The sequence below is a fragment of the Bufo gargarizans genome, chromosome 3 (assembly GCF_014858855.1).
Source record: "Bufo gargarizans isolate SCDJY-AF-19 chromosome 3, ASM1485885v1, whole genome shotgun sequence".
In the NCBI taxonomy this organism is placed as follows: Eukaryota; Metazoa; Chordata; class Amphibia; order Anura; family Bufonidae; genus Bufo; species Bufo gargarizans.
The window spans coordinates 20,252,563-20,357,524 of record NC_058082.1 but is presented as its reverse complement, the minus strand read 5'-3'; the positions used below and the strand labels follow the sequence as shown (position 1 = coordinate 20,357,524).

General features: G+C 46.8%; 1 protein-coding gene across 2 annotated transcripts; it reads left to right on the top strand.

The window, feature by feature from the left end:
* Positions 1–15,458: 15,458 nt before the first annotated feature.
* CEP126 (centrosomal protein 126) lies at positions 15,459–73,333 on the top strand. 2 transcript variants are annotated; one of them, XM_044285426.1, is made up of 12 exons: positions 15,459–15,772; positions 17,042–17,161; positions 39,044–39,189; positions 41,047–41,164; positions 43,667–43,868; positions 55,110–57,114; positions 58,715–58,855; positions 60,582–60,703; positions 66,250–66,331; positions 68,558–68,758; positions 70,447–70,511; positions 72,470–73,333. In XM_044285426.1, the coding sequence occupies exons 1-12, from the start codon at positions 15,744–15,746 to the stop codon at positions 72,572–72,574; spliced, it is 3,336 nt and encodes a 1,111-aa protein (XP_044141361.1). In that variant the 5' UTR covers positions 15,459–15,743; the 3' UTR covers positions 72,575–73,333. The 2 variants fall into 2 exon arrangements, with proteins under 2 accessions (XP_044141361.1, XP_044141362.1); XM_044285427.1 differs by lacking the exons at positions 15,459–15,772; positions 17,042–17,161 and adding an exon at positions 38,872–38,908.
* The last annotated feature ends 31,629 nt before the right edge of the window (positions 73,334–104,962 follow it).

Below are 104,962 nucleotides of genomic sequence, written 5' to 3'. Positions count from 1 at the left end.
GGGGACTTACTCTGGGCACAAACGGAGCATGCCGCTACATATGCGGCGATGTCGGAACGTAGAGAAGGCCACCAGAACAGACGTGAAACAGCCCAGGACAGCTGATTCTTTCCAGGATGCCCCGCGGCCTTGGAGTTATGGTAGGTTCGCAACAACCGAGTGCGCAACTCCTCAGGCACAAAACATCTGCCGTTGGGTCTCCCAGAGGGAGCACCAGATTGAGCCGCCAAAATCTGCTCACCCAGGGGAGAGGTCAGGCTGGTGCGAATAGCGGCCAGGATCTGATTCGGAGGTATGACCGAAGTCGGAATCGACTCCTCCCCGGACAGCTCGGAGTACTGCCGTGATAAGGCATCCGCTCTGATGTTCTTGGAACCGGGTAGGTAGGAGACCACGTAATTAAAACGTGACAAGAACAGAGCCCATCTGGCCTGACGTGGTGTCAATCTCTTGGCCTCAGAGAGGTAGGTCAGATTCTTGTGGTCCGTCAGGATGAGAACCGGAACCACGAGCCCTCGAGCAAGTGCCTCCATTCTTTAAGGGCCTGCACGATGGCCAATAACTCCCTGTCACCAATCTGATAGTTGCACTCTGCGGAAGACAGTTTCCGGGAGTAAAACCCACAAGGAAGCAGAGGACCCTCTGGTGTTCTACGCTGAGACAGGAGGGCGCCTACTCCCGTCTCAGACGCGTCCACCTCGAGGACAAAAGGCAACCCAGGGTTGGGATGCGACAGAATCGGAGCCGACACAAAGGCGGACTTTAGAGCCTCAAAAGCTCGGATGGCCTCGAGCGGCCAGACCTGGGGATTACTGCCCTTCCTGGTCAGATCCGTGAGAGGCTTGGCTAGCATGGAAAAGTCCCTGATGAACTTCCGATAATAATTGGCGAAGCCCAAAAAGCGCTGCAGGGCACGAAGCCCACTGGGCTGGGGCCACTGTAAGACAGCCAAAACCTTCTCAGGATCCATGGAGAACCCCTCAGCGGAAATGATGTAACCTAAGAAGGTTACCTGGGATCGGTGAAATTCGCATTTCTCAAGCTTACCGAACAGCTTGTTCTCTCGTAAGCGTTGCAACACTCGTCTGACATCCAGAATGTGGGCCTCCATGGATTCAGAATATACCAAGATGTCATCCAAATAGACCACCACACACTGCTGCAACAGGTCACGGAAAACATCGTTGATGAATTCCTGGAAGACTGCGGGCGCATTGCACAACCCAAAGGGCATAACCAAGGATTCATAATGACCGGTCCTGGTGTTAAACGCGGTCTTCCACTCATCGCCCGCCTTGATCCTTACCAGGTTATATGCCGCCCTCAGGTCGAGTTTGGTAAAGACCGTGGCCCCTTTGAGGCGATCGAACAGCTCGGAAATCAAGGGTATCGGGTAAGCGTTCTTGATCGTGATGCGATTGAGACCCCTGTAGTCGATGCAAGGCCTCAACTCACCGCCCCTCTTTTTCACAAAGAAAAATCCAGCCCCTGCCGGGGACGAGGATTTGCGAATGTGTCCGCGTGAAAGCGCCTCCCTCACGTACTCCTCCATGGCCTCATTCTCCGCTACCGACAGTGGATAGACTTTGCCACGAGGAGGAACGGCACCAGATTGTAACTCTATGGCACAATCGTATGGGCGGTGCGGAGGTAGGGCAACCGCACGCACCTTATCGAATACATCCCGGTACTCCTCGTATTCAGGAGGCAACAGAGAGTCCGAGGAAGTACACAGCAACTTGACAGGCCCATGGATGCAACTAGCCCCACACTGCGGTGACCACGAGAGGATCTCGGCCGATCTCCAATCGAAAGTCGGATTATGCTTCTGGAGCCAGGGGTACCCCAAGACCACCGAGTAGTGTGGAGACTAAATAACCTGGAGACAGACCGACTCTCTGTGAACGGCACCAATGGCCATCCCCACTGGAAGGGTCTCCTGAGTCACGTGTGGCGGCAGAAGGGGTCTGCCGTCTATCGCCTCAAGAGCCAGTGGGGAACCTCGAGGCTGCAGAGGAATGGAATTGGCGGCAGCGAACACACTATCAATGAACAAACCACCAGCACCAGAGTCCACCAACGCCTGGGTCGTCACCGAGCCCCCGGCCCAGGAGAGGACAACAGTAATCAGTGGTTTGTCAACACGGGAAACCGGGGACGAGGAGACTCCACCCAAGATCTGCCCCCGACAGGATCTCAGGTGCGAGCGTTTCCCGGACGGTTCGGGCATGCCAACCGAAAATGCCCACCGAGACCACAGTACATGCATCGGCCCTCGCGTCTCCGGAGTACCCTCTCCCCCTCGGACAGGCGAGCAAACCCCAGCTGCATGGGTTCACCCCCAGACAAGTCATCCCCAGGAGGCGTGGGAGGAGAGGGAGGCACGGGTGGGACAGCAAACGTAGGCGCCAATCTGTTAGAAGACCTCCGCAGGCTCTCCTTAAAGGAAGGTCTCTCCCTGAGTCTGGTGTCAATCAAAATCAGGAAAGAAATAAGAGACTCGAGCTCCACTGGTAGGTCCTTAGCTGCAACCTCATCCTTCAAGGCATCCGAGAGACCATGAGAGAAAGCAGCGACCAGAGCCTCATTATTCCAGCCCACCTCTGCTGCCAGGGTACGAAACTCAATGGCGTATTCAGCTACGGATCGTGAACCCTGTCTGATGGACATAAGGAGCTTCGCAGCAGAGGCAGCACGAGCCGGCACATCGAATACCTTCCGAAGAGAAGCAACAAAACCGGAAAACTCGGCAACCACCGGATTGTTGTTCTCCCATAAAGGGCTGGCCCAGGCCAAGGCCTTGTCCGAGAGCAGCGAGATCAAGAAGCCCACCTTTGATCTCTCAGTAGGAAAGGCATGTGGCAGCAACTCGAAATAAATGCCCACCTGGTTAAGGAAACCTCGGCACTGAGTTGGCTCTCCCCCAAAGCGCTGTGTAAGGGGGGCAGAACCGGTCATACCCCGAAACACCGCAGGCGCAGCAACAGGTGTCGGGGTAGACTCTGGCGCAACAACCGGAGCGGCAGTAGGAGCGGGCCCAGGAGCGACAACCGACCCATCGGCAACGGAAGCTAAATGAGCCGTGCGTTCAAGCAGGGTTTGCAACGCCACAGCGAACCGACCCAACAGGTGATCCTGCTGATCAAGTCTGGCAACCAGCGTAGGTAGCGAGGATGGCCCTGTACCGTCAGAATTCATGGCTTGGTCCTAATGTCATGGAACCATGAACCAGACGTACAACAAGAGATAAGTGGAAATAAGAAGGCTTTATTGAAACTCAAGCTGTAAGGCAAAAGTCCAAGCGGATGGCTAAACCGAAGCAGGGTCTTGCGAAGCCAGAAGTCAGGAACCAGAAGGGTAGTCAGACGAAGCCTGGATCAGGAACCAGCAGGGTAGTCAGACGAAGCCTGGATCAGGAACCAGCAGGGTAGTCAGACGAAGCCAGGATCAGGAACCAGAAGGGTAGTCAGACGAAGCCAGGATCAGGAACCAGAAGGTTAGTCAGACGAAGCCAGGATCAGGAACCAGAAGCAGCAGCAGTCTTAGAAGCATGTGAACACAGGAGGACCAAGCAGGGAACTGAAGCCACAGACCTCCTATATATATGAGCTGGGCATCCAGCTCCTCCCAGTGGGAAGGAGAAGCCGCAGGGTGGGAGGCTACAAGAAACCCAGAAACCAAGATGGCCGCCAGCACATGTCAAACGAAGGAGAACAGCAAGAAGGTAAGACCATGACACATCTACACAACACCGAACCCAAACCTGAACTTCAGTAAAGAAGTTCGGGTCTGGGTACCACAGTCAGTTTTTTATCACGCGCGTGCAAAACACATTGCACCCGCGCGATAAAAACTGAACAACGGAACGCAATCGCAGTCAAAACTGACTGCAATTGGGTATCTACTCGCGCGGGTTTGCCGCAGTACACCCGGGACGCATCCTGAACAAATCCGTCATGCCCGTGTGAACTCAGCCTTAGGCTATATGCACACGACTGTGGTGTGTTTTGCGGTCCGTAAATCGCGGATCCGGAAAACACGGATGGCGTCCGTGCGCGTTCCCCAATTTGTGGAATGGCACAGACAGCCTTTAATATAACTGCCTATTCTTGTCCGCAAAGCGCGGACAAGAATAGGACATGTTATATTTTTTTAAAAGGTCCACGGAATGGAGCCACGGATGTGGACAGCACACGGAGTGCTCTCCGCATCTTTTGCGGCTCCATTAAAGTGAAGCCTGCGGCTCGGATGCGGACCAAAACAACGGCCGTGTGCATATAGCCTTACTAGCATTGAGCCCTATAGCTCCGTGGTTAGAGTCTAAGCCTTCAATGCAAAAGGTTGTTGGTTGGAGACCTGGAAGAGAAAATCGGAAAATAGAGATTGAATGAAAGTTAAAAACACAGTGGTGTCCGCAGGCATACTGACAGTGCTTGGGAATACCCCCCTTCAGAGTGATAGCACTGACTCCATATATGAAGTCAGAGCAGGGACCCCCGCACACAGCAAGTCAATGGGCCTGGAAGTCCGAGCCAAATATTGGCTATACTGGTGGAATACTGTCCAGGTGGTAACCCTAGGCCCAGGAGGGGACAGAGTGAGTATGGTGGAATAGATGGGGCAAGAGATAACCTGGATGCGAGGGGAGCATGCTCACTATCTACCTTTTTTTTGGACGTTGTTGAGTCACTCCAGAAGCTTGCACAGGAGTGAGATTACTGGAGTTCCACTGCAGATGCAGGAGGGACTGGATGACCAGCGTGGTACCGTGTACATGTCCGCAGGGGATGCTACTAAAGTGGAGCCCCAAGATAAAGTCCCCTCTGCGGCAGGATGGAACCTGCAGTGTGGAAAGAAAAAAATAGCAAGACCTGCAGAAAGAAATGTAGGTCATGTCTGTCTCCTACTGACACTAGACTAAATACTGGTTAGCGTGGCGCCTGTGTTGAAGGTATAGCCAACACCTCTTTCTCTAGTGTCAGCCTCATAGTGGCAGCTGGGAATATATCCACGGTGCTGTGTCCCCAATGTCATTAACGAGAAAGTATTCTATTGCAGTCTGCGAGACAGGTCAATATAAAAAAGTGGACAACCCCTTTAAGCCATCACAACCACTTCTAGATGAATGACATAGTAAGAAGTCAGGCATACCATCCAAAGGCCTCCTGCACACGATCCATATCTGTTTTGCAGTCTGCAAATCGCAGATCTTCAAAATACAGATACGGTCGCGCACCTCCTGTACTTTTCACAGGCCCCATTGTAGAAATTATAGGGGAGGCGACATTCTGGCTGCATTCAATATAACTGATAATTGATATTGGCAACTCTGACAATGGTTCTTTTGCTACACTTGATATTTCTTCTCCATGTATAGATTATATACACTCACCTAAAGAATTATTAGGAACACCTATTCTATTTCTCATTAATGCGATTATCTAGTCAACCAATCACATGGCAGTTGCTTCAATGCATGTAGGGTTGTGGTCCTGGTCAAGACAATCTCCTGATCTCCAAACTAAACGTCAGAATGGGAAAGAAAGGTGATTTAAGCAATTTTGAGCGTGGCATGGTTGTTGGTGCCAGACGGGCCGGTCTGAGTATTTCACAATCTGCTCAGTTACTAGGATTTTCACGCACAACCATTTCTAGGGTTTACAAAGAATGGTGTGAAAAGGGAAAAACATCCAGTATGCGGCAGTCCTGTGGGCGAAAATGCCTTGTTTGCTAGAGGTCAGAGGAGAATGGGCCGACTGATTCAAGCTGATAGAAGAGCAACGTTGACTGAAATAACCACTCGTTACAACTGAGGTATGCAGCAAAGCATTTGTGAAGCCACAACACCCCCAACCTTGAGGCGGATGGGCTACAACAGCAGAAGACCCCACCGGGTACCACTCATCTCCACTACAAATAGGAAAAAGAGGCTACAATTTGCACGAGCTCACCAAAGTAGAGCAACGGAGCGGGGCGCAGACAGTAGCGAAGTGAAGCTTGACTTAGGGGGAAGTATGCAGGCAGTAAAGGGTTAGTGGTGAATTACAGGTTGAGGTGTCCGCAGGGTTAAAATTAGTAGGTGGAGTTTGAAATTCGCGGGCTGTATATTATCTGGAGTGGGGGTGGGATCTATACCAGTGTCCGGGGCATTGCGGTGAGTTACCCACCCTCCCGCCCTTGGTTTGGTCATTAGGTTTCCAGTGGTGGTGTAGTGGGGCCGGTTAATAGAGGGTCCTGGAAGGCAATGCAATGTTTAAGAGGTGCATGACACGTTGGAGCGTGCATCTCATCAGGTTCGGTAAGCTGATGGCTGGGGCTCCTGTTTGGGCTAAAATGCCTACAGGGGTGGATGGAGATATAATTTGGAGGATTTGGTACCTTTGGGTCGGTGACTGCGGCCAAGGGTAAGGTGGAAATCAAGTGGAGATGTGGAGTGAAGAGCGCAGCTTGCTTGGGTTGCCTTCTAGGATCCTTTCTCAATGTGTTGGAATTTATTGTAATTTGATTTATGTGTTTATGTGTTTATGATTGTAATCACTAAAAGAAAAGTTGAAGAAGTTATTTATTTGTCTAATAAACGGGCTGCTACAGCCATTTATACCAAGACGTTGGCTTTTGAGTGTTTCTTGGGAGGAGAGGGTAGTTGGGTTGGTTGGGCAGCTGACTGAAGTAATCTTACATCCTATTAAGTCAATTGGACTGTTGAAGACTGGAAAAATGTTGCCTGGTCTGATAGGTCTCGATTTCTGTTGAGACATTCAAATGGTCCGAAATGAGTCCGAATTTGGCGTAAACAGAATGAGAACATGTATCCATCATGCCTTGTTACCACTGTGCAGGCTGGTGGTGGTGGTGGTGTAATGGCGTGGGGGATGATTTCTGGGCACACTTTAGGCCCCTTAGTGCCAATTGGCCATCGTTTAAATGCCACGGGCTACCTGAGCAGTTCTGAAGGCAAAGGGGGTCCAACACCGTATTAGTATGGTGTTCCTAATAATTCTTTAGGTGAGTGTATATTGTGGCACATTGAGAGGTTTGGTCTGGGAAAACAGGTATTTTCCTCCCAGCATGTGCTGCTGGGCTGATTTACAGCCAGTGGAGGTCAAATACCGGACCGGATTTTAAGTGCCAGTCCAGGTTTTGGCAGCACCTGGCTGTCCTTAAATAGGCAGCTGGGCTCAGAAGCGAGGTCTCTGTGTTGGGATCTGGGAGCCTTGCAACCTGTTTGGCGTGAAAACAGGTTGGTGCTGCTATCAGCAAGCAGTGGCGTCTCTAGCTTTCAAATTTTGGGGGGGCACACTGGGGGCCAGGACAAAAGTAGGGGGGGGCAGCTAAACAACGATACTTTTACACAAGTACGCTTAGAAATGCTGCGATACTTTACTCAATACCTAAAACCGCAACAGGGAAGAAAAGTCCAGCTGTCTGTGGATGACACTTTTATAGAGAGGGGATCTGTGGATGACACTGCTATGGGAAGAGGGGGATCTGTGGATGCCACATACCGTATATAGCATCTTATGTGTCATCCACAGATCCCCCTCCATAACAGTGTCATCCACAGATCCCCCTCCCCGCCTCTCACAGGAGTGTACATTTGACATTTCTAAACTGTAATCCATATCCTGCAGTAACTTTAACTTTAAATCAGGATTCAGCGGCTGCTCATCTCTACTAGTACCTTTACCTTACACCACTCGGCTAGCTTCGGTAACAGGGCCAGGCTACAGCCTGCAGGCACTGCCTGTTAATTGTTATCGAGCGAGTGCTGATTTCTGCAGGTCAGATACGGATTACAGTTTAGAAGAAATGTACACTCCTGTGAGCGGTTCAGACAGAGGCGGATCCAGAGCCTGGTCTCGGGAGGGGCACTTCCAGATTATTTTCTGTCGGCCGCCACAGAACAAGGGTGCTTATAGAACAGACTACACAGTGTAGAGGTATACCGTACATTGTGTGGCACAGTGTAGCGGTATACCGTACATTGTGTGGCACAGTGTAGAGGTATACCGTATATTGTGTGGCACAGTGTAGAGGTATACCGTATATTGTGTGGCACAGTGTAGAGGTATACTGTATATTGTGTGGCACAGTGTAGAGGTATACTGTATATTGTGAGGCACAGTGTAGAGGTATACTGTATATTGTGAGGCACAGTGTAGAGGTATACTGTATATTGTGAGGCACAGTGTAGAGGTATACTGTATATTGTGAGGCACAGTGTAGAGGTATACTGTATATTGTGAGGCACAGTGTAGAGGTATACTGTATATTGTGGGGCACAGTGTAGAGGTATACTGTATATTGTGGGGCACAGTGTAGAGGTATACTGTATATTGTGGGGCACAGTGTAGAGGTATACTGTATATTGTGTGGCACAGTGTAGAGGTATACTGTATATTGTGGGGCACAGTGTAGCGGTATACTGTATATTGTGTGGCACAGTGTAGAGGTATACTGTATATTGTGTGGCACAGTGTAGAGGTATACTGTATATTGTGAGGCACAGTGTAGAAGTATACTGTATATTGTGTGGCACAGTGTAGCGGTATACTGTATATTGTGTGGCACAGTGTAGAGGTATACTGTGTGGCACAGTGTAGAGGTATACTGTGTGGCACAGTGTAGAGGTATACTGTGTGGCACAGTGTAGAGGTATACTGTATATTGTGGGGCACAGTGTAGAGGTATACTGTATATTGTGTGGCACAGTGTAGCGGTATACTGTATATTGTGTGGCACAGTGTAGAGGTATACTGTATAATGTGTGGCACAGTGTAGAGGTATACTGTATAATGTGTGGCACAGTGTAGAGGTATACTGTATATTGTGGGGCACAGTGTAGAGGTATACTGTATATTGTGTGGCACAGTGTAGCGGTATACTGTATAATGTGGGGCACAGTGTAGAGGTATACTGTATATTGTGGGGCACAGTGTAGAGGTATACTTTATATTGTGGGGCACAGTGTAGCGGTATACTGTATATTGTGGGGCACAGTGTAGCGGTATACTGTATATTGTGGGGCACAGTGTAGAGGTATATTGTATATTGTGTGGCACAGTGTAGAGGTATACTGTATATTGTGGGGCACAGTGTAGAGGTATACTGTATATTGTGGGGCACAGTGTAGCGGTATACTGTATATTGTGGGGCACAGTGTAGAGGTATACTGTAAATTGTGGGGCACAGTGTAGCGGTATACTGTATAATGTGGGGCACAGTGTAGAGGTATACTGTATATTGTGGGGCACAGTGTAGAGGTATACTGTATATTGTGAGGCACAGTGTAGAGGTATACTGTATAATGTGGGGCACAGTGTAGAGGTATACTGTATATTGTGGGGCACAGTGTAGAGGTATACTGTATATTGTGGGGCACAGTGTAGCGGTATACTGTATATTGTGGGGCACAGTGTAGCGGTATACTGTATATTGTGGGGCACAGTGTAGCGGTATACTGTATAATGTGGGGCACAGTGTAGCAGTATACTGTATATTGTGGGGCACAGTGTAGCGGTATACTGTATATTGTGGGGCACAGTGTAGAGGTATACTGTACATTGTGGGGCACAGTGTAGCGGTATACTGTATATTGTGTGGCACAGTGTAGAGGTATACTGTATATTGTGGGGCACAGTGTAGAGGTATACTGTATATTGTGGGGCACAGTGTAGAGGTATACTGTATATTGTGTGGCACAGTGTAGAGGTATACTGTATATTGTGTGGCACAGTGTAGAGGTATACTGTATATTGTGTGGCACAGTGTAGAGGTATACTGCATATTGTGGGGCACAGTGTAGAGGTATACTGTATATTGTGAGGCACAGTGTAGAGGTATACTGTATATTGTGAGGCACAGTGTAGAGGTATACTGTATAATGTGGGGCACAGTGTAGCAGTATACTGTATATTGTGGGGCACAGTGTAGAGGTATACTGTATATTGTGAGGCACAGTGTAGGCTATGTGTGTATAACATAAACATATTTCACATGAACACTCACAGTTACTTGGCTTGGCCCTTGGGGATCTCGGACGCCACTTCCACACTTTGGTCGGGGGGGGGTTGGCGGAGCTGATGTTGTGTTTTATCCTAATGAGAAAGATTTCATAATAAGGATTTGGAGAAGGGGCAGAGGGATAGCAGAGCAGGGAGAGGCTGGTGCTGCTACTAGGGGGCTCATACCATGGGTGAGTAATAAAGCCCACCATAATGTTCCCCCCCCCCCAGTAGAAATAATTCTCCTTATAATGTGACAATGCAAAAAATACCCCCTTGTAATGCCCCCAGGTGAGCTAATGTCACCATAGTGCCCCCATAATGTGCCAGTATAAAATACCCCTATATAGTGCCCCCAGTAAATGCCCCAATAGTGCTCCTCTCCCCTTCCTCCTAGTGCCCCCCATAATGTACCAGTATAAAATGCCCCAGTAGATGCCCTGTGTCCCCCATAACTTGCAAGTATAAATTACCCCTTCTTAGTGCCCCCGTAGATGACTCCATAGTACTCCTCTCCCCCCTTCCCCATAGTACCCACCATAATGTGTCCCAGTATAAAATGCTACTGTACAGAGCCCCCCATATAAAACACCCCTTCTTTGTGGCCTCAGTAGATGCCCCTATAGTGCCCACCAATAATGTGCCAGTAATAAGCCCCCCCATTACGTGCCAGTAATAAGCCCCCCATTACGTGCCAGTAATAAGACCCCCCATTACGTGCCAGTAATAAGACCCCCCATTACGTGCCAGTAATAAGACCCCCCATTACGTGCCAGTAATAAGACCCCATTACGTGCCAGTAATAAGACCCCCATTACGTGCCAGTAATAAGACCCCCATTACGTGCCAGTAATAAGCACCCCATTACGTGCCAGTAATAAGCACCCCATTACGTGCCAGTAATAAGCACCCCATTACGTGCCAGTAATAAGCCCCCATTACGTGCCAGTAATAAGCCCATTACGTGCCAGTAATAAGCCCCCCATTACGTGCCAGTAATAAGCCCCCCATTACGTGCCAGTTATAAGCCCCCATTACGTGCCAGTTATAAGCCCCCCATTACGTGCCAGTAATAAGCCCCCATTACGTGCCAGTAATAAGCCCCCCAATTACGTGCCAGTAATAAGCCCCCCATTACGTGCCAGTTATAAGCCCCCCATTACGTGCCAGTAATAAGCCCCCCATTACGTGCCAGTAATAAGCCCCCCATTACGTGCCAGTAATAAGACCCCGCATTACGTGCCAGTAATAAGACCCCCCGGCCTAGTGCCTGCAGCCTATCAGAGCAAGGGGAAGGGACACGCCTCTCCCTTCCCTGCACCGCCGCTGGCACAGGCAGATTACTAAGGAGATGAGCGCAATGGAAGCGCTCATTTCCCTGTGCCCGGCGGCGACGGCTCACTTGGGGGGGGGGGCATTTTAGTTTGGGGGGCACAGCATCATGTAGGGGTGGCCGTGGCCCCCTAGCCCCCCCCCCCCCCCCCCGGCGACGCCTCTGTCAGCAAGGACTCTGCCGCATGATGTGAATTACCACCAACGCCACAAGGTGACTTTGTTTGATTATGACTGCTTGTTTTGTCACTTGCCTGAAGTGTGAATAAAACACTGAACTGTTTGATCCAAAGAACTTGTTGCCTCAATACTGCGTCCGGTAATCCTGTCTACTCGGATATGGCAAAACGTATGCCAACTGATGGCATTTGTTAGACTGATCAGGATCCTGATCATTTTTAAAAGTGCCTGATCGCTCAGGAAAATGCATTGAAATGCCGGATCCGTCTTTCTGGTGTCATCCGGCAAAACGGATCCGGCATTTATCTATCATTCCTTTTTTTTCAGTCTGCGCAGACCGGAACGACTGATCCGGAATTTTGAATGCCGGCACTAATACATTCCTATGGAAAAAAAATGCATTCAGGCAAGTCTTTAGTTTTTTTGGGCCGGAGATCAAACCTTAGCATGCTGCGGTTTTCTATTTTGCCTGATCAGTCAAAACGACTGAACTGAAGACATCCTGATGCAAACTGAACGGATTAGGGCTCTTTCACACGTGCGTTCTTTTCTTCCGGCATAGAGTTCCGTCGTCGGGGCTCTATGCCGGAAGAATCCTGATCAGTTTTATCCTAATGCATTCTGAATGGAGTGAAATCCGTTCAGGATGCATCAGGATGTCTTGAGTTCCGGACCGGAACGTTTTTTGGCCGGAGAAAATACCGCAGCATGCTGCGCTTTTTGCTCCGGCCAAAAATCCTGAAGACTTGCCGCAAGGCCGGATCCGGAATTAATGCCCATTGAAAGGCATTGATCCGGATCCGGCCTTAAGCTAAACGTCGTTTCGGCGCATTGCCGGATCCGACGTTTAGCTTTTTCTCAATGGTTACCATGGCTGCCGGGACGCTAAAGTCCTGGCAGCCATGGTAAAGTGTAGTGGGGAGCGGGGGAGCAGTATACTTACCATCCGTGCGGCTCCCGGGGCGCTCCAGAGTGACGTCAGGGCGCCCCAGGGGCATAGATGACATGATCGCATGGCACGTCATCCATGCGCATGGGGCGCTCTGACGTCATTCTGGAGCACCCCGGGAGCCGCACGGACTGTAAGTATACCGCTCCCCGCTCCCCACTACTACTATGGCAACCAGGACTTTAATAGCGTCCTGGCTGCCATAGTAACACTGAAAGCATTTTGAAGACGGATCAGTCTTCAAATACTTTCAGTACACTTGCGTTTTTCCAGATCCGGCGTGTAATTCCGGCAAGTAGAGTACACGCCGGATCCGGACAACGCAAGTGTGAAAGAGGCCTTAGTCTCCATTCAGAATGCAGGGGGATATGCCTGATCAGTTCTTTTCCGGTATAGGCCTCTTTCACACTTGCGTTGTCCGGATCCGGCGTGTACTCCACTTGCCGGAATTAATCGCCGGATCCGGAAAAACGCAAGTGAACTGAAAGCATTTGAAGACGGATCCGTCTTCAAAATCCTTTTAGTGTTACTATGGCACCCAGGACGCTATTAAAGTCCTGGTTTCCATAGTAGGAGCGGGAAGCGGTATACTTACAGTCCGCGCGGCTCCCGGGGCGCTCCAGAGTGACGTCAGAGCGCCCCATGCGCATGGATGACGTGCCATGCGATCACGTCATCCATGCGCCTGGGGCGCCCTGACGTCACTCTGGAGCGCCCCGGGAGCCGCACGGACGGTAAGTATGCTGCTCCCCCGCTCCCCACTACACTTTACAATGGCTGCCAGGACTTTAGCGTCCCGGCAGCCATGGTAACCACTCTAAAAAAGCTAAACGTTGGATCCGGCAATGCGCCGAAACGACGTTTAGCTTAAGTCCGGATCAATGCCTTTCAATGGGCATTCATTCCGGATCCGGCCTTGCGGCAAGTCTTCAGGATTTTTGGCCGGAGCAAAAAGCGCAGCATGCTGCAGTATTTTCTCCGGCCAAAAAACGTTCCTTTCTAGAACTGAAGACATCCTGATGCATCCTGAACGGATTTCACTCCATTCAGAATGCCTTAGGATAATCCTGATCAGGATTCTTCCGGCATAGAGCCCCGACGACGGAACTCTATGCCGGAGGACAAGAACGCAGGTGTGAAAGAGCCCATAGAGCCCCTGTGACGGAACTCTATGCCGGAAAAGAAAAACGCAAGTGTGAAAGTACCCTTTAGAAACGGTTGTATCAGATACTGCAGGGTATATTTGTTTGATCCATTGTAGAAAGGTCCATGTCATGTTCTATAATCTGCGGCACGGCCGCGGACAACACATGGGTGCCATCCGTGTGCTGTCCGCATTTTTTGCGGCCCTTACAAATAAATGGGTTCGCATTCCATCCACAAAAACGTGGATTGGATACGGACCGAAAATACGGTCGTGTGCATGAAGCCTAATGGTCCATTCACACGTCCGTAGTGTATTGCGGATCCGCAATACACCCGGCCGGCACCCCCATAGAACTGCCTATTCTTGTCCGCAATTGTGGACAAGAATAGGACATGTTCTATTTTTTCCGGAGCCGCAGACCGGAAGTTCGGGGCCGCGCTCCGGAAATGCGGACAGCATGCTGTGTGCTGTCCGCATCCATTCCTGCCCCATAGAGAATGAATGAGTCCGCACCCGTTCCGGATAATTGCGGAACGGGTGCGGACACATTCTACGGACGTGTGAATGGACCCTAAAACAGATGACACGGCCCCCCCAGTCACTGACCTCCCACTGTCCTTTGTACAGCCATCAGTGTTTGTTCACACTGCACATTACTAACTCTTTCACACTGGAGCGGTATTCACCACATTGACACCTCATTAACACCCAACACATCAGGAATGGTAAGAGGCCTATTCACACCTACTATACAGACGCCACAGCTACCCGATGCCATGTTATATACCTTGCAGTAATTTGACCTCATTTTCATTACTTTTTCTATTTTTCATAGCTTTTTTCATTCTTTTAGTGAACAGCTCAAGAAGAAAATATGCTTATGGATCCCAACAAGTCTATATTAAAGGTGTAGGCCACTCTCTACTCATTTTAATGATTGAGAAGGGTCCCAGCGGTTGGATCCCCCCCCCTTAAGCCGGCGATTGGCTATTTTCGTCCCATAGAAACGTGTGGTGCGTCCATAGTTACCATAGTCCTGAATTTGGCAGGACTGTCCCTGATTTTCAGAGACAGTCCTGGCGGTGGGTGGGAGTGGTTGTTCCCAGTCAGGGGGAGGGGAGGGGGGGCTCGGATGCCCCGATTTTATCAACTGAAACATTGGTAAGTATGTGCGCCCTCCATCACTTTGCGGCTGCGTTCCCGCACCTCTCAGACACAGAGGGTATATTCTAGCGATATTCCACCAATGTCCAAGATGGGAATACCACTTTTTATTAGGTATAAATCTTGGGAAAACTAAATAGATATTCCACGTCCAGAAGGATAGGGAATCAGGGGCAAACACTGGAGGCCATAGAGGGTGTGACCTTAACCAGGACCATAAGGGGACCCGAGACACATCACCACTACCCACAGTCTGCAGGGGCCCTCCAGGTATTCCTGCCCAAGTGATGGGGGGGCCGCATACCAGTCCTGTCTCACCACTGTAGGCCATATTCATTGGATACCAGCTACCCCCCCCCCCCCCCCGAAATCTATTAGACCATGGGGCCCCAACTTCGAGGTGGAAGCTGGCCAGTCACTGCATGGACAAGGTATTAGGTGGCAACACCAGACCCACCATGAGACCTTTATAGCCCAGCCTAGAGCAGAGATAGCTGTGGGCACATCACTAGCTGTGCCTGGCCTTTTATACTCTGCCCCGCCAGGAGCATGCGCATCAGACTCCTCCGACTTCCTGTTCCTAGAGAGAATGCTCCCCCCCTCCGTTTCTACGGCCGCCGCACAGCGCCTCTCTGATGGAGCATGCGCACCAGCACTCCTCCTAATCCCCGCCCACCTGGTTGCTGCTGCACGCACAGTAACCCTCCTCTCGCCGCCCTAGACTTGGTCTGGCTCCATGGTAACCGGGAAGCCAAGACACACGTCAAGGGCTGCGGACACCGCCGGTAGTGCTGCGGGCTAAATGTCCACGGTGCTTACCGGAAATCTGCCGCTGGATCGCCATCGATGGGTGGCCGATCCCCCCCGATTGTCACTGACCCCCGATGACGGCATCTGCCTCTGACTCGTCCTCGGAGATGGTGTGAGGAAGGACTTGGGCTGACAGCCCGGCACTCCGGAGGGCACCATGCTGAACCAGCGGAGCAGGAGCTACTCGTATCCTTTATAATGCGCCAGGGTCTGTATAACGGTCTGATGATGACGTCATCATGGTGCTTTTTTTTTTGGGGGGGGGGGTTTATCTATGGAGCCTTCTTCCTTTTGGGCTTTGGGATTTCCACAGATTTTCCAGTTTCCTGGAATGAAGCGATTTGCGGTGTCCGGCAGCCGCTATCCTGTGCGATATTTAAAAAAAAATACAACTTGTCCTGCAAAAAACCCCCCCTCATACGGCTAGCTAGGTGAACGGAAAAATAAAAAAGTTACGGCTCCGGGAAGGCAGGGAAGTTAAAAAACGGAAATGCAAAAGCGGAAAATCGCCTGGTCCTCAAGGGGTTAAAAGGGTTCTCCACTGCAGCAAGTTATAGATATACCATGAGGGGGTCATCCATAGAGACCCCCAGCAACGAACTGAACCTAGGGGCTACAAACAGCGCTCCTTCATTCTAGTCATTGCTATCGATCCCGATCCCCTTGCACACATGCATGCTCGGCCGAGTAGATTGAGAGAAAGAAGCCACTGCCAGACTACCATATGTCCCCAATGACAAATATATTGGGGAGCCGGGGGGCCCTCATACACATTAGATGGTCAGCTGCTTCTGCTGAAGTTGATGGGAGTCCCAAGACCAGCCTGAGAAGTTTGCATGCTGGGGGTTGTAGTTGCTGATCCCTGACCCGCGGTGGTGATGACACTTGCCTGATCCCCACCGCTGCCCCGAGTGTCATGTCACTGGGTCATGTGACACGTCATCGCCGCGGCTGAAACAGTCAGATGACCCCTCGTCAAACCGGATGTTGACTCGAGAGGCAAAAACTACGGAACTCGGAATTCTCGTCCCTGCGTCTGGAGATGTCTGAACTATAAAAAAAAAAAAGTAAATCCTAAAAATAAAAAAATTTATTAACAAAAAGTTAAAGAAAATTATTTACGGCACCGAGGAGTTAAAGGGGTCCTCCGGTTATCAGATCAGTGGAGGTCTGACTGACCCCTATCTTAAAGGGCGCTCGGGGCGTCTCCCAGCGCACGGTAATTACAGCTAATCGTCTCAATCACTTTTGGGACGTGATGTCTCAGGACTTTCTATTGTGTTGTCCCTCTGTTATTCCTCCTGGAAAAGAATATGGAAGAAAAAATAATTGAGATCTGGGTGTTCCCCTCCCCCTCTGAATAGGCGGTGTCCCTCCTCAGTTTGACGCTATGTCATCGCGTGTAGGGACTATTTGTGGGAGCGATAAGACCTTAACCGTTTTTTTTATGATAAGAAATCAAAAAACTCAACTGGAGGTAGATTTAGAGGAAGACCGGCAAGCCTTACTGGAAGACCAGAGAGTCATCAGGCAGCGGGCGCGAAAACTATCGGTGGAGACAAATCGAAGAAGAAAGTGAGTGGTTGTCTTATTGCCGTACGATTATATAACATGGATTTTCCTTTATTATGTTATTTTACGTTAATTTTATAAACTTCATGCGGATCCCAAGGACGTCTCACAATAGTTCTACATTTATCAATAGGGTCCTACCTCTAGTAGGAGAGCACGCTGCGCAGGTGCGGCATCCTCTCCTCTTACTGCCATGGCACTTCCGAAAATAGCCGATGGAGCATGTTCACCTGCATTACCGCCTCTCCATCACCACCACTATGGGACTAGCCAGAGCTGAAAAAGCTGCGCATACGCGACCACCTCTACGTTCACGGCAGGGCCCAGAGGTAGAACCCGCATCTATCGGACGTTCATGGCACTTCTTATCCAGATGGTACAATCCATTAAAGGGGTATTCCCATCACAGACAATGGGGGGCTTATCGCACCTACGCCAAGAACGGAGCGGGGAGAGTGGGGGACACCGCCAAGCGCTCTCCCCGTACCACGCTTGCGCAGAGACAGCTCCCAGTGACCTGTCCACCCATCTTGTGTTTGCGAGTGCAGTTCTGTATATGTTAGGGAAAGGTCATGAAGTAAAGAGGAATAGGATACCTTAGGAATTACGCCAGGGGCAGTTTAGGAGTGTCAGTGACCCGTCCGTCCACGTAACGGAGTGCAGGTCTGTATGACAAGGATAACGACCGCAGTGGAGGAATGTGCTCATTTCTACTCATGTGTAGTGTTGAGCGAACTTGTGTTAAGTTCGGCGTCTAAAGTTCGAACTTTAGATGCCGAACTTAAAACACAAGTTCGCTCAACACTACTCATGTGATGTAAGGTTTTGCAGCAGGTAGTAAAGTGACGTTAATCTCTTAACCCCTTAGTGACCACCCATACGTGTTTTTACTGACGTAAACAAATGGGGTTTTCGCTAAATGGCTGGCTTTAATCAATCATTACATGTACTTAAAATGGTGCATTAAAAACTATAACTTGTCCTGCAAAAAATAAGACCTCATACAAGTACATTTATGAAAAAACTAAAAAGTTCTAGCTCTTGGAATGCAATTTTTAAAAAATGTGCTTGGTCACTAAGGGGTTAAAGGGAACCTGTCACGGGGATTTTGGGTATAGAGCTGAGGACATGGTCCGCTAGCACATCCGCAATACCCAGTCCCCATAGCTCTGTGTGCTTTTATTGTGTCAAAAAACAATTTTATATATATGTAAATTAGGCTACTAACGTTTCCGGAGACCAGCCACGCCCACTGTGAAGGAGCCCAGCACCGCCCCACATCCTCCGAATCTCCTCCTAGCTCCTCGACGTCACAAAGCTAGAGCGCCGTAATCTAGTGATGCACGATGCTCAGTTCGTTCCCTGAGGCTGATGCCAGCACAGGGAAGGAATACTATGCCAACACTGCACATGCGCTAGCTCGCGCATCGCTAGATTACGGCGCTCTAGCTTTGTGACATCGGGGAGCAAGGAGGAGATTCGGAGGATGCGGGGCGGTGCTGGGCTCCTTCACAGTGGGCGTGGCTGGGCTCCGGAAACGTTAGTAGATATATATATATATATATATATATAAAAATGGACACAATAAAAGCACACAGAGCTATGGGGACTGGGTATTGCGGATGTGCTAGCGGCCATCTAGCAACCCATGTCCTCAGCTCTATACCCAAAATCCCGGTGACAGGTTCCCTTTAATCCCATTTACACACTGCAGGAAAAAATCAAGGAGGATTTGAGGACATGATTAGCTTTCTATCAAATCAGATTTCACCATTTTGCAGTGCAGTGATTTATTGTGGTGTTGCGACCATATCTGCAGGGAAGATTATCTGCCACGTGTGAACATACCCTTACCTATTGCACCCGCTGACTCTAGAGTTTTATATACTGCAGTTTCCAGCCTGCATTGTGAGTTATTGACCCTCATAATATGTGACATTGACGCTCCTGTCGTGTAAAACTCAAGGGCACAGAGACGGACTGTTTTCCCGGGACTGTCTGTCTTTTTCATATTGCAGTGTTTAGGGCTCCTCAATTACAGTAGCTGTCGGGAATTTCACATTTAGGCCTCATGCACACGACCGTGCCGTTTTTTGTGGTCTGCAAAAAACGCAAGCTGCCCGTGCACCTTCTGCAATTTGTGGAACGGAACGGGCGGCCCATTGTAGACATGCCTATTCTTGTCCGCAAAATGGACAAGAATAGGACATGCTATTTTTTTTGCGGGGCCTCGGAATGGAGCAACGGATGCGGACAGCACACGGAGTGCTGTCCACATCTTTTGTGGCCCCATTGAAGTGAATGGGTCCGCATCCGAGCCGCAAAAACTGCGGCTCGGATGCGGACCATAACTACGGTCGTGTGCATGAGGCCTTAAAGGGATTTTCGTATTGTAGAAAGCGACGGCATGGATATCAGCAGGAGTACCGGCAGATTGCTCTGCGATGATCTCGAGTAGGCATGAGCAAATCGACTTCGGTTGAAAGATCCGAAGTCGATTCGCATAATACTACGTTTGAATACTGTATGGAGCAGGAGCTCCGTACAGTATTAGAATGTATTGGCTCCTATGAGCCGAAGTTATTACTTCACGAAGTCTCGCGAGACTTCGCGTAATAACTTCATAAATCAATTTCTACTGTAAAAAATACATTTCCCGAACTCGGGTTCGGTTCCAAGGTACCACTTGGAACCAAATTCCGGTCACAGACAGCGAGAACCAGTGCTGGGAAATGGGTAATTAATCTTCCCTTTAGGCCTCATGCACACAACCATATGTACTTTGCAGTCCGCAAAACGCAGATCCGCAAAAAATACGGATGACGTCCGTGTGCATTCCGTATTTTGCGGAACTAAACAGCTGGCCCCTAATAGAACAGTCCTATCATTGTCCGTTACGTGGACAAAAATAGGAAATGTTCTATTTTATTTGATAATTTTGTGGAACGGACCCATTGAAATGAATGGTTCTGCAAAAAACGAAACAGACACGGAAAGAAAATAAGTTTGTGTGCATGAGCCCTTACAGGTCCTACCAAGTGTGTGTGAGGGGGGGTGCCAAAGGGCCCACCCTCCCTATTCTTGCACAACCTCTTTAAGGCAAAACCCAGATGGGTCATCAGTAACAAAATCCTGGACAGCCCCTTTAATAAGTCAGGGCCCCAGTCCTTCTCGCCACCGTTTTTTGACAGAAATTGTGTGCTGACATGTCAGCCGGATAGCGCTCCCACCTGTAACTCCACCATTTTTGGGGTCTGCCTCCTCCGTCAGTCATGGAGCTGTCTCCGCTGTTCTCTTAGGCTAGTTTCACACTAGCGTTCGGCTGTCCGCTCGTGAGCTCCGTTTGAAGGGGCTCACGAGCGGACCCGAACGCTTCCGTCCAGCCCTAATGCAGTCTGGCGGCGCTCAGCAGGCGGACACCTGAACGCTGCTTGCAGCGTTCGGGTGTCCGCCTGGCAGTGCGGAGGCGAGCGGATCCGTCCAGACTTACAATGTAAGTCAATAGGGACGGATCCGTTTGAAGATGCCACAATATGGCTCAATCTTCAAACGGATCCGTCCCCCATTGACTTTTAATGTAAAAGTCTGGACGGATCCGCTCAGGCTAATTTCACACTTAGCTTTTTTTTGCCAATATAATGCAGACGGATCCGTTCTGAACGTAGCCTTCGTCTGCATTGATATGATCGGATCCGTTCAGAACGGATCCGATCGAACGCTAGTGTGAAAGTAGCCTTACTTGATTGCTGGCCCGGTGTCACCCACCAGTCTGCAGTCAGGGCGCACACTAATCGTCTGTGACATCCACGCTCTGGCAGGAGCCATGTTTACCGTCTCCTGCCGATCCCTGGTGTTTACTTATGCATTTTCCTCTCGGTGTCTGTATAACTTACCTCCCACGGCGAGTACTTCACCCGCAGATGACTTGTCCGCCAGTCACAATTCATTGGCTCCAAAATGGCAGCTTATGTCGAGGCCTGGACTCTGTTCAGACCTTGTGTTTTCTGAGGTAAAAACCTGCTGTAAATTATCCAATTAGCTGTTGTAAATAAAGAGACAAAGGACTGGTACAGGGAGAACGCCCCGCAGTGCTCATTTAACCCTTTCCTGTCAAGGCCGATTCCATTTTTTTTCTTTTTTTTTCTTTTTTTAACTCCTCACTTTCCAAGACCTTTCTGAACTTTTTTTTTTTTTACTTTAACGTTCACATAGCCTAACATACGAGGACTGGAGTGAAACTGGGAAAAAAAAAAAAAAACTAAATTCCGCCAGTTTTATTGTGCCGTTCAGTATAATTATGGCGATACCAAATGTATATAACTTTTTACTACTTCTAAAAAAAAAAAAAAAAAAAAAAAAAAAAATTTTACATCATTATTTGCGACACCAATAACTTTTTATGTATTCACTTTATTGATCACTTTTTATTTAATTTTGACCCGGAATAGATTTTTTTTTTCCGTTGGGGGGGCGGGGGGGTTCTATTTTTATGTTTCGGACATTTTCAGACACAGCGATACTAATGATGTCTCTGGTTCAGACCACGGCGCTCACTGGAGTGCCACGGCCTCTTCAAACAGCTGATCCTGCGGGGTGTGTCTGGAGTCGGACCTCCACCGATCTGGTATTGACAACTTATAATGAGGATAAGTCATCAGTATTAGAATTTTGGACAACCCCTTTAAAGGGGTTCTCCGGGCTTTTAATATTGATGACCTATGCTCAGGCTAGGTCATCAATACCAGATCAGCGGGGGTGGAGGTGTCAGACCCCCGCTGATCTGATATTGCTGACCTATCCTGAGCTGTACGGGGAGACAGCGTGCGCAGCGTGCACGTCCCGTCTCCCTTCCTGTCTGCTGCTGTATGTCTATGGGACAGCAGCGCTGAACAGGAAGAAAGACGGGAGATGGCGCGTGCACACTGCGCGCGCCGTCTCCTCCATACAGCCAAGGTGATGGGTGTCAGACGCCCGCCGATAGGATATTGATGACCTATCCAAAATTTGAATTTTGGACAACCCCTTTAAGGATAGACCATCAATGAAACCCCTTTAACCTTCTCCATAGTAAAAAAAATAAAAAAATAAAAGTGTATCTTTTTGCATGCAATGATTCTCCTGCCATCAAACTGCGGTCGGCGCAGCCGGGGCACGAGCGGGTGAGGGGTGACTCTAGGAAGATAAGGTATCGTGTACGGCCTTTTGTTACACTAATGCTGGTAGAAAGTATAAAGCATTCATCAGCCCAGCGGTGCTGAAACCCACACTGTAACCTGACAATCCGCCATCTACCGCCGCCCTCGTCACTCATCTGCGATTAATGCAGATAACGCAGGAATTATTAATATGGTGCCGGCGGAGAGGGACACAAATATACATCAGGCTGGGCTTTCCAGGGGTTGTTAGGGAGCTAGAAATACAGCCTTCTGCACATAGGCCTAAAGATGTCAGTACTATGTTCTGTGAAACTGACCAAAACTTAGAAGTCCTAGATAGACAGTGTATATTAAAGGGGTTTTCCAGTTTGCATCAACATCCTTTAAAATAATCCTTTATGAAGGTCGATGTAATTTTGTAATGTATTTATTTTCCCTTTATTGCTTCTGTTTCCCGTTCTGGGCTGTTGTCCATGCAGCTTTGTCTTATTTCCTGTGATGTTATGTCCATACAGGGGCGGTGATAGGGGAGAGTCTATGTATTGTGACACAGTGAGAGGTTTTGTCTGGGAAAACGGGTATTTTCCTTCCAGCATGTGCTGCTCAGCTGATTTACAGCCAGGTGAGGTCAAATACTGGACCGGATTTTAAGTGCCGGTCCGGGTTTTGGCATCACCTGGCTGTCCTTAAATAGGCAGCTGAGCTCAGAGGCCATGTCTCTGTGTTGGGATCTGAGAGTCTTGTGTCTGGATGAAGGCTTGCTACCTGTTTGGCTTGAAAACAGGCTGGTGCTGCTATGGTCAAGGACTCTTTGAGGCAGAATTGCCGCATGGTGTGAATTACCACCAACACCACAAGGTGACTTTTTGCTTGTTTTGTCACTTGCCTGAAGTGTGAATAAAACACTGAACAGTTTGATCCAAATAACTTGTTGCCTCTATACTGCATCCGCTAATCCTGTCTACCAGAGAGAGTCCCCACAGTATCTTGCTGGGTGGGAGGAGCTATAAACTAGCTGGGTGTTGTTAGGGGCGGTGCTGGAGCTGTGGCAGAGGAAGGAGAAGTGCATCATGGGTTTGGTTGGATGCAGAAACAGGAAGTGCTACATACTGGATGGAAACAAACCAGAGGGATTGATTTACACAATGAAAACAGGTCAGTAGAGTCCAACATGAAGAAGGCTAGAACATAGGACCAGTCCAAGGAAGCACGCATCTCCTGATCCTTGTGTGTTCCTGCACTGCTCAAGGTGCTTCCCGTTTCCTCTAGATTACCGGTGCTCGGGTGACGGACTGTGGACTAAATCCGGACAACAGTTGTCTGGACCCCGGTATCTGGACTAGGATTGAGAAGTCATTTTGCTGCGTGTGGCCGTGCAGCTTCTAAAGTCATGTCATCGTGGTGAGAACATCAGGCAGTAAAGGAAGGACTAGGTTAGGTCCACCACACGCTTAGCTGCAGCAGAGGAGGGAGAGTGGAGACATTGACCACTGCCACCAACTGAATAAAGCAGAGGGTGGAGAGAGAGGGGGCACAGCCGAAATGCGTCACTGTAGGCAGCAAGGACCACCTACAGTACTGGCGGTGCATTCCTGAACTGCCCGTCTCTGTCTCTGCATGCTCTGTGCGGCACAGTAAGTTATCAAAAAGAAGGCATTACTAATGTAAGGCACATGGGGTGACTAACATTAATATGAGGTACATGGGGTTAATAATTTACTAACCCAATTGCACCCCCCCTTCCCTCGTGGCTCACATTAACATCCCACCTTTGCGTCTCACATTAGCGCCATCCCCCTTACGTCTCATGTAAGCATCCCTTTTGTGTCCAACATAAGCATCCCCCCTTGCATCTCACATCATTGTCCTTCTCCTTGCGTCCCACATAAGTCCCATTAGTGCCCCCTTATGTCGCAAATAAGCATCTCTCATTGCGTCTCACATTAAAGGGGTTCTGCACTTTGTTTTAACTGAGGATCTATCCTCTGGATAGATCATCAGCATCTGATCGGGTCCGACACCCGGGACCCTCGCCGATCAGCTGTTTGAGAAGGCAGCGGCGCTCCAGCAGCGCCGCAGCCTTCTCACTGTTTACCGCTGGCCCAGCGGATAGATCATCAGTTAAAACAAAATGCAGAACACCTTTAAGGGCTCATTCACATGACCGTAGGCCGCCTATGATGTGGACCACAAATTGCCGTACGCAATGCACGGACACCGGCCGTGTGAATCACGTGGACACATTGACTTTTATCAGTCCACGATCCGCAATATACGGCAAAAGAGTAATTTTTCCATCACATTACACACTGCTCGTTTCCAGGAGTTACGGCCACCGCTGCAGCAGCGATACGAGGCAGCCGGGACAGGAGCTGCCTATCTGCGCTCCCACAATACCAGCTACCAGGGCGGCACTTTTTCCTATATTGTGCAAGCATGACCACTATTGATGGATTGCAGGGTGGTCGTAACCCCTGGATACAGGCACTGTATAATATGATGGAAAAATGAATTCAGCCAGGGAAGGAGACAATATGGACAATCACAATACATTAGTAAGTGCCTCGTATTGACTTTCTCTATATGATAAATGTTATTTGCTGAAGTGACAAAACCTCTTTAATGTTCCCCTTTTACATCTCACATTAGCATCCTTCCCCTTGATTCCCACATAAGCATGCCCTTTGCGTTTCACATTAGTAACCCCCTGTGCCTGATATTAACAGTAAGTAAGCCCATGTACCACCCAAAAGAAACGCCCCGTTTTAACCCTCAGTGGTGTTTCGTTCAGACGTCCACCTCGGGGTAGACTGTGGTAATTGGATCTTTACAAAAAGTAAAAGTACCCCTAGATGATGTAATGCTGTGCCAGCCAATACCTTAGCCTTGTCCTCACTGTAAGAGTATTACCGACCCACACTGTATGGATGCACAGTCCTCTCTGTCCTCTCCCTGCCCTCATCTCTATGATCAATGTCCAGCAGTGTTCAGCTTCCTATTTTCCTATTCTAACCAGGATCGGGGCCTGGAGGGTTAAGTAAACCACTGGACACAATTTTAACCACTTCACTGCCCTCCACCAGGGATCATGAAATAAATCCCTTAACTGCTCTAGACCACCAGAGACATGCCTCAGGTCACATGACCTCTTTAATATTTTTCTGTTGTATCGGAAAAGCCCTTTAACATTACCCACTTCACTACCATAGACCACCAGTGATACTGACATTTTCCCCTTTCACTGCCCTAGACCACCGGGGATACTGGGATGAACCCCTTTACTGCCTTAGACCTCTAGGCATTAAAGGGGTTGTCTCGTCATGGACAATGAGGGCATATCGCTAGGATATGCCCCCATGGTCTTATAGGTGCGGGTCCCACTGCTGAGACCCGCACCTATAAAGAAAACGGAGCCCCGCAACTGAAGCAGGGCACAATGCTCATGCGCAGCCGTCCTCTATTAATTTTCTATGGGGCTATGGCTCGGCTATTTACCTTGGCCCCATCGAAATGAATGGGAGCGGGGACCACGCATGCATGGTACGCTCCCATTCACTTCTATGGGGAGCCGGCTTGGTGGTGTCACGCTTTGGTGTGGGAGGGAAACACCACACCGAGCATAGAAGGGAAGAGGGAAACAGGAAATCAGGCCTGAGAACCAGGGAAGGAAGACGGACACCTCCTAGTGAAAACCCTAACCAAAATCCTGACTGACTACCAGTATGAACAGAGCCCGAAGGTAGATGAGTTCATACGCAGGAATACCTAGAGTCCTATCTAGCCCTATAGGACCCTGGTACTAATGGCAGGGACGAGACTACCTGTTCCTCCAAAAGGAAGGGCGAACAGGAGTCTCCTACAGGCCTAATACAAACAATAGGGAAATGCAACACACAGAACCCAAACAAAATACAAAAGGGAAAGGAAAGACTTAACTTCAAAGAGGCTATGGAAGCACCAGGAACTCAGCCGAGATCCAACCACAAACAATCCACAGGCACAGAAGTTATAAACCGCACAGCATTGTGGGAGAAGCAACTATAAATAACGAAGCTTAAATGATCACATAAGCAACACCTAGAGGCAAGGGGTATGGCCATTAGCAGAAACAACACAGACACCTATTGATCCACAAGGAAAACCTGTCAGATCAAACCATGTGTTGCCAGTCTCACAGATCTTCTGCCACTCACTGTCGCCGGGACGTCCGTATATCTCAATATGTTCGTGAGAACGCCCCCATTGTCTTATAGGTGCGGGTCCCACCGCTGGGACTCGCACCTATATCGAGAACGGAGCCCCGCAAGGTGGTGGCTGGAGTACTCTGGTCCAGCCACCACCAAGCCGGCTCCCCATAGAAGTGAATGGGAGCGCACCATGCATGCGCGGCCCCCGCTCCCATTCATTTCGATGGGGCTGACGTAAATAGCCGAGCCATAGCCCCATAGAAAATTAATAGAGGACATCTGCGCATGAGCATTGTGCCCTGCTTCACTTGCGGGGCTCCGTTTTCGTTATAGGTGCGGGTCTCAGCAGTGGGACCTGCACCTATGAGACTATGGGGGCATATCCTAGTGATATGACCCCATTGTCCATGATGAGACAACCCCTTTAACCCCATCACTGCCCTAGAACACCAGGGATGCTAACACAAGCTCATTTACTGCCTTAGGGAAACTGGCATGAAACTTTTCACTGCCCTAGACCACTGGGATGAACCCCTTTACTGTCTTAGACCACCAGGAATTAACCTCTTCACTGCCCTAGACTACCAGGCATTAACCCCTTTACTGCCCTAGACCACCAGGGATGCCAATACCAGCTGGTTTACTGCCTTAGGCTACTTTCACATCAGTGTTTTTGCTGGATCTGTCATGGATCAGCAAAAACGCTTCCGTTAGGATTATACAACCGTCTGCATCCATTATGAACGGATCCATTTGTATTATCTCTACAATAGCCATGACGGATCCGTCTCTAAAAGCATTGTAAGTCAATGGGGGACGGATCTGTTTTGTTTTGTGTCCGAGAAAATGGGTCTGGCACCATTGACTTACATTGTGTGTCATGACAGATCCGTCTTGCTCCGCATCCCATGACGCACTGAAAAACACTGCTTGCAGTGTTTTCCTGTCCTGCATGGCAATGCAACCTAACGAACAGAAAGCATTCTGGTTAACTCCATTCTGTTCAGTTCAGTGTTGTCCCCATTGACAATGAATGGGGACAAACCTGAAACATTTTCCTCTGGTATTGAGATTCTGTGACGGATCTCAATAGCAGAAAGGAAAACCCTAATGTGAAAGTAGCCTTAGGGAAACTGACACGAACCCCTTCACTGCCCTAGACAACCAGGGAAGCTAACACCAGCTCTCTTACTGCCTTAAAGGGAACCTGTCGCCTCCAAAAGTGATATAAAACTGCCAGCATTACCTTATAGCAGCCCCCAGTCTGTTATTGATCATGTGTGTGAGCCAGAAATTAGTCAATCCATACTTGTGAAAAACGCTTTTTTAATCTCCCTGAGCGCTCTGTTTCCTGTGAGCTTGAAGTCAGGGGGGCAGCGGCCTCCTTGCTTCAAGTCAAGCAATGCCCGCCTCTTACCCGTCCCCTCCTGACTATGATTTACATATTTACCATTCCTTGGGATCGTGCCAGCCTGGCGCCTGCGCAGTGTGCCGCTTGTGACTGCACAATCCCGTCTCGGGCTCCCGCAGTCAGCCGGGCATAATTTTGTAACTGGGCATGCGCCGGCCGGCTCGATTCGTTGTGCGCACTCGCGCCAGCAATAATCAGCGCTGGCGAGTTGTATTCACAGTGCGAGCTGGCTGGCGCATGCGCAGTTACAACATTATGCCCGGCTGACTGCGGGAGCCCGAGACGGGATTGTGCAGTCACAAGCGGCACACTGCGCAGGCGCCAGACTGGCACGATCCCAAAGAATGGTAAATATGTAAATCATAGTCAGGAGGGGACGGGTAAGAGGCTGGCATTGCTTGACTTGAAGCACGGAGGCCGCTGCCCCCCTGACTTTAAGCCCACAGGAAACAGAGCGCTCAGGGAGATTAAAAAAGCTTTTTTCACAAGTATAGATTGACGAATTCTGGCTCACACACATTATCAATAACAGACTGGGGGCTGCTATAAGGTAATGCTGGCAGTTATATATCGCTTTTGGAGGTGACAGGTTCCCTTTAAAGGGAACCTGTCACCGGGATTTTGTGTATAGAGCTGAGGACATGGGTTGTTAGATGGCCGCTAGCACATCTGCAATGTCCAGTCCCCATAGCTCTGTGTGCTTTTATTGTGTAAAAAAAAAAACGATTTGATAGATATGCAAATTAACCTGAGATGAGTCCTGTATGTGAGATTAGTCAGGGACAGGACTCATCTCAGGTTAATTTGCATATATATCAAATCGGGTTTTTTACACAATAAAAGCACACAGAGCTATGGGGACTGGGTACTGCGGATGTGCTAGCGGCGATCTAGCAACCCATGTCCTCAGCTCTATACACAAAATCCCGGTGACAGGTTCCCTTTAGGCCATCAGGAATGCAGATATTGACCCTTGTGAAAATACATCAAAATCCTTGATGGAAAAAAAAAGCAAACCTCCTTGTGAAGCCGCCTTGTCTGTGCCGTGCATGTAACATTATGATTATACCTGGATGAGAGGAGGACTATGCTAGATTTCATCTGTCATATTCACAAAGGTGACACCCGGCTGGATTGTCTTTAGACGTCTACCAGACTGCTAGGATACAGGTGATTCATGGTGTAAGAGAACATTACGCGCAGCGCATGCGTTCACATGACGGGGCCTGCATTAATCCGGGGCTGGGGTAATTGTGCGGTTGTGTAAGTCGCCACTGTCATTCACTTCAATTCCAGAAAAATACAAGACCCTTTAAAAACAAAATACTTTATTATAACTGGTTAAAAACACCTAGTCCCCTCTAAATATAATGTAAGTGATGATGAGTGATGAGCTCATCACACAATAGTACAATATAGCTAATACACAGTTCCCTGCTCAAAGATACACGACTACATGTAACAACACACAAACAGATATGATATCACTGTAGGGTGGGGAGACCTTTCCCTAAAGATCACCCTATGGTATATCTCAGCCCAGAGATGACCCCTTGTCAGTGGCGTCGCCGGGGGGGGGCAGAGGGGGCCACGGCCCCCCCTACTGGGGACTCTCTGTCCTCGTACCTGGGCAGTATCACCCTAACTGGCCCTCAACGGGTCCTAGCACCCCGACACATTTCCCCCAAACACTGGGTTCCTCAGGGGGTCAGTGTAATGGGTGGACCACTACTAGATGCTTGTAGGTAACCAATAAATACATGGACATGTAAGTCACAAAGGAAAACAGATAGTCAAACGTATATGTGTAGACAAAACTCCTTAATATATACAGCAACAGGTGATTGGTATATACCCATGTACCTGTCAAGCCGTGCCCGCTTGGTGGAGTCTTCAAATGAGACTGGTACTTTTTTATTGTGGGGCACATAAGAGCCCGCTCAGTCTCGTAGAGGTGATTTGCCCGCTCCCAGTATAGGCAGCAACTCTGTAGGAGTTTTGTCTACACATAAACGTTTGACTATCTGTTTTCCTTTGTGACTTACATGTCCATGTATTTATTGGTTACCTACAAGCATCTAGTAGTGGTCCACCCATTACACTGACCCCCTGAGGAACCTAGTGTTTGGGGGAAACGCGTCGGGGTGCTAGGACCCGTTGAGGGCCACTTAGGGTTATATAACCCAGGTACGAGGACAGAGAGTCCCCACCACAAGGGGTCGTCTCTGGGCTGAGATATACCATAGGGTGATCTTTATGGAAAGGTCTCCCTGTTCTACGATATCGTATCTGTTTGTGTGTTACATGTAGTCGTGTATCTTTGAGCAGGGAACTGTGTATTTGCTATATTGTACTATTGTGTGATGAACTGATCACTCATCATCACTTACATTATACAGTCCTGATCAAAAGTTTAAGACCACTTGAAAAATAAGAAAAAATCATATTTAGCATGGCTGGATCTTAACAAGGTTCCAAGTAGAGCTTCAACATGCAACAAAAAGAAATGAGTGAGACAAAACATTTTTTGAGCATTCAATTTAATGAAAACAACAAATAAACTGAAACAGGCTGTTTTTCAGCTGATCAAAAGTTTAGGACCACATGCCTTTAAAAGGCCAAATCTGTGCAAAGATGTGGATTAATTGTCATTTTCTGTCAGGTAGTCACACGTTGTGATGGCAAAGGCAAAAAAACTCTCCCTTTTTGAACGTGGTCGGGTTGTTGAACTGCATAAGCAGGGTCTCTCACAGCGCGCCATCGCTGCTGAGGTGGGACGCAGTAAGACAGTCATTTGGAATTTCTTAAATGATCCTGAGGGTTATGGGACAAAAAAGTCAAGTGGAAGACACAAAAAAATGTCATTGGCACTGAGCCGGAGGATCCAATTGGTTGTCTGTCAAGACACTGGACGATCCTCGACCCAAATTAAGGCCCTTACTGGTGCTGACTGCAGCCCCATAACCATCAGACGGCATCTGAGACTGAAGGGCTTCAAAAACAAAAAACGTCTTCAAAGACCTCATCTCCTTGAACTCCACAGAACTGCTCGTTTGGACTTTGCAAGAGAGCACCAAACATGGGACATTTAAAAGTGGAAGAAAGTTTTATTCTCTGATGAGAAAAATGTAACCTTGATGGTTTCCAACGTTACTGGCATGACAAGCAGATCCCACCTGAGATGTTTTCTACGCGCCACAGTGGAGGCGGCGCCATAATGGTCTGGGGTTCTTTTTCCTTCAGTGGAACAATGGAGCTTCATGAAGTGCAGGGCGTCAAACGGCCGCTGGCTATGTCCAGATGTTGCAGAGAGCATTCCTCATGACTGAGGGCCCTCGTCTGTGTGGTAACGACTGGGTTTTTCAACAGGACAACGCTACAGTACACAATGCCCGCAGGACAAGGGACTTCTTCCAGGAGAATAACATCATTTTTTTGGCCCATCCTGCGTGTTCCCCTGATCTAAATCCAATTGAGATCCTTTGGGGATGGATGGCAAGGGAAGTTTACAAAAATGGACAACAGTTCCAGACAGTAGATGGCCTTCGTGCGGCCGTCTTCACCACTTGGAGAAATGTTCCCACTCACCTCATGGAAACGCTTGCATCAAGCATGCCGAAACTAATTTTTGAAGTGATAAACAATAACGGCGGAGCTACTCATTACTGAGCTCATGTTTGGAGGTTGGATTTCTGTGTTGGGGGGGGGGTTTATTTATTTATTTATTTATTTATTTTTTTGGAGGTGTGGTCCTAAACTTTTGATTAGCTGAAAAACAGCCTGTTTCAGTTTATTCGTTGTTTTCATTAAATTGAATGCTCAAATTTTTTTTGGTCTCACTCCCATTTCTTGTTGAAGCTCTACTTGGAACGTTGTTAAGATCCAGCTACGCTAAATATGATTTTTTGCCATTTTTCAAGTGGTCTTAAACTTTTGATCAGGACTGTATTTAGAGGGGACTAGGTTTTTTAACCAGTTATAATAAATTATTTTGTTTTTAAGGGTCTTATATTTAGCTGGAATTGGATTTATTATTTAAGACTCGGTTATCAGCTAATGAAATATAGTCAATTGCTGGACTTCTCTCATTCACTTCAGAAGAGATCTCTGCCTCAGGCTGTTGGGTTTATGGAATGATCGCTGGAGGCGGCCAGGTCATGGTCAGAAAGAAGTCCTGCAGGGAACCCAATTATAGAGATCTAATTGCAGGAGAAATATTTTTTCACCACTTTTAATGAGTCACAATGGTTTGTTCTCACCACTCCTTATTAGCTATGTACATAGTGTGCAGCTTGTTCTGTCACTTATTGGCATTACTCATTGTCCTAATGAAAATCTTATTGAATGTCTAACAATAGGAAGCACGGATATTATATAACTTATTATTGACTCAGTTACCAAGCAGCAGTAACCATTGCATGATCCTTGGTCGGTATGTTCGCCATCGGGGTGGCAGTTTACAGCGATCTGTAAATGTCTAGCTGTTATGAAACTACAACTCCCAGCATGCTGTGAGAATTCACATCTTCGGAAATTGAAGCATCGCAACAGCTGGAGAGCTGTAAGTTGCCGTCAACCTTGCTGGAAGAAGTAATTAGAGGGGTAGCACCTCCAGTCAGATTCCATCTCTTATACCCATTCTCCACATGCCAGTATCAACATTTCTTTTGGGGGTGTAGCAAAGGAGAAAACCCTCAAAGGGAAGAGACGCTGTCAACTACATAAGGAGCATTCTTTTTACCCTTTACCAGCTCAGGCAGGGTTCCGAATCTACTTAAAAAGGCCAGCCCTGTTTGGAGACTTACTGGAAGTACTCTATGGTATAGAGACTTATTGGCAGTGCTTCATGGAAAATAAATATGCAAAGAAGGAAGAGAACCATCTCACCAGCACCACCTCTTGAAAGTGGCTCCTTATGAGTCAAGAACCGACTTTCCAACAAGCCTTGGGGACAATAGCCAAGCCAGATATCCATCCATAGACAGCTGTGCCGGAGTAGGATTCTGGCTGGCTCAGTGCGATCCCTTGGTTCTCTTTCTTGGGAGATACCTCTTAGCTTATTTGTTTCCCATGAAGCACTGCCAAAAGGTCTCCATACCATGGAGTGCTTCCGGTAAGTCTCCATACAGGACTGGTCTCTTAAGGAGATTCAGTACCCTGCCTAAACCGTTTTCAAGGCATTGCTCCCAGCAAGCCAGAATCCTCATCTGTAGTGATGAGAGGCAAGTGCCCTGAAACAGCTGTCTACAGAGGGTTATCTGGCCTGACTATGTTCTCTTGTCATGTCCCAATGCTTGTTGGAAAGTCAGATCTTGACTCAGAGCCACTTCGAAAAGGTGGCGCTGGCGGGATGGTTCTCCCTTTTGGGAGATACCACTTTGCCTATTCCGTTACCCTTTTGCCCAAATCCTAACGGCTCCAGTGATAGGCAAACTGCGGCTCTCCAGCTGTTGCAAAACTACAACTCCCACCATGCCCTGCTGTAGGCTAAAAGCTGTAGGCAGTCTTTGCATACTGGGAGTTGTAGTTCTGAAACAGCTGGAGAGCCGCAGTTTGCCTATCACTGGGCTAAGCTCTTTAGTCATTGATTTAGCCAACAGAAAAAACTGTTTGGACCCTGCCCCCCGTGCTGACAGCCACCCAAATATTGGCAAAAGCACGCACTTAGTCCATGGTTCCGGAGCTCCATCGAGTTGTGGCTGCCTCTATAACCAATGAAAACAAGACTGACTGATAGGTGGGGGTCTCATTCAGCTTAGTGCCACCTTGCTTGGTGGAACAAGGGTCTCCCAGTAGGTGGGCCTGTAGATATAGCATAATGTCTATAGGGGCAAAAAACTTTTAACTTGATTTAGGGTGTGTTCACATCTGTGTTGGAGGCTCTGGCCTGGGCCTTCATTGCAGATTCTGCCAAAAAGAGCAGACAATAAAGTCTTGCATGCCCAAAAAGTGGGCATCTGAACATACCCCATTATAGTCATCGGCACTTCCATTATTTTCATTGTTCTGCTCTTCTAACTGAGCAGGACAATTGTGATTTGAACATGGCCTTAGACCCTGGGTTTTTGGTAATAGTGTAAAACTTGCAGCTTCATGCCATGGTCAAGAGCGAGGTCAGGGTCAGTCAGTGGCAGTGTGGACACTGAGGCAGGAGTGGGAATGAACCTTAATCGGTAGGCATGGCCAGATGTGGCTTCCTGATTGCCGGGGATAAGAGACCAGGGGAGGATGGTTCCATTGGCCACCTAGCCAAAAGGCCATTGTGTGGCCATAGGGAAGCATATTAGAAGTAATGTTGGTTAGGGATCGACCGATATAGATTTTTTTTAGAGCCGAGGCCGATAGCCGATAATTTATACCGATATTTTATATCTCATAATATATATTATATTAGTTGGTAGTCACTGAGGTGGTGGAAATTTAGATTTGGCACTAAATTATTAATTAATAAAGCCCTTAGTTGGTAGTCAATTTATAATTTACATTTATAATATACTAGTGCCAAATGCCAATTTCCACACCATCCCCCCCCCCTCACTGACTTTATTAACCCCTATCAGACCTCAGATCAGCGCTTTATTAACGCCTATCAGACCTTTATTAACCCCTATCAGACCTTAGATCAGACCTAATAATAAAAAAAACTCCTCACCTCTCCTGCGCCGCGGCTCCTCTTCATCTCCGGGTCCGGCGTCTCGCTACCCTGTCTTCTCCGGCCCGCGCTGCGCTGTCACCTGACAGCGTGCAGCATCAGGTCATAGTGCGCGCACTACGTCCTGACACTGTACGGGGTCAGGAAAGTGCAGCGCGGCCCCCATCAAAGAAGATCAGGGAGAATGAGTATCGGAATCGCTTGCTGCTCTTCTTCCCTGCTCCCGGCCCCCGATGCATACTACTGCGCGCTTCCATAATGGAAGCGCTCACTAGTATTCGCTTTATGCGCATTATCGGTATAACGGCCGATAATATCGGTACTTCCGATAATCGGTCGAACCCTAATGTGGGTGATGAAACTACCCCATCGAGGCGTGGTGCAGCACATCTAGGAAAATGGCTGAGCAGTGAGAAGTGAGCGTTCATCACAATGAGTCAGAGCTTCTCCTGTAACATAACGCAGATTATTACGTGGAATTATTCGGAGGAATGTTAATTGTGGTGTCACCTGAGGAATGTGATGATAATTCACGCACAGTATGTGCTCTGTCTACCTGCTGAACGTCCAAGGCGGAGTTCTTGATGCATGCACCAACACAGTACCAGTATGTATATACTCAGCACAGTACTAGTGTGTACAGTATATACTCAGCACAGTACTAGTGTGTACAGTATATACTCAGCACAGTACTAGTGTGTACAGTATATACTCAGCACAGTACCGGTATGTATATACTCAGCACAGTAATGGTATGTATATACTCAGCACAGTACTAGTGTGTACAGTATATACTCAGCACAGTACTAGTGTGTACAGTATATACTCAGCACAGTACTAGTGTGTACAGTATATACTCAGCACAGTACTAGTGTGTACAGTATATACTCAGCACAGTACTAGTGTGTACAGTATATACTCAGCACAGTACTAGTGTGTACAGTATATACTCAGCACAGTACTAGTGTGTACAGTATATACTCAGCACAGTACTAGTGTGTACAGTATATACTCAGCACAGTACTAGTGTGTACAGTATATACTCAGCACAGTACTAGTGTGTACAGTATATACTCAGCACAGTACCAGTGTGTACAGTATATACTCAGCACAGTACCAGTGTGTACAGTATATACTCAGCACAGTACCGGTATGTATATACTCAGCACAGTACCGGTATGTATATACTCAGCACAGTACTAGTGTGTACAGCATATACTCAGCACAGTACTAGTGTGTACAGTATATACTCAGCACAGTACTAGTGTGTACAGTATATACTCAGCACAGTACTAGTGTGTACAGTATATACTCAGCACAGTACTAGTGTGTACAGTATATACTCAGCACAGTACTAGTGTGTACAGTATATACTCAGCACAGTACTAGTGTGTACAGTATATACTCAGCACAGTACTAGTGTGTACAGTATATACTCAGCACAGTACTAGTGTGTACAGTATATACTCAGCACAGTACTAGTGTGTACAGTATATACTCAGCACAGTACTAGTGTGTACAGTATATACTCAGCACAGTACCGGTATGTATATACTCAGCACAGTACTAGTGTGTACAGTATATTCTCAGCACAGTACCGGTATATATGTATGTACTCAGCACAGTACTAGTGTGTACAGTATATACTCAGCACAGTACCGGTATATTTGTATGTACTCGGCACAGTACCGGCATGTATATACTCGGCACAGTACCAGCATGTATATACTCGGCACAGTACCAGCATGTATATACTCGGCACAGTACCAGCATGTATGTACTCGGCACAGTACCAGCATGTATGTACTCGGCACAGTACCAGCATGTATGTACTCGGCACAGTACCAGCATGTATGTACTCGGCACAGTACCAGCATGTATGTACTCGGCACAGTACCAGCATGTATGTACTCGGCACAGTACCAGCATGTATGTACTCGGCACAGTACCAGCATGTATGTACTCGGCACAGTACCAGCATGTATGTACTCGGCACAGTACCAGCATGTATGTACTCGGCACAGTACCAGCATGTATGTACTCGGCACAGTACCAGCATGTATGTACTCGGCACAGTACCAGCATGTATGTACTCGGCACAGTACCAGCATGTATGTACTCGGCACAGTACCAGCATGTATGTACTCGGCACAGTACCAGCATGTATGTACTCGGCACAGTACCAGCATGTATGTACTCGGCACAGTACCAGCATGTATGTACTCGGCACAGTACCAGCATGTATGTACTCGGCACAGTACCAGCATGTATGTACTCGGCACAGTACCAGCATGTATGTACTCGGCACAGTACCAGCATGTATGTACTCGGCACAGTACCAGCATGTATGTACTCGGCACAGTACCAGCATGTATGTACTCGGCACAGTACCAGCATGTATGTACTCGGCACAGTACCAGCATGTATGTACTCGGCACAGTACCAGCATGTATGTACTCGGCACAGTACCAGCATGTATGTACTCGGCACAGTACCAGCATGTATGTACTCGGCACAGTACCAGCATGTATGTACTCGGCACAGTACCAGCATGTATGTACTCGGCACAGTACCAGCATGTATGTACTCGGCACAGTACCAGCATGTATGTACTCGGCACAGTACCAGCATGTATGTACTCGGCACAGTACCAGCATGTATGTACTCGGCACAGTACCAGCATGTATGTACTCGGCACAGTACCAGCATGTATGTACTCGGCACAGTACCAGCATGTATGTACTCGGCACAGTACCAGCATGTATGTACTCGGCACAGTACCAGCATGTATGTACTCGGCACAGTACCAGCATGTATGTACTCGGCACAGTACCAGCATGTATGTACTCGGCACAGTACCAGCATGTATGTACTCGGCACAGTACCAGCATGTATGTACTCGGCACAGTACCAGCATGTATGTACTCGGCACAGTACCAGCATGTATGTACTCGGCACAGTACCAGCATGTATGTACTCGGCACAGTACCAGCATGTATGTACTCGGCACAGTACCAGCATGTATGTACTCGGCACAGTACCAGCATGTATGTACTCGGCACAGTACCAGCATGTATGTACTCGGCACAGTACCAGCATGTATGTACTCGGCACAGTACCAGCATGTATGTACTCGGCACAGTACCAGCATGTATGTACTCGGCACAGTACCAGCATGTATGTACTCGGCACAGTACCAGCATGTATGTACTCGGCACAGTACCAGCATGTATGTACTCGGCACAGTACCAGCATGTATGTACTCGGCACAGTACCAGCATGTATGTACTCGGCACAGTACCAGCATGTATGTACTCGGCACAGTACCAGCATGTATGTACTCGGCACAGTACCAGCATGTATGTACTCGGCACAGTACCAGCATGTATGTACTCGGCACAGTACCAGCATGTATGTACTCGGCACAGTACCAGCATGTATGTACTCGGCACAGTACCAGCATGTATGTACTCGGCACAGTACCAGCATGTATGTACTCGGCACAGTACCAGCATGTATGTACTCGGCACAGTACCAGCATGTATGTACTCGGCACAGTACCAGCATGTATGTACTCGGCACAGTACCAGCATGTATGTACTCGGCACAGTACCAGCATGTATGTACTCGGCACAGTACCAGTATGTATGTACTCGGCACAGTACTGACATGGATATACTTAGCACAGTACCAGTGTGTACAGTCAGCACCCATGCTGACCCCTGTCGAACACCCAAAGGTGCCTACAGTGGGCGTATAAGCATCAAAGCTGGACCATTGAGCAACGTAAGACGATGCCTGAAGGAAGGTTGTTTCTAATCCCTGGAACAGGTTGTCAGGAGTATATGACAACTGACACCAGGTCGGAAATGGCTTCTATAAAATCACACCTGCCCTGGCACCTGCCCAGCTGCGCTATGCCTATGATGTCCACGTGTCTGCGTGGTGACAGTGTGTACTGTACGAGGTGATAATTATCCTCTGCACAGCACTGCTGCGCTCTTACCCGACGCATTTCAGTTTCAAGGAGGACATGAGGTAAGGTTTATGTGTGTTTTTAGTCTTGTCTTCAACGTACCGTTGTAGACAGTCGCCATACAGCACAACCCTCCCCACCTGTCACTCAGACCTGCTGGCGCGGTGGAATGTCAGCCCTGAGACATCTCCGTAGTCTATCGACGCCACGTTTTTATGTAAGGCTTTTTTTTTTTTTTACTTTACAAGCTATTTATGGCAGGGTGAGCTGTTAGCAGGGTGTGAACCGCATATTTTATAGTCCTGTACGAGCCGGGACAGCTTCCCTCCGAATGAATCTCCTGGTGTGATGTTACATTTTACCGTCAGGTCTGTGCATTTGTCACCGGTTGCTTCGGATTTATTTTTACAGATGATCATTTTGCTTTTTTTTTATTTTTCTTATTAGCTTTTTTATATACGGTATATATATTTTTTTTATGTTTTGTGGTTTTCTTTTATTAGAGCGCTTGAGGAAAAACAAAGAGAAGAGGAACAAAGGGAGCAGAAGTTCCGGGAAGAAGTTCTTCAGCAGAGAAAGCTAAAGCTTCAGGAGGCGACAGAAAAATTTCAGCGGGCTCACCTCCCCCCATCGCAACGCCGGAGAGCTGGTCAGTGACTACTTTGTAGACCTGGAAGGGGAAGAATGATATGGGGACACCCGGCTATGGGATACTAATTGAAAATTGCAAGGATTTTATGACCTCCGATAAGTACACACTGCTGTGGGAATGTTCTACTAGTCATTAATATTAGATTACTTTATAATTATTTATTTATTATTGGGTTATGTGAACATTTTTAGTTATTTTAAGGGCTCATGCACACAAACGTATTTTCTTCCCGTGTCCGTACCGTGTTTTTTATTTTGCGTACCGTATGCGGAACCATTCCTTTCAATGGGTCTGCAAAAAAAATGTGGGCTTTCCGTATGTCCATTCCGCAAAAAAAAAGAACTTGTCCTATTATTGTCCGCATTACAGACGAGGATAGGACTGTCCTATTGGGGGCCAGCTGTTACGTTCCGCAGAATACGGAATGCAAACGGACGTCATCCGGACTTTTCGCAGATCCGTGTTTTGTGGACCTCAAAATACATACGGTCGTGTGCATGAGCCCTAAAGGGGTAGAGCCGTAATTTAGTTGTCTCGTATTGGACTCGGCCTATTGTCCTGTTAATACATTAGCTTACTAATAGCTTTGTATTATAAATTCTCTTCCTTGATAGGTGAAGGCCCCATTCGCTGGCCGCAGCCATCTGTAAACTATGCAGCCATCTGTACACTATGCAGCCATCTGTACACTATGCAGCCATCTGTACACTATACAGCCATCTGTACACTATGCAGCCATCTGTACACTATGCAGCCATCTGTACACTATGCAGCCATCTGTACACTATACAGCCATCTGTACACTATGCAGCCATCTGTACACTATACAGCCATCTGTACACTATACAGCCATCTGTACACTATGCAGCCATCTGTACACTATACAGCCATCTGTACACTATGCAGCCATCTGTACACTATGCAGCCATCTGTACACTATGCAGCCATCTGTACACTATGCAGCCATCTGTACACTATGCAGCCATCTGTACACTATGCAGCCATCTGTACACTATGCAGCCATCTGTACACTATGCAGCCATCTGTACACTATGCAGCCATCTGTAAACTATGTAGCCATCCAAAATGTTGCTATATTCCCTAATATATCTTTAGATCAATGAGAGCTCTGTTTTCCTGATACAAGTGTCCGAACCCCCTGCATAGATAAAGGCTACTTTCACCTTCACAACCAATTTATTTTTAACGTCTATAGGCATCTAAAGTGAAAAATCGTAGCAATTTTGCAGTAGGTCTTGATGAAACATTTCTTACCCTTTGGTTTCTACAGCCGCGTCTCCATGACAACAGACAACAAGCAAACAATGTGTAGTCTGGTCCTAAAGTCATGCTCACTTCTGTCTGTCCATCTTGCTAACCTGGTAAACATACAGGGGGAGATTTATCAAAACTCGCTAAGTTGCCCATAGCGACCAATCAGATTCCACCTTTCATTTTCCAAAGGAGCTCTGAAAAATAAAAGGTGATATCTGATTGGTTGCTATGGGCAACTCAGCCAGTTCTACTTTACACCAGTTTTGCTAAATCTCCTCCACAGTAAGTCAGCCTACAGTAAGAGACCGATAGAAGGGAATATGACTACAGGGCCAGGATTTGTTTGTTGTCTGTTGCCATGGAGACACATTACCCACCTAGTAGCTGTGGACACAAAACCATAGGATTTTTTTTTAAAATTAAGACCAGTTGCGATGTTTCTTATTTTTTTTCCCATTTTAGATGCATTGATACAATAAAAGGTGGACATAGCCTTTTTATGTCTAAAGTGAACGATCCCTTTAATTAACATGTGGACACGTCAGCATTCATTCTGGTGTTTGTTGCTTTATTTTGCAGTTTATACTGTACATAAAAGGCCAACTCCAAAACTTGAAGATGCACTTGACCAAATTCAGGGATCCATCCCCTCCACGTATTACTACGTAACCAATCACAGGAGCCCTAATGGCACCAGGTACTTTACAACGTCTACGTATGTGCTTGTATGTCTGTTGTATTGGTGGCTGGTTACTAATGCAGATGTGGGATTTTTCTGTAGCCTCTTCTATATCTGGTTATTCTCGTGATGATTAGAAAAATACAATTTAGACTGGTCCATCAGTGTCTAAGCATCATTGATCTGTTGACCAGCGTTTAAAGCGGTTTTCCAAGTGTCCATAGGTCATCATTATTTGGTCGATGGAGGTCCGACACCCGGGACCCTGGCGGATCAGCTGTTTGAGAAGCCACCGGTGGTTCTCAGTAGCACCACGGCCTTCTCCAGCTTTTCCTAGGCTGTGTGATGTTGACCTAGGCGCTCAGCCTCATGAAAGTGAATGGGGCTCAGCTGCGATACCGAGCACAGCCGCTATACAATGTATGGCACTGTGCTGGGTGAGCAGGGAGAAGGCTGCGGCGCTACTGCAATTGCCATTGCTTTCTCAAACAGCTGATCAGCGGACCCCACTGATCAGATACTGAGGACCTATGTTGAGTATAGGTCATCAATAAAAAATGTTAGCATTTAGACAATGCTAACCCATTGCTTAAAGGGGTATTCCCATCTTAGACAATGGGGGCATATCGCTGGGACCCACCACTATATCGAGAACGGAGCAGGGAGCGCTGTGGCTGGAGGACCCCAGATTTCCCGGGGTCCGTCCACCACCAATCGCTAATCCCCGCCTTTCCCATAGAAGTGAATGGGAGCTTGCCGCACACGCTCCCATTCATTTCTATGCGGCAGACGGCAATAGCCGAGCCAGCGCTCGGCTATTTTCAGCGGCCCTATAGAAATGAATGGAGGGCGGCTGCGCATGCGCAGTGCGATCTCCTTCACTTTCAGGGCTCCGTTCTCCAGTCCCAGCGGTGGGACCCGCACCTATAAGACAATGGGGGCATATCCTAGCAATATGCCCCCATTGTCTAAGATGAGTAAAACCCTTTAAAGGGAACCTGTCACCCAAAAATCGCCTATTAAGCTGTTTACAGTACCTTATAGTGCTGTATACTCGTTTCTTGATGCACTTTTTGTTCGTTTTCCCGCATGTCTGCTCATTCAGAAATCAATGTTATATTCAGCTGCTGCCCCGTGCTTCAAGTCAGGCTTGAAGTCACGGGGGCAGCGGCCTCGGCGTCTTACATGGCCCTCTCCCCGCCCCCTGCCTCTGTTACTGACAGCCGAACTCCGAATCCGGGACCGCGCTCAACGGCCGCATGCGCAGTAAAGGGCGGCAGGAGCGCGGTCCCGGCTGCCGCGCGTACTACGCGCCGTCTTACTTTCGCCGCACTGCGCATGCGCCCGACATCCTGTATCAAACGCGCCCGCGCCCAGATGCCGGGCGCGTTTGATACAGGATGTCGGGCGCATGCGCAGTGCGGCGAAAGTAAGACGGCGCGTAGTACGCGCGGCAGCCGGGACCGCGCTCCTGCCGCCCTTTACTGCGCATGCGGCCGTTGAGCGCGGTCCCGGATTCGGAGTTCGGCTGTCAGTAACAGAGGCAGGGGGCGGGGAGAGGGCCATGTAAGACGCCGAGGCCGCTGCCCCCGTGACTTCAAGCCTGACTTGAAGCACGGGGCAGCAGCTGAATATAACATCGATTTCTGAATGAGCAGACATGCGGGAAAACGAACAAAAAGTGCATCAAGAAACGAGTATACAGCACTATAAGGTACTGTAAACAGCTTAATAGGCGATTTTTGGGTGACAGGTTCCCTTTAAAAAGGTATACCCCTAATTTATGGCAAATGGATAAAATATGCCATAAATGTCTGATAGGTGAGGGTCCCACTTGCATCCGCTCCTTTCATGCTCACTTGCTTCATGCTATTTTCAGATGTCCCATAGCAGTAATTTCTGATGACAGCCTCCTCTCCATTCATGGTAGGACCCCATCCTTGAGGTAGGAACTTGTCCCAGAGGTGGGACCTGCACCTGTCAGACAGTTATGGCCTGTCCTATTAATATGTCATAAATGTCCAGATGGGAATACCCCTTTAATAGTGGGTTCATATTTTGTATACTACTGCTCCCCACTATTAAGTTCTGACACCTTTAAATATACAAGAGTATGGCGAAGTCGGACAATCATTTTCTACTTCACACAAGCAAAAATTGAATTTTTATTTTTATTTTATTTATTTTTTTTTATTTTTTTTACATTGGCTCCTTGATTGGGCAGTTTAGTGCTGTTTCGATGGTTCACACAAATGATCCCATGGAAGATTGATCAGCCAATCAAACCCTTATGTCTATGGGACTGAAAATGTCATTGATTTGGGTAATAAGGTGTTTTAAAGGTGAATATAAGGGGCATATTTATTAAGACCAGAATTTTAGACGCCGGTCTTAATAAACCCCAAAGTGATGACGGTCTGTGTACAGCGCTGCAGAATATGTTGGTGCTATATAAATAACATAACTAATACGATTTATGGAAGCATAACCCAGTAATAATCTTTTTTTTTTCTTTCACAGAACATCAGACTCCCCTTCCAGCTTATCATCGATAGGACACTTCACGTGGCCCAGAAGGCAACAGCCGGCGGCCAAGTTGGACCTTGAAAGAATCTTTCACGATCGGTCTACGGTCCAGGTAGACAGCAATCAGTTCTACTTCCAGCACAAACTGGAGGAAGCGCAGCGCCTTCTAGAGGAGCAGCATCTAAGCAACTTGCAGGTACGCAGCTTGTCACACGCACAGACATCGGGCCTCTTCTCTTCCTAGATCCTTGCCGAGCTGCCTCTACAGTAAGATGAAGTGGCCAGAAGTCAGATCTCCATTTCTGTATGCTTTAGTAGCTGCATGTATTACCTGCAACATATCTAGTCTGTGGCATCTTTTCTTAGAATCCGGCATTGTGCTGTTGCTCTGTTATTCCTCCCAGAAATGTGTTGACAGCTGGGTTTTACCATTCCCCTTGTCAATAGGATGTCTCTCTATACAGCCCCTACACTGTCAGCACCTATTAGACAGACTATGCAGGGACATGCCCTATTGATGAGAGGATCGGTGACACCCAACTGCCCTGCTCTAAATATTCTGCATGGAATTCAGCCATGAGAATGCTAACACGCCCTTATTTGTTTCCATGTCAGCATAGCTATACTGTTGCCGTTTGCTGTCATTTAGGCCTCATGCACACGACAGTTTTTTTTCACGGTCCGCAAAAACGGGGTCCGTGATCCGTGACCGTTTTTTCATCCGTGGGTCTTCCTTGATTTTTGGAGGATCCACGGACATGAAAAAAAAGTCGTTTTGGTGTCCGCCTGGCCGTGCGGAGCCAAACGGATCCGTCCTGAATTACAATGCAAGTCAATGGGGACGGATCCGTTTGATGTTGACACAATATGGTGCCATTTCAAACGGATCCGTCCCCATTGACTTTCAATGTAAAGTCTGGAGTTCTTTTATACCATCGGATTGGAGTTTTCTCCAATCCGATGGTATATTTTAACTTGAAGCGTCCCCATCACCATGGGAACGCCTCTATGTTAGAATATACTGTCGGATATGAGCTACTTCGTGAACCTCAGATCCGACAGTATATTCTAACACAGAGGCGTTCCCATGGTGATGGGGACGCTTCTAGTTAGAATACACTGCAAACTTTGTACAAGACTGCCCCCTGCTGCCTGGCAGCACCCGATCTCTTACAGGGGGATATGATAGCACAATTAACCCCTTCAGGTGCGGCACCTAAAGGGGTTAATTGTACTATCATATTCCCCTGTAAGAGATCAGGGCTGCCAGGCAGCAGGGGGCAGACCCCCCCCTCCCCAGTTTGAATATCGTTGGTGCGCCCACCATCGCCCCCTCCCCTCCCTCCCTCCGTCTATTGTATTAAATCGTTGGTGGCACAGTGTGCCAACCACCATCGGCCCCCCCCTCTATAGCAGTAACAACATTGGTGGCAGTGTGCGGTCTCCCATTCCCCCCCCCCCCCCCCCATCATTGGTGGCAGCGGAGTTCCGATCGGAGTCCCAGTTTAATCGCTGGGGCTCCGATCGGTAACCATGGCAACCAGGACGCTACTGCAGCCCTGGTTGCCATGGTTACTTAGCAATAGTACAACAGTAGAAGATTCATACTTACCTGCTTGCTGCTGCAATGTCTGTGTCCGGCCGGGAGCTCCTCCTACTGGTAAGTGAAAGGTCTGTGCGGCGCATTGCTAAAGAACTGTCACTTACCAGTAGGAGGAGCTCCCGGCCGGTGGCACACTGTGCCACCAACGATTTATTACAATAGAGGGAGGGAGGGGGGGCGATGGTGGGCGCACACTGTGCCACCAACGATATTCAAACTGGGGAGGGGGGGGGGAATATGATAGTACAATTAACCCCTTTAGGTGCCGCACCTGAAGGGGTTAATTGTGCTATCATATCCCCCTGTAAGAGATCGGGTGCTGCCAGGCAGCAGGGGGCAGTCTTGTACGAAGTTTGCAGTGTATTCTAACTAGAAGCGTCCCCATCACCATGGGAACGCTTCTGTGTTAGAATATGCTGTTGGAAATGAGTTTTCACGAAGTGAAAACTTAGATCAGAAAAAGCTTTTATGCAGACGGATCTTCGGATCCGTCTGTATGAAAGCAACCTACGGCCACGGATCACGGACACGGATGCCAATCTTGTGTGCATCCGTGTTCTTTCACGGACCCATTGACTTGAATGGGTCCGTGAACCGTTGTCCGTCAAAAAAATAGGACAGGTCATATTTTTTTGACGGACAGGATACACGGATCACGGCCTCGGCTGCAAAACGGTGCATTTTCCGATTTTTCTACGGACCCATTGAAAGTCAATGGGTCCGCGAAAAAAAACGGAAAACGGCACAACGGCCACGGATGCACACAACGGTCGTGTGCATGAGGCCTTACCCAGTGCAATCATTGCAAGCCTGTCAGGGAGGTTTTCTTTTTCATGCAATTTAATATAAAACCACTAGATGGCAGTGTCACTCTTAATTGGATACTAACGCAGCATGTTCCTAATCACGAAGATGCCAAGATGTGCCTTTAAAGGGGTTCTGTAGCTTTTCTACGGCTCTGTTCACATCATGTTTTTGGCTACTGTAAAGGTATACATATCTCTGAAGTATACCCCCCAACTGAAGTCTCTGGCATATAGGCATACGGTAAAATATGTCAGGTATTGCACATTCTTTGTGCATCGTACATTTTTTAGATGTTCCTCTTTTATAGGAGTGCTTAGCAGGCTACATTTTCCTATATGATAGAAAAAGGTTTACAGAGGCATACCAGCCCGGCGTTTGCCAAAATGACCCTCCGTTGGCATAATCTGGCTGCATGGCTACTTTCCAAGCCAAATGTGAAGTAAAAATTAGATGTGAACATCTTCTAACTAATGGTTATGTAAATGGCCATTAATAGTCATGTATTTCTTTATAAAATATCATAAAATACACCGCGATCACTTTATTGTGCTGATGAGTCTCCTAATTTACTGAAACTTCTGCTTCTGGTCTTGGAAAAGTTGATTTTGTATCGTAAAAAAATTCCAGACTATCAGAATCGCTGGATTGTAGGATGGTCAGGTATAATACCTGTCTATACAATCACAAGTAATATACATGCTTCTATGCAGCATGAACACAATACTTCATGTGGCTTATAATTATGGATAAGCGAATCAACTTCGGATGAAAGATCCGAAGTGGATTCACATAAAACTTTGTTTGAATACTGTACGGAGCGAGTGCTCCGTACGGTATTAGAATGTATTAGCTCCGATGAGCCAAAGTTATTACTTCGCTAAGTCTCGCCAAACTTCGGGTAATAACTTCGGAAATTAATTTCTACTGTAAAAAAGCTTTTACCGAACTCTGTACCGCTTGGAACCGAACCGGAGTTCGGTAAAAGGTTCATCCCTACTTATAATCTATGAAGAAAACTCCTGGTGCTAGATTATTAGAAGTCCCCGACTCCTGTGACCTGTGGCTTTCTGTCCTTTTACATAAGCCACTACTCAGGTCAGTGATCAGGAATGAACCACTCGTTCCCAGTCTTTGCCAGCTCCTTAAGCTGTATTTACATGCAGCAATCATCTACTGTGTATGGGAAGGAATGATCACTACTACGATCATTCATCAGCATGGAAAATGATTGTTTATGGGCAGCACATACCTACTTACCCAGGGCCACATGCTGCCCACAAACAATAATTTTAGCTGCCGTATGAATGAGACGATCCCCTGATGAATGACTGTTTGCTTGTTCAAAAAGGTGGTTGGCGGTACCTTTATGGTGGTTGTTTTACTACATCAAATGGCATTTATCATGTAGAGAAAGTTAATACAAGGCACCTACTAATGTATTGTGATTGTCCATATTGCCTCCTTTCCTGGCTGGATTCATTTTTCCATTATACATTATACATGGCTCATATTCAGAGGTTACGACCACCCTGTAATTGCAAACTATAGGAAAAAGCTCCGGCATATGCGTGCTCCCACCATCCCAGCCACCAGAGAGGCGTCTTTTCCTATAGTGTAGAAGCACGACCACTGCTGCTGGATTGCAGGGTGGTCATAACTAGGGCTGAAACGATTACTCGATTTAATCGAGTAATTCGACACAAAATAATCCTCGATGCAAATTTTTTGCATCGAGGATTCGTTTGTGTCATGTGACCACGGAGCGGGAGTGAAGCGCTTGCTATTACTCCTGCTCCGTGGTCTCCCGCTGGCCTGCAATACTCACCTTTCCAGCAGGCGGCCTCCGGACACTCCACAGTACGTCCATGGCCCTGCGCTGTTCTGACATCCTGACGTACGCACGCCGTGACCTGACGCACTGTGTGACGTCAGGAGCAGAGCAGCGCAGAACGATGGAGTGTCGGCAGCACCCCTGCTGGAAAGGTAAGTTGGTGAAACCGAGGGGGTGGGGCGCAACTAAGGCCAGGCAGAGGGGGCAGAGGGGGCAGAGCTGATGGGGCAGAGCTGATGGGGCAGAGCTGATGGGGCACTGTGTGGGGGCAGAGCTGTGGGGGCAGAGCTGTGGGGGCAGAGCTGATGGGGCACTGTGTGGGGGCAGAGCTGATGCACTTGGGCTGATCGCACAGTGGGGAACAAAGGGTGTTGGGGACTGATGGCAGGGGGTCTGATGAGTTTTTATAAAGGAAATTATTATTTTTTTCTTATTAGATTACTCGATTAATCGTAAAAAATTATCGATAGAATACTCGATTACTAAAATAATCGTTTACTGCAGCCCTAGTCATAACCTTGGAAACGAGTGTATAATGGCATGGAAAAATGAATCCAGCCAGCAAAGGAAGAAATATGGACAATCACAGTACATTAGTGAGTGCCTTGGATTAACTTTCTCTACATTATAAATGCCATTTGTTGAACTGAGACAACCCCTTTAAACATGACAATTATAGTAACATAGTTTGTAAGGCTGAAAAAAAGACATCTGTCCATCCAGTTCAGCCTGTTATCCTGGAAGTTATCTCGAACGAGCAATTATACGAAAGGACGCACGAAACAAAACTGCACGGATGCTGAGTCCTTCTGGATGCTTCCTCTAGTGGCTGTAATCCACAGGCTTCCTTCCTTGTAGTTTTTAGCTTCTTGCCTGTAATGGGAGATCAGGTGCTGCTGGTCGCTCAGCCAGTCTAAGGGTTTAAAGGAGTTTTCCGCTTTAGACAATCCCTACTTCTTAGAGAGGTCTCTTGACAATAGGCTGATCACAACGTATGCCTCTGCTTGAGCCACCAGCGATCATCTGGAAGTGTGGGAAGCTGGCAGAACGTGTCCAGTTTTCCTGCAGCGCCACCACTGGGGGAATAAAGAATTACACTGTACTCATTCCAATGCTTAGGTTGTTTGTGTCATGGAGGACAGTTCCTCCAGGGAGAGAGACGCCCATTGTCGCTATTTTTCAGTTATGACCACGAGGCGAGGATCCTAATAATAGGGTATATAAAAGCGTTTCTCTAAACTAGACTTTTTTTTTTTGCCTACATTCATTTTTGTAAATTTTCTCTGAAATCTCCCTTTTCGTGCCCTAACATGTGCGTAAATATAAAAGACCCTCAGGAGGCCTGATGAGTGCTGGCAGGTGAACTCCTGAACGCGGTCCATGTACAATATACCTGCAGTAATGTCATTGATTTGTTAGGATTCACATTGCTCCAACACGTCCCATAGTTGCGGGAATGCTGAAGGTACGTCACAGGGCCAGGCAGTGTAAATATCATCACACCTGGCCCTGACTTTTAAAGTCTTGTGCAGCGCATCAGTATCCAGCGCAGGTGCAGTACAGGAATGAAGCTCACAGTACAGAAGAGAATGCCAGGGAGCCTCTTTCCTGTACTGCGACTGCGCTGGATACTGATGCGCATGGTGCAGCGTGAGACTTAAGGGGAAGTCAGGGCCGGGAGTGATCACGTTTGACGTGCCTGGCCCTGCAATCAAAGTGCAGAGGGTGCAGCAGTTGTAGAGAAGCTGAGCTGCTCCTAGAGGCTCATTTACATGTATTAAAGGGTTTCTGTCACCAGATTTAACCCTATTAAGCTAGCTGACATTAGCGATGTCAGCTAAACCTAACCAGCCTATTCCTACTTTTATCTATGCCCCCGTTACGCCAGAAATCAAACTTTTATAACATGCTAATTAGCTTCCTCACCGCGCCTGCGCCGAATACTGAACAGCGCGGTGAGGAAGCTGGCATCCGGTGGCCGAATGCTGAACGGCGCAAGATTTCACCAGAGCACAGGGCTGGCAGACAGATGCGACAGGAATAGGCTAGTTAGGTTTAGCTGACGTCAGCACATCGTTAATGTCAGCTAGCTTAATGGGGTTAAATCTGGTGACAGAAACCTTTAAAAAATAGTTTTTCTCAGCAATGCGGGCACATATGAACATGGGACCAACACAGATGTCTTCAGCTGCCAAGTGCACACGTAACCAGTCCGCCAGTGTCATAGGGACAAAACTGCTGACAGATGCCCTTTAAAAATGTAGGGCATATCCACAATTCCACCTCTGACACCATCCCTACCGGGAGACGGAGGGTCTTGGCGCCTATTATCCTATTCACATTGGATGACGCACCCATAGAATTCAGTAGAGAGGCGCGAGCCTTTGAGGTCTGGGAGCTACGGAAAGAGAAGAGCATTTCTTTGTGAATAGATTTAGAGATTTTCCTCCTTTTAGGCATCATCTGACATTTCATTTCAGGATCTGTAACCTTAAAAAAAACAAAAAACACATGGGGGCAGATTTATTTATGAAAATGCGCTAGTTTTTTGGTGCAATTTGTGCCAAGAAACGGGCGTGCATGCTTTGCAGCACATTTACTAACCGTTTTGCAGACTTTCCAACGCGTTTTCCTCCTCATCCGACACTGAAGCCCGACTTTCCCAGAAAGGGGTGTGATGTCAGTAAGAGGGGGCTTCACCTAGATGCATAGCCTACCCCCCCCCCAGTGGCAGATGGACAGAATTTTTGCTGCATGGACAAAATTCGGGAGTAAATCTGGTGCAGGACTTACAACACTCCAAATTTACACCCCCCCAGCACTCCGGTTCCACTGCTTCCAGGGTCCATCTACTTCCAGCTGCATCTTGACACAGACAAGTGACCACTGCAGCCAGGAAGTCGCTACAGCGGGTCAGCCATTGATTGGCAGAGCGGTCACTTTTTCATGAGGGAGCAGGAAGTAGATGACGGCCAGGGAATCGGGGAGTGTGTGAACGGGGGTGGTGGGGGAGGGTAAAGCAGGGGCGGACTGGGAACTTAAAGTGGCCCTGGAAACAAATACTAAAAGTGGCCCCGTTTTGAAGTTTGGTCCAAATTGATGGAAGGCAGGGCCAGCAATAGCTTATTGTGGCACATTATACCGCCCCAACAGAGCCAAATACCACAGTCCATCACAAAATACTGCCGCCAGCAGCACAAAATACAGCCCCAAAAACTTCCACTGGCCGGCCATGAGGAGGGTCCAGACGGCCCACCGGGAAATTTCCCTGTAAGGTCTATGGCCAATCCACCCCTGGGGTAAAGTGAGTATGGGGTACAATTTTGAATAGAAAGATAATTTTTACTTATGAGGCCACTAAAAAAAAATGCAAACCCCTTTCATTTGCTCACGTGTCAATTTTTTTATTTTCTTAAACATGTTTTTATAGATTTCAGTAAGAATGAAAGAATGAAAATGACGGTAGATTTTTTTTCACGAGACATAATGCTTTTGTTTTTCGCCTGTGTTTTATTGCATTTTGCGTCCACGTGCGCTGGCATCATTAGTCCGCTTGAATGAGCGTGTCGTAGTGATGAGTCAGGTAAAGGGAGCGAACGCTTGCGCTGTGGGTGGATCTGGATGCTGTCATGCAGCCAGCACAGGCAGGATGTGGTAACAGTTAAAAGTCTAGTAAAATAAGAAAGGGCGTATTAACACCGTGCCGTCTAATTGTTTGTAATTGGAATTATATAACAATGGCAGAGCAATAACTGGCGCTGACGTGAATGCTGACGCGTTTTATTGTTCTGTCTGTCAGCCATTGTTCACCCGTTTAAAGGGGTTTTCCAGGATTTTTTAATGTGGATAAGCCATCTATATCTGATCGGCCAGGGGTTCAGCACCCTGCACCCCCACCGATCAGCTATTCCCCAGTAGCTCCAGCACCAGAAATGGGTGGAGAAGAGTGGATGGAGCTGGTTACTGCAGAGCTCTTCCCATTGCAGTGGAGTGTCGGCTCCCTCCCACACACACCCTCCAATCAGATATTGATGGCCTATCCTCAGGACCAGAAAATCCCTTTAAGGTGGGACCGCAGCAGTAGCGTATCAGTCCACTGCTTATTTTTTTGTAATTAGACAGTGCTCCATCAGCCCCATAGAAGTGAAGGGAGCAGTGAACCAAACCGTGCATTACCGTTCCATTCAGAGAGGGGACTCGGGGACCTCTCCTTCTAAGGAAAGGGACCCAGCAAGGTGACCCCCCATATGCTATTTATCATCTATCCTGTGGATAGCTGCTAAATCATGTTTGTGGGCTAACCCCTTTAAGATAGATAAAAGTCTTAGCTATCACATATGCAGCCATGCCTCCAGGATAGACTTCAGGTTTAGCAGAAGTAGTCCTCCCTGCGGTCCTTATGTAGCATGGTCAACATTTCTCACAGGTTGATGAATCCACACCTAGGATGACCTGAGATCTCTGGTAACAGTCGTGGACATCACCACTTGTATCGGCCCATACATGACCGTTATATATCATTAGTACTGTACAGTAGGTTCAACTTCGGCGTCTGCTGGTCATAGAGGTGCACTGCCTTCCAAAAAATAGTCTTAAAGGGGTATTCTGGTTGTTTCAGGTTTCCACTGGGATAACTATTAGATTGATGGGGGGTCCTACCACTGGGACCGCCACCGATCATTTAATCAGGGGTCCCGCACCCCCTGCAATGAATGGTGCGCGCATGCCCGACCAGCCGCTCTGTTCATTTCGGGGGTACGGGCCCCATTCTCGTGATCATTGGGGTCTCAGTGGTAGGACCCCACGATCTAATAGTGATCCCTTATCTTGTGGGTAACTTCAAACAATCAGAATACCCCTTTAATTAAAGGGAAAGTGTCACCTATATGTTTTTCTGTCAGTTAAAACCAGATAGTGACACACATTCCTTTTTTTCTAATCAGATTTTATTTTATGTTTTTCATTTTTTTATTCTAATTTCTGAACCTGGTTGTAGGGTCGGCCATCTTGCCTGAGCTGTTCCCAGTACTTTCAGAGATGCTTTATGGGAGCTTCATGGGCCATAGATACAATAGACTGGAGGGGACTCACTGACTTCTATGGCAGAGTTTTCTGGGCATCCTCTGTGACCTGTGCAGAGGTCAGGAGCATGGGCGGATTGGGAACTTAGTGGCCCTGGAAGAAAAACGAAAAAAGTGGCCCCATGTTGTAGGAGGGTCTAACTTGACAGAAGGCAGGGCAACATAAGTAGGCAGGGAGCACAGAAGTAGGCGGGGCCTGCAATATTGTAGTGCAACACAAAATACCGCCCCTGCAGAACCAAATAACGCAGTACAGCACAAAACATTGCCGCCCTCACCACAGTATTCAACGGTATCACTGTCCTGAGGATGGTGATACAGTTGAGTTCAGCAGGGCACCTGCGGCTGCTGGTCAGGTGCAGAAGTACCTGATGCTCCTAGCATTAATTAATGCTGAAAGCATGAGATCATTATGTCCCCAGCTGGGAGCCGTGAGGAGGACTTGGGTGACCCCATGGGCATTGGCCCAGTGGGAAATTTCCTTGTGAGGTCTATGGGCAGGATAAAGATAAGCTGTGATATCACCTATTGTGAATAGTGAATCCTGTGTTTGTCACAGTAAAATAAAAATGAGTGCAATCCCTCCAGAATACAAGGACCAGGATCCAACAGACATCCAGGAAATATCCAGAAAAAGAGGCAACGCTCCAAATAGTGTGAAAAGGGTGGTGGACCTTTTATTCACCCATGGAAAGTTTCAGCCCTACATAATGATGCCTTAGTCAAGGCCTCTATTTCTGGATATTTTGTGGATATCTATTTATCTGTGTAATGAGATTAAGCCAGCGCACCGTTTTCTGACCCAGTTATAATTGAAACAATCGGGTCAGCAGAACCGACTGAATCCCATGCCTGCTAATATTCCAGCAAAGAATTAAGCATGTCAAGAATTTTATGTAAAGTTAAGGTCCTTTTTAAGTGACATTAATAATCGTGTATAGTCCAGTAATGGTAGTAACTCCAGGAGATGGCACACAAAATTAAAGGTTATCCCATGATTAAAGGGGTTATCCCACTTCAGCAAATAGAACTTATGACGTAGAGAACTTACTAATGTATTGTGATTGTCCATATTACCTCCTTTGCTGGCTGGATTAATTTTTCCATCACATTATACACTTCTCGTTTCCATGGTTATGACCACCTTGCAATCCATCAGCGGTGGGACAACCCCTTTAAGGTAAAAAAATAAATGAAAATCAGATGTCATATAGTACATGACAATTAGCCCTGTACCTCACATGGATACAGGGATCTCCCCTTTCAATGCTCCCATTGCTCTGCAATAATTATTTCCAGCTGGGGGCTCAGGGGGTGTTTCCTTTCTGCTGCAGCTCTCTCCCTATCACAGCTCAGGGGGCTGCAGCTCTCTCCCTATCACAGCTCAGGGGGCTGCAGCTCTCTCCCTATCACAGCTCAGGGGGCTGCAGCTCTCTCCCTATCACAGCTCAGGGGGCTGCAGCTCTCTCCCTATCACAGCTCAGGAGGCTGCAGCTCTCTCCCTATCACAGCTCAGGGGGCTGCAGCTCTCTCCCTATCACAGCTCAGGAGGCTGCAGCTCTCTCCCTATCACAGCTCAGGGGGCGTGTCCTTTCTACTGCAGCTCTCTCCCTGTAACTGTCACAGCATCTAACAGTAGATCCAGCTGGTGGCAGTTGGGAGTGTGCTGGGACAACCCTTTTAATCAATGAGGATCTTGAGGGATCTGAAGACAACCCTTTTAAAAACACAGATTTATCAAACTGGTGTAAAGTAGAACTGGCTTAGTTGCCCATAGCAACCAATCAGATTGCACCTTTCATTTATCACAGCTCCTTTGGAAAATGAAAGGTGGGATGTGATTGGTTGCTGTGGACAACTAAGCCAGTTCTACTCTACACCAGTTTGATAAATCTGCCCATATGAATCTGTGTAGTACAAGGAGGCTCGTCTGCCAGAACAGGAGCCGCTCTGCATGATAGTTCATAGAAGCAGGCAAATCCCCCTTCTCTCCATGATGTCCTTATGTCCGACACGTGTTGTCTTCATGAGACAACCCCTTTATATTGATAGTAAAAATCATAGCTTAGAGATGGTAAGCCAACACTGATCTAATATCTACATTTATTTTTACAGAATTTTCACCAAGAAGTTGCACAGCTTACACGTGAAGACAGCTTGTCCAGCTTGGACAGCCTAGAAGGAAATTTAGAGCCGGCAAAAGAAGAAAATAGCTCAGTGTTTTCTTCTGTCCCGTTACACAAAGCACTTGCAGACATTTCTTCTTCCTCCGTGAATATGGGATATTATAACACTGATGATGGTGTCCGTGGCTTCAACAGTCAGACAAACCTTCCCGAGCCTTCCAGACCTCTACCTGGAGATATGATTGTAGAAATGCGCTTTCCAGTAGGAGATGAAGAGAGTGTCCCTCAAAATGGATTCCAGCAGAAAACGATGGACACCTTAACAAGAAATGAGAAAATGCATCCCGTAAGTACATCCAACCTCTCCATGTCAAATCAACATGTCAGTCAGGTGTCCCGAGTCTCTGGAACTGAGAGCAAGTTATCCTATTATGACAGAGACAATGCATCTTGTAATGTGGTGGTTAGACCAAGCAGAGCCTGGGCCACTCCCGACCCAACTCCAAAAGAGACCATTCAGATGTCTGTGCCTCATGATAACAAAGACACACCACAACACCCTGGACTATCAGCAAGACCCGCAATGACTCAACCCTTGGCAACCCCAGTGGTGGTTCCATTTTCCGAAAGCTCTTCTAATAGCTTCCAATACAATATAAGCTCAGATCTAAAAGTAAGTAAACACTCAGATAAAATCCATTCAATGAGCTTAGTTCCTGACCCTGAGATCCTTACAAATATATACAATGCACAGTTCCATACTATAAAAACCAGCCACAGAAAACCTGAAGAGATCAATAGCCGAGATAGTCCGTTACATCAAAAAAGGTCTTCACCAACCGAAACTGATTCGGGCGTAATACAAGATCCAAAGGGTCATCAAAATGGAACGGCACTTTCTCTCAACGATCCTGACCTGGCGTTGTCTACTCTCTATAGAAAGGCAAGAATTAATACTGCCGGAAAAGAAGGGAAGAAGTTGTTAAAGAGTATATTGAAGAAGGTCTCCAAGTATGAGAATGGTTACACCAGAGTGATGGGTATTAACAAGATGGTTCTCAGAGGGGACAGGGCCTCCACCGGCATTCGAGACAGTGTTGAACTGATAAAGGAAAAAGAGCATAAGAAAACAAACAATAAAAAATTGAGGTGGTTGGATGAAATCGATAAACTCATGGATAATCAAGGTGTACCAGGTATGAATGGGGCAATGCAGGCTACCGTAAAGTCCTCAGTCGAATCCACAGCTGCGGCATACTCCAAAGAGAACGACCTGGCCCATACAACTTCACAAAATGGCCAGACAGGACCTCTTGCAGGAACGCCCAGTTCTGTCTTCTCTACAGGTTACCATTTCGCTAAGCAGGCATGGATGGTTTCTAAAGATGAGGAACCAAATTCTGTAGGACATATGCACACAGTTAGAAGCTCTCCAAAAGCAAAGACAAGGGTAGTAAGACGTCCAAAATCAGCCAGAACCCCATCGTCAGTGGTGCACCGGAATAGGAAGGGCATTATAATTCGACCACAGTCAGCAACCGAGGCCAGCAGGATTGCAAGGTCTCAGGGAAAGATCATGACTCCTCATCCTCCTCCGAGGCCTGCTTCAGACAACAATAATAACAGAGAACCAGTGGCCAAGGCTCAGCCAGTCACCATTTCTCAGATTAATCATTCAAACAATGTTGTGTCATCTACCAACCATGTTATAATCAAGGACAATATGGCTTCTCAGACCATGTCTCATTCCTCGGGTAATACACAGATCCCTCAGGCTTATGTTCCTTCTGATCCGGACAATGCTTCAAAGGCTGCTCTTGCGTTGAATAGCGAGCGGCTGTTGGCTTTGCAAGAAAGCTTGCCAGTTCCTGTCAAACGGCACCCAGTTTTTGGTGAAAATGGGCTGCGTTTGGATCATACGCCCACTGATGAGGAAATCGCTTTCTTGTGGCAAGGAGTGCGAAGTGCCTTAACCCACAAAAACGCTGCTACAGGTGGGTTTCCTTTTGTAAAGGTCATAAACCTCTCAATTGTCTCAGTTTTGAGGAATTGTCTTTTGAAATAATGACAAACACAGGGACTCAAAGCGCCGGGATAGTTGTGTGGCCAGGGAGACTCCCTGGAAAGCCAGTGGTTGCCATATTGGCACTCGACCTCAACACACAACTGCCACTTGGGTCAATTTCGTAGGAGGCCATTTTGCCTATTTGTTTATTTTTGGAGTGAAATAGATCTAAAAGGGGTAAATATGGCCAAAGTGGACTTTCCTGTGAGAATGTTTGGGTGTTCCTTGGTGTTTTGGGGGCATTTCTCTGTGTTTTGGCTCATTCTTTTTTTTTTTTTTTTTTTTGTATGTGCTCCTGAATACAGCAGGTCTTATAGGGCTCCTACCATTTTAAACAACTTTTGACATTTCATAGTGACATGTTAGAAGCTGATGGAAGTCTGGATGCTGATGCTGTCCCCCTACATGTTCATCGGCTCTCCTCAGGGAGCAGAGCAAGTGGATAGGGATAGAGTTATCATTTGATGATGCCAGTTTTCTCTGTGTTTGCGACTTTTTCCACGGCATTTGTGCAAAAAATTTTGACCAAGTGCCGTCTCCACGCAACTTTCCTGAAAAGGGTGTGTGGTGAGGGGCGCCACATTTAACATCTTCTATGCCAGTAGAAGATGCTCTGGAATTGGTATTACATGGGGAATACAAGTTACTAAGACATATCAGGAGAGGTGACAGGTCCTCCTTAAGTTTCACATTAAAGTAAAACTCTGGGCAGAATTCGAAGTCTATGGAGCTCCCTGAAAGTTTTACTTTAAGTAAGTTCACATGACTGCTAATAATTGTTCTGCTCCGTCAGCACAGAACTGATAAGAACGGAGCTGAACAGACCCCATTAACTATAATGGAGTCTGTTCAGTTTTGATTCGGGAACCTTTTTTTTTTTTTTTTTTTTTTTTTTTGTACTGGACAAAATAGTCTTTCTAATGGAATCTGCTATGGGGCCTCTAACGCAGATGTGAACAAGCCCTTACCTGACCACTGCTGTTCTCACTGTCCTCCACAGCGGATGTCTGTGCTGTCCATGACAACATGGCACCCAAGGAAATCCTGCAGCTTCAACCAATCCATATGCCTCCATATGAATTACAGGTTCTCCATGTCTGACACCCAGCACCGCACTGATCCGATGTTTCAGCAGCTGCCATGCCAGAAGCTATACAGAGGGAAGCAGAAGGGTCTGTGTCCCGGGTACTGCAGATCGGCCCCCGTTCAAGTGAATGACAGCGGAGCTGCAGTACATCAGCCTTCTGCTTCCGTCCGTATAGGATTGGTGGTGGTGGTGAACCCCCAATGATTCTGATCCTGAGCCTACGTCATCAATATCTGTAGCCCAGAGAACCCCTGTGCATGAGTCCTCATCAAGATACAGCTATAAACACACGTATGACCAGGTCAGCTCTGCTGCATCTGTTCAGGATTTATAATAAATGTCCCGTTCAATTCTGCATCTTTGACGTTTGATCTGCATTGACTATTACTGACCTGAGAACATCTGTCATCTGATCCTGATGTTGGTGCTCATTGTATTTTAGGTGATTTCCGTGCTGGCGTTCTGCCTTCTCATTTACAGCACACACAACCCAACCTGTCCCACATCGTGATCGACGGAGCAACACTGAGCAACTGGAGGTCACTGTCACGAATAAACGGCTTCTTCTCCCCACTTAATAATGGTGAGAGTTAAATTTTTTATTTTTTTAGTAATGATGTCTGCATTAACATGAATATCGCTCAGCTTGCCTTCTCACCTTCATGCTGGGAAGGACCAGGGCATAAAATCTAAAAAGCATTTGCTGAAGATGAAGATCAGCCCTCTGTGTTCTCCGGCAACAGAAATTAACGAGTAGTCCAGGATTTTAATATTGACGAATAAGCCATCGGAGTATCTCTGGCACTGGAACTACACAGCTCCGTCCATTGTGTAGTAGACAGTTGTGTATTGGAGATCTGGACTACACACACTTGGGACCTCTGTATTGTGCCTTCAGGAGGCTCCATATTCTCCCCTAGAGGATCTCTAGAGTACTACATACCATCATTTTATGAAATTGGAACACATGGGGGCATAGTATGGGCACAGATAGTAGGCATTGGGCACCATATTATGTATCCCTAGGGGGCATTCACACTTCTGTAGTTTCCGGACCCACAAAAGATGTGGACCGCACACCATGTGTTTTCCTCATCCGCGTGTCCATTCCGCGGCCCCATAAAAAAGATAGAACATGTCCTGTTCTTGTCCGTTTTGCAGACAAGAGTAGGCATTTCTAAAAAAAAAAGGGGAGAACATGCTGATCCTCAAAGTGTGGAACGCACGCGCCCAGTATCTGTGTTTTGCAGATCGGCAATTTGCAGACTGTAGAATTCCCCCTTACCATGTATAATGTGGAAGTGTGCCCAAGCATGGGGCTTTGTAGCTCCACAGCCCCAATGTGGACATGTGCACAGGACCCTTCAGTCTCTTGAAAAGCCGCCCCAGCAGTCAGACATCATATCTTGCTGGCATACACCACCAATATGCCATCCGTGACTATTAGTGCGGAACCCCATTTCTTTGTGGACCTCTTGGCCCTGCCGAGAAAATAGCGATTAGGAAATTCTTCTACTCAGCTACTGCAAGTGACTTAAAGGGTTTTCTGAGATTTGAAATCTGATCTGTGGGGCTCAGACCCCCGCCGATCAGCTGTTTGAGAAGGCAGCGGCTCTTGCAGTACCATCGCAGCTTTTCCTAAGCCAGTGACAACACGTCCATCGGTCACCTGGCCTAGGCGCAACTCAGCCCCATAGAAGTGATTGGGGTTGAGCTGCGATACCAAGCACAGCCACTATACAATGTACGGCGCTGTGCTTGGGGAGCTGAGACAAGGATGCGGCGCTACAGAGAGCGCTGGTGCCTCCTCAAACAGCTGACCGGCAGGGGACCCAGGTGTCATCAGTTAAAAAATCTTGGAAAACCCCTTTAAATATATTTTTATGTCTATCCAATAATACAGAAAATATGATAATCCAGCTCTTATCAGGTAATAGGGTTGTCCAGCAGTATTATTTTATTTTATTTTTTTTAATATAAAAAAATAAAGCCATACGCTGATTTGTTCCCCACTGCTCTCCGCTTCCTGGTCCTGGCCTGACACAGCCAATCACTGGCGGTATCGGTGACCTGCCTCAAGCAGTGATTGGCTGATGGGGTCTTTCCTTGCATTTCTATCTTGTGGGACAGTAGCGGGGGATCAGTGGGGGCCGAGTATGGCTTATGTTTTGATTTTTAACCCCCTATGAGCCATATTTAAGAAATGAATACTACTGGACAAGCCATTCCGTTACATCAATGATCCAGACACTCTACGGATAAAGTACATCACCCCGGCCATCTTTAATTGCGTTTTCTTCTTTCTGAAGGTTATGTCACCCTTTCAAGACGGAAACCGATTCTAGACAACAATGAGAACAAGCGCAGAGCATTGCTGGAGCAGAGGAAAGGAAGACCCGCATCTGCCGGCTGGGGGCCCTCACATATTCAGGTAACGAATATCCGTACTGCACTTCCCTTTATAAAAACGGCTGCGGTCGCCCATGAGCATTGATATTTTTGATTATTAGAGGAAGGTTTGTCAATGTTTCCTATTACTTTCTTTAGGGCTCAAAACTCTCTCTAAGGGCTCATGCGCACAAATGTATTTTTTGTCTGTGTCCGTTCCGTTTTTTTGCAGCACGTATGCAGAACCATTCACTTCAATGGGTTGTAGACAGAGGTAGGACTACAGCACTCATCCAAAAGGCTTACGTAGGTGCACGTCCCAGGATGATTTTTTCCACCCCAGAAATCTGTACAAGTCCTCAATGTTTAGTTTGAGACAGCACACCAGATGATCTTCAGAAAATGTATACTTTTATTGATTTATTCAACATCAGTGGTACATGTTATAGCAACGTTTCGGGCCCAAATTTGGTGCCCTTCAACAAGCTGTGTGAGACGACTGTCAGGTTTCACGGTGTGCGCCTGACATTCGTCTTACACAGCTTAATGAAGGGCACCAAATTTGTGCCCGAAACGTTGCTATAACATGTACCACTGATGTTGAATAAATCATTCACTTCAATGGGGCCGCAAACGATAACAGAAATGACTCAGTTTGCATTTGGTGTCCGTATGGCCTTCCACAAACAATAGAACATGTCCTATTATTGTCTGCATTACGGACAAGGATAGGACTGTTCTATTAGGGCCTGGACGTTTCACAAAATGCGGAATGCACGAGGCCGGTACATTTTGCGGACCACAAAAACAGCTACGGCCCTGTGCATGAGCCCTAATGGGTTTGTCTTAAAGGGGTGCTCCCATCTCATAATAACTCATATCGCCAGGATATGCCATCATTTTTAGCAGGTGGGGATCCACCCTCAGTTCTAAGACTGAAGGGGCCGCAGCGTTCAATCAGTCTTTCCCTGCAGAGTGGTCCCCAGCCACCCGCTGTGCTAAGGAACTGCAGTACAGCGACATCCAAGTGAAAGGGGCCTGCTTCAGTTTCCTGCGCAGATGGGTAACCAGGAGCGCCACTGTCCTATGGGGATGGCAGCACTGATTGATTGCTTACTGCAACCCCTTTATTCTCAGAATTTGTGTGGGTCCTGGAGGGCGAACCCTCAACCAGTTATAAAGTGATGGCATACCCTAACCATACGCCATTGCTTTATGAAATGAGACCATCCATTTAAAGTGGTACTCCAGTAACGATAAGTTATTTCCTCTCCTACTGCTGGGACCCCCCTTCAATCACAAGCTCTTACCCCTCATTATTACAGAGCAGGGTACTGCTGGTTGGCTTGGTGAGATGAGATCTGACCAGTCAGGGCCCTGCTCTGTACTGATGAGGGGTACGAAGCCCAAAACAGAGCATTCTAAAAATGGGTGTCTCTGATTTGGCTGATATGACCAATGGAGCCTTGCCTGAAAAATAAGTCTCCATAGACCGTGGTGTCTCCTCCCTCCTTCTGTATGACAGCAAGCAGAGATCTTAATAACTGTGAATAATAAATAAAGACAGTATATTCAAAAAATATATAACTTTGTATAAAATGATGAAGAAACTTAAAGGGCATCTGTGACACTGTCTGACCTGTTGCATGTGCAGTTGGCAGATGAAGGCATCTGTGTTGGTCCCATGTTCATATGTGTCCGCATTGCTGAGAAAAATGATGTTTTAATTTATGCAGATGAGCCTCTAGGAGCAACGGGGGCGTTACCATTACACCTAGAGCCTCTGCTCTCTCTGCAACTGCCGCACCCTCTGCACTTTGATTGACAGGGCCAGACAGTGTAAATATCATCACACCTGGCCCTGCCAATCAAAGTGCAGAGGGTGCGGCAGTGGCAGAGAGCAGAGCCTCTAAGTGTAACGGTAACGCCCCCGTTGCTCCTAGAGGCTCATCTGCATAAATTAAAACATCATTTTTCTCAGCAATGTGGGCACATATGAACATGGGACCAACACAGATATCTTCATCTGCCAAGCGCACATGTAAAAGGTCAGCTAGTGTCATAGGTTCATAGGTGCAAAACTGCTGACAGATGCCCTTTAATTTGCTGAAACCATAATATCTCTTTAAGCAATGTGAGGCTCTACATTTTACGTGCCCTCGTATCTCGATTCATTCACAGTGTTTAGGTCTTGTTAATACGACGCGTGCAGTGCACACAATACATGAGAGCGGTGGAAATCCAGCTGTTTTTCACCATTTATCAGTGGTGTTTATTCGGAGCTGAAATCTGATGCCTGTCATCACTGTGTAAACAGCGCAGCGAGGAGCGTACAGCAGATTACAGGCGACATGACTTCATTAACAGGCAGATGTCTGGATGAAGGCGGCTACACAATGTCTGCTTGTTTAACCTTTTCGCTCCAAGCGATTCAGATGTCATCCGCGTATTATGGAAATGCTTTTGGGGGTCATGTGACCTTGTCCTATGTAAGGCACAGGATGAAGTTATAGAATATTCCATGTGTTCGGTGTGAACTTTTTTTCCTTCCAAACCAGAAGACCTTAGACATATGTAAAGGCACTTTTTTGACTCTTTTATGACTAATTAGTTGCCTTATTGTAACATAAAATGTCTATTTCACTGTTAATAAAACTTCGCTTTTTTTGCTGACTTTATAAAATATAAGGCTACTTTCACACTAGCGTTTTTTGCGGATCCGTCATGGATCTGCAAAAATGCTTCCGTTACAATAATACAACCGCATGCATCCGTCATGAACGGATCGGGTTGTATTATGTCTCCTATAGCCATGACGGATCCGTCTTAAAACACCATTGAAAGTCAGTGGGGAACATATCCGTTTTCTATTGTGTCAGAGAAAACGGATCCGTCCCCAGTTTCGTCAAGCAGACAGCAAAACGCTGCAGGCAGCCTACAGAGCGGAATGGAGACTGAATGGAGGCAAACCGATGTATTCTGAGCGGATCCTTATCCATTCAGAATGCATTAGGGCAAAACTGACTGGTTTTGGACCGCGTGTGAGAGCCCTGAACGTATCTCGCAAACGGAAAGCCAAAACGCCAGTGTGAAAGTAGCCTTATGCCCAAATCCAAATTATCACTCGCTGCCTGTTCCCCTGGGCAGTGTTTGAGGGAGGTTTTAGCACAGGGATGACACTTCATTAATAACAATGCACAGGGATATTAGCGAGGGATGGGATAGAGGACTGGGACAAGCGCGCACTTACAGCCATCAAGTCCACTGCTGTCATTATAACAATGTTGTATATTTAAACAAGACTGACAAAATGAAGTGACACAACTGATGGTTTTAATTTGGTCATAAGAGATGTTTTATAAAGTCAGCAATAAAAGCGAAGTTTTAATAACAGTGAAATAGACATTTTATGTTACAATAAGGCAACTAATTAGTCATAAAAGACTAACTGTAAATAAACGACTTTCCTTCCTAACCTCAGAGTATTGGCCTGCCTAAACATGGAGGGGGGACGAAGCATGATTTTCTTCATTGTTGAGGTCAACAGTGATAAGGCTACTTTCACACTTGCGGCAGAGTGATCCGGCAAGCAGTTCCGTCGCCGGAACTGACTGCCGGATCCGGCAAAACGTATGCCGACTGATCCGTCTTACAAATGCATTGAAATGCCGGAAACTTCTTTCCGGTGTCACCCGGAAAAACAGATCCGGCATTTATTTTTTTCACATTTTTTGGGGTCTGCGCATGCGCAGACCGGAAGGACGGATCTGGCATTGCAGTATTTTGAATGCCGGCACTAATACATTCCTATGGAAAAAAATGCCGGATCCGGCATTCCGGCAAGTGTTCTGGATTTTTGGCCGGAGATAAAACCGTAGCATGCTGCGGTATTATCTCCGTCCTGAACAGTCAAAAAGACTGAACTGAACTGAAGACATCCTGATGCATACTGAACGGATTGCGCTCCATTCAGAATGCATGGGGATATACCTGATCAGTTGTTTCCCGGTATTGAGCCCCTAGGACAGAACTCAATGCCAGAAAAGAAAACCGCTAGTGTGAAAGTACCCTAAGGGTCTATTCACACGTCCACAAAATGGGTCCGCATCCGTTGCCCAATTTTGCGGAACAGGTGCGGACCCATTAATTTTCAATGGGGCCGGTATGTGCTGTCCTCATCTGCATTTGCGGATTCGTACTTCCGAATTCGCACTTCGGTTTGGCAAAAAATAGAACATGTCCTATTCTTGTCCGCAATTGTAGACTAGAAAAGGCATTTTCTATGAGAGTGCTGGCGATGTGCGGTCCGCAAAATGCGGAACGCACATTGCCGGTGTTCGTGTTTTGCAGATCCGCAAAACACATACGGACATGTGAATGGACCCTAAGAAAGACAAACTCACAATCCAGTTTATGGCCGTAGTTAAAGGGGTTCTCCGGGCTACAGATATTGATGACCTATCTTCAGATTGGTAGAGCTCTGCCATTCGGCACCCCCACCCATCAGCTGTTTCGGGCTGCAGTGGCACCAGAAACTATACAGTGAATGGAGCTGGAGGCAGACAGCGCCATGCACAGTGTAGTGGTCGTGCTGGGGTATTGCAGCTCCCATTGCCTAACTACACATTGTACAGAGCCTTCTGCTTCCACTCCGTACACTCTTCTGGCGCCATGGCAGCCCGAAAAAGCTAATTGTGGGGGTGTCGGATCTCGGATCATTAATAACTGCAGCCTGGACAACCACTTTAACCTCTTCTGCAGTGATTGGTACAGGAGTCCAGTGGTTCTTGGTCATAACACTGACAGGCAATTATATAATTACAGCAGATTGCAGATCCACAAAACACAGATGCCGCCCGTGTGCGTTCCGCATGATAGAAATGCCTATTCTCCTCCGCAAAACGGGCAAGAATACAGTGAGAACAGTGACATGTTCTATCTTTTTGTGGGGCAATGGAACGAAAGTACCGCGTGCTGTCCGCATCTTTTGCGGCCCTATTGAAATAAATGGGTCCTCATTTGCAGAATGGATGCAGACCCATTCATACGGTCGTGTGAATGAGCCACCTGGGAATCTGTACAAGAAGCGACCTCTGTAAGGCCTTATGGTCGGTCATATTACAGCTCATAGGACACTCAGACATCTGTGGGCCCCTACTGTACCTGTGAATACAGAGTCTTTTTGTGTTGGGCTACATATGAACAAACTGTAGCATATCACATCAGGCCACTGAGACCCCCAGCAATCATGTGAATGGTGGTCCTCAAGTCCTCTATGTGAAAGGAGGGGTAGTGTGTATGACCTCTCCTTCTATGGGACTGGCGAATACAGCACCCAGCTATCTCTGGCAGTCCTATGGAAGTGAATTGAGCGTTGGTCACACATGCACACTACCCCCTCCCTTCACACAGGGGACTTGAGGACCTCCCTGTTCTTACGATCGCTGCGGGTCTCAGGGGTCACACCACCAGCAATCGTAGTTTTATCAGCCCCTTTAAACCATCTTAATATTCTATGTAAGTGTGTCAGCTTCCGTTTTTTTTCGATAACTGAATTATCAGATTGACATGATATTGTACTCTTAACAGAACATGAACACGGTGAAGATAAATCCTTTGTCAGGTGCACATGGGCCCGGGCAGAATCACAGCGCCACTCACCCTGGTGAAGGTACGTACAGTATTAGATGTTCAATAGGGTACAATATTAGATAAAGGGGTATTTTGGTTTTGACAAGTTACTCCTATCCACAGGATATGCTGGGGGTCCCGTAGATATGAATGGAGCATCAGTGCACAAGCATGACCCGCTGTACCATTCATTTCAGCGGGGCGCCAAGGGGTACAGGGTCCCAGTGGTAGGACCCCCACCAATCTAATAGTTATCCTGTGTATTGGGGATAACTTACCACAACTGGAATATCCCTTTAAAGGCTTTGGACACCTTTTGGAGGCATTTTTTATTTCATTCTACTCATTTTGAACTAAAACATGTTGTTGTTTTTTCAATTGTTTATTAATAAAAATGTTACTGTTTTTCTTCTACTACAGCTTTCACTTTCACTGCATTTTCAGGCTACTGCTTCTCCCTTCTCAACGAATCCATCAGGGAGCTGCTCTGACGACTGGATCTGTAGCTCTTATCTCTGAACCCCTGAGAGCTCAGAAACTCTCATTTAAAGGGGTATTTCACAAGATAGGGAATAACTATCAGATCGGTGGGAGTCCTACCACTGGGACCCTCACCAATCACGAGCTATCTCCGCCTCTCCAATAGAAATGAATGGAGCCGGGACAAGTCGCAGACTGCGGCTCAAAGGACATTTGCACCGCAATCTGCGCAAGAAATACGCCTAATATAGGTGTATTTCTGGTTAGTAAATGACCCCCTATGTGTTCATGAGCTGTCAGGAAAGTACCGATAAGGGCCACAGATCCAGCCATCGGAGAAGCTCCATGACAAATGCACTGTAACACAGAAAGCAGCAGTCTGCAGATACACTGAAAGGGAAAGTTGTAGAAGAAAAACTGATGAAAATGTTTAATAAAGGCCAATTGAAAAAATTATATTTAGTCCAAAATTAGTAGAATGCAATAATAGAAAAAGCCTCCATAGCCTTTGAAATGAAATGTTCTACATCTTCCAGATATACTTTGTTTCAGTTCCTTGCCATTTTCAGCAAATCATGAAACATACTGAGAATTGCCTAGACTGGGTACGTTGTAGCAAACTCTCTGCAAAAGTTTTCAACCTTTGGATGTAAACAAGATTCCTTCCATTCACTGACATCACCACCATGAAAATAATGAGGGATTGATTCACAAATTATATTAGAAAGCACCATAACTTCTCAATATAGATATAGAATAGTGCCCCCTGGTGGCTGTAAGTCAAATAGTTGATCTCTGCTGAAACACCGCGCAAACTGCTGATATTTTATGCAACCAGACAAGGAGTGAGTGTCTGCTCTGGTGAATAGAGAGGGTGCATATCTAGTCCTCAGCATTGAAATTGTCAGCACCAGAAGGAAAAGTCATGGAATTATGGAAATGACAGGATCGATAGACATGTTAATGATATGCAAATGGATTTTTTTTTTTAAAAACATCTTAATTTATTCAGTATCGAGTATGAGCATCACCCACAGAAATACACGCACTTACATGCCTTGGCATGCCATCAATGAGGTTATTACTGGTTCTCTGAGGAATGTTCTAACACGCTGAATGCACTTGGGCACACAAATCATCAAGATCCTCCGCTGGCAGCTCCCTTTGCAATTGCTGACCAATGACATCCCAGATGTGCTCGCTGGTTCAACAGTCACAGGGGCATGCGCAGGATTACAGGCCGGGAGGGAAGGCCCTTGAGGATCCCTAGTCCTTTCACTCAAGGAGAGGGGAGAGTGGCTAAGAGGGAAAGGTAGTAGTGCTCTGAGGGCTAGGATCACCCCTTGGTGCTCCAAACACCTGATTATTTTAGGAAAAGTGCAGATTTCTCTACAACAGGTCAATCACTTTCAAATACAGAGGGAACTTTTAATTCAGAAGGATCAACCCTAATATGCAGTATGCCTAGTTTAATAGGGTTGACCATGCTGACAGTAGGGCATCACTGTAATTGTTGGTAGTATTTTTGGTGTTTCATATTTGTGTTAGTCTCCATATACAGAAAGTCTGGTGTGTGCTTTATTCCATTACTGCTATTTTATTGGTGTCAGGTAACGTTACTGATGCCTTTTGCGGTACAGTTTGCTTGTCATTTATCGTAAATGATGAAAGCCGCGCCTCTGTTCCACCCTCAGTCTGTGCAAGGTGTAATATATTATGCTGGAGGAAGGTTCTTCGCACCTAATTACGTTATTGTTGATGTTTGATCATCTTTTGCTCTTTGCAGTCTCAGAAAGCACGGCTCAGTTTATTCTGGCGGAGAATCTGGTGGAAACATCTGCATCAGATGGAGAAATTCTAGCGGCCATGCAGGAGGTGCAAGCAAACAAGCACAGCGGCGTAGTATACAGAGCTCCGCAGACGGCTCTTTCCATAGAAGAACAGAGGCTCCTTCAGTCACTCGATCGCCTCAATCAGAGACTGCAGCGTAAGTACAGTGAGCACCCTGGGCTGGATTACCAATAGGCAAAGGAAAACATTTCCCTATGGAGGAACCCCTACAACTACCCCACTCCAGCTGTGAAAGTAGTGACGGCCCCAGGCCTTAAATTCACAGTCCGGGATTCTCTGTAAGACATGTCTGTTTTAGTGAATACTTGTATCTCCCATGAGATAACAATTCTGGGCTATCTTTTCTTAAAATTCTGTATTGTGCCGTTCCTCTAATATTCCTTCTGAAAATGTATTTTAAAAAAATGACAGCTGGGTGTGACTATTCCCCTTGTCAGTATGTTGTGTCCTTTAACTCCTTAGTGACTGCCGTAAAAAAGGCGTTGACTGTGGCCTGGTCTAATCGGTGCACGGGTCTCCTGGGCAGTGGATAGCAGGGGCTCAGTTCTCACATGAGAGCCGCAGTCCTGCTCTAACAGCCCAGACCGGCAGGAGCGCCTAGCCAGGCTGTTAAACCCCTTACATGCCGTAGGAAATGGCGCCCGCCGCATGCAAGAGGTAACAAAAGGACCCTCTGTCTCCCATCAGCACCCCACAAATGCTATTGTGGGCTGCTGATGTGTATATAGGTAGGCTGGGACCTGGTATAGGCCCCAAGCCTGCCTTGAGTTTTCCCCAGCAGGCTGCACCTTTGGTCAATGTCAGTATATCACTGACATAGCTCTGACATTAAAATGCAAAGCACTATAGGAATAGCGCATTGTATTTTAGAAGCGATCAAAAGATTGCCTGCTATAGTCCTCTTATGGGACTAGTTAAAAATAAAAACCATTTGTTAAATGAAAAAATTCCAATAAAAAATGCTTTTCAATGGAAAAATTAGCAAAAATAAAATCTCCCCCACGTTCTGTAAATTATCCCCTAAGGTGAACACTGTAACAAAAAACTAAAAAAAGCCAGAATTGCTAATTTTTGCTTGGTCGCCACCAAATATACTTAAATAAAAGCAATCAAAAAGTGTTATTTACCCCAAAATAATTAAAACTACAAGTCGTCCCGCAAAAATCAAGCCCTCACACAACTCCATAGAAATAAAAATAAAAAAAAGTTATGTGTCTTGGGAAGCGGTGATGCAAAAAAATATTCTCCTTTAAAAAATCTGTTTTATTGCATATAAGTAGTAAACAGTAAAAAAAAAGATATGCATTTGGTATCATTGTAATCATACTGACCCAGAGAGTAAAGTTCTTATGTTATTTATGGCAAAAAATGAACGACGCAAAATTTAAAACGTAATACCTCAGTGGCAGTATTGCTGTTTTTTTCCTATCTCCCTCCCAGAAAGAGTTAATAAAGTTAATCAGAAAGTTATGTGTACCCCAAAATGGCGCCATTAAAAACTACAACTTGTCCAGCAAAAACCAAGCTCTCATACAGCTACATAGACAAATAAAAAAGTTATAGCTCTTGGAAGGCGACGATGAAAATAAAAAATAAAAAAACGCTTGGTCAGAAAGGCCCAAAACAGGCTGATCATTAAGGGGTTAAACTGTCAGCTCTGATTGGACACCATGAGACTGTGTAGGGACATTTCCCATTGACAAGGAGAATGGTAACATCCTCATGTGGATTTATTCATACATTTCCAGGAGGAGTAACAGAGGGACAGCACAGAAGGTCCTCTTTAACTGATAGGGATCTCATTTCTTTTGTTTCTGTGTATAGATGTTCAAGAAACCACAATCAAGCCCTCAGCAGCTACAATTGGATTTCCGCCAAAATCAGCACTGGTGAGGATTAATTTACCTTACTTTAATTTTTAAGAAAATTTGTACTTATGAGACTGCATTAAAAGTACTTGGGAAAGACATATCAGACCCAAGGAAACTTGTGCAGAAAAAAGTTTGAAGAAACACCTCCAATCAGATCACTTCTTTCATTTTGAAAACTGCTCTGGGAATATGAGAGCTTGAATCTGATCACTAAGTGTTGGGTCGCTCGGGGTCTGGCTCGCGTAAACAGGACAAAGCTGCGATACCCTGCACCGCCTCTACTAAGCAGATGGCATACAAGGTAGACGGACTGATCTGTGGGGACACCAAGAGTTGGCGCCCCACCAATCTGATATTGATGGCCTATCCTGGGAATATAAGAGCTTGAATCTGATCACTAAATATTGGATCAGTGGGGTTCAGACTCAAGTAATCAGGAGAAAGATGAGATATCCTGCATCACTGCTACTAAGATGGCGTATAGGTAGAGGAACTGATGTAAGCAATGAAGAGACCGCTTCCAACAGCTGATCGACAGAGTGACAAGAGTTGGATCCCCTCAGATCTGATATTGATGGCCTGTCCTGAGAATATGAGAATTTGAATCTGATCACTAAATTTCGGATCGGTGGGGGTCCGACTCAAGTATTCAGGGCAAAGCTGTGATAACCTGCGCCACCGCCGTTAAGTAGATGCATACAGGTAGACGGGCCTGTGTAAACAATAGAAAAGGCCCTTCAAACAGCTGATCAGCGAGGGTGCCATGAGTTGGACCCACACCGATCTGATATTAGTGGCCTGTCATAAGGATAGGCCATCAATATTCTGATCCTGGAGAACCCCTTTAGGGTCCAGTCACACGTCTGCAAGTGTTTTGCAGTCCGCAAATTGCAGATCTGCAAAACACGGACACCGGCCATGTGCGTTCCGCATTTTGTGGACCGCACATAGCCGGCACTATGATAGAGATGCCTAGTCTTGATAGAATAGATAGATAGATAGATAGATAGATAGATAGATAGATAGATAGATGCATAGAGCATATAAATACGGTAATCAATATCAATAAATTATCCAACAGGTGTAATAGATCATAATACTGAGGTCTCGCGGGTTTAGCTCCCACTGATGCACCCGCTGGGCCCGGACCAACACATTCACCCCCAGTCTTGCCAGAATCTCACCTTTTATTGTCGGGTAATCATCCGCTTGATCATGGAGACTTAAAAGACTACCCCACCGCTCCGGCACATGTTCCAGTCCGGCACAAAACCTCAGATCCCAACACAGAGACCTCCTGAGCTCCACTGTCAGACAGAGGTAATCCTCTCCACCTGGCAGTGCTGGCTGGTTTTTATGCCTGGCAAAACCCGGCCTGGAACATGGGGAGTAGTTACCCACCCAGCACTGACTACTCCCAGTAAGAGCCGTCCCGGATCAGCTATTACAGCCATACTAGTTATGAAGGTGTCAAACAGCAACTGCTGCTGACACATAAAAAAACGGCTCTTACTCCACCGAGGCCAGGAACCTCGGTGACACGTACCTATCATCCACTATGATTCCTTGTACCTTCTTACAACATTATGACACTTTTTTTTAGCTTTTGTATCACGGATGATGATTAGGTGATATACACAATTATTATAATAATGGATTTCACTTATGTATTTATAAATATATATTATATTTGAATTTAATTCACATAATTATGTTGGATAATTGATTGATATTGATCACCGTAGTTATATGCTCTATGCACTTATTGTTTGTATCACTGCTTGAGAAAGGTTCCAGTGTGTGGACCGAAACGTTGGGTTGGTGTATAAATCTACACTGATTTTACTTACGGAAGTGCCGTGGTTAATTTTGATTTATAGATATTAGATAGGTAGATAGATCTGAGATTGATAGATAGATATGAGATAGTTAAATAATACTCCTAATGTTTCTATCTCCTCTAATGTATTTTACAGAAGATTCCCCATTTCCCACCGCAGCCGGCAGAACACATGACCCAGGCACAAAAGTACCGAAGTCTGTCAGCTGATCCCCGCACCCGCCTGCAGAGGAGATACTGAAAGTTTTGGAGGGGGGGGCGAGCGTTTAGTATCATCCATTGTATTATAGTAGGACTGTTAACCCTTCATGTCCCTGAACGCATGTACATATGTATAACTGTTCGCCGCTGTACTATATTTATCGTTTTTTATTGAGATGTAATATATTTTAATGATTTGGGTGACTACAGGCGGCATACTTAACTTTTCTACATTTTTATGACAAGTTTGCACTAGCAGTACGCTCTAGTTTCATGTTTGTAGTAACCCCACTGCTTAACGGCCAAGTTCACATATGGAGGATCATTTCCGCCATGGACTTGGCTGAGAATCCACGTCGAAATCTGCTTATATTGCAGGCGGACTACGTTGCGGATTTGGCTGCGGATTCACCGCTCATTTTGTTCTATTGCATTGCAAAGAGGGAAATCTGTGGTGAAGATCTGCAGCATTTCTGTATAAGATCCAGCTTGCCTTGAATTTTGTGCAGATTTTTTCCGCTATACAAAGATGAGGGTTTTGAAAACCAGATCAACTTTCACTGTACTGTAAATTGCTACAGACTCGCGGTGCAGAATCTGCAGCATGTGAACCTGGCCTTAGTCAATCAAATAATATGAATAGTAGCCACAGCAACCTGACGGGTGACATATTTCACTTTTTAAAATGTGGTTAGTTACCATTTCATGTTGTTTAAATAGATACTCAGCCTAAATTTATTTTTTAGCAAGAATTGGATTGGGTAATGACAGGTCTCTTAAAGGGCATCTGTCAGCAGTTTTGTACCTATGAAACAGGCTGACCTGTTACATGTGCACCTGGCAGCTGAAGGCATCTGTGTTGGTCCAATGTCCATATTTGCCCGCATTGCTGAGAAAAATAATGTTTTTATATATGCAAATGAGCTTCTAGGAACAATGGGGGCATTGCCTTTACACCTAGAGGCCCTGCTCTCTCTGCAACTGCTGCGCCCACTACACTTTGACAGGGCCAGGCAGTGTAAACGTGATCACACCTGGTCCTGTCAATCAAACTACAGATGGGGCAGCAGTGGTAGAGAGAGCTGTGCCTCTAGGTGTAATGGTAACGCCCCTGTTGCTCCTAGAGGCTCATTTGCATATATTAAAACATCATTTTTCTCAGCAATGCGGCCGCGGGACCTACACAGATGTCTTCAGCTGCCAAGTGCACATGTAACAGGTCAGCAAGTATCATAGGCACAAAACTGCTGACAGATGCCCTTTAACCCTACTTTACCCTCATTTGGCTAATACTTTAGTAATCTGAGACAGAATGGTTGCTAGGGACCTAATGCTTAGCAACCCATCTGTAGTTGTTAAGCTGTGTATCTTTAGCAAACGGTCTGTCACAAACAATTCAATTGTACTACTGAAAGATGTCACATTATGCCAGGCCCTCGTAAGTCTAAATATTAATTAAATTAAATATTAATTAAATATTAATTAATTTCTAAAAATAAAGCTAGGTGGAAAGCTTGATTAGAAAATGGATTGGTTGTTTCCAACTGATTCATTTAATATAATTTTTTTATATATATATTTTCAGTCCCAAGTACCTTGTTAGCCTTCACTTAGATAAGTGAAGCCGCCACAAGGGGGAGCCTAGGAGACCACTGCATACTATTCTGTGTATGGATCATATTCACTAAGCTCCCTCTAGTGGTGACTGCAGGTAGACAGAATATCATTTATCTGTATGTCTGTCTGGGATTTGGATCTCTGTATCAGTTAAACTAAGCTATAATTGCTATAAAGATATATTATGAAATCAGCATATCATTTCAGACCTAATTAAATAAAACAAAAGGAAATTCACTTTGTTTGGCCGACAGTTATCTCTCCCAGTGCTTTGCAGCGGTTTTCACAAGCACAATATACCCTGATTCTATCCTATTACGTAATATATAGATTAAGAAAACTGATGTGATTTGCTTGGGGGTTTTCCGAGATTCTGATACTGATGACCTATCCTCAGGATAAGTCACCAATATCAGATTGGTGAGGGTCCCTCTAGTGAGCACTGCAACCACCTCACAGGTCACCAAGCACAGCGCCATACATTGTATAGCGGCCGTGTTTGTTATTGCAGCTTAGCCCCATTCACTTGAATGGGATTGAGCTGTGCGTAGGCCATGTGACCGATGATCATGATGTCACTGGCCTAGGAAGAGGCTGCGGAGCTCACCGAGCACTGTGGCCTCTTCATTTTGATGACTGGCGGGGTCCCGGGAGTCGGACCCCCACTGATCTGATATTGATGACCTATCCTGAGGAGAGGCAGTCAATACGCAAAGTCTGGAAAATCTCTTTAAGTTGGGTAAACTATATATTTTTTCCTGTAGATTTTTAAGGATTTTAATACATTTTCTAAAACCAAATTTTTGTCGCATGGACTGTTTTCAGGCTTTTTTCAAATTACACCGGAGCATAACTGGAAATCTGGTGATGTGATACTGTCATTCCACCACAAGGGGGCAGTATAACACTTTTGTTTCAAATACCAACAACTTGTGTTAAGGCCTCTGTTTTATACTATGTACCGGTATTGGATTTCTTACATGTATGTTATAAATGTGTGAGCAGTTGTAGAATGTGATACTGTCCTATATACTCTAGAGATTTGTAACCACCATAATGCACTTTATTAGATTATATTTTTATATCTGAAAATACCTCATTTTTGTTTTTTTGTTTTATTTTTTGTGAATGCTAATTTGTTTTCCGTTTGATAGAAAATATATAATTATTTTAATATCCAAAAAATAAAATAAGTAAAATCTTGTTTTATCTCTGTGTACGTAATTATTTAGAGAAATAATATAACCAAATGTTAAATTTTTTTATTTTATTTTACTAGATTAGATATTTTTTTATGAGACAGATAGATATGAGACAGACAGATAGATATCAGACAGACAGACAGATAGATATGAGACAGATAGATAGATAGATATGAGACAGATAGATAGATATGAGACAGATAGACAGATAGATATGAGACAGATAGATAGATAGATAGATAGATATGAGACAGACAGATAGATATGAGACAGACAGACAGATAGATATGAGACAGATAGATAGATAGATAGATATGAGACAGATAGATAGATAGATATGAGACAGATAGATAGATAGATATGAGACAGACAGATAGATAGATATGAGACAGATAGATGGATATGAGACAGATAGATGGATATGAGACAGATAGATAGATGGATATGAGACAGATAGATGGATATGAGACAGATAGATGGATATGAGACAGATAGATGGAAATGAGACGGATAGATGGAAATGAGACATACAGATATTGGATAGCTAGATAGAATAGATATTAGATAATATCCTAGTTGCCCATAGCAACCCATCAGAGTTCATCGTTCATTTATTAAGCTGCCCTAGAAAATGAAATTTTTTCTGTTAGTATTGATAAATGAGGTCCGTTTTTGTAACCGTGTGGTCACTTGCATGAAAGAACATGGCCAGTTAATGGCCGACATATACAAACACTGCCAAAGTCAACAGTCTTGGCTATGGTCAGCTGTAACTGGGGTCCTAATTAAAAAGGATACTGGAAATGCCAGATCCCATGTGGATAACGCCTTTCGTGGCAGTAACTGTAGTGGTGCAGAGGCCCGATAGTACTGTAACAAAATGGCGCCAAGCACCTACTTACTTACACCTTTCACGGACGGACTAGGAACTTAAAGTGGCCCTGGAAAAAAAAAAAGTGGCCCCATGTTGTAGGGGAGTCCAGATTAACAGAAGGTGCAGCAACAAAGAAGGCAGGGGCAACAGAAGTATGTGGGCGCAGAATGTAGTGCAGCGCAAAATACTGCCCCAGCAGGACCAAATACCACAGTACAGCACATAATAGTGCTGCCCCAGCTGCAGTATTCTATACTGTATCACAGTCCTGAGGATGGCAATACAGTTGGCCGCTGGCCAGGTGCATATGTACCAGATGCTCCTAGTATTAATGCTGAGAGAATCAGAATTATATAAACTTGGCTATTAGGGGGGCTCTAGCGCCCCCCTAGGCATCGCCACACCGGGAAATTTCCCTGTAGGGTCTGGCCAGTCTGCCCCTGTTTCCAACCCTAGTGGACAGTGTGTGACACTACATGCTAGAGCAGCCTCTAGTGGCCAAAGTAACATACTACATACTGGAGCTCCCTCTGGTGGCCGACGTGCAGTACTACCTCCTTGTGACCTTTCATGACACCTACTCTAATAGAACTGCCTATATAAACCTTGTTTCAGAGCACCAGCCTATATTAGGTTCCATCCTGACCAGCCCTCTAACCCCTTGTATCTATGACTGTTCTTGTAACAGACTTTGGCTTGTGACTCCATTGCCTTTGTCTGACTATTATCTTGGATCTCGATTTGGTAATGCTTCTTCATAATCTCATCTGTCTATATCCAAATAGCCACATTAAAGGGAGCTGGTAGAGACCAGTGACCTGCAGGTCCCTACCAAGACCATACCAGCTTGCAGTGTTCCCTGGTGAAAACAGGGGGCCTGTTAGACTCAGCGCCTCAAAACTGCAAGCGCTAACACTAAACTGATAAAAGGAATCCTATACACACTGCCAGGTTCTTGACAGATATTTTACAATTTGGTCCAAGATGTTCATATTACTACCCAGGAACCAGTATCTATCACTGAACTACAATCCGTACCCCATATCACATACAGGCTTCTGCCATTACAGTCCTCTGTGACTATAGGACAGGCATGGGCAGTTGAGGAATCCCAGTATTACAGAGAGCGCCTGCAGCCAGCTGTTCTCGTGGACGGAGGCCAGATCCAGTTTGTAAACATCTCACTTCGTTTGCATCAGTCAATGACATTTATAACTAATTCCAGATCTTCCAGCGGATGGTCAAGGGCTGTGATTACGACATCCGATGTGGTAACTGCATCTATCCTCCATGAATTTCCCTTTGTTTACACTGTCCCAGAACTGATGAGGTCAATATGATCTGCTAAAAAACAAACAGATGATGCTGAACAACAATATACGTACTAACCACGGTCTTCTGTAACAGCACAATGCAAAGAGTGTGCATGAAATCCTATGATAAAAGCATATTACCATGAAAATTGGAGTCTTTACATTAGGCCTAGGCTGGTACCTGACAAGTCTGGCATGTGCCACAGTTTTTGGCATGCTTCGGAGTGCTTAGAATACCCCCAAACACTGCATATTTTTGCCCCATATACCTGTTTTTGATGTCAGCACTTTCTTTTGCCTGTTCTCAGCATCACTGCATACTGGCAGGATGTTTACATGGCTTACTTCCTGTTTTCATCTTTTTCCTGATGGGTTTGCTCCTCCTAGCTGACATGGAGAAGGGAGAACATTGTGGTAGGCAGAGCAAGCTCTGAGAAACATTGCAGAGCAAAGCAGTCTGGGTTTAGTTAGCAAAACCAACAGGAAGCTGATGGAAACAGGAAGTTCTGCATGGAAGCTGATGGAAACAGGAAGTTCTGAATGTAAACATCCTGCTAGGATGCAGTGATGCTGAGAACAGGGGTGGCATGAAAGTGAGGTATATGGGTCAAAAATATGCAGTGTTTGGGGTACTCTAAGCAAAAAAACATTCATAATGGAACTGAAGAAGCCCTTTAAAGGGGTTGTCCGGGATCAAGATTAAAAAACAACAATTAAATCACTTTTAATAGCGTTTTGAAGGTCCCCCCAGATGATGTTAGGTATTTTTACACTTCTGCGGGGCTCCTAGTCCCCCACTGATTGTTTACCTCTCTGTGTGCGGTAACTTCCTGCCTCACTGCTTTCTGGGTCCCAGCGCAGCATCGTGTTGTTTCAAGTGTGTGTCTGCTCCTCTGTGCAGCCGCCCCCCTGATTCATATGCCGCCTCCTGCCGCAACTATTCCTCCCCCTTACTCACGCCCCTAAACGCCTCCTGCCTTCTTCCTTGCTAAGAATGCGCCCTGCCCGGTGACGTCACCGGACCAGAGGGGCGTGGCTTAGCGCGGTGTGTTGCCGCATAGTTACCGCCCCTCCATGCGCTCAGAATAATTACTGAAGCTGACGGTGACGTCACCGGGCTCCTTGCGAAGCGGAAGAAGAGGCTTCGCTAGGTACGTCACTGACTGTGAAAGAAACTGCACTTCCGGCTGAAAATTTGTGAAGTGAAAAAGGGCCATCAGAAATGTCTGGTAAGGGGAGGACAGGCATGAATGTAATATTTAGGGGACCATTGTACACATACACCATTGTCTCCCCAATCCCGGAAAACCCCTTTAAGTTAGTTGTTTTTCATCTGTTTCTCCAACCGGTAAAGAACTAACCACTTTACTTCTAAGCCGGTTTCCGCTCTGGGCTTTATGCACTGTTCGGCAGTGTACATGGGTGCTCGGCCAAAACATCTCACGATTGCAGCCCTGGCATCCTTAAAACCAGCCCATGTAAACCAGCACAATAAGGAAGGCTGCTGGCTAGCAGCAAGGCAAATCTCAATAGCAACGTGGATATCCATCACTTAAAGGGGTTGTCCAGGAATAAAAAAAAATTCCAGGATGTCTGCAGAAGAATCATACATACCAGTGCCCCCCCCCCCCAGCCATCAGTCTAATCAGGTTCCCCCCAGTGACATCAGTTACTCCCCCAGTGCCACCATCTCTCCCTCCTAGTCATCAGTACCCAGCGCCAGTGGAATAAAATACTTACCTGTCCTGTAGGGGCGCCGCCGACACTCCGCAGTTGCATGTTCTTCTTCACGCGCTGCACTATCCTCATGACGTCACAGAGTGTCAGGTCATAGTGTGTGCTCACGTGCACTACATCCTGACGATGTGTGTATGTCAGGGCACAGTGCAGCGCGGAGCGCGCCGGCTGAAGACCATGGTGCGTGAGTAATAGCAAGCACTTCACTCATGCTTCATGATCACATGGCACAAACGAATCCTCGAGGATTTTTTTGTGTCGAGTTACTCGATTTAATTGAGTAATCGTTTCAGCCCTAATATATAATGTATATACAATATTTAATGTGCAGCTGATGGTTCATATTAAAATCTCAATCTACCCTACATGTTAAAGGGGTTGGTCCATCTCACACATTGATTATATTGTTAGGATAGGCCATCAATAGGGCCCACCATTAAAATGTATTTTGGGGGCCCACTGTATGGATACATTTAAATATTATAAATAATCTAACACATTTTTTATATGCACATAGGCTGGTTGAGGTGCGGTACATTGAATATATATATATATGTAGTGCAGGAAAATCTATTGTGTTAATTGCCACTTGTGCAGGGGGTGGGAGACTAGGGGCCCACCGGGGGATTCCCCTGTGGGCCAGGACAAGCCTGGGTGCGGGTCCCACTTCTGGGTGCAGCTCCTTTCTCCGGAACGGGGCACCTGAAGTAAAGGGGAGCACAAAGCCCATGCGCAGCCACCCTTCATTCACTGCTATGGGAGTTCCAAAAATAGCTTAGCGAGCGTGATAAGCTATTTTCGGAACTCCCGTAGTGGTGAGTGGAGGATGCACATGCATGCACGGCCAGCTCTCCATTCAACGCTATGGGACTGCCGTAAATATCCGAGCCAGCGCTCATCTGGTTTAGTAACTCCCAAGCTGGAAATAGGAGGGGTCCCAGAGGTGGGACCTGCGCCTGACATGGATGGCATATCTTCTCGATATGCCACCAATGTCTGAGATGTGCCAACCCCTTTAAAGTTATTAAAGAGGTACTTGTGCAGTACGCAGCCCTGCAGGGTTAGGTGAGTGGTAGGTCACGGTTATTAGGCAGAACAAGGGTTGCACAGAGTACTCACAGTTCACAGAAGACCCTGGGCAGGCGTACAGCAGTGATGGAGAGGCTGGCACAGGGGTCCTCTGGGGCACTCTCTGTGTATAGGGACCAGGCCGGTGGTAGGTGAGGTGCCCTGGGTGTTGCAGGTTTAATGTGCCTGTGGCAAGATCCCTTTGAGTTTCGTGACGCCTGTGTTGGTAACGGTGGCACACCGATTTGTGATAGGAATAATTGAGGAACACGATGTTGTGGTGAACCAAAACCTCCTTTTACTGGAACAAGCAACAATTTACAGTCTTTTTGGCAAAGTTCCATATAACAGCAGCAGTCAATATCAGGCTTACACAAATGGCAGGCTCAATGTTCTTGCAAGATACTCAGAGGGTTAAACACTTACAGATCAGGCTGCACTTTTCCTCAGAATCCTGTCTGTCTTTATCCCAAAGCCTGTATGTCCTATTGCTGGCTTTATCCTTGGTTAGGGAAACTTCCTCAGGTATATATCTCCTTGCATTAAATAGATCCTTCTGCCCTTCAACTCTCTGGTTCAGCTGGGAACACTTCTGCTCTGCACTGTACTGTGTAGGAACTGCAGGTTCCTCAGGAGGTAACTTCTCTCCTGGTGGCAACTAGAAGCCTGGGCAATCTAACTGCATGTCAGGAGGTGGCCTTCAGCTCCTCTCTGGCTAAAGTGCACACTCTCTTCTGGCTCTACACAGACTCCTGACTCTACACTGCTTTCCCTGAACAGGACCTGACTATATATATTAGGGGTTCCCTAGCTCCCTCTACTGTCTAGGAGGAGGAACTACACCCTAACAGGCCTGATGCACAGATAACAGGGAAAATACACATAAAAACATAGCAATATACCTACATCAAAATGTTATGTAAAATGCAATGCCACTGTTCCACAGGAGTTGGAGAACAACGTGGCCCAATTGACCCTTGTGTAGTGCCCACATTTACCTAGTGGGACACTACACTTGCCCTCCTAGTAGCCAGTCACATCTGTTTGGATACTAGGAGGCTTTGTGTCCATATAATAATACTGAGAGGCCAGAGCAAGAAGTGTTGTCAGAGGGACACAAATACAGAACTTCTTCTCAGAGGAAGCTTGAGGATAGAATAAGACATTTCAATATATATTTTGTTGTCTGTAAGTTAATGGGGTCTGGTGGGTGCCGGTGGTATTCATTGTGCAATGGATCTGCCGCTGAGTTGCGGTTTCCGGTATAAACATAAATGCAAACAAAAAGTTATATGAGTCTTACAAAAGTTATATGAGCTGAACTATGGACTATGCTGGTTTCATCTGGAATACTCTATTGTATTTGCAGTAAACAGCTCCACTCTTGTCTATAGTGTATGGGGGTCATTTACTTAAGGCTGTATTACATTGGCCGATAATGGCTAACAAGCATTCGCATGAACGCTCGTTAGCGATCATCTTGCAGTGTAATACTGCTGCCGATGAACAAGCAAACGCTCATTTAATTGTGCATGCTTAAAAATCAGCGCTTGTTGGCGGCAGATCGTGCCCTCTACCCACTCGTGCAAACCACTAGACAATATGGGGACGAGAGGAGGCATAGCGATCGTTCCTCCCCATGCTGCAGAGGAAATCGCTGCATTTCACGAACTGCAATTCAGGGCGTGATCTATCCCTTGCGTACAGACTGCGCACACTGTTAGGGCTCATGCACACGACCTTATGTACTTTGCAATTCGCAAAACACAGATCCACAAAAAATACAGATGACGTCCATGTTGCTTCCGTTTTTTTTTTGCAGATCCATTGTAACATTGCCTGTCCTTGTCTGCAAAACGGATAAGAATAGGACATGTTCTATTTTTTGGCGTAACGGACTTACGGACATATGGATGCGGAATGCACACAGAGTCATTTCCGTTTCTTTTTTGCAGCCCCATTGAAATGAATGGTTCCGCATATGGGCCACAAAAAAAAAAAAACGGAACGGACAAAAAATACGTTCGTGTGCATGAGCCCTTAACCCGTGCCTTTCAGATCCCCATTATATTCCGCCTCCTCGGTATAATCAGCAGTTATAAATATAACTTGTCTTTCCAGGCAAGCAATAATTAGGATTTAACTTGACATCATCAAGGCATAGAGTAATTTGGGTAATAAAGCAATCCGCCCGCAGTAAACTCACGCCGCACGCTCTCTGACTCTCTAATCCTGCTGAGCAAGTGACTGCTCAGAGTTTAACCTCCTTCATAAAACATCTACATGTTAAGGTTTTGAAGAAATATAGAGGACATCATTCACAGAGGACATGACGTGACCTCCAGCGGAGGAGAACAGAGATTCTGAATAATCGGCTACCGGTACGATCAGCAAGGCTTTATCTGATAGGCCCATTGTCCTGTAGACATGGCGGTAATTGGGCTCATGCACCCAATGATTTCTCTACTGCTGGGTCATCTTTGGTGACAATCCCTACCTATACTTAGAAGTAAATGTCTACTCTTACGAGCCGTTTACAGCATAATTGCTACGTAGAAAGAGTTGCACAGAGCTCTATTAAAGAGCTCCAGTGCAGATTATTATTATTATTTATTTTAAAGCATGATTAAAGGGGTTTTCTGAGATTTTGATATTGATGGCCTGTTCTCAGGATACGTCATCAATATCAGAATCTCGAGAAAACCCTTTTAATTCCAGGGAACAGGAATATGAAATGGTTTACACATACATATCATACAAAAACAAGTACAATATGCATGAACTGACTTGACTGACAGACTGGTAAAGGGGGGCAGAGGGCAGTAGGCGAGGGTAGAAGCTGCACAGATGGCGGTGTACTGGCAGCAGGGTTATTGAAGGTTGCAGCCGTCTATGAAGAGGTGAGTTTACCGGTTGCTTTAGAAAGTTTGGATGGTGGAAGAGTTGGGGTAGTGAGATCCGGAGGATAAAGAATACATGTGAGAAATGCTGAAGATAATTGTGTGAGGAGCAGGCGTAGTACACTACATGACATTAGGGAACTTGTCTTCTCTAGAGGCCTGAGCAAAAGTTTAACATAGGGGCACATTTATTAAGACCTGTGTTTTAGGCGCCAGTCTTAATAGAGGCCCGTAGCTGGCGGTGGATCGAAGTTTTGAAGAGTCACAGGCCTCTCCTGATTTAGGGGTATTTCAGATTAGTAAATGACCCTCATAGTTTGTAAGGCTGAAAAAACAGACATTTGTCCATCGAGTTCGGCCTGTTATTCTGCAAGTTGATCCAGAGGAAGGGGGGAAAAAAACCTGTGAGGTAGAAGCCAATTTTCCCCACTTAAGGGGGGAAAAATTCCTTCCCGACTCCAATCAGGCAATCAGAATAACTCCCTGGATCAACGACCCCTCTCTAGTAGCTATAGCCTGTAATATTATTACACTCCAGAAATACATCCAGGCCCCTCTTGAATTCCTTTATTGTACTCACCATCACCACCTCCTCAGGCAGAGACCCCATAGTCTCACTGTTCTTACCGTAAAGAATCCTCTTCTATGTTTGTGTACAAACCTTCTTTCCTCCAGACGCAGAGGATGTCCCATCGTCACAGTCACAGTCCTGGGGATAAATAGATGATGGGAGAGATCTCTGTACTGACCCCTGATATATTTATACATGGTTATTAGATCGCCCCTCAGTCATCTTTTTTCTAAAGTGAATAGTCCTAATGTTGATAATCTTTCAGGGTACTGTAGTCCCCCCCATTCCAGTTATTACTTTAGTTGCCCTCCTCTGAACCCTCTCCAGCTCTGCTATGTCTGCCTTGTTCACAGGAGCCCAGAACTATACACAGTACTTCACGTGTGGTCTGACTAGTGATGTGTTAAGTGGTAGGACTATGTTCTCATCACGGGAATCTATGCCCCTATTGATGCAACCCATTATCTTATTGGCCTTGGCAGCAGCTGTTAGTTTGCTGTTCACTAAAATTCCTAGGTTATTTTTCTATGTCAGTGTTACCCAGTCATTTACCATTTAGTATGTACGGGTGACTTGCATTATTCCTTCCCATGTGAATAAACTTACATTTATTATTTTCCCAAGCCTCCATCTATCCGTGTCCATCTGTAGCAGTGTACTGTTTTCTTTTGTGTTAGGGTACTTTCACACTAGCGTCGCTGGATTTCACCAGGCAGCTCTGTCGCCGAAATCAAGCAATCTGTATGCAAACGGATACCATTTGTAGACGGATCCGAATCAGTTTTACAAATGTATTGCAATACCGGATTCGTCTCTCCGGTTGTCATCCGGAAAAAACAGATCCGGTATTTATCTTTTTCCCATTTTCCGGAACACTTAGGGCCGGCATTAATGCATTTCAATGTAAAATAATGCTGGATCAGGCATTTCGGCAAGTGTTCTGGAATTTTGGACGGAGAAAATACCGCAGCATGCTGCAGTATTTTCTCCGTCCAAAAAACGTATAGTGACTGAACTGAAGACATCCTGATGCATAATGAACGGATTGCTCTCCATTCAGAATGCATTAGGATAAAACGGATCAGTTTTTTTTTCCGGTATCGAGCCCCTAGGATGGAACTCAATGCCGAAAAAGAAAAACGCTAGTGTGAAAGTACCCTTAATTACTTTACACAGTATTATCTTGGAAAATTTATATTTTACTTTGAAACATCTCTACAAGAGAATTAATACATACAGTATATTTAAGAGAATACGGCCTGACCCATTTGGTACCCAATTAGTGATGGTGGCCCCTCCAATACTGACCCCTGTGGTACCTCACTGGTGACGGTGACCCAAACTGAGTGTGTACCGTCCCACCCTATGTTTTCTATCACTGAGCCACTTACTTACCCACATTTTCCCCCAGTCCAAGCATTGTCATTTTATGTACTAACCTTTTATGTGACACAGTATCAAATGCTTTGAAGAATTCAAGACATATGACATCCATTGACTCACCCAGGTCCAGTCTAGAACTTATCTCCTCATATTTGCATTATTATACTCCAGGATAGCATCTCTTAGAAAACCTTCAAACAGTTTACCCACAACAGATGTACCCCCCCACACACACACCTATTAAACATTTATGGCATACACTGTCGATATGCCATAAAAGTTTCTTTAAGTTTTATTGCAGCCCTTGAGCATGTTACAACCTGAAATCTGTCCCTCAGACCAGAAAAGGTTGTGAACCCATGGTGTGCTTGCACTTCAAGTCTTAGCAACCTATGTGTGTGAAGGGGACAAATAATCCCCCCTCTCCTTTCCTTTGTTGTTTTTGCAAATAATGTAAAGGGAAACCTCTTAGACCACCCAAAATTGTAAAATTGGTAACCAGTGATGGCACACTCCACATGTGGCCTTCAACCAAGGCCTAATGTGTCTCCCAGTAATATCACCTCAACATACATAATACTATTAACACAAGTGCAGAGGTTTGCTTGTGAGGGTTTAACCAAAGAAACTGGAAAGTGAAGAACTGTGGGCTTTGTTTAGGAAGATGGAGGGCTTATCAAAGAGGACCAGGATGCACAGGAAATAATGATACAGAAAAATCTAATTGGATAAAAGGGGTCTTTAGAAAGAGGTGGCTTTGTGGTGAGGTTTTCCCATAACAAAAAGCCGACTTTACTTTTTGATGGTCGTTATTATTCTTGTAGTCAAGAATGACCTTAGTACGACAATAAAAATATTCAGCCTTATAGATTTTTGCGAAAAATTGTTCCTACAATATTTAATAACTGTATACATTCTAATACGAATGGTTTTGAAATGAAGAACTATCAAAACAAACAGCAAATTAGGGAGAAAGGTTTGTGTCCTTGGCCTACTTTAGTCACATAAATCACATCCTGACACATGGTACCTCTGAATTCCTAAAATAAAAGTCTAACCCTAGCCTCAGGCACCAGCTAAAAGATTCCAAGGGTCTGGGCATCACAGCAGGTTGTTAATGTCCTAATTTGCAAATAAAAGGGATGAGATGCTTCTACTCAATCACAACAAATGAACACGAGAAACAGTGATGTTGCTGATAGCAACCAACCAGATGAGAATGTAAAGTACCACTTAATTGATGATCAGTAAACAGTAATTCATAGTCAGACATAATTGATGGCTATCAGTATGGGCAACCCCATCTACAGCCCTCAATAAAGTACAGAATTTGAGTGCTGGGTGATGAAGATGTTGCATACCCATGCCCTGGTAGTTGGCCCTAACTTTATAAAGTGTATTGCAACCCAACAAGAGGAGTTCTTGCCTACTGCTTTGTTTGTAGTACTACAAAGATAAAATGTATATTTTATTGATGGACATCAAATTGGAAGAAACTGACAAAATACAGATGTTGGGTGCTGGATGATAAAAATGTATGCATTATAGATGGTCATCAATATGGACAAACCCATCTACGGCCGTCAATAAAATACAGATGTTGGGTGTTAGGTGATATGTACGCCCATGCCTTTGTACTTAGCCCTATCTTTGAAAAATTTGCAACCCAAAAAAAGACAAGTTCTTTGTTCCTACAACTTTCCTGGATACAAGATATGCATCACTGATGGTCTCAAATTAGAAGATACCTGATATAACCCTCAATTAAATACAGATGTTGTATAGTCATGTGTTGATCATGGGCTCAAACATCCGAAGGATTATGACAACCCAGACGTAAATTCTTCTTGCCTACTAGTGATGAGCGGCAGGGGCAATATTCAAATTTGCGATATTTCGTGAATATTTGGTAGAATATTCGTCATATATTTGCAAATTCGAGATTATTTTCTTGATCGCAAAAAATCGGCAATGTAATATTCGTGTAATGTGCGCAAAATAGACTGGAGAAAATGGTTGGCACGGCAGAACATTACAATAGCTTTATATGCAGAGAGAGTGCTCCAATATATTCACAATTGGGAAATCGGCACTAATGATGCGAATATTTTGGCGCCAAACGTGCAACTTCACATTTTAGCAGGTCTGACTACATATTACTGATTGGTGCACTAAGTATTGTTGTGAACTTGTGACATCACAGCACTATGTATGTATGTATGGACAGCTACACTATATCAGGATCTAACCTACACTGACTATCTCCCACTGACTATCTGTATTATATATATAAGCTATCTAACTAACTATCTAATGTAATGACACAGGAAAGCACAGAGCACAGCAATGTCTCTGCTCTCTCTCTCTCAGATCTCCAAAATACTGCATATAATGGCTGCTGGGGAGGTTCTTATATAGTAAGGGGAAGGCAGCTTTCCTATTGGTTGCTAGGGATGTTGCTAAGCTCAGACAAAGACATTGCAGCCTTCTCATTGGCCCACAAGCAGGAAGGGAGGTTACTGCTGAAAAAAAAAAAATCTAGAATATTCGAAATTACGAATATATATAACTATATTCTAAATATTCGCAAATTCTCGAAGTGCCGATATTCGTGATTAATATTCGCTATTCGAATATTCGCGCCCAACACTATTGCCTACCACTTTGGTGACAGTATTTACTGGAGAAAAGACCCAAGTTGATAGTCATCAAATTTGGGAAAAATCACATGTGACCTTTACTTAAATATAGAGTTTTTGAGGCTTTAGATATTGCATTCTCATACCTCGGTAGTTGGCCCTAGCTTGATCAGGTGCACGGCAACCCAGCAAAAGAAAAGGCGTTCTTCTCGCTTACCACTTTACCAGGGGCGTAGCTAGAAATGCATGGGCCCCATAGCAAAAAAAATGTATGCCCCCCCCCCCAGCCCCTACATATCTATCGGGCCACCCACCACCCCTTCCAGAGCTCCCACCCAAACACCCATCCTAGATCTCCCACCGCCATGAGCAGTTTCACACTTGCAAGTAGTTTCACACTTGCGGCAGGACGGATCCGACAGGCTGTTCAGCCTGTTGGATCCGTCCTGCCGCTATTTTGCCTTGCCGCCACTCCATCCCCATTGACTATAATGGTGTCATGGAACCATGAACCAGACGTACAACAAGAGATAAGTGGAAAATAAGAAGGTTTTATTGAAGAGCAAGCCGTAGCAAAGTCCGAACGGATGGCTAAACCGAAGCAGGGTCTTGCGGAGACAGAGGTCAGGAACCAGAAGGGTAGTCAGACGAAGCCAGGAACAGGAACCAACGGGGTAGTCAGACGAAGCCGGAATCAGGAACCAACGGGGTAGTCAGACGAAGCCGGAATCAGGAACCAACGGGGTAGTCAGACGAGGCCAGGATCAGGAACCAGAAGCAGCAGCAGTCTTGGAAGCATGTGAACACAGGAGGACCAAGCAAGGAACTGAAGCCACAGACCTCCTATATATATGAGCTAGGCATCCAGCTCCTCCCAGTGGGAAGGAGGAGCCGCAGGGTGGGAGGCTACAAGAAAACCCAGAAACCAAGATGGCCGCCAGCACATGTCAAACGAAGGGAACAGCAAGGAGGTAAGACCATGACAGTACCTCCCCCTCAAGGGCCCCTCCTCCGCGGAGTAAGGAACGGTTTCTGAGGGAAGCGTGCGTGGAAGGCTCGGAGCAAGACAGGAGCATGGACATCTGCGGAGGGAACCCAGGAACGCTCCTCTGGACCATAACCACGCCAATGGACCAAAAACTGCACCCGGCCGCGGACCAGGCGTGAGTCCAGGATATTGCTCACCTCATACTCCTCACGATTGCCCACTTGGACCGGACGAGGCCGAGGAATCGAGGAAGTGAAACGATTACACACCAGTGGCTTCAACAGGGAGACATGAAACACGTTGGAGATCCGCATGCCAGGAGGAAGCGCAAGGGCATAGGCTACCGGGTTTACCCTGCGAAGCACTCGGAAGGGACCAACAAAGCGAGGCGCCAGCTTGGGAGTGGGCACTCGAAGGTTGAGGTTGCGGGTGGACAACCATACGCGGTCTCCGACCTGGTAGGAAGGAGCGGGCGCTCGTCTGCGATCAGCCTGGAGTTTCTGGCGCTGCGCAGAGACCTCAAGGGACCTCTGGATCTGTACCCAAGAAGCACGTAGGACGGAAAGGTGATCCTCCACAGCCGGAATATCCTGGGGAGAGAATACCTCCGGTAACACGGCAGGTTGGAACCCATAATTGGCCATGAAGGGAGACGTCCCAGAGGAAGAGTTCACCGCCGTGTTCCTGGCAAACTCAGCCCAAGGCAGGAGGTCAACCCAATTGTCTTGGTGATCGGAGACATAGCAACGAAGGAATTGCTCCAAGGCCTGATTGGATCGTTCTGCGGCCCCATTGGACTGAGGGTGGTAGGCCGAGGAGAAAGAGAGATGAATCCCCAACTGGGAGCAAAAGGCGCGCCAGAACCTGGACACAAACTGACTCCCCCGATCCGACACAATCTCCTTGGGCAAACCGTGCAACCGGAAGACCTCCCTGGCAAAAATCGAGGCCAACTCTTGTGCAGAGGGTAACTTCTTGAGAGGAACACAGTGGCACATTTTGGAAAACCGATCCACAATCATGAGAATGACCGTATGGCCTCGGGATGCAGGGAGGTCCACAATGAAATCCATCCCCAGGTGTGACCATGGACGCTCCCCGGTGGCTATGGGTTGCAAAAGGCCCAACGGAAGGTGCCGAGGGGACTTACTCTGGGCACAAACGGAGCATGCCGCTACATATGCGGCGATGTCGGAACGTAGAGAAGGCCACCAGAACAGACGTGAAACCGCCCAGGACAGCTGATTCTTTCCAGGGTGCCCCGCGGCCTTGGAGTTATGGTAGGTTCGCAACAACCGAGTGCGCAACTCCTCAGGCACAAAACATCTGCCGTTGGGTCTCCCAGAGGGAGCACCAGATTGAGCCGCCAAAATCTGCTCACCCAGAGGAGAAGTCAGGCTGGTGCGAATAGCGGCCAGGATCTGATTCGGGGGTATGACCGTAGTCGGAATCGACTCCTCCCCGGACAGCTCGGAGTACTGCCGTGATAAGGCATCCGCTCTGATGTTCTTGGAGCCGGGTAGGTAGGAGACCACGTAATTAAAACGTGACAAGAACAGAGCCCATCTGGCCTGACGTGGTGTCAATCTCTTGGCCTCAGAGAGGTAGGTCAGATTCTTGTGGTCCGTCAGGATGAGAACCGGAACCACCGAGCCCTCGAGCAAGTGCCTCCATTCTTTAAGGGCCTGCACGATGGCCAATAACTCCCTGTCACCAATCTGATAGTTGCACTCCGCGGAAGACAGTTTCCGGGAGTAAAACCCACAAGGAAGCAGAGGACCCTCTGGTGTTCTACGCTGAGACAGGAGGGCGCCTACTCCCGTCTCAGACGCGTCCACCTCGAGGACAAAAGGCAACCCAGGGTTGGGATGCGACAGAATCGGAGCCGACACAAAGGCGGACTTTAGAGCCTCAAAAGCTCGGATGGCCTCGAGCGGCCAGACCTGAGGATTACTGCCCTTCCTGGTCAGATCCGTGAGAGGCTTGGCTAGCATGGAAAAGTCCCTGATGAACTTCCGATAATAATTGGCGAAGCCCAAAAAGCGCTGCAGGGCACGAAGCCCACTGGGCTGGGGCCACTGTAAGACAGCCGAAACCTTCTCAGGATCCATGGAGAACCCCTCAGCGGAAATGATGTAACCTAAGAAGGTTACCTGGGATCGGTGAAACTCGCATTTCTCAAGCTTACCGAACAGCCTGTTCTCTCGTAACCGTTGCAACACTCGTCTGACATCCATAATGTGGGCCTCCATGGATTCAGAATATACCAAGATGTCATCCAAATAGACCACCACACACTGCTGCAACAGGTCACGGAAAACATCGTTGATGAATTCCTGGAAGACTGCGGGCGCATTGCACAACCCAAAGGGCATAACCAAGGATTCATAATGACCGGTCCTGGTGTTAAACGCGGTCTTCCACTCATCGCCCGCCTTGATCCTTACCAGGTTATATGCCGCCCTCAGGTCGAGTTTGGTAAAGACCGTGGCCCCTTTGAGGCGATCGAACAGCTCGGAAATCAAGGGTATCGGGTAAGCGTTCTTGATCGTGATGCGATTGAGACCCCTGTAATCGATGCAAGGCCTCAACTCACCGCCCTTCTTTTTCACAAAGAAAAATCCAGCCCCTGCCGGGGACGAGGATTTGCGAATGTGTCCGCGTGAAAGCGCCTCCCTCACGTACTCCTCCATGGCCTCATTCTCCGCTACCGACAGTGGATAGACTTTGCCACGAGGAGGAACGGCACCAGATTGTAACTCTATGGCACAATCGTATGGGCGGTGCGGAGGTAGGGCAACCGCGCGCACCTTATCGAATACATCCCGGTACTCTTCGTATTCAGGAGGCAACAGAGAGTCCGAGGAAGTACACAGCAACTTGACAGGCCCATGGATGCAACTAGCCCCACACTGCGGTGACCACGAGAGGATCTCGGCCGATCTCCAATCGAAAGTCGGATTATGCTTCTGGAGCCAGGGGTACCCCAAGACCACCGAGTAGTGTGGAGACGAAATCACCTGGAGACAGACCGACTCTCTGTGAACGGCACCAATGGCTATCCCCACTGGAAGGGTCTCATGAGTCACGTGTGGCGGCAGAAGGGGTCTGCCGTCTATCGCCTCAAGAGCCAGTGGGGAACCTCGAGGCTGCAGAGGAATGGAATTGGCGGCAGCGAACACACTATCAATGAACAAACCACCAGCACCAGAGTCCACCAACGCCTGGGTCGTCACCGAGCCCCCGACCCAGGAGAGGACAACAGTGATCAGTGGTTTGTCAACACGGGAAACCGGGGACGAGGAGACTCCACCCAAGATCTGCCCCCGACAGGATCTCAGGTGCGAGCGTTTCCCGGACGGTTCGGACATGCCAACCGAAAATGCCCACCGAGACCACAGTACATGCATCGGCCCTCGCGTCTCCGGAGTACCCTCTCCCCCTCAGACAGGCGAGCAAACCCCAGCTGCATGGGTTCACCCCCAGACAAGTCATCCCCAGGAGGCGTGGGAGGAGAGGGAGGCACGGGTGGGACAGCAAACGTAGGCGCCAATCTGTTAGAAGACCTCCGCAGGCTCTCCTTAAAGGAAGGTCTCTCCCTGAGTCTGGTGTCAATCAAAATCAGGAAAGAAATAAGAGACTCGAGCTCCACTGGTAGGTCCTTAGCTGCAACCTCATCCTTCAAGGCATCCGAGAGACCATGAGAGAAAGCAGCGACCAGAGCCTCATTATTCCAGCCCACCTCTGCTGCCAGGGTACGAAACTCAATGGCGTATTCAGCTACGGATCGTGAACCCTGTCTGATGGACATAAGGAGCTTCGCAGCAGAGGCAGCACGAGCCGGCACATCGAATACCTTCCGAAGAGAAGCAACAAAACCGGAAAACTCGGCAACCACCGGATTGTTGTTCTCCCATAAAGGGCTGGCCCAGGCCAAGGCCTTGTCCGAGAGCAGCGAGATCAAGAAGCCCACCTTTGATCTCTCAGTAGGAAAGGCATGTGGCAGCAACTCGAAATAAATGCCCACCTGGTTAAGGAAACCTCGGCACTGAGTTGGCTCTCCCCCAAAGCGCTGTGGAAGGGGGGCAGAACCGGTCATACCCCGAGACACCGCAGGCGCAGCAACAGGTGTCGGGGTAGACTCTGGCGCAACAACCGGAGCGGCAGTAGGAGCGGGCCCAGGAGCGACAACCGACCCATCGGCAACGGAAGCGAAATGAGCCGTGCGTTCAAGCAGGGTTTGCAACGCCACAGCGAACCGACCCAACAGGTGATCCTTCTGATCAAGTCTGGCAACCAGCGTAGGTAGCGAGGATGGCCCTGTACCGTCAGAATTCATGGCTTGGTCCTAATGTCATGGAACCATGAACCAGACGTACAACAAGAGATAAGTGGAAAATAAGAAGGCTTTATTGAAAATAAAGCTGTAAGCAAAAGTCCAAACGGATGGCTAAACCGAAGCAGGGTCTTGCGTAGCCAGAGGTCAGGAACCAGAAGGGTAGTCAGACGAAGCCTGGATCAGGAACCAGCAGGGTAGTCAGACGAAGCCAGGATCAGGAACCAGCGGGGTAGTCAGACGAGGCCAGGATCAGGAACCAGCAGGGTAGTCAGACGAGGCCAGGATCAGGAACCAGAAGCAGCAGCAGTCTTAGAAGCATGTGAACACAGGAGGACCAAGCAAGGAACTGAAGCCACAGACCTCCTATATATATGAGCTAGGCATCCAGCTCCTCCCAGTGGGAAGGAGAAGCCGCAGGGTGGGAGGCTACAAGAAACCCAGAAACCAAGATGGCCGCCAGCACATGTCAAACGAAGGAGAACAGCAAGAAGGTAAGACCATGACAACCATCAGACAGGGGAGGGGAAGAAAAGAAACCCCAGAACTAGAGTGTCAGCGTGCCCCCCAAGTTGGGGGGCACACTCTAGTTCTGGGGTTTCTTCCCTCACCTGTCTGATGGTGGACACTAGAGTAACACTGTAAATTTGTAATTAGTAAGAGTCTGATGATCTGAATTCTGAAGTTAAAAAGAGCTGCCTGCAGACCTGCAATGATAAGGAGGGAACCCCTTGCTTTTCTTGGGGGCCCCACTCTGCAGGCAGCTCTTTTTAACTTCAGAATTTAGATTAAGTATCTCAAAAATCATAAGTTCTCACTTTCTCACTTTCTTAAATTCACTTTGACTTCTTACTTTTATTTAGAGTCACAGCAGGCACAGACTGGAGTGGCAGGACTGGAGACCAGTTGAGGAGGAGGCAGGAGCACCGAGCAGAGGACCGGTCCAGTACAGCGTAGGCAGGCACAGGCTGGCAGCAGTAGCAGTGCGAGACTGAGGTTCCTCTCTCTCAATCAATCTCAGTCAGAGAGCACGAATCTGACTGGCGCCAGTGCGGCCGGCGGAATCACTCCCTCCCTAGTCCCTCCAGGCCTCCGGCTCCACAACAGGTACACCCCCGGCCTGGCCCCCTCCACCGCCTGAGTCCGCCTCCTCCCTCTAAATACTAGGAGGAAATCTTTCCTTCCTGCGCTGGTGCCTGGCTCCGCCTCCGGGTGACATCACCACAGGTCCTCCACTCACTCTTTAGTATCCCCTCCACACTAAACTCTGCCCCTATTGTAATTGATCACATGACTGTGAAATCCTCGCAGGTCCTTCACACTACAGCAGACCTCACAGTGGCCAACCCACAGGTACGCCCCCGTTCCGGCCCCCTCCACCGCCTACCTCATCTTCTGCTCGTGCGGCAGTGCGCCCCGGGCCCGCCTGCTCCAGTCCTGACCTGACTACTCCTTGGCTTCCCCCCAGCCAGGCCCGAGCCGCGGACCGCCCGCGCCCCGCCCACTACACTGGACGGGCGGTCGGGCCTGGCTGCCTGTGTGTGTTAATAAAAAAATAAAAAATAAATGAATGCGGTCCGGACGGGCCCTCAGTGGCTTAGGGCCCCATAGCCACTGCTATGGTTGCTATGGCGATCCCTACGCCACTGCACTTTACTGATGTCATTCGTGGTCATCACATTGGAAGAAACCACAATTCCACCCTTTACCAACGAGAGATGTTGGATACTGGATGATGAAGATGTACAGGTCCTTCTCAAAAAATTAGCATATTGTGATAAAGTTCATTATTTTCTGTAATGTACTGATAAACATTAGACTTTCATATATTTTAGATTCATTACACACCAACTGAAGTAGTTCAAGCCTTTTATTGTTTTAATATTGATGATTTTGGCATACAGCTCATGAAAACCCAAAATTCCTATCTAAAAAAATTAGCATATCATGAAAAGGTTCTCTAAACGAGCTATTAACCTAATCATCTGAATCAACTAATTAACTCTAAACACCTGCAAAAGATTCCTGAGGCTTTTAAAAACTCCCAGCCTGGTTCATTACTCAAAACCGCAATCATGGGTAAGACTGCCGACCTGACTGCTGTCCAGAAGGCCATCATTGACACCCTCAAGCAAGAGGGTAAGACACAGAAAGAAATTTCTGAACGAATAGGCTGTTCCCAGAGTGCTGTATCAAGGCACCTCAGTGGGAAGTCTGTGGGAAGGAAAAAGTGTGGCAGAAAACGCTGCACAACGAGAAGAGGTGACCGGACCCTGAGGAAGATTGTGGAGAAGGACCGATTCCAGACCTTGGGGGACCTGCGGAAGCAGTGGACTGAGTCTGGATTAGAAACATCCAGAGCCACCGTGTACAGGCGTGTGCAGGAAATGGGCTACAGGTGCCGCATTTCCCAGGTCAAGCCACTTTTGAACCAGAAACAGCGGCAGAAGCACCTGACCTGGGCTACAGAGAAGCAGCACTGGACTGTTGCATGTCATTCGGAAATCAAGGTGCCAGAGTCTGGAGGAAGACTGGGGAGAGGGAAATGCCAAAATGCCTGAAGTCCAGTGTCAAGTACCCACAGTCAGTGATGGTCTAGGGTGCCATGTCAGCTGCTGGTGTTGGTCCACTGTGTTTTATCAAGGGCAGGGTCAATGCAGCTAGCTATCAGGAGATTTTGGAGCACTTCATGCTTCCATCTGATGAAAAGCTTTATGGAGATGAAGATTTCATTTTTCAGCACGACCTGGCACCTGCTCACAGTGCCAAAACCACTGGTAAATGGTTTACTGACCATGGTATTACTGTGCTCAATTGGCCTGCCAACTCTCCTGACCTGAACCCCATAGAGAATCTGTGGGATATTGGGAAGAGAAAGTTGAGAGACGCAAGACCCAACACTCTGGATGAGCTTAAGGCCGCTATCGAAGCATCCTGGGCCTCCATAACACCTCAGCAGTGCCACAGGCTGATTGCCTCCATGCCACGCCGCATTGAAGCAGTCATTTCTGCAAAAGGATTCCCGACCAAGTATTGAGTGCATAACTGAACATAATTATTTGAAGGTTGACTTTTTTTGTATTAAAAACACTTTTCTTTTATTGGTCGGATGAAATATGCTAATTTTTTTAGATAGGAAATTTGGGTTTTCATGAGCTGTATGCCAAAATCATCAATATTAAAACAATAAAAGGCTTGAACTACTTCAGTTGGTGTGTAATGAATCTAAAATATATGAAAGTCTAATGTTTATCAGTACATTACAGAAAATAATGAACTTTATCACAATATGCTAATTTTTTTAGAAGGACCTGTATGTTTAAGTAGTTGGTCCAACAATCAGAAGGATTATGGTAACCCAGAAAAAGAAGAGTTCTTCTTGGCTACCACTTTGCTATAGTACTTCATAGATACAAGACAGGACCAATGAGTGGCTGTTAAATTGCAAGAAATGACATGTAATTGCAATACAATACATATGTTGTGTACTGGATGATGATGTCGTACGCCTTGGTAGTTGGCCCAACTACCATAAAGTTTATGATAACCCAGGAACAGTTCTTGTCTACGATTTTGCTGAAAGTACTACATGGATATAAACCAGATTTCATTCATGGTCTTCACACTAGAAGATGTTGGATAGTTAAGATGTTGTATACCCATTACCCATGTCTTGGTAGTTTGCTTAAGCTTCAGGTGGGAATCAAACCTGTGGTCCCGCTGATCCACCTTAATGAATCTAATGAAGACATGGGGGAAGGTCATCTCTGAACTTCCCAGAATCTATCACTGTTCATTAATGGACTACATGGATCAATAAGTTTTGAAAAGCTGAGATCCATGAGTACTGCCTTTGTTAAACCAGATCTCACTTATCTTTACACATGACAGAGAGAAAACAAACAAGAAACTGTTTTGCTGTCAGCTTTAGTAGACCTGTCATGCATCTCTTGTGAAGAACCGGACTCAGAAATAGCTACAGGATGGCGTATTTACCAGATTCAAGATATTCCTGTTCTTCTTGATAGAGTTAGGAAATAAATCACACCTTTGAACAAGCTGACTCAAGGATACATGAAGTCTGTAAAACTGCTGCGTAAAGCTCGTTTAGTCATTTATCAATGAAAACCAACGTAGTTTGAGGATTTTATGAAATTTAGCAAATTAGTCTCATCTAATCTCTTCATCATCATAACAACCTCTCGGAAATTAAAACACATTAACTTGTTGTCAAAAACAGGAAAGACCAATCAACAATCCTAAAATCAGTACAGGCGTGTGAGGATTTCATCCCATTTTCACAGTTTTCCTAGTGGGGCCTTGCACCAAATAACGAGGTTTAAGGCTGGATATTCCTGTGCTACATTGGCTTCTTGTCCAAGGGAGTCATAAGGGGTGTAACCATAGGAAGTTCAGAGGTTGAGGTTACACCTATGCCCTAGAGCCTGAGTAGGCCAAAGATCCCTATGACCCTTATGAGTTGGCCAGTACCATAAATGAAGAGTCATATTAGGTGTCACGGTGCGGCTCACTGTGACAGTTGTTGCCATGTAGGCTGGCTGCAGGCTCCCTCGCATACTGGCTGCAGGCGGACACCTGTGCATGCATCCTCGGGACGGCGATACAAATGTCTGTAATGCGGCAGGGCAGGGAGAGGTGTGTCCCCTCCCTGTTCCTCTGATAGGCTGCCGGCCTAGTGCTGGCAGCCTATCAGAGGCCGGTGCAGGCGGCGCGATGACGTCATCACGCCGCCTGAGCCAGCGAAGGACACAGGCCGGAAGAGGCCTGCATCGCATCCTGGAGGAGGTAAGTATAAGTTTATTAAATTTTTTTATATGTAAAAATGACAATCCTGGCACATAAGGGGGGCTGCTGGGCTGGCACAGACATAAGGGGGGCTGCTGGGCTGGCACAGACATAAGGGGGGCTGCTGGCACATAAGGGGGGCTACTGGCACATAAGGGGGGCTGCTGGCACATAAGGGGGGCTTCTGGCACATAAGGGGGGCTACTGGCACATAAGGGGGGCTGCTGGCATAGACATAAGGGGGGCTTCTGGCACAGACATAAGGGGGGCTACTGGCTACTGGCACATAAGGGGGGCTTCTGGCACAGACATAAGGGGGGGCTGCTGGCACAGACATAAGGGGGGCTGCTGGCACATAAGGGGGGCTACTGGCACAGACATAAGGGGGGCTGCTGGCACAGACATAAGGGGGCTACTGGCATATAAGGGGGGCTACTGGCACATGATAGCGGGCTACTGGCACATAAGGGAGGGCTACTGGCACCTGATAGGGGGGCTACTGGCACATGATGGTGGGGGGGTCTTATTACTGGCACATGATTGGGGGCATATCTTACTGGCACATGATATGGGGGCACATCTTACTGGTACATGATTGGGGGCATCTATTGGGGCACTTATTACTGGCACATTATTGGGTGGCACTATAGGGACATCTACAGAGACTAAAAAGAAGGGGTATTTATATGGGGGCTCTGTATAGGGGCATTTTATACTGGGACACATTATGGTGGGTACTATGGGGAAGGGGGGAGAGGAGCACTATGGGGTCATCTACGGGGTCACTGATAAGGGGTATTTTATATTGGCACATTATGGGAACATTAGCTCAACTGGGGGCATTACAAGGGGGGTATGTTTTGCACATTATAAGGAGAATTATTACTACTGGGGGGCATTATGGTGGGCTTTTTTACTCCCCCATGGTATGAGCCCCCTAGTAGCAGCACCAGCCTCTCTCTGCTCTGCTATCCCTCTGCCCCTTAATCCTTATTATGAAATATTTCTCATCAGGATAAAACACATTATCAGCTCCACCGAGCCCCCGGCCAAAGTGTGAAAGTGGCGTCTGAGATCCCCAAGGGCCAAGCCAAGTAATTGTAAGTTTTTATGTGAAATATGTTTATGTTATACACATATAGCCTACACTGTGCCCCACAATATACAGTATACCGCTACACTGTGCCACACAATATACAGTATACCGCTACACTGTGCCACACAATATACCGCTACACTGTGCCACACAATATACAGTATACCTCTACACTGTGCCACACATTATACAGTATACCTCTACACTGTGCCACACAATATACAGTATACCGCTACACTGTGCCACACAATATACAGTATACCTCTACACTGTGCCGCACAATATACAGTATACCTCTACACTGTGCCATACAATATACAGTATACCTCTACACTGTGCCACACAATATACAGTATACCGCTACACTGTGCCACACAATATACAGTATACCTCTACACTGTGCCACACAATATACAGTATACCTTTACACTGTGTAGGGGTTAGGCTCCATTCACACGTCCGCAAAATGGGTCCGCATGCGTTCCGCAATTTTGGGGCTAATATAGGGGCTGCGGGGGGGGGGGGAGTTTTTTTGACACTCGCCCTGAGAGAAATTTTACCTAGAAACTGCACTGCTTGGGACTGCGTGCTGGCTGCGGTGTCTTGTGTGAACTGCTGCCTGTGAATGTGTGCACTCCCTGTGTCTGCTTCTCTGTGCAGTTCTTATCACTGTTACCATGCAGGCTGGCTGCAGGCTCCCTTGCGTACTGGCTGCAGGTCGACACCTGTGTATGCTGGTTGCTTTGGACTGCGTGCTGGCTGCGGTGTAATGTGTGAACTGTGGCCTGTGTTTGTGACTTCCGTGTCTGCATCTCTGTTCCTGGCTGCATGCGCTTTGTGTACTGGCTGTGGGTGTTCCCATGTATGCTGGTGCTGCGATGAGTGCTGGATGTGGCCTTGTGTGTGAACTGTATCGTTTGTTCTATGGTTCTGGTGGGGTTAACTTTCCCTGATCTGTTCCTCGGTGTTTCTTATCAGGTGCCCTCTTTGTGCAGCTATTTCTACCTGTGAGCTGTGGGGCATTGGGTCAGTCTAACTTCTGCCTTCTCGGTGTTGCACCTTGCTGCTCACCCAGGAGGTCAGTCTATCCTCTGCCTTGCTGGGTGTTGTACCTTGTTGCTTACCCAGGAGGTCAGTCTATCCTCTGCCTTGCTGGGTGTTGTACCTTGCTGCTCACCCAGGAGGTCAGTCTATCCTCTGCCTTGCTGGGTGTTGTACCTTGTTGCTTACCCAGGAGGTCAGTCTGTCTTGCGCCTTACTGGGTGTAGCCCCTTGCTGCTGACCCAGGGGGTTTTGCTATCTGCCCTTGTTTGTGGTGTCGCCTGGTAATGTGTTGGTGTTACGTCCTTGTCTGATCTACTGTACCAGTCCTGGGATGATTTTGATGTTGTTATCCTTGTCCATGCTTTGCCTGTTCTCTGTCTGGATCCACTCTCTTCCTTGTCTAGCCTAGCAGTGCTCAAACTGTGTCTGATAGCTTGGCAGTGCTAAACTGTTTCCGATCCTGCCTGTTCCATGTCCAGCCTGGCAGTGCCTACTCTTTCTGATCTAGTCCGTTCCTTGTCTGTCCTGCAGTGCCTTACTGCTTCTGTTCCTGTGTTTGTCCTGCCTTCTTGAGAGGGTCCCTGGGTTATCCGGAGGGAGGATCTCTAGTCTGTGTGCAGCTCTGCCTGAGACCGCCATGCTTCCAGTCCACTTGGGGTCCAGGCACCTGCTTCTGTGCTGGTTTCTGTTTGTCCTGTGTTTGTTTGGGTTCCAGTTCTGCTGTCTGTTCCGCTGGTGCTTGATCCAGCGTGGTTTTCCGCCTGTAGCGGCCAAGTGTAAAAGGACCTTCCTGGAGGTGCGACCAGTGAGCCCTCAGCCCAGTTTATCCCTACCACCAGGGGCTCTGTGAAGAATGGGGCTCACTGGCTTTCCGCCCTCTGGGTTTTGCCTCTGGTCTGCCGGTGCACCTGGTTCTGTGGTAGTTCTACCACTATTGCCTAACCTGCTTACTGTCATGTGACATGTGTAATAAAGTATTCTGTTGGTCCCTGGTCTGTATCTTGCCTGTGTCCTGTTTGCAAGACGTCCCGGAGGTCTGCCTCCAGCATGTGACAGTAGGGCATGTTGTTAAATTTTTCACTGAGATGCAAGGGCCTAAAGGGATTTGCTGGGAGATAAATATTGATGGTCATCAGTATCTGATCATGGGGGTCTGACTCCTGGCACCCCTGCTGATCTGCTGTTTGAAGAGGCTGCGCGAATGCTGCAGCTTCCTCACAGCTCACCAAGCACAACGCCATACATTGTATAGTGGCTGTGGTTGGAATTGCAGCCCAGGTCCATTACTTGAATGGGACTGAACTGCACCTAGGCCATGTGATCAATGAATGTGACGTCACTGGGCTCAGGAACAGGCCACGACACTCACCACCTCTTCAAACAGCTAAACGGCAGGGTTGCCGGGAGTCAGACCCCCTCTGATCAGATATCGATGACCTATTTTTAGAATAGACCATCAATATTAAATCCCCTGAAAACCTCTCTAAAGTTAGTTACCTGTGGGTGACCCCAAAAAAGAAATTAAACCATTTCTCAGAAATTTGATATGATATTTTCACTTTCATATCATTGTTGATCCTGGACAGCCATGGATGGAATGGAATAGGAGCAGGGTGGCATTGGCACCCCAGAAGACCAGAGGATCCTCTTGAGGGCCCAGTCTCTGGAGCCATAGTGGGACCCAAAAGTCCAGAAGAAAAAAACACATTTGGAGCTTATAATTTGCCAATAGGGTCTATTTCTTTGATTCAAAATCTATTAGACTTTATTGATGATTTGCAGGTTGGGCCATGAGAATAATTTCCTGTGGTGGGCCCAAGGAACCCCAGTCCAACACTAAATCAGCCATACACATTAGATAGCTGCCGGCTGAATGCTCGTTCTGCTATCTGTCCTGAACTACCGACACATGCATACTCGGCGTTGTGATGGCATTACTTGATAAGTGCAAGGCAGGGGGTTGTGGAGATGCCCACACTAAGGTTAAAGAGAATTTGATTTTGCAATATGTCCCTCCATTCTTGGTGTATACCCTTAATGAGAAGTAAATGCATTTTGTAACCTATCAACTATCTATTCTCTAAGTACTGTATATAACTTCTTGTCATGGTTATAATCCTTCTTCACAAAGGTAGAAGCACAAGGTCTCCATATGTAATTACCTGTACGTTTTATCCTATAATTGTATAGTAATATAAAGGTGCAGATTGTCTTCAGCAAAAGCCAGTCTACGATGGGGCCAGAACTAATCTGGCAGCTTAGCCCGAGGGGTAAAAGGGCTAGACCTGCTACCTAGTGCTTACTGTGTAAGACGAGCCTAAATCTATAACAAACCATCACAGTACAACAAGGCGTCTAATACAGTGACAGATAAATGAATACCACGTATTATAATGTAGGTGAGGAGCCCACATCACAGTATATTGAAATCTACAATATAAGGTTGCTGTGTGTAAGCCATCATTATCTGTTATCAGTCGCCTCCAGCAACAGCCTATCTAATACTATAATGTCTGATAATTTAACATAGCCCCTAGGAACGCTCTGTGGCAGATCCGGGGAGCCTAACTACAGGCAACAGTATCTCACCAGATAGTTACAACGGCCGGGATTTTTCACTACAGGGTTTAAGAAGGAATGACTATGTTGCTCGTTCTGTAATTATACAGGGATGCAAACAGGATTTGTGTATAAAGGGTATAAGAAAATCCTCATGGACCCCCAGCGATCAGACCCATCATCTGTCCTGTAGATAGGTGATACGTGGTCATGGCAGGATAACCCCTTTAAATGTTATCGCCAAGATGAAGAATTTAGGAACTAATGAGATTTATGGGTTATCAGTTTCCATCCACATAAAAAAAAATATGTTATGCTCTATTGGATACCATATATCTATCATCTGTCTGTCTGTGTATCTATCTATGTAATCGGTCCATCTCTATGTATATTCTCGGCCAGGGACGTAGCTAAAGGCTCATGGCCCCTGGTGCAAGAGTTCAGCTTGGGCCCCCCTTCCCTCAGCGCTTTGTGGTCAGGGGCAGGGAAGCACATAGCCTCCGTGCTGCCTTAGGCAAAAATTTAAAAGGCACCCCCCCTCATGCCAAATTCTTGACCAAACCCTTTCGCTCCAGCCAGAGGTGTAACTTGACCAGCATGCACTTTCTATTAGGGCTCATCCACATGACCGTATGAATGGTTCTATATCCAAAATTGCGGACCCATTCATTTCAATGGGGCCGCAAAAGATGTGGACAGCACAACGTGTGCTTTCCGCATCCGTTTTTTATTTCCGCGGCCCCACCAAAAATTTAGGACAAGTCCTATTCTTGTCCGCAATCGTGGACGAGAATAGGCATTTCTATAATGGGCCCCCGTTCCTTCCCGCAAATTGCGGAATGCACACGGGCGGCATCCGTGTTTTGCGGATCCACAATTTGTGGACTGCAAAACACGGCGAATGCGCCCTAATATCAGTGTCTTCTTATGTGGCACAAGGGTCCGGGGACCCCTCAGGCTCCTGGGCCCGGTAGTGACTGCTACCTCTGCACCCCCTATAGCTACGCCTCTGTTCTCAGCTACAACTGACATGACCGGAGGTTCATCTGTCAGTATCAGCGTTGCAGTTACAGTAACACCCCCTTCACATGGAACGATTTTAATAATTGCTCTATGTAAAGGCGCCTCGGATCACTTGAATGAACAGGCAAACGCTCATTCACCAGGTGAAAGCATCGTTGATGTGGCTTCCAACATCATTTCTGAGCAGAAGATCGTCAAACAAGAATCGGCTCCTTTATAAACACTGGTGGCGATTTATCAAGACTGGATCCCCTGTGCGCTGGAGTGATAGATGCCACATTTATTAAGAGGCAGATGTTAGGTGCATCCCTGGCCCTCTGTGCATCAGAAACTCAAATCGACACCAGCTGGGCGTAGACTTTTATCAGTCTCTGGCTTAAAGGGAACCTGTCACCGGGATTTTGTGCATAGAGCTGAGGACATGGGTTGCTAGATGGCCGCTAGCACATCCGCAATATCCAGTCCCCATAGCTCTGTGTGCTTTTATTGTGTCAAAAACCCCATTTGATACATATGCAAATTAACCTGAGATGAGTCCTGTCCCTGACTCATCTCATGTACAGGACTCATCTCAGGTTAATTTGCATATGTATTAAATAGTTTTTTTGACACAATAAAAGCACACAGAGCTATGGGGACTGGGTATTGCAGATGCGCTAGCGGCCATCTAGCAACTCATGTCCTCAGCTCTATACCCAAAATCCCGGTGACAGGTTCCCTTTAAGCTTTAGTAAATTCCGCGGGCCGCAGAGGCTCAACTCCCTCCCTCTAAGGTTTTGTCCCTTTTTCTCGCCACATTTCTAAAAGCTAGAAGCTCAAAAAGAGGCAAATTAGGATGCCAATATGGTGTATGCCCTCATCTGTGACTTTTTAATGCCACAAAAGTGGCATTAAAGCATTACTAAATCTCCCCCAATGAATCTGTATGAGGATCAGCAATTGCTGTAACGATCGCTCATTCCCATACAGAGAAGATGATTGCTGTATGGAATTCACTCACCTCTGATGATCAGGTGATCGGCCCCTGTATATATAAGATATTCTAGACTTGCAGTGCTAGCCTTGGCTCAAATAATGCGATGCTGTTTGGGCGCTGAAAGTATAGTTATATTGTAAGTACAACATATAATTGTGTTATTTGGGTGCTACATGCTGCACCATAGAAGGTTATGCACAGGGCATAATCATACTTGACGACTCTACTGTAATGTCGAGAGGGTTCCAGAAAAAGAAGCACTCTCCCAGACTCCTGGACAAGTTGGCAAATCTCCT

Bases quoted from the DNA above. Each gene is read 5' to 3' on its own strand.
- CEP126 (XM_044285426.1), top strand. From the start codon at position 15,744: ATGCTGAACCAGCGGAGCAGGAGCTACTC. The intron at 43,869-55,109 runs GTACGCAGCTTG...TTATTTTTACAG, and splicing joins AGCATCTAAGCAACTTGCAG to AATTTTCACCAAGAAGTTGC. The intron at 66,332-68,557 runs GTACGTACAGTA...TGCTCTTTGCAG, and splicing joins CGCCACTCACCCTGGTGAAG to TCTCAGAAAGCACGGCTCAG.